At 51.4% G+C, this 120,448-nt stretch overlaps 3 protein-coding genes across 10 annotated transcripts; 2 read left to right on the top strand and 1 right to left on the bottom strand.

Annotated features, from left to right (window-relative positions):
- Positions 1-1,668: 1,668 nt before the first annotated feature.
- On the bottom strand, positions 1,669-55,747 carry COL5A3 (collagen type V alpha 3 chain). Of its 4 annotated transcripts, XM_064381892.1 has the most exons (67): positions 51,111-51,317; positions 47,077-47,235; positions 46,800-46,989; positions 46,563-46,719; positions 45,424-45,528; positions 44,946-45,098; positions 43,298-43,411; positions 43,055-43,201; positions 39,836-39,883; positions 39,723-39,764; positions 39,114-39,176; positions 38,421-38,495; positions 38,239-38,322; positions 38,010-38,066; positions 37,861-37,914; positions 37,496-37,549; positions 35,621-35,674; positions 35,488-35,541; positions 35,251-35,304; positions 34,897-34,941; positions 34,723-34,776; positions 33,406-33,450; positions 33,214-33,267; positions 32,491-32,535; positions 29,668-29,721; positions 29,521-29,565; positions 29,319-29,372; positions 27,329-27,373; positions 27,169-27,222; positions 26,930-27,037; positions 26,451-26,504; positions 22,876-22,929; positions 21,918-21,962; positions 21,468-21,521; positions 21,310-21,354; positions 20,438-20,491; positions 20,283-20,336; positions 19,806-19,859; positions 19,574-19,681; positions 19,334-19,423; positions 19,019-19,072; positions 17,771-17,878; positions 17,542-17,649; positions 17,406-17,459; positions 16,716-16,769; positions 15,302-15,409; positions 15,172-15,225; positions 14,921-14,974; positions 14,758-14,811; positions 14,571-14,624; positions 13,920-14,027; positions 12,105-12,158; positions 11,870-11,923; positions 11,518-11,571; positions 11,252-11,305; positions 10,956-11,063; positions 10,728-10,781; positions 10,134-10,187; positions 9,848-9,955; positions 9,502-9,555; positions 9,380-9,415; positions 8,564-8,617; positions 7,805-8,015; positions 7,593-7,705; positions 5,713-5,781; positions 2,750-2,989; positions 1,669-2,656 (listed from the first exon to the last, which is right to left on the bottom strand). In XM_064381892.1, the coding sequence occupies exons 1-67, from the start codon at positions 51,196-51,198 to the stop codon at positions 2,510-2,512; spliced, it is 5,241 nt and encodes a 1,746-aa protein (XP_064237962.1). In that variant the 5' UTR covers positions 51,199-51,317; the 3' UTR covers positions 1,669-2,509. The 4 variants fall into 4 exon arrangements, with proteins under 4 accessions (XP_064237962.1, XP_064237960.1, XP_064237959.1 ...); XM_064381890.1 differs by lacking the exons at positions 1,669-2,656; positions 2,750-2,989; positions 5,713-5,781; ... (1 more) ...; positions 7,805-8,015; positions 51,111-51,317 and adding exons at positions 51,556-51,632; positions 55,658-55,747 and having other exon boundaries at positions 8,430-8,617; positions 39,723-39,755; XM_064381889.1 differs by lacking the exons at positions 1,669-2,656; positions 2,750-2,989; positions 5,713-5,781; ... (1 more) ...; positions 7,805-8,015; positions 51,111-51,317 and adding exons at positions 51,556-51,632; positions 55,658-55,746 and having other exon boundaries at positions 8,430-8,617.
- RDH8 (retinol dehydrogenase 8) lies at positions 54,898-63,932 on the top strand. 2 transcript variants are annotated; one of them, XM_012436388.3, is made up of 6 exons: positions 54,898-55,005; positions 58,390-58,548; positions 60,049-60,228; positions 61,144-61,237; positions 61,679-61,862; positions 61,958-63,932. In XM_012436388.3, exons 1-6 carry the CDS (start codon positions 54,903-54,905, stop codon positions 62,171-62,173), a joined length of 936 nt encoding a protein of 311 aa, XP_012291811.2. In that variant the 5' UTR covers positions 54,898-54,902; the 3' UTR covers positions 62,174-63,932. The 2 variants fall into 2 exon arrangements, with proteins under 2 accessions (XP_012291811.2, XP_012291812.2); XM_012436389.2 differs by lacking the exon at positions 58,390-58,548.
- A 10,134-nt stretch (positions 63,933-74,066) lies between these two features.
- Positions 74,067-113,395, top strand: LOC105706210 (complement C3). 4 transcript variants are annotated; one of them, XM_064381887.1, is made up of 41 exons: positions 74,067-74,207; positions 74,342-74,549; positions 75,005-75,179; positions 75,388-75,458; positions 75,583-75,671; positions 75,759-75,841; positions 76,087-76,174; positions 77,419-77,521; positions 77,620-77,740; positions 77,984-78,099; positions 78,745-78,885; positions 78,972-79,181; positions 79,414-79,623; positions 79,912-80,073; positions 80,336-80,465; positions 81,637-81,714; positions 83,084-83,281; positions 83,458-83,569; positions 83,860-83,945; positions 84,055-84,194; positions 85,897-86,103; positions 88,545-88,596; positions 88,735-88,821; positions 88,987-89,190; positions 91,119-91,194; positions 91,469-91,637; positions 93,904-93,999; positions 94,153-94,306; positions 97,148-97,320; positions 97,505-97,663; positions 100,925-100,984; positions 104,030-104,120; positions 107,589-107,634; positions 108,877-108,964; positions 109,232-109,318; positions 109,657-109,762; positions 110,255-110,344; positions 111,857-111,943; positions 112,032-112,121; positions 112,241-112,376; positions 112,981-113,395. In XM_064381887.1, exons 1-41 carry the CDS (start codon positions 74,137-74,139, stop codon positions 113,111-113,113), a joined length of 4,983 nt encoding a protein of 1,660 aa, XP_064237957.1. In that variant the 5' UTR covers positions 74,067-74,136; the 3' UTR covers positions 113,114-113,395. The 4 variants fall into 4 exon arrangements, with proteins under 4 accessions (XP_064237957.1, XP_064237956.1, XP_064237958.1 ...); XM_064381886.1 differs by having other exon boundaries at positions 83,857-83,945; XM_064381888.1 differs by lacking the exons at positions 110,255-110,344; positions 112,032-112,121; positions 112,241-112,376; positions 112,981-113,395 and having other exon boundaries at positions 83,857-83,945.
- Positions 113,396-120,448: the final 7,053 nt, after the last annotated feature.

Here is a 120,448-nt window from a genome sequence, read left to right as displayed (position 1 = left end):
GAAAGCAGATTCATGGTTGCCTACAGCTGGGAGGTTGGAAAGAGATGAGGAGTGACCACTAATGGGTACAGGATTTCTTTTGGGGGTGATGAAAATTCTAAAATTGATTGTGGTGATGGTTACACAAGTCTGTGAATGTACTAAAAACCATTTAATTATACAGCTTAGATGGGTGAATTATACGGTATGTGAATTCTATCTCAATAAAAAATCAGTTAAAGAACACACCTCAAACCAACATCTAATTCCTAATTCAAATCATCCCAAACCAAACTCTCAATTTTTTTTTAGACAAAGTCTTGTTGTGGTGTTACCCAGGCTGGAGCACAGTGGTACAATCTCAGCTCACTGGAGCCTCTGCCTCCCAGGCTCAAGTGACCCTCCCACCTCAGCCTCCTGAGTAGCTGGGACCACAGGCATACTTCTCCATGCGCAGCTAATTAAAATCATATATATACATGCTGGGTGAGGTGGCTCACGCCTGTAATCCCAGCACTTTTGGAGGTTGGGCAGATTACAAGGTCCGGAGTTCGAGACCAGCCTGATCAACATGGTGAAACCCTGTCTCTACTAAAATACAAAAATTAGCCGGGCGTAGTGGCAGGCACCAGTAATCCCAGCTATTCAGGAGGCTGAGGCAGGAAACTTGCTTGAACCCGGGAGACAGAGGTTGCAGTGAGTTGAGATCACGCCAGTACACTCCAGCCTGGGGGACAGAGCTAGACTCCACCTCAAAAAAAAAAATCTTATAGAGGCCAAACTTCTGGTTTAAGCTGACTTGGGCCTCCCGGCTCAAGCTATTTTCAACTTTTTTTCTAGGAGCCTGGGTGAATAAATAGGCCTATAATCTCCAGTGAGTCTCATTACAATTGGATTTTCAAAAGACATACTTGATTAATACAGGTGGTAACAGGTATGTCAGACGAGACAAGAGCAAGGCCCCAAGAGAGATTCATCACACACCAGATGAAAGATCAGGAGCTGGGAGAGGTGGCTCATGCCTGTAATCTCAGCAGCCCAGGAGCCTGAGGCAGGGGGGATCGCTTGAGGCCAGGAGTTTGAGTCCAGCCTGGGCAACAAAGCAAGGCACTATCTCTACACACACACACACACACACACACACACACACACACACACACACACAAAATCCCAGCTCGGTGTGATGGTGCATGTCTGTGGTCCCAGGTACTCGGGAGGCTGAGGAAGGAGGATCACTTGAGTCCAAGAGTTGGAGGCTGCAGTGAGCCAGGATCATACCCTTGCACTCCAGCCTGGGCGACAAAATGAGATCCAGTCTCTAAAAACAAACAAACAAAGGCCAGGCACAGTGGCTCACGCCTGTAATCCCAGCACTTTGGGAGGCTGAGGCAGATGGATCACCTGAGGTCAAGGGTTCAAGACCAGCCAACAGGGTGAAACACTGTGTCTACTAAAAGTACAAAAAATTAGCTGGGCATGGTGGCAGACCCCAGTAATCCCAGCTTCTAGGGAGGCTGAGGCAGGATAATCGCTTGAACGCAGGAGGTGGAGGTTGCAATGAGCCAAGATCGTGCCACTGCACTCCAGCCTGTATGACAGAGCGAGACTCTGTCTCAAAAATAAATAAATACATAAATAAACAAAAATAAAAACAAAAAAATTTTAAAAAAAGAAACACAGAGACAGAAACACAGTTCTTCGGTTTATTCTCAGATTTGAGATGCAAATTATGCCCTATGGCCTGGGGCCGGGGGCCGGGCTTGGGCTGGAATCTCTCATCATATCCCAGCCTTCCCTAAGGAGGAAGCAGATGAAATCTACCACAGGTGGGTATTTTCCCTTTTAATACAGATCCAGGTATAAATAGGGCAGCACCATTAGGATCCTGATTCACTCCCCACCATCTTGGTCCCCAAACCACCTGGCACGGCAAGGTAAGCCTGGGGAGGTGGGGAGAACGGGGAGGGGATTTGCAGAGCTGGGCTGAGGCAGGAGAAGAAACAGCTCAGTCAAGGGAAGTCGCGCTTCCCTCTGTAGTCTGACTTCAGTCCTTTCACTGTGGAAGTAGAAAGGATCAAAGTGGGTGGGTGGGGGTCCCAGCCTGGGATCAGGAGACATCCAGTGCTTAACTCTGGGGAGGGGCAGCACCAAAAGGTGTGAAAGGCAGTGACGGAGGAGTGAGGAGGCAGGTGTTGGGGGGTGGGCCCCATTCGTTCATCAGCTCTGAGTTAGAAGCTCATTGCATGGGAGTTCAAGGGGTGGGGGTGGAGGCTTGGGTGGGAAGGGAGGGGAGAAAGAGCCAGACTGCAGTTTGCCACCTGAAATGGGGTGGGAGGAGGCTGGACCTTTGGGCCAGGGAAACCCAGCCACCAGTGCCCTGGAAAGAAGGAATGACTGACCGTGATGAGCGAAGTCGCATCCCATTGGCTCCAGAGTCACAGGTAACGATAAATAGAGTGGCTTCAAAGCCTCAGCACCAAATGCACCCCATTTTGGGGTTCCCTCATGGTCCCTCCCACCCCAAACACTCTCAACTGCTGAAGCAGACAGGGCCCAGTTCAAACCCAAACTTCTGGTTCGTCTGGCCAAAGTCAGTGGCCGCCACATCCCACAGGGGCAGAAATCCTGCTCGAGAAGAGCTGAATTCGAAAATGGTCTTTGTCTGTCCTTTCCGGAGCTGTCGACAGAGAAGACAGGGATGGCAAGTTATGGGGAGGGTGGCTGAGGTCTTGCCTCCCCTCTGCAGCTGGCCACTGCCCCACCCTCTTACCTGGCAGCCGTCCTGGAGGACGCTGACGGTGGCTGCTGTCGTCTGGTTGAAGGACAGCTCCTCTCCATTGGTGCCAAGGAAGCGGGCAGAGCGGCTGTGGTCACCTGTGGCTTGGTCCAGCCAGGCAGCCGCATTCTGGCAGGAGTAGGTGAAGCTCTGGCGAGCTGTGGCACTCAGCAGTTTCAGGAAGTTTAGCTGCACGACATTCACTGGTGACCCGTCGGCGTCCACGTAGGAGAACTGGTGGGAGGAGGTCAAGGCAGAGGGGGAAGGGGCTCCATGAGCCTCTATGCTTTCTGCAGAACCACACCCCCCAATCTCCACCCGCTGGCAGAGCAGCCACCCCTCCCATGTTGCCATCTCGGAGGAGGTCCCTCCAGCCTCCTGGAGATCCCTGGCAGAACTGCAGAAGTCACCCGAGCATCCACCCCATCCCCCTCTCCACCCAGGGGGTCTCCATGCTCACTCCACCTGACCTCCCAAATTTTGATTGCTTCATCCACCAATCCAGGATTTTTTTTTTTTTTTTTTTTTTTTTTGAGATGGAATCTTGCTCTGTCGCCCAGGCTGGAGTGCAGTGGCGCTATCTCGGCTTACTGCAACCTCCGCCTCCTGGGTTTAAGCAGTTCTCTGCCTCAGCCTCCTGAGTAGCTGGGACTACAGGCGCGCGCCACCATGCCCAGCTAACTTTTGTATTTTTAGTAGAGACAGGGTTTTATCATCTTGGCCAGGCTGGTCTTGAACTCCTGACCTTGTGATCTACCCGTCTCGGTCTCCCAAAGTCCTGGGATTACAGGTATGAGCCATTTCAGGGTTTTAACACACTCGTCCTCACCCAGAAGTCACAACTCTACCTTCACTCTTGTGAGCCGCTGGATCTACAGACCTCACTATCTCCTGAACACCCGATTTCTGCCCTGTCCAATATGGCAGCCACGTGTCTAATGACCATGTGGCTTTAGAGCCTTTGAAATGTGGCTGATTCGAAGGAGGGAATTTTTTTTAACTTTATTTAATTTTTTTCCTTTTTTTTTTTTTGGGTGGAGGTTGGGGTCTCGCTCTTTCACCCAGGGGTGAGTGCACTGGCACAATCCCAGCCCACTCCAGCCTCCATCTCCTAGCCTCAAGTTATCCTCCCATCTTGGCCTCCCAAGTAGCTGGGACTACAGGTGCACACCACCATGCCTGGCTGGCACTTTTTTTTTTTCTTTTTTTTTTCCACTCTGTTGACCAGGCTGAAGTGCACTGGTGCGATCTCAGCTCACTGTAACCTCTACCTCCCGAGTTCAAGCGATTCTCCTGCCTCAGCCTCCCGAGTAGCTGGGACTACAGGCATGCTCCACCACATCTGGCTAATTTTTATATTTTTAGTAGAGACAGGGTTTCACCATGTTGGCTGGGATGCTCTCGATTTCTTGACCTTGTGATCCACCCACCTCGGCCTCCCAAAGTGCTGTGATTACTGGCATGAGCCATCATGCCTGGCTGCCTGGCTGGGGCTTTTTTTTTTTTCAACTTCATTTAATTTTTTTACAAAAAAAATTCATAACTGATGACTGAGCGTCAACCCAGTTATCAGAAAGCTCATGCTTGGAACAACTTGAGTCTGAATCTACTTTTTGAACTGTTGTCAATGGTTTTATGAAATCTAAATATAGATCCAGTATTCCCAATAAAATTTAGCATTCAAATTGTGACGTAAAATCTGCATCAGATTTTGAAGAGCTAATATGAAAAAATACAAAATACCTTAATAATGCTTTTTGTTTGTTCGTTTTGAGGCAAAATCTTGCTCTGTTGCCCAGGCTGGAGTGCAGTGGCACGGTCTTGGCTCACTCCAACCTCCGCCTCCTTGGTTCAAGCAATTCTCCTGCCTCAACCTCCCGAGTAGCTGGAATTACAGGCATGTGCCACCATGCCCGGCTAATTTTTTGTATTTTTAGTAAAGACGGGTTTTTACCACGTTGGTCAGGCTGGTCTCAAACCCCTGCCCTCAGGTGATCCACCGGCCTCGGCCTCCCAAAGTGCTGGGATTACAGGCAGGAGCCACTGCGTCCAGCCATGTGGCTTTTTCTTCTTCAGATTCACCAGATCCTGTCTTGACTCTGAGCCTTTGCATATGCCATTCCCGCTCCCTGGAACACTTGTTCTTGTCCTTCCTAGCTTGCTAACACAACACCTTCTGTTTTTTTTGTTTGTTTTTGAGACAGAGTCTTGCTCTGTCACCCAGGCTGGAGTGCAGTGGCGTGATCTTGGCTCACTGCCACCTCCGCCTCCCCCATGTTCAAGCAATTCTCTGCCTCAGCCTCCTGAGCAGTTGGGATTATAGGCGCCTGCCACCACATCCAGCTTTTTTTTTTTTTTTTTTTTTTGAGACGGAGTTTCACTCTTGTGCCCAGGCTGGAGTGCAATGGAGCAATGTCAGCTCACCGCAACCTCCGCCTCCCGGATTCAAGCGATTCTCCTGCCTCAGCCTCCCAAGTAGCTAGGATTACAGGCATATGCCATCACGCCCAGCTAATTCTGTATTTTTAGTAGTAGAGACAGGTTTCTCCATATTGGTCAGGCTGGTCTTGAACTCCTGACCTTGTGATCCACCCGCCTTGGCCTCCTAAAGTGCTGGGATTACAGGTGTGAGCCACTGCACCCAGCCACACAATGCATTCTTTAGGCTTCAGACGAGCTGTGATCTCTACCAGGAAGCCTTCTGGTCTTTCCAGCACTGCCTCTGAACTTCCACCATGTCCTGTGCTTCCCTGTCCTGGCATCATCATTCTGTATGGCAATTGACTGCCTGTTACGCATCTGATGCTGCCGCCACCCACCTGCAGCCTGCAATCCCTAGGAAGGTAGAAGAGAGTCTATCCTGTTCATCTCACCTCTAAGAACCCATCCCTCAACCCCCCACCTGCTGGTTTCCATCCGTTTTCATGCCACCCCCACCTCGGCCTCTGGTGACTCACCTTCTTCCCTCGACGGAATGTGCTATACCAGCCTCCAGGCTTTTCCTTGGACCAGGAGGCCAATTTCACCTGGAGGAGAAAGGGGAGGGTCGCTGTAACAGATGCCCGTGGTGCCACCTAGATCCCATCTGCATTTACCTCCTCACACCAAAGGCTGCTGACTGTGACTATGTCAGAACGTTCTCTGGCTCCTGGGACAGATGGGCTCTGCCAGTGCACAGTCAGGGAAAGGGGGTTCATGCCCCTGAGGCAGCCCTCACCCAATGACTGATGAGAGTTGGTGGATGAATACCCCAGCCCCCTTGCCTCCGAGGGGGATAGCTCTCAGGTGCTCGTGCTAGACAGTGTCCCAGGGTTCCCCAGCGGGACTGAGCTCTGGGTCCCCAGATGGTACCACTGTATTTTATTAATTTAATTTATTTATTAATTTTTGAGACAGGGTCTCACTCTATCACTCAGGCTGAAATGCAGTGACATAATCTTAGCTCACTGCAGCTTCAAACTCCTGGGCTCAAGCAATCCTCCCACCGCAGCCTCCCGAGTAGCTGGAACTACAGACATGCACCATGCCCACTTTTTAATTTTTTTTTTATTTTTTGAGGGTCTTATTCTGTCACCCAGGCTGAGTGCAGTGGTGTGATCACTGGCTCACTGCAGCCTTGTCCTCCAAAGTTCAAGTCATCCTCTGACTTCAGCCTCGTAAGTAGTTGGGACAATAGGAATATGCCACCGTGCCCGGATTTTATTTTATTTTATTTTATTTTATTTTATTTTATTTTATTTTTTGAGATGGAGTTTCGCTCTTGTTACCCAGGCTGGAGTGCAATGGCGCGATCTCGGCTCACCGCAACCTCCGCCTCCTGGGTTCAGGCAATTCTCCTGCCTCAGCCTCCTGAGTAGCTGGGATTACAGGCACGTGCCACCATGCCCAGCTAATTTTTTGTATTTTTAGTAGAGACGGGGTTTCACCATGTTGACCGGGATGGTCTCGATCTCTTGACCTCGTGATCCACCCGCCTCGGCCTCCCAAAGTGCTGGGATTACAGGTGTGAGCCACCGCGCCCGGCCCTTTTTTTTTTTTTTTTTTAAAGAGCTGGGGTCTTTCTATGTCACCCAGGCTGGTCCTGAACTCCTGAGCTCAAGTGATCCTCCCACCTCAGCCTCCCAAAGTGCTGGGATTACATGTATGAACCACTGTGCCTGGCCCCAGCCTCTCCCTTTAGGCCAGTAGAAAGCAAGCAGGTGAATGAAGAGGAGGCCCTCAGATGTTAGCAATTGTTTAGGGATCAAGGCCTACGCTCCAGGCCCAGGAAGTGGGAAGTCCAAGGTTGTCTAAATTCCCCTCCACTGGGCATCTGAGCTCCCACTAAACCAGGGGAAGATAGACCAGTTAAAAATAACAACATGGGTCTGGGTGAGGTGGCTCAAACCTGTAATATCAGCACTTTGGGAGGCCGAAATGGGCGGATCACTTGAGGCCAGGAGTTTGAGACCAGTACGGCCATCATGGTGAAACCCCGTCTCTACTAAAAAATACAATACAAAAATGAACTGGGTGTGGTGGCAGGCGCCCGGCCAATTTTTTAATTTTTGTAGAAACGGGGTTTTGCCATGTTGCTCAGGCTGGTCTCGAACTCCTGACTCAAGCAATCCACCCGCCTCAGCCTCCCAAAATGCTGAGATTATAGGAACTGGCCTGATTTTTTTTCTTTTTGATCCTCTGCTGTAGTCATAGCTCTTGAGACAGGACTTGGTATACAGTAAGTGCTCAATAAATCTCAGTTGAAGGAAGGATACCATAGCAGACAAGGTTGGGGTGGGGGTGAGGAGAAGGGAACAGCCCTTCTTGGGGGAGGGGATGAGAGGTTTGGGAAACTCACGATCTCAAACTTCTTGTCGGGATAGAGGCAGGTCTCTCCTCCCGCCGTGAAGTTGCAAAAAACCCTGAACGAGTCCCGCGCGCAGCCCTGGTTGGGGTCAATCCAGTATTCCCCTGCCGCAGAGCCAGGCAGGGTGGGTGAGTCCGGGTGGACCCGACGGACCCCACCCCCGCCCCCCATCCCATCCCAGTGGCGCGGGAACCGGACCTCACCATCAGGCAGGTGCGGGTGGTTGCGGTGCAGCTCGTGGCACACGAGGCCCGGGCGCTCTGCAGTGCCGGGAGGACGCTGCAGCTGCTCCAGCTCCAAGCTCAGCGACGTGAGCGAGGCCAGCACCTCCTCCAGGCCGCCCTCCACGAACGGGAGCGGGACTGGGACCGAGCGCCGGCGCCGGCGCAGCCCATGCAGCTCGGCAGGGGGACCCTGGGCGTGGGGGATGGGGACCGAGGAGAAGAAGAGAGGGGAGATGGGGAGGGACAGACGGTAGAAGGAGAGACAGGCAGAGATGAAGAGGCAGGGAGACGCAAATGAGAAAGAGGAGGGAGAGAGATAAACAAGGGGCAGACAGAGAAAGGAGAGATAAGCGGACAGGGAGAGACACACAGGAAGAGACAGAAAACCGCAAGAAAAGCAGACACAGAGGGAGAGACGGCAGGAAAGAGAAGAGATGAAATAGGGGCGCAAGGGAGCCAGAGACAGGCAAAGGAGATGGACAGATGGGAAGGGAGAGATGGGGTCCGAGAGACAACACCCAGGTCAGAGCCCCCATGGGTGTCCCCTTAAACCCCCCTCCCAGCCCAGACCTTCCTTGCTGTTTTGCAGGGAACTGCCCTCTTCACCTACATCCCCTGAACACCAGTGTGTGCCTGGCCCAGTGCTGGGCACAGAAGGACCCTCTGGGGACACCCAGACATAGTCCTTGCTCTCCCCCCAGGCCTTGGCACCCAGCCCCCTCTCCCTGGGGAACTCACCGGGGGGCCTGGGGGGCCTGCAGGTCCGGCGTCTCCACGGGGGCCCATGGAACCCTGTAGGAGGAAGTCACTTGGAGGGCGAGCTCTGTCTGTGGAGACCCTTCCCACCAGCACACCAACACACACACACACACGCACACACACACACACACACACACAGAGCCTTGGGGAAAGGACATACAGTTTTCAGTACTATGAGACACAAATTTTCCTTCCTTCCTTCCTTCCTTCCCCTTCCCCTTCCCCTTCCCCTTCCCTTCCTTTCCCCTTCCTTCCTTCCTTCCTGGCTGGAGTGCAATGGCATGATCTTGGCTCACTGCAACCTCTGCCTCCCGGGTTCAAGTGATTCTCCTGCCTCAGCCTCCTGAGTAGCTGTAATTACAGGTGCCCACCAGGATGCCCAGCTAATTTTTATATTTTCAGTAGAGACAAGGTTTCACCATGTTGGCCAGGCTGGTCTCTAACTCCTGACCTCGTGATCAGCCCGCCTCAACCTCCCAAAGTGCTGGGATTACAGGCGTGAGCCACCGTGCCCAGCCACAGATTTTCATGTTTTAATATCTCTGAAATCAGCATCTGAAAAACTCTGGCAAGTCATTGTTTACTTGGTAGAACTGTTTTCTTTCCTAGCAGTTTATAAAATAATGGTACATCTTATAATCGATGAAATACAGCAGTAGGTGTTGAATAAATATTTGTCAAAGGCACGATGGCATGAATAAAGAAAGAAATGGAGGCAGAGCCGTGGAGGGTTCTCATGCAGTGGAGGGGATGGGAGCTGGGCTGCACAAGCTCAGGGAAGCAGGGTGTACTCACCGGAGACCCCTTTGAGCCTTTCTGTCCCAGAGGGCCCTGTGGGGCACAGACAGGGAAGGCTGAAGTCCTGGCCTGGTCCGCCATAGTGACCTCATCCCACAAAAGATTCCCTCCATACTCACCACCATGCCTGGGGGCCCGGGGTGGCCCAGAGAGCCGATGGGACCAGGGGGACCCTTGGGAAAGGACGTCAGGGTCAGTATTGGTGGGGTACACCCTATTGCCCTGACAGATCCCCCAGACAAGCCTTCGATCCCATCCAAGGAAGACCCAAACCCTAGGCGAGCCTCCAATTCCCCAACAGAGAGACCTCAAACCCCAGACCCAGCCTCCAACTTGCCAGGTCCCAGACACACCATTACTAATTCAGACCCGCGTTTCCCGGACCCCACACCCACCGTCTCCCGACACGTCCTCCACCCACCCCTCCTTCAAACATATTTCTCCCACTCAGGGCAGAACACTCACAGGGTCTCCCTTGGGGCCAGGAGGTCCCTGCACGCCTGGCAACCCCTGGTCTCCTTTCTCACCAGCTTCCCCCGAGGGGCCGATAAGACCAATCAATCCAATGTGGCCCTGGAGGACAAGAGGCACAGACAGGGGAGGACATGGGAGGATGCAGGAGATTTTTCTCCTAGAGCCTTAGGGTGATGAGTTTGGGAGCAGAGGATGCCCTAATCTCCCAGCCCCTGGCCAGGGAGGGAGGGAAAGAGGGGAGGAGATGGGGAGGAGAATAATGGAATGATATTCTTACCTTTTCCCCCTTGGGGCCAGCATCTCCCTTCAGCCCTGGGAGGCCAGAGGGCCCCTGGGAGGAGAGCAGTGGTCAGTGAGGGATTCTCAAATGTGAACACTCAAGGTCTGTGTGGGTGGCTGGGGGACCATCACATGGGAAATTATGCACACTTCAAATGGGAATGATCAGGGATGGAGTCAAAGCATGGTCAGCGTAGGCCAAGGTGGGATGATGAGAGCCAGTGAGGGGTTGATTGGAGGATGGACAATGTGAGTGGTCAGTGGGCAAGGTCCACATGGGTGATCAGTGTAGACCATCAAGGTGGAGGGTCGGCGTGCTCAGTGTAGACTATCAAGATGGAGGGTCAGAGCAGAGGGTTAGTAGAGATGGGCAGTGTAGACCATCAAGGTGGAGTGTTAGAGCAGAGGGTTATAGAGACCAGCAGTGTAGACCATCAGGGTGGAAGGTCAGAGCAGAAAGTTAGTAGACACAGACAGCATGGACATTCAGATGGTCAGTGAGGGCCAGCCTGCCCCAATGCTCACTAGGTGGTCACTGGGTGCCCAGATTGGTCCTCAGAGCCAGGACCTCAGGGATAAGCAAGTCTCTTACCAGGGGGCCAGGAGGGCCCATCCGTCCAGGGGATCCCAGGAGGCCTGGTTCACCCTGAGGATGAAACAGAACATGGGGTGGGCTGCACCCTGCCGGAACCCAGTGTGGACCCCCCCGCACCATGCACCAGGGGCAGGCTCTCCAGATGGTGATGGGATCGCAAGCTGGGAGTAGGCGGTGGGGACGGGCTGGACCCATCCTGTCCCACCTCTGCTCCACTCCACTCACCACAGGGCCAGGGATCCCTCGAAGACCTTCGGGCCCCACACGTCCAGGAGGCCCTCGAGCCCCCACTGGACCTGTCCTCCCTGGGGGCCCGTCAGGACCTGGCTCTCCCTGAAATGGACACAGGCAAGGGAGGGGACCAGAGTCAGAGGATTCCTGCCTCATGATCCACAGCCAAGAACCACCCAGGACCCAGAAGGAGTGGGTGCCTGGGGTGGTCACAGGTCCATCCTCACCTGGTGGCCCCACTATCGGCCTAGGATAGCACAGGGACCCTTCCCTTTTTCAGAGGGACTCACCTTGGCACCTTTCTCCCCTTCTCTGCCTTCTCGACCCATGCGGCCTGAAGGACCCTGGGAAGGGAAAGACAGTGAGAGGGGGTTAGGGGCTGACTGAGGGTCTGAGGGTGAGTGGGGGCTGTGGGTGTGTGGGGATCTGTAAGGTGAGTGGGGGCTGTGGGTGTGTGGGGGCTGGGGGTGAGTGGAGTCTGTGGGGTGAGTGGGGTCTGTAAGGTGAGTGGGGGCTGTGGATAAGTCAGGGATCCAGGAGGTGGGTCATCACTTACCCTCTTGCCAGGGGGCCCAGGGGCACCGGGTTCCCCAGAAGCTCCAGGCGGGCCCTGGAGGAGACAAGGGCACGAGCGGTGGTCTCAGCTAATGTTGTTTGAGCCTCACTGTTTTAGGATGCCTTGGACCAGAGGACAGCCTTCCCCAGGTATCACCCCAGCACCGGGCACTCCCACCTCCCACCTCTCCCTCAAGCTGTTCACATTCCTGGGGGTCCCCAGAGAGGTGAAGCAGGAGCATCTGCAGGGGCCTTGGGTACCCCGCTAGCCCACTCCCCTGCCCCCCAATTTACTCACTCATTAGCTCCCTAAACCCCCCTCCCAGCACCACACCCTCTGTTCCCTCACTCACCGGCCCCCCAACGTCACCAGGGTCTCCCTTCTCCCCTGGGGAACCGTCTATGCCCTGCATAGGGGGAAGACAGAGTTGGGTGGGGTGATGAGGGTACGTGAGAATTTGGGGTGGGGCTGGGAGGCAAACGAAGGTTATTGGTTCCACTGTCAGTGCCCCGGTCTGTGGGGGTGGGGAGATGGGGACACAATCAGGAAACATGCCAGGATTGGGGAGGGGAGGGGGTCACACTCACTGAAACTCCAGGGTCTCCTGGGGGCCCTAGATCTCCAGGGAGCCCTGTGGGGCCCTGGAACACAGAATGATTAATAATCACACCTCTGAATTGTTGAGCAATCATGCATTTATGAAACAGATCAACTGTATCCAGGAACAGTTTGCTTTCTGGGTACACATTCGTGAGCAAAACATAAAATCCCTGGCCTGGTAGAGCAAACATTCTCTCATTTCATGGGTGCAGGCTCTGAGCTAAGAATGCTGCATGCATGGTCTCACTGCAGCCTCCTCACAGCCTCCCAGCTCGGGACTCACAGAGAAAACTGGCCATTCACTTGTCCATCCATTCATTCATTCATTCATGCATCCATACACTCAGAGAAGGGACATTCCGAACGATGAGACTCAAGTGGAGGTCCCACCGATGTTAAAGCCCCTCCCTGACCTCCGCCCACCCCAAACCCTACTATGGTGGCAAAAGGGCCTCAACCTTCACCTCAACACCAAATCCCACATCCACTCCCAATGTGACCCATTCAACCTTCACCTTTACAACAGTGTTAGAATGATTCGCTGTGAAATCAACTTTCATGCCATACAATGATATATAACCACTGTACATATATGTTTCTTTGGTGTGTGTGTACTTTTTTTTAGTAGAGACAGGGTTTCACCATATTGGCCAGGCTGGTCTTGAACTCCTGACCTTGTGATCTGCCCGCCTCGGCCTCCGAAAGTGCTGGGATTACAGGTGTGAGCCATCATGTCCGGCCTTTCTGTTTCGTTCACACATTTATTCACTAATTCACTCATCCATTCACCCATCCATCCATCTATTCACTCATCTATTCAGTAATTTTGTTCACTTATACATCTATCCATTCATTCAGTCATCCATTCACTCATTCACTCACTCATTTGTCCATTTGGCTACTCATCTATTCACCCATCCATCCATCCATTCACTCATCTATTCATCCATCCATCCATCCATTCACTCATCTATTCACCCATCCATCCATCCATTCACTCATCTATTCACCCATCCATCCATCCATTCACTCATCTATTCACCCATCCATCCATCCATTCACTCATCTATTCATCCATCCATCCATCCATTCACTCATCTATTCACCCATCCATCCATCCATTCACTCATCTATTCACCCATCCATCCATCCATTCACTCATCTATTCACCCATCCATCCATCCATTCACTCATCTATTCATCCATTCATTCGCATTCATGCATCCATTAATTTACTTGTTCATTAATTGCCTCATTCATTCACTCATTTATTCATACGCATTTATTCATTCGCATATTCATCCATCCAATGATTTATTCACTTGTCCATTCATTAATTCACTCATTCATTCATTCATCCATTTATTTATCGAGACGGAGTCTCGCTCTGTTGCCCAGGCTGGAGTGCAGTGGCACAATCTCAGCTCACTGCAAACTCTGCCTCCCAAGTTCAAGCATTTCTCCTGCCTCAGCCTCTCGAGTAGCTGGGACTACAGGCACATGCCACCATGCCTGGATAATTTTTGTATCTCTTTTAGTTGAGACAGGGTTTTACCATATTGGCCAGGCTGGTCTCAAACTCCTGACCTTGTGATCCACCCGCCTTGGACTCCCAAAGTGCTGGGATTACAGGCGTGAGACACCGAGCCTGACCACTTGTTTATTCATCCATCCATCCACCCAGTTGTTCATTTATCCATGTTCTGGGGGTTGCTCATGAAATCAGTAAAAAGTTTGGGAGAGCTTCGAGCACACTCAAGTGCCCCCTCACATGTCTGCCTCCACTTCCCCCCAGGACTCACCATGTTCCCTTTGGCTCCGTCCTCTCCAGGGGGACCTTTCTTGCCTGGGGGTCCAGCAGCTCCAGACGGACCTGAGTCCCCCTTTTCACCAATGTCTCCTCTGGGCCCCTTGACAGAAACAGGTCAGAGGTCAGAGTGGCCTGGACTGTCCAGGGATCAAGGATTAGCATACTTGGATTCAGGCATCGGGGTGGTCTGGGACTTTTCTGGGGTCAAGGTTCAGAGTAGACTAGGCTGTCCAAGGATCAAAGGTCAGAAGGAGCTAGGACTTATGACAGTGAAAGGTCAGGATGGTATAGGTGCCAGCTGGTTATGTGCAAGGGTGGCCTAGCCCATGTGCTGCCCTTGAGTGAATTAGAAGAGGGGCCCCCTCTGGGCAACTCATCCTCAAGTCAGGACTCATGACTCAGATTTGAGCCCTCACCTATCCTCTGGGCCATGCAGTCTTGTGCAGTGTGCAACCTGCAGAACTGTACATAGAAGACCTGTCTGAGACCTTCCAGGTGTCCTTCTTCAAGGTAATCAGGGATGCCCACAGGACAGGGGTGAGTGGATGACCTTCGACTGCACAGAGGTCAAGGTGGCCCAAGATGCCCAGGGGTCAGGGGTTCCCTGAGATGAGTGCAGGGACCACATCACATAGTCACTCACCGGGATGCCCGGGGCTCCTGGAGGCCCTGGGTCTCCAGCCTCCCCTGGCTCACCCTGCAAGAGGCAAAGTGAGGATGGGGAGAGGTCCCATCCTAGCAGACACGGAGGGGCTCCCCAGAATGGCCCTGCCCCGTAGGACTGGATATGCTTCTTCCCCGCTGTGCAGTCCCTGCTTTCCCCCGCTCACCTTCTCACCCACGGCGCCTGGCTGACCAACTCCTCCAGGCAGCCCTGGAATGCCCTGGAGAGACAGCAAGGGGTAGGAGTGGGACTGTGGAATCCCAACATCCTCTTACTAGGAAATGGGTGTCCCCATCTCTGAGCCATCTTGGCTCCCCAAGAGTTCTCACCTCTGATCCACTGGGGCCTTGGGGACCCCGAGGACCTGGAGCTCCATGGGGACCCTGTGGAAGGGTCAGAATAGTATCCAGTGACCCCATGGCCCCCAAAAGGCCACAGTGACCACAGATACCACTCTCGATGCTGGTTACCCTTGAGGACCTTAAAATGACAACGTCCCTCAAATGAATCTAATGCCTCCCCCAACCCTTTAACGCCACCATCCTCCCCCTACCCCCAACCTTTCCCTGGGAGTGCATACCATGGACCCAACGTCTCCAACCTCCCCTTTCTCTCCAGGAGGGCCTGGCAGCCCCTGTGGAACAAAGAAGCAAGATTGGGGCACCAGGTAGGGAGACTCAGAGGTACCACCCCCAAACCCAGACACCTACCTGCAATCCAGGAGGGCCAATCACCCCCACAAAGCCTCTGACTCCATCATCTCCTTTCTGCCCAAAGAGGCCTGGGGGTCCGCGGCGCCCCTGAGCCCCGTCTGCTCCCTGGAAGAACACAGACAGGGTCGTATTCAGGATCTGGGTCAGGGATTAGTGTAGAGCGAGGCTCAAGGGTCAGGACTGAGATTAAGGGTCGGAGTCAGGGTTCGGCTTAAGTTTAGGGAGGGTCAGGGTTGAGTTTAGAGTTGGGGTCCAGGTAGGGCTTGGGAATGAAGTCAAGGGTTGAGTCAAGGTGTTAAACAGTGAGCTGGATGTGCAGCTGAGGTTCAGTTCACGGGCAGGGTTCAAACTGAGTTGAGATGGGATTTAGCGTTGGGTTTAAGGTTGGGGCCAGGGTCACATTCAAAGTGTGAGTTCAGGTCTGGGGTCAGCATTGGAAGCGTGGGTCAGAGTCGGGGTTAAAAATAGGGCTGTATGTTCCTATAGTATGGTAATAAACAGACAAAAAGGACAGGTCTGGGTCATGGCTTGTTTAAGAGATTTGTTTGGTTGGTTGTTTTTGCTTGTTTTGTTTTGTTTTAAGAAGTCTCCCTCTGTCATCCAGGCTGGAGTGCAGTGGCACAATCTTGGCTGACTGCAACCTCTGCCTCCCCGATTCAAGCAATTCTCCTGCTTCAGCTTCCCAAGTAGCTGGGATTACAAGCATGTGCCACCCATGCCTGGCTTTTTTTTTTTTTTTTTTTTTGAGATGGGTGGAGTGCAATGGTGCAATCTTGGCTCACTGCAATCTCTGCCTCCTGGATTCAAGCAATTCTCCTGTTACAGCCTCCCGAGTAGCTGGGATTACAGGCGCCTGCCACCAAGTCCAACTAATTTTTTTGTATTTTTAGTAGAGATGGGGTTTCACTATTTGGCCAGGCTGGTCTCGAACTCCTGACCTCAGGTGATCCACCCGCCTTGGCCTCCGAAAGTACTGGGATTACAGGCAGGAGCCACCACGCCTGGCCGAAGATAAGGTTTGAGTAGGACTGAGGTTAAGGTCGTGAGCAAAGTTGAGATGGGGCTAAAATGGGGTTCAGAGCTGGGTTTAGGTTGGAACTGAGTCCAATTGTAGGGTTGAATTCACATTGGGCATCAATATAGAGGGCAGATTAAGGTCGAGGATGAGGTTGAGACTGAATCAGACTCTGGGGGCGAGTTCACATTGGGTGTTGGCATTGAGAGGAAGACAGGGTTGGGTTGGGATTGAGTCAGATTCTGGGGTTGAGTTCACACTGGATGTCGGCACTGGGGGAGGACCAGGGTTGGGTTTGGGGTTGTGACTGAGTCGGTGTGTTTCCACTGTCATTTGCTCCCAGTATCCCTTCCCATCAAGGATCCAGAGAAGGACAATGAAGCTGCTAGCACTCACAGGGGGACCTGGGTGTCCTGCAGGACCCCGTATCCCTGCTGGTCCAGGTGGGCCCTGGGAGAACAGGAAACAGAATAAAAAACTCCCTCAGGTTTAAGATCAGAGAGGGCACTGGATATATCAATCACCACCTCCCTACCCACACCCCTTTATGCGAACAACTTCCCCTACCTGGCAGCAACAACTGTATCCCCCCAAATCCTGTCTTCTCAGCCACCAGCTAATGGGACCAGAGACAGACATCTGTCCTAAGCCCAGCCCTGGCCATCAGGACCTTTCCCCACAAGTTCTACCAAGACCAGGGGTGAAGCTGGCTCAGTGATGGGAGACACTGGAGCTGACGTTCTGGGGGAAGTTGGGAATCAGATGCCTCAGTGCCTGCCATGCGGAGTCACAGGCAGAGGGAAGGACGTGTCACTAAGAAGGGAGAAGGAGGTCACCCCCACCCCAGTGCCCTTCCAGTTCTTCGGCAGCCCCAGCTATCCTTATCCTGTCTACAGCTGGGTTCTGTGGCCCCATCGCTCCAGGCAGCTCAAGTACCTTCTGTTGCATGTAGGTGTCAAGATGGTGCCTGGGAAGGTGGAAAACTCCATGGCCTCTCCTACCCCATAGAGAATGATCTCTACATCCCTGGCCTCCTCTCTCTTCTGCTACCTGCCCCACCCCGCCTCACTGGGGATCTCCACTCACCGCATCTCCTTTATCGCCTTTGATCCCCTTGTGACCGGGGGCGCCCACGTCCCCCTGCAGAGGAAATGGGATGAAGGACCCAGCTTCCGTTCACCCCCATCCTCCCCTGGACCCTTCCTCTCTGCGAACCCCTCACCTTGTCCCCTTCCTCGCCAGAAGGCCCAGCAGCTCCAGGGGGTCCCAGAGGCCCTAGGGGCCCTGGGATCCCATCTTTGCCAGTGGGGCCAGGGGGGCCACGTTCTCCCTGTTGTGGGGAATGGAAAGGGGGATGTCAGGGCAGGAATGTCCTGCAGGAGCCCAGTCCTGGGATGTGGCAGGGCCAGACCCTGAGGGGGCCCCAGGAATGGGATGGGCAGGTCACTTACCGGGGACCCCTTCTCGCCTGCAGGCCCAACGGGGCCTTGGTTGCCACTTTGGCCAGGAAGTCCAATGCCTCCTGCTGGGCCCAGAGGACCCCGCTCACCGGGGGAGCCCTGAAAACAGAGGCGACAGGTCAAGAATAATACCAGTAGTAGCCCTCCTTTATGGAGGGTTTTTAAGCCACCAGGTGCTGAGTTCTGTGATTATCAGGATGGTATCTAACTTGTTCCCTTCCTGCAGAAGCCAGAGGTGCCTGTGAGCACGTGAGGGGCAGGGCACGTTCTTCTCCTGCTCAAGAACACTCCATGGCTCCCATCTCACTTAGAGCAAAAGCCAAAGTCCTCCTGGCAGCCTATACACACACACGCACACACACACACACACGCACACATATACATATATACACACATATATGTATTTATATACATATATACACACATATATGTATTTATATACATATATACACACATATATGTATTTATATACACATATACACACATATATGTATTTATATACATATATACACCCATATATGTATTTATATATACATATATGTATTTATATACATATATACACACATATATGTATTTATATACATATATACACATACATACATATGTAAATACGTATGTATTTGTGTGTATGTATATATGTATACATGTGTGTACGTATGTATTGGTAGAGACAGGGTCTGGCTATGTTATCCAGGCTGGTCTCAAACTCCTGGGCTCAAGCAATCCTCCAGCCTCAGCCTCCCAAAGCGCTGGGATTACAAGCACGGGCCACCACGCCTGGCCCAAGAAAAAGGGTTTTTATATGTTGCTGGCTAACACACAGGTAAGTATTTGTTGGATAAATCATCTCACTGAGGCTTGTGATCATACATGAGATGAGGCTTCTCATCATGGCTATTTTACGGACAAGGAAACTGAGGCTTGCCAAGGAATACAGCTGCCCAGCCAGTGAGCAACAGAACTGATCTGGGCTCACCACCCAGGTTCAAGAGATTCTCCTGCCTCAGCCTCCAGAGTAGCTGGGATTACAGGCATCCACCACTATGTCTGGCTAATTTTTGTATTTTGAGTAGAAACAGGTTTCCACCATGTTGGTCAGGCTGGTCTCGAACTCCTGACCTCAAGTCATCCACCCACCTCGGTCTCCATCATGGGTTTTATCATGACGACGTCAAGCTTCCAGGACCCCTTGAGTCCCCTCCACCCTGCCCCCTACCCAGCACATAGGGTTATACTTACATTGGCCCCGACGGGCCCTGGGCGTCCCTTGTCACCCTTCAAACCAGTAGGTCCCTGAAGGAGGAGATAATTCACAGTCAAGAGACTCCCAAGGGTGTCTCCAAGTCCCGTCTTCCTCTAGGGGGAGCTCACAGTCCCCACCCCTCTCCTGGGACTGGACACTGAGCTTTGGGGGGTCTGCGTTTCCCAGTTCCCGCCATCATCTTTCTTCTTTCATCATTTCCCCTACTCCAAATGCCATTCCCCCATCCCCCTGCAGCCCCCCATCCTTTCCTTCTCTAAGGGACATGCAAGAGGGTCTCCAAAGATACTCACCGGGTCCCCAGGGGCCCCCTTGGGGCCGGGAAAGCCCCTGGGTCCAGCTGGCCCTTCCTTCCCAAGGGGTCCTGGTGGTCCCAGTTCCCCCTGCAGAAGTGGAAAGGAGGGAAGTCAAGCTCCAGGGAGGGGCTGTCTCCTTCCAGTCTGTGAGTCAGGGCCCCTCCCCCACGAGCCTGATTCTGAGCCCTGGGTTGATCTTGGATGTTCAGTCAAGATCCGCAGTAGACAGTGTCTCACCTTGGCTCCCTCTCTGCCCTCCAGGCCAGGAAGACCTTGTTCACCAGGAGGTCCAGGGGGGCCCGGAGGCCCCCTTTCACCCAGAGGTCCCACTTCTCCTGTCTTTCCCTGGTGAGGAAGAAGGCTCCTCTTGAGTGGGGGTGGCCTGGGGGAGACGCTCAGGTGTCCAGCTTCCTTCTAAATAGCCCCCAACTGGTACAAAACAAGGGAAGCTTAAGGAGTCCACGCTGACCTGAGGGCCCACGACACCAGCTGGTCCAGGCGGGCCTGTCTGACCTTGGAAGCCCTAGAGAGAAAAATTAAATGGGGAGGAGGGGTGTTACATGGGGAAGGGATGGGGGAGGGGGAGACACGGAAGGCCCGATAGGATCAGGAATCTGGCCAGGCGCAGTGGCTCACGCCTGTAATCCCAGCACTTTGGGAAGTCGAGGTGGGTGGGGTCACTCGAAGCCAAGAGTTTGAGACCAGCCTGGCCAACGTGATGAAGCCCCGTCTCTACTAAAAATACAAAAAATAGCCAGGCATGGTGGCACACGCCTGTAGTCCCACTCGGGAGGCTGAGGCAGGAGAATTGCTTGAACCCCGGAGGCGAAGGTTGCGGTGAGCTGAGATCGCCCTACTGCACTCTACCCTGAGCGACAGAGCGAGACTCCATCCCATTAAAAAAAAAAAAAAAGGATCAGGTATCAAAGGTTGAGGGGTTACTCACCAATTCTCCTCTCTGTCCAGGGTGCCCTGGTCGTCCATCTTTACCTTGGTGACCCTGGGGGATGAGGCAGGAAAGAGTTGGGGCACAGATACAGGGCTTCCTCCCTTCCCACATCCTCCACCCACCCGACCCACAATGAGGGTGACGTCACTCACAGGGGGGCCCTTTGGCCCGGGGAATCCTGGAGGGCCTTGCAGACCAGGGAGGCCCTGAAATGGAACCAAAGTCATTATCTCATCCCTCCTGCCTGACTGCCCACTCCGAGCCTGACACAGCAACAGCAGGAGCCAGCACATACTGAGTGCTTACTGCATGCCAGGCACGAGGCAGCACATACTGAGTGCTTACTGCATGCCAGGCACGAGGCAGTACATACTGAGTGCTTACTGCATGCCAGGCACGAGGCAGCACATACTGAGTGCTTACTGCATGCCAGGCACGAGGCAGCACATACTGAGTGCTTACTGCATGTCAGGCACGAGGCAGCACATACTGAGTGCTTACTGCATGCCAGGCACGAGGCAGGGCATTCTCCACACAGCAAGTCATTTTATTCACTACTGCAGCCCTTTAGGATGGAGACTAAGGTTACTTCCATTTTACAGAGAAGAAAACTAAGGCACAGAGAGGTTAAGTGGCTTGCCCAATGTCACACAGTAGGTGAGTGGCAGAGCCAGGACTTGAACTCATGGCTCTCTGACTTCAGAGGCCGTGCTCCTTCTTTTTTCTTTTTTTAATGATGGAGTCTTGCTCTGTCACCCAAATTGGAATGCAGTGGTGTGATCACAGCTCACTGCAGCTTCCAACTCCTGGGCTCAAGTGATGCTCTCATCTCAGCCTGCAGAGTAGCTGGGACTACAGGCAGGCACCGCCACGCCCAATGAAGCTGTGGTCCTCCCACTGCATTACAACGTCTCTTCATCTCCTGGGCTTGTCCTCCACTCAGAATCTCTGTTTCTCTCTCTCTCTCTCTATCTTCACACACACACACACACACACACACATGCGCGCGCACACACACACTCACCTTTTCTCCAGGGATCCCAGGGGCCCCGTCCTGGCCCACATCGCCCTAGGACAGAGTGAATGAGACTCAGGCCCCAGAACAAACTCAACTGGGAAAAATCGGGAGGGACTAGCTGAGCCTGGGGCATGGGGGGCCTTGATCGCCCACCCATCCCATACCTTGGGGCCTGGTTGCCCTGTGGCACCTGGTTGTCCCCTCTCTCCACGGGAGCCCTGAGCAAAAAAAAAAAAAAAAAAAGGCAGAGATCAGATGTGAGGCGGTGGGGGAGCTTGGGAGATGGGGCCGAGTCTTCCAGGGCCCCTCCCCTTGTGACTCCCTCTCCCACCCCACCGGGTCATTGATATAACCCAAACCCTTTCCCTGCCCACTGATGATCCCTCCACCGCCTCTCCTCCCCAGCCCTGTCCCGAAGTCCCAGCAGGGTAGGGGCACTCTCTATTCTCTTACTAATGATCCCTCCACCACCTGTCCTCCCCAGCCCTGTCCCGGAAGTCCCAGCAGGGTAGGGGGCACTCTCTATTCTCTTACTGATGATCCCTCCACCGCCTCTCCTCCCCAGCCCTGTCCCGGAAGTCCCAGCAGGGTAGGGGCACTCTCTATTCTCTTACTGGTGGTCCCCGCTCTCCTTCCAGCCCTGGCTGTCCTGCCTTTCCCTGAAAATAAATTGTAAGAGAGAAAGCAGAAGAGAATTAGAGTGCAAAGGCATGACACAAACACAAAATGGCACCTAGTCACAGACCCAGAAAGGTGTCTGCACACATTTATTCACAAGCCTTTCGGGCATACACATACACACAAATACAACTTATACTCACAACCACGCAAAGATCACAGACACACAATTACAGCTATCCTTGCATCTACAGAGTCCAAATCTGCAAGCATGTTTGCCCACACAGACATATATTTATCACGGCTGTGCAGTATGCATACATGATTGTATGCAATCACGGCATGCATTTGGCAACCCACAGCCTGAAGATGAGACACAGAACTCATCATGCAATAGATCTTTTGCACACATGTATACCCACTGTAAACACATGCATGCCTGGATTGATCGGAGGACCTTGTCCTGGTAAGCACAGCAGCATACATACACTCATGTACATATATACAATGTTCATTAACACTGTTACAATACACACATAGCAACACAAATACAATACATGCCTGTATACACATCACTCAGTGTGCATAGAAGCACACACGTGTGTATACACATGTCCTTTCACACGTGTGTACAAGCTTCTTGCACACATTTATGCCCACCATCATGCCCTTGTTTGTCCAGGCACAGGCCTGCAGGCTGCAGTACTCAAACCCTGTCTGATCTATATTGAAAGACACACGAAACACACATACACGTACTTACAGTCATATTTACAGTAATACCATGTGTGATCACCTACATGTGTCACGCATTGTACATAATAGCATGCGTGCACACAAGTGCTTCCAGGCATAGACACAGACACCCAGGGTCCACCCATCATCAGGCACATCCACACATACTGTTCCCCTGGGACAAGTTCGCCCCTCTCCCTTACCCCAGTCATGACTCACCGACTTCCCTTTCTCTCCTATGGGTCCCAAGGGCCCGGGAAATCCAATGGATCCCTGAGTGGAGAGAATTAGAAAGAAGACATGAGGGTGAAGAGTGAGTGGTGCATGGAATTGACCCCTCATACCGTCTCTTGGGGCATTTCCAGGTCAGTGATTCCAGAAGCTTCCCTGGTCTAGCCCCAGCCTCCTCCAAGGCAGCCCTCTTCTGGCCTCTCCCTTCCTCTCCTCCCTTCTCATTTCACTCCAGCAAAACTGGCCTCCTCCATGTTCCTTGGGCACAGCAGTATGTTCCTGCCTCAGGGCCTTTGCACTGGCTGCTCTCTTTGCCTGAAATGCTCTTCTCCTAGGTCTCCACACAGTCAGCCACTCCTGACCATTTAGGTCTCATTCAGATGTCACCTCCTGAGAATGTCTTTCTTCCGCCATCCTGACTTTCACACATTGCCCGAGTCACCTTCTGTCTGTCACATTATGCTATTTTGTTTTCCCAAGAACTCTTGCATTGAAATGACTCTGATTCACTTACTTATTCAATGCCTGTTTTCCTTCACTGGGACATAGCTCACTGGTCTTACTCTCCACTGCCTGGCACACAGTGAGTGCTTTTTAATAGTTGTTAACTGACTCCAGTCCATGCTGGAGGAACCTTCCCTCCACTTGGGGGAAGACATCAGAGGCTCTGATATCCTCACACTCCTCACTGTGCAGACTGAGTTCAGATCAGAAAAGAGATTTGCCAAGTCACTCGGGTGTGGGTGGCATCCAGCCTCAAATTCCATTCCAGGCTCCCTCTACCCTCCCTTCCTATCTGGGGGCTCCATGGTCCCTATACTCATTTTTTTTTCCTTTTCTTTAGAGACAGAGTCTCACTTTGTCACCCAGGCTGGAATGCAGTGGTACAATCATAGCTGACTGCAGCTTCCACCTTCTTGGCTCAAGTGATCCTCCTACCTCAACCTCCTGAATAGCTGGGACTGCAGGTGCACGCCACCGTGCCCAGCTAATTTTTAAAATAATTTTTTAGTAGATACGGGGTCTCACTATGTTGCCCAGGCTGGTCTTGAACTCCTGGCCTCTAGTGATTCTCCCAATTCAGCCTCTGAAAGTACTGAGATTACAGGTGTGAGCCACCACACCTGGCCCCTACACTCTTCAAGGATCCTGCACACATGCACACAAGGACTTTCTAAAATCTTAGTCTATGCCAGGTACAGTGGCTTATTTTTGTAATCCCAGCACTTTGGGAGGCTGAAGTAGGAGAATCACTTGAAATTGGGAGTTTGAGACCAGTCTGGGCAACATAGCAAGACGCTGTCTCTGCAAAAAACTTAAAAAATCATTAGGCATGGTGGTGTGTGCCTGTGGTTCCCAGCTACTCAGGAGGCTGAGGCATGAGGACTCTTGAGTCCAAGAATTGGAGGCTGCAATGCGCTATGATTGTACTACTGCACTTGAGCCTGAATGACAGAGTAACACCCTGTCTGAAAGAAAAGAAAGAGAAAAAGAAAAGAGAGAGGGAGAGAGGGAGGGAGGGAGGGAAAGAAGGAAGGAAGGGCGGAAGGAAGGAAGGAAAAGTTATCTATTAAAACTAGGTTAAAAGATTTTTCCCAATCATTAAAAAGAAAAAAGAAAAAACTAGTTAAAGGGAAAGGATTCAATGTGAAGGGAAATCTCACACACACACACACACACACACATACACAGTGCCGTCAAATTCAATGTAGTTCCATAGAGCAAAAATATGGAACTCTGGGAGGATTCTGCACTAAAATATCTTCCCAAACGTTTTTTTTTTTTTTTTTTTTCAGATGGAGTCTCACTCTGTTGCCTAGGGTGGAGTAAGTAGCACGATCTCAGCTCACTATAACCTCCGATTCCTGTGTTCAAGCAATTCTCCTGCCACAGCCTCCGGGTAGCTGGGATTACAGGCGCCCTCCACGATGCCCAGCTAATTCTTATATTTTTAGTAGAGATGAGGTTCCGCCACGTTGGCTGCGGGGTGGTGAACTCCTGACCTCAGGCGATCCACCCGCTTCGGCCTCCCAAAGTGCTGAAATCCCAGGTGTGAACCACTGTGCCTGGCCCCAAAGTCTTTAGGTTCCTGCTCTACTCTGCAGAAACAGAACTCATCGGTGATATAATATGGGTATAGTTTAGGCAGAAAAATGAGCCTCATCAGTATTCTCACCCATCAAAACACTGGCAAACAAATGTTATGTTTTTATGTAAGTATGTTTCTGCATAAGTACATTTGACTACAAGTTATAATTAATTCAGGATATGTAAGATGTATATTTTATGATTCTATGATTCTCCCACTCAACTGACTGTTGATGAATGAAACTTAATCATGCCAAATAAAAGGATTCTACAGTTTTATAATCATTGTCATTGTCACCATTATCAACATTATCATAATCAAATTGATGAGGTGGAAATTACTGGGATGTTTCACAGCAGAGAAAACAGGCTCGAGAAACTTGCCCAATATCACGTAGCAGGTAAGAGGGTATTTGGGCCCAAGTCTGTCTGATGCCAAAGCTCACTTTTTTTTTTTTTTTTTAAATGAAGGGAGGCTCACTCCATTACCCAGGCTGGAGTGCAATGGTGCAATCTTGGCTCACTGCAACCTCTGCCTCCTGGGTTCAAGCAATTCCCTGGCTCAGCATCCAGAGTAGCTGGGATTACAGGCACCCGCCACCATGCCTGGCTAATTTTTGTATGTTTAGTAGAGACGGGGTTTCACAATCTTGGCTAGGCTGGTCTTGAATTCCTGACCTGTGATCCACCCTTCTCAGCCTCCCAAAGTGCTGGGAGCCACTGTGCCCAGCGCCAAAGCTCACTTTTTGAAAAATATTTTTGAGACAGAGTCACCCAGGCTGGGGTGCAGTGGCTCCATCATATCTCACTGCAGCCTCAATCTCCCTGGACTCAGGTGATCCTCACATCTCAGCCTTGCAAGTAGCTGGGTAACTGGGACCACATTTGGCTATTTTTTTTTTTTTTTTTTAGATGGAATCTCCCTTTATCACCAGGCTGGAGTGCAGTGGTGCAATCTTGGCTCACTGCAACCTTTGCCTCCTGGGCTCAAACAATTCTTCTGCCTTAGTCTCCCGGGTAGCTGGGATTACAAGTGCCTGTACCAAGCCTGGCTAATTTTTTTTTTGTATTTTTAGTAGAGATGGGGTTTTACCACATTGGCCAGGCTGGTCTCGAACTCCTGATCTCAAGTGATCCATCTGACTCTGCCTCCCACAGTGTTGGGATCACAGGCATGAGCCACCACTCCCAGACACATCTGGCTAATTTTTGTATGTTTTTGTAGGGACAATGTTTTGCCTTGTTGTCCAGTCTGGTCTTGAACTCCTGGGCTCAAGCAACCCTCCCACCTCAGCCTCTCAGGGCTCTGGGATTACAGGCATGAGCCACTATGCCTGGGCAAAGCCCACATTTTACATTCTTTCAATGACCCTTGGGGTGGGCAGCTCATCCCCCAAGACCACAGCCTGGGCCCCAAGATGTTAGTCTCTGAATCCTGCCCATCTCCAACTCTACTACCAACCCCAGCTTCCTACCTTAGATCCAGGACGTCCTGGATAACCTGGGAGGCCTGGCACCCCAAGCTTGCCCTGCAGAGAGATTATGGGACAAAGGTCAGAAATTGCAACCTGGAGGTCAGAGGCAGAAAGGTCAGGCTGGCTGGGGCACGGAGAGCGGGCTAATGGAATGGGAGTCAGGGAAACAAGGTTCAAGTCCTGGCTCCTGCCTGCTAGGGGCACATCCTTGGGCAGGCCATTCAGCCATTCCAAGCCTCAGTTTCCCTTGTCTGTAAAATGGCATGGAAATGCCTACTGCATGTGGTGGTTATGGAGATAAACACATAAGTTATGTGCAATAAATTGTTCTGTAATGCTGAGCTGAGGAATTAAGATGACAAGGTTGGTAGCAGCCTCCTGATGTCGGAGGTACAATAAAAGGGCAAGGGCAAAGGGCAGAGGGGAAAAGGCTGGGGACACCCTGACTGTGGGAGGCTGGAGGGTGGAGAGTCATTTACCTTCTCCCCAGCTGAGCCTGGGGGCCCCTCCTCACCAGCCAGCCCCTCCTGGCCCTTTGGCCCCTCGGGACCATCCTCTCCCTGGGGACCTGGGGCTCCAGGCTTCCCCTGGAAGAGAAAGGAGAATCTTTAATATTAATCTTTTGTCCTTCCTGCTCTGCCTAGCTCCAGGTCATCCCCTCGCTGTCTTCCCCCAGCCCCAGAGAACCACACCACCCCTCATCTGCAGCTGGTCTTACCCGATCACCTTTGAGCCCCACATCACCCTTGAAGCCCGGGAAGCCGTCCTCTCCCTGGTGGGAGAGACAGAGGCCAGCAGTGAGGGCCTCGGGGAAGGGACACAACCAGGACCCTATGACTGGGGGTCCTTCTCCCCTAATGAATTCCTTCTCTCCTCACCTTCTCGCCTTTCTCCCCCTGGAGGCCCCGGTTCCCTGAAGTACCCTGAAAAATAAAAAAGCTCTCAAGCCTCTGCCCTGTTTAAGAAGGACCCCAAACTCAGTCCCCTGCTCTAAAGCAGCCAGGACAGTCCCAAGAGGATGCTAGGCAGAAGCTGGGAGGGGCAGCTTCAGAAGAAATGATCTTTCCCCGGAGGCCCCTCCCTCCCCACTGGAGGACTCCCAAGGTCATCTGTGCGGGGGTGTGCGGGGAAGGCCAAATTTCCAAGTAAGTGATTCCGGTCTCCTGGAGACACTTTGTCCACAGTTCCTTCTGGCAGGAGAAGGAAGACGAACATTCCAGGCCCGGACCTCATTATACAGGCAAAGGAATGTTCCCCATCGTGCCGGCTACAAGGCGACTCTGTGCTTGGCTCAGTGCAAGTCTGGATGCTGCTCACACCCAGTTCTGAAAACTGCACTTGGCTACCATGTATCTGAGCTCAGCACCACAATGAAATGGCACTTGGATACAATATAGCCCATGGGGTTAGTCTCCAGTCACAGAGAAATTCACTGGATGGAAATGTAATTGAGTTTGGCTACAGCTGCTCTCTAGCTTTGGCTACAATGTAACCAAACTCAGCTACAACATGGGGGTCAATTAATGTAACTACAGGCTGGGCATGGTGGCTCATGCCTGTAATCCCAACTTTTTGGGAGGCAGAGGCAGGAGGATCGCTTGAGCCCAGGAGTTCCAGATCAGCCTGGGCAACATGGGAAAACTTCATCTCTACAAAAAGTACAAAAAAAAAAAAAAAAAAAAAAAAAAAGCTGGATATGGTGACATGCACCTGTAGTTCCAGCTACCTGGGAGGGTGAGGTGGGAGGACTGATTGAGGCTGGGACTCCAGGCTTCATGAGTAAACTGTGATGGTGGTACTGTATTCCAGCATGGACAACAGCCCTGTCTCAATCATCATCATCATCACCATCAAACGAAAAAACTGCTAAGCCTGATGGCACACGCCTATAGTCCTAGCTATTCAGGAGGCTAAAGTGAGGGGATTACTTGAGCCCAGGAGTTCAAGGCTGCAGTGAGCCAGTATTATGCCACTATACTCCAGCCTGGTCAACAGAGAAGACTAGGTCTCTATAAAATAAAACATTTTAAAAAATGGTTTTAAAAAATGTAACTATGCCTGGCTACAATGTAACTCTGAGGGTGATGCTTGCCAGACTCTGTGGACTGCTACAGTGTAGCCGATTCCTTGATTATAGGGTGACTAAGCTTGTCTAATGCACACATGTTCAGGTAAATTACATCTGTACTTGGCTACAATGTCACTGGATCCAGCTTCCATATGAACGTGAACTCTAATGCCCCTGTACCTCTATTTAGCCAGGGTGAAGCTCTTGGCGTAACTCAGCATTACTGTGCTTGTAGATTATATGGTTCTGAGCTTAGGTTAGAACACAATCCTCGGGCCAGGTGCAGTGGTTTACGCCTGCAATCCAGCACTTTGGGAGGCCGAGGCAGGCAGATCACCTGAGGTCAGGAGTTCAAGATCAACCTGGCCAACATGGTGAAACCCTTTCTCTATAAAAATACAAAAATTAGGCAGGCGTGCCGGCACATGCCTGTAGTCCCAGCTACTTGGGAGGCTGAGGCAAGAGAATTCCTTGAACCTGGGAGGAGGCAGAGGTTGCAGTGAGCCAAGATGTCTCCACTGTACTCCAGCCTGGCCACAAACTCTGTCTCAAAAAAAAAAAAAAAAAAAGAAAAAGAAAAAGAAATGTGTTCAGCCTCTAATGGGCTTAACTCTTCTCAACTACAAGGTGACAACCACGCTGTAAGGCTGTCCTTGGCTGTGCAGCGCCAAACCCCACTCCCGCTGCATCTGGCCTGTGTGATTCCCTTCTCCACACATCCAGAAGTTTCCAATGGAGCTGCATCCCTGAACCCAAAGCTGGTAAATCACTCTCACTTGCAAGCCCCCAATATCACCTACCTTCACTCCTCGAGGTCCAGGATAGCCCGGAGGGCCTGCCGACCCTGGTGGACCCTGGGAGGAAGATAAGGTCGGTGCCATTCTAGCCAATCCTTTCCACATTCTGAGAGCCCCCACTGCTCGCTCTCCTCTGTGGCCCCTGACTCCAGGCCCTGCCTCCTGACCCTCGTCCCCAATCCAGCCTAACCTCCTAGTCACTCACCTGGGCCCCTTTCTCTCCTGTGGGGCCCTCATGGCCTGGGTGACCCTGGGGAAGAAACATTCTAAGTTATCAGAGGCTAAAATTTGCCATTCCAATTCCCAAGCTTCCCGTTTCTCCTTCCTCCTTTTCCCAGCTCCTGGTTCTCACCGGAGGGCCATCAGCTCCTGGGAGGCCTGGAATTCCTGGGTTTCCAGGGGGACCCTGAAAGAAGATGAACAGCAGGGGAGAGACAGAGGTGCTCAGAGCCCTGGAGCACCACCAGGATCAGATCTACTCAGACATGCAGCCACCTCATGGTTAAGGAAGAAGCAAACCCCACTGGCCAGGACATCTCTCCCAGCTCTGCCCAAGCTTGCTGTGTAACCCCAGGCAAGCCCATTTTCCTCTCTGATCCTCAGAAATCCTTTGCCTCTGGGAGGCTTGCAAGGGGAACATAAAACCAGGACAAGATTGATGGCACAACAGGATGACTGTGTCAATAATATTTTTTTTTATGAGATGGAGTCTTACTCTGTCACCCAGGCTGGCATGTAGTGGCATGATCTCAGCTCACTGCAACCTCTTCCCAGGTTCAAGTGATCCTCTTGCCTCAGCCTCTCGAGTAGCTGGGACTACAGTGCCTGGCTAATTTTTGTAATTTTATTAGAGAAGGGGTTTTACCATGTTGGCCAGGCTGGTCTTGAACTACTGACCTCAAGTGATCCACCCACCTCAGCCTCCCAAAGTACTGGGATTACAGGCGTGAGCCACAGTGCCCAGCTTCAGTAATAATTTTTTTTTTTTTTTTTTTGAGACGGAGTTTTGCTTGTTATCCAGGCTGGAGTGCAATGGCGCGATCTCGGCTCACCGCAACCTCCGCCTCCTGGGTTCAGGCAATTCTCCTGCCTCAGCCTCCTGAGTAGCTGGGATTACAGGCGCGCGCCACCATGCCCAGCTAATTTTTTGTATTTTTAGTAGAGACGGGGTTTCGCCATGTTGACCAGGATGGTCTCGATCTCTTGACCTCGTGATCCACCCGCCTCAGCCTCCCAAAGTGCTGGGATTACAGGCTTGAGCCACCGTGCCCGGCCTTTCAGTAATAATTTAATTGTACATTTAAAAATAACTAAAAGAAGCCAGGCACAGTGGCTCACACCTGTAATCCCACCACTTTGGAAGGCCCAGGAGAGCAAATTACCTGAGGTCAGGAGTTTGAGACCAGCCTGGCTAACATGGTGAAACCCCTTCTCTAATAAAATTGCAAAAATCAGCTGGGAGTAATGGTGGGCACCTGTAATCCCAGCTATTGGGGAGGCTGAGGTAGGAAAATAATTTGAACTGGGAGGCAGCGGTTGCAGTAAACTGAGGTCACACCATTGCACTACAGCCTGGACAAGAGTGAAGCTTCATCTCAAAAAAACAAAACAAAAAACAAAAAACTAAACTAAACTAAACTAAACTAAACTAAACTAAAACTAAGAGTATTATTGGGCTGGGCGCGGTGGCTCACGCCTGTAATCCCAGCACTTTGGCAGGTGGAGGTGGGAGTATCATGAAGTCAGCAGTTTGAGACCAGCCTGACCAACATGGTGAAACCCCATCTCTACTAAAAATGCAAAAATTAGCCGGGCGTGGTGGCGAACACCTGTAATCCCAGCTACTCAGGAGGCCAAGGCAGGAGAATTGTTTGAACCTGGGAGGTGGAGATTGCAGTGAGCCAAGATCGCACCACTGCACTCCAGCCTGGGTGACAGAGTGAGACTTTGTCTCAAAAAAAAAAAAAAAAAAGACCAGACATGTTGGCTCATGCCTGTAATCCCAGCACTTCTGGAGGCCAGGTGGGTGGATCACCTGAGGTTGGGAGTTTGAGACCAGCCTAACCAACATGGAGAAACCCAGTCTCTACTAAAAATACAAAAAATTAGCCAGGTATGGTGGCAGGCACCTGAAATCCCAGCTACTCGGGAAGCTGAGGCCAGAGAATTGCTTGAACCCAGAAGGCAGAGGTTGTGGTGAGCTGAGATTGCACCATTGCACTCCAGCCTGGGTGACAAGAGCGAAACTCCGTCTCAAAACAACAACAAAAAAAGTATGATTGGACTGTTTGTAACACAAAGGATAAATACTCGAGGGGATGGTTACTCCATTCTCATTCTCCATGACATGATTATTATGCATTGCAGTCCTGCATCAAAACATCTCATGTACTCCATAAGTATATCCATATACCTACTATGTACCCACAAAAATAATAAAATTAAATTAAAACAATGCAAAAGACATATTGAAACAGAGGCTTCCCAACCACACCCCTTTCTTGAAAAATGCCAGCTGGGCATAATGGCTCTCGCCTGTAATTCCAGCACTTTGGGAGGCCAAGGCGGATGAGTTGCTTGAGCCCAGGAGTTCAAGAGCAGCCTGAGCGACATAGGGGGACCCCATCTCTACCAAAAAGAAAAAAAAGAAAACTTAGCCAGGCATTCCGGCATGCACCGGTAGTCCCAGCTACTCAGGTGGCTGAGGTGGGAGAATCACCTGAGCCCGGGGAAGTCAAGGCTGCAGTGAGGCACTATTGCAGCACTGCACGCCAGCCTGGGCGACATAGTGAGACCCTGCCCCCCACCCCACCACCAAAAATAAAAGATATGTGCAGAAAGAAGTCTGTCTGTCAGGAGAGGCGGAAGCAGATGTCCCAGGAAACAAAGATGAGACCACAGGGCCTGTGCATCTTGGTAATAGCTTCTGTAACAGGCTTCTGTGGGCTCTCTGTATCCTGACAGTATCCTTTATGTGAGCTAGCCTTGGTGGGTTTCTGTTTCTTGCAACCAATTCTTCCCCAACAAGGACACTTTGTAACTCTGGGCTGGCTTAGGGAATGTTGCAATTTATCACTATCCAGAGCTAACAGAGGAGCCCTGATGGGAAGATTTCCCTGGCAACAGAGTTGAAGGAGGACTTGAGGAGGTCATAGTAGGTGGAGCTGTCACTCACCTTCTCCCCAGGAGTGCCTATGAGTCCCTGGGGGCCAGGGATTCCCTGGGGACAGAAAAAGAAGATGAAGGAAGGCATAAGAAAGAAGGATTATAAATCATTCTATTATAAAGACATGCACATGTATGTTCATTGTGGCACTGTTTACGATAGCAAAGACCTGGAACCAACCCAAATGCCCATCAATGATAGATTAGACAAAGAAAATGTGGCATATACACCACGGAATACTATGCAGCCATAAAAAATGATGAGTTCATTTCCTTTGTAGGAACATGGATGAATCTGGAAACCATCATTCTCAGCAAACTGACACAAGAACAGAAAATCAAACACCACATGTTCTCACTCATAGATGGGTGTTGAACAATGAGAATACATGGGCACAGGGAGAGGAACATCACACACTGGGGTTTGTTGGGGAGTGGGGGGCTAGGGGAGGGACAGCAGGGGGTGGGGAGGTTGGGGAGAGATAACACTGGGAGAAATGCCTGATGTAGGTGATGGGGGGATGGAGACAGCAAACCACCTGGCATGTGTGCACCTGTGCAACAATCCTGGAAGATCTGCACATGTACCCCAGAACTTAAATACAATAATAAAAAAAAGAAGAAGAAGAAGAAAAGAAAGAAGTGATGAGTGCAGAGGTTGGGAAGCCTGGGCATGGTCTAAGGTCTTAACTGACCACTCCCATGCCCCATTATTGGGAAAGATAGTTCGAACCTGGGACCCGTGGTTTCCCTGTTGTCCTGGAGGGCCTGGTTCTCCTGGAGGACCCTGGGGAGAAAGTAGGGTTTCAGTGAAGCTGAGAGGGATCATGGTGTTGAGCATCAGTCATGGAAGGGAATAGGGATGTGGACAGTCAGGGGTCTGAGTGTCAGAAGGATCAGGGGTCAGAGGGCACAGGGCACGTACCACATTGCCTTTGGCACCAGGAGCACCGTCAATTCCAGTTACACCCTAGGAGAAAAAAGAATGTGAGACCAGGACAGAGCAATAAGCTAGGAGCCTGAGTCTGAGACACCGAGAGACACAGGTGGAAAGGTGAGTGGGACTGGGCGCAGTGGCTCATGCCTGTAATCCCAGCACTTTGGGAGGCTGAGGCAGGCAGATCACCTGAGGTTGCGAGTTCAAGACCAGCCTGGCCAACATGGTGAAACCCTGTCTCTGCTAAAAATACAAAAATTAGCTGGGTGTGGTGGAGCATGCCTGTAATCCCAGCTAATCGGGAGGCTGAGGCAGGAGAATAGCTTGAATTTTGGGAGGCAGAGGTTGCAGTGAGCAGAGACCACGCCATTGCACTCTAGCCTGGGCAACAAGGGCAAAACTCAAGAAAGAAGAGAAGAAAGAAAAAGAAAGAAAGAAAGAAAGAAAGGAAGGAAGGAAGGAGGGAGGGAAGAGAGAGAAAGAAAAGAAAGAGAAAGAGAGAGAGGGAAGGAGGGAGGGAGGGAGGGAGTGAGGAAGGAAGGAAGGAAGGAAGGAAGGAAGGAAGGAAGGAAAGAAGGAAGGAAGGAGAAGGAAGGAGGCCGGGCACTGTGGCTCACACCTGTAATCCCAGCACTTTGGGAGGCCGAGGTGGGTGGATCATGAGGTCAGGAGTTCAAGACCAGCCTGGCCAACATGATGAAACCCCGTGTCTAATAAAAATACAAAAAATTAGCCAGCGTGGTGGCACGTATCTGTAATCCCAGCTACTCAGGAGGCTGAGGCAGAATAGCTTGAACCTGGGAGGTGGAGGTTGCAGTGAGTGGAGATCACGCCACAGCACTCCAGCCTGGGTGACAGAGCAAGACTCCGTCTTGGAAACAAAAGAAAAGAAAAGGAAAGAAAGGTTAGCAGGCAGAGAAGCCAGCAACAGAAATGGACGTGCAGAGGGTAGAAAAGTGAGGGGAAAAAAAGATAGACAGGGGCCAGGAATGGTGGCTCAGGCCTGTAATCCCAGCACTTTGGGAGGATTGCTTGAGGCCAGGAGTTCGAGACCAGCCTGGACAACATGGTGAAACCTTGTCTCTACTAAAAATACAAAAATTAGCCAGGCATGGTGCCAGCACCTGTAGTCCCAGCTACTTGGGAGGCTGAGGCACGAGAATCGCTTGAACCTAGGAGGCGGAGGTTGCAGAGAGCCAAGATCTTGCCACTGCACTCCAGCCCGGGTGACAGAGCAAGAACCTGTCTCAAGAAAACAAACAAACAAAAAGATAGACAGGTATGCAGAGAGCCAATGACACTCACCGGGCGACCCACGACGCCAGGGGAGCCTCTGGGGCCAATCAGTCCTCGGGGACCCTGAAAAGAAGCAGACAAATTATCTATACATGGGCTTGTGAGTTCCAGGGGGCCTTTGAGTCCTGGGGCTGACTGCCTCCCCTGCACCAAGCAAGGGGTCCGGGGATCCCTGATACTCACCGGCTCCCCAGCCTGGCCAGTGGGCCCTGGAGGTCCCTCTGGTCCCTGTGGGAAAGCATCATTACTTGGGAACAGGAAGGTACAACCCTCAGAGAGCCACCTCCCTCATCTGGGCAGCCCCTTCCAGGAAGTCTCAGAGTTAGACCAAGATCCCTGGGAACCTGCAGACTAAGTGCATGGGATTCCATTCAGGCCCGACTCCAATCCTGGACCTGCAACTCTCACCTCCTAACCCCACAATTTGTCCCCAGCTCTCAAGCTGGCCACTGAGACCTCCAGATCTTCCTCTCTGATTCTCATTCAGGCTTCCAAACTTATCCTCCAAACCAGGCCCTAATTCTCTTCCAAACTTACCCTCTCACCATCCTCTCCTGGGGGACCAGGTTGTCCCAAATGGCCAAAGTCACCCTGAAGCGAGGAACAGAGAAGAGTTCAGAGTGCAAGGGTGTGGGTGGAGAGACCAGTCCCCCTGGGAAGGCAGATGGGGTGTGAGGAGTGAAGATGGGCCTCATGACTCTGATACTGAGGGAGGAGAAGGGGGCTTGAATATTGGGAGGTCTTGGACCTGGGGGAGGGACCTCACACACTCACCCTTTGGCCCTTCTCACCAGGCAGCCCTGGGAGGCCATCGAAACCACGATCACCCTGTCCAGAGACACCAGTGAGCCTTGAACCCATAAGCCTGACAGCCCCCACCGAGTCTTATCTCAGCCCCATCACCTACCTTAGGTCCAGTGTCCCCTGGGAGGCCCCGAGCCCCGTCTGCTCCAGGGCGGCCCTGTGGAGACAGTGAGCCCAGAAGTCAAAGATGAACCTCCCCTGTACCCCTCCCCCAAATTAGGAACCCAACTTCTTCATCATCAACATCATCAAGATTTTTTTTTTTTGAGATGGGGTCTCACTCTGTCACTCAGGTTGGAGTGCAGTGGCACGATCTCAGCTCACTGCAACCTCAGTCTTCTGAGTAGCTGGGACCACAGGAGCATGCCACCATGCCTGGCTAATTTTTTTTGTATTTTTGGTAGAGATGGTGGGGGTTTCACCCTGTTGCTTAGGCTGATCTCGAACTCCTGAGCTCAAGCGATCCACCACCTCAGCCTCCCAAACTGCTGGGATTATAGGCACGAGCCACCATGCCCAGGCTAAGATATTATTTTTAAAAATTTATTTATGTATTTTAGAGCTGAGGTCTTGTTCTCTTGCCCAGGCTGGAGTGTAGTGGCATGATCATGACTCAATGCATCTTTGAACTCCTTGCTCAAGCCTTCCTCCCACCTCATCCTGACAAGTAGCTGGGACTACAGGTGTGCACCACCATGCCTGGCTAATTTCTTATTTTTATTTTGTGTAGAGACCGGGTTTTGCCATGTTGCCCAGGCTGGTCTGAAACTCCTGGGCTCAAGCCATCCTTTCACCTCAGCCTCCCAAAGTGCTGGAATTACAGATATGAGCTGCTGTGCCATGGCTGATTTATTTATTTTTTTGAGATGCAGTCTCACTCTGTTGCCCAGGCTGGAAATAAATAAATAAATAAATATATATATATATAAAACCATGGTCACATGTCACTGAACAACAGGGATACGTTCTGGAAATGCATCAGTGGGCAATTTCGTCACTGTGTGAACGTCACAGAATGCACGTACACAGCCCTGGATGGTACTGCCTACCACACACCCAGGTTATGTGGTATAACCTATTGCCGCCGGGCTACAAATTTGGACAATGGGCGACTGTACTGAATACCACAGGCAATCATAACACTATAGTAAGTACTTGTATGTCTAAACATATCCAAACATAGAAATGGTACAGTAAAAATGCAGTATTATAATCTCATGGGACCATCACTTTATTTATTTATTTATTTATTTAATTTTTTTGAGACAGTCTCACTCTGTTGCCCAGCCTGGAGTGCAGTGGCTCGCTGCAACCTCCACCTCCCGGATTCAAGCCATTCTCCTGCCTCAGCCTCCTGAGTAGCTGGGGTTACAGGTGCAAGCTGCCATGCCTGGCTAATTTTTGTACTTTTAGTAGAGACAGGGTTTCCCCATATTGCCCAGGCTGATCTCAAACTCCTGACCTCAAGTGATCCACCTGCCTCGGCCTCCCAAAGTGCTGGGATTACAGGCGTGAGCCACTGCGCCCGGGCAATCATCTCACAAGCATCATTATATCATTATGTGGTGCATGACTCGATCTGGAATCGGCTTCCTCGCCATTTCCTTCAGTGTGGCGGGCCTCTTTTTTGCCATGCTGTTTCTTCCACTTCTCCACCTGTTCATCTGGTTATATTTCGGATCCCAGGGCAAGCGTCACTCCTGCGGCGAGTCCTTCCTTCCTGACTCCGCGGCGAGCCCTTCCTGACTCTGACTCCGCGGCGAGCCCTTCCTGACTCTGCGGCGGGCCCTTCCTGACTCCGCAGCGAGCCCTTCCTGACTCTGAAGCCTGCCACACACTCAGTGGAGCTGCCATTCCTTGCCTTCCACACTCTTATCCCACTAATGACACCAGCAGACCCCAAGGTCACAAAGCCAAGGCTCATGTTGGGTGTTGAGGGATGGATAAGGGGTGGTCTGGGAACCTGGCTGTCACTCACCATCTTGCCCACTCGGCCAGGGGGTCCATGAGGTCCCTGTAGGCCTCGGGGACCCTAGAAGAAAGAGAAAAGGAGGAAGGAAAGGAGAATAAGAAGGAAAAGGGACCTATTTTATTGGATTTAAAAAAAAATTAAAAATGGGGTCTTGCTATACTGCCCAGGCTGGATACCTGGGCTCAAGCGATACTCCGTCCTCAGCCTCCCAAAGTGCTAAGATTACAGGCATGAGCCACCATTCTCTAGGAAAGTCAGTAAACGGAGGGTATTCCCAGCCCCTCTGGCATTTTCCTCATCCAGCACTGTATCCTGTGGTCCTGGGGGAAGGCGCTTCCCATCCGACCCCACCCCATCTCCGCCAGGCTCACCTGTGGCCCTGCCACTCCCACCTCTCCTTTTAGACCTGGATGTCCGGGGAGACCCTTAAGGGAGGAGAGATGGAGGAGTGTGGTTTGAAGGAAATGATCCTTCTCCTCAGATGCATGCACCGCCTCCTCCATGCAGCCCCCTTACTCACCATGGGGCCTGGGCGCCCGGTGAGCCCCACTGGACCAGGGGGGCCTTTCATAGAAAGCTGGAAAGACAGAGGAGTCAGAGCCTGGGGTCTTCCACAAGACCCCCAATATTCCCCACAGAGGCATCTACAGGAGAAAAATATCCCCCTTCTCCTGCCCAGCCCCTCCTTACACCGGGGCTCTGTCACACTCTGGGGTTCCTCCCACTGTGTCCACGCCCCCCCCACTCACCTGAGTCTGCTGCAGAACTGCCTGAGCCTGGGCCTGCTGGAAGGAGACTGGGGGTCCTTTAAAGGAGCTGCCTGCAAACTGGAACTGGGGGGAATTTAGTGGTGAGGGGAGCCCCCAGGAGAGGCCCCCTCCTGGATCAGGACTCCACTCCCCAAGACTGGGCCACTCCATCTCCTTCTTACCGGCATCATGATCACTGTGCCCGGTGGGCCCCGGATCCCGTCAACGCCGGGGATTCCTGGGAGGCCAGCAGGGCCCTGAGAGAGGGAGGGGGGCAGAGAGATGGAGACAGGGAGAGAAGAGACAGACAGAGGGAGACAAAGAGAGAAAGTGAGGACAGGGAAGGCAGAGAAGGATGAGGCAGAAAGAGGGAGGGAGAGATGGAGAGAGACAGACAGAATCAAAGAGGGATCATGCAGCGGAGAAAGAGAAACAGAAGGGGAAAGGAAAAGACAGAGATGGAGACAGAGAGATGCAGAGAAGAGGTGGGAGAGATGGAGAAGGATGGAGGCAGAGGGATAGACATACAGAGAGAGAAACAAAGAAAAGGCAGGGAAAGAGACAGAGATGGAGAAACAGAGGGAAAGATAGAGAGATGGAGGGAGGGAGAGAGACAGAGTCACAACAGGAGAAAGACAGAGATGAAAGACACTCAGAAACAGAGGAGACAGAAGCAAAGCAGAGTAGGCCCCGGAGACACAAGGGGAGCCAGAGCAGTAGTTAACGGATGGGAGACAGAGAGCAGAAGACGTCAGTGCCAGCCCTGGGATGGTGCTCCTGAGTGCCACGCCCGCAGATCCGTGTTCAGACCCTCATGCGTCCAGCCCACAACGTCACTCCTCTAAGAAGGATACACCCCAGGGAGAGTCTCTTACCGGTAGACCAGGGTCCCCAGGGAATCCTGGGGGGCCGGGAGGGCCTGAGGGACCAACCACCCCCTGTTGGGGACAGAGAAACAGGAGTCACAGGAAGTGAAAGTTTGAGCCAGGCTGACTTTCAGCCTACCACTGACTCTGACCTCAGGCTGACTTACCTACCTAGTACAGACCCACTCCAGCTCCCCTCATGCAATGCTGACCCACACTCACCCCCAGCGCTACTCTCTCACCGCTACTCTTTTTTTAGAGACGGTCTCACCCTGTCGCCCAGGCTGGAGTGCAGCAGCACGATCACAGCTCACTGCAGCCTCCAGCTCCTGGGCTCAAGAAATCCTCCTGCCGCAGCCTCCTAAGTATCCGGGAGTATAGGTGAGTATCACTATTTTTTTTTTTAATAGGTGGCTATTTTTAAAGAGATGGGGTCTTGCTGTATTGCCCAGTCTCTATGTTGTTCATCCTCCCTATTTTGACTCATCCTTTAAGCCTCAAGTGTCCACTACCTTCCACTTGGCCAAGCAACATTATACCCCAACTCCTCACTCCAGGGGCTCAAACACCCCTTCGCTGAAAGGGAAAGACTGGAAGAAGGAAACAGCCATGACTTACTCGGGGTCCTGGGGCTCCTGGAGGTCCCTCAAACTGCTGCCCCTTAAGGGAGAAATGAGTGTGACCCCTGTCATCATGAACCCCTCAACCCCCTCGCAGTCCGGACCCCTCACCTGTTCAATCACTGCCGGCTCTCCTTTCGCTCCTTTCTGTCCAGCACCCTGGGGCGGGGTTGGGGGAGATGAGAGAAAAAGATGGGAACTTGGACATAAACCCCTCAGCTATCATCTGATCTCTCTCTCTCTCTCTCTCTCTCTCTCTCTCTCTCTGTCACACACACACACACACACACACACAGGGTCCACCCTCAGAGTCCCCTCTGCTCTCCTGTAACCAACATGCACTGAGAAGCTCAGCCCCCCGCATCCACCTGGCGACCCTGCGTCAAGGTGAGGAGCATGAACTCCAGGGCCTGCTGCCCAGCAGTGATCCTGCATCTGCCTCTTACTAACCGAGTGATGTTGGGAAACTTAGTCTACCCCTATGATCACTTACAGGTCATTGGTCCATTTGTAAAGCCAGTGGATGAATGATGACTGTGTAAATCGCATGCAAAGATGAATGAATTAAAACAATGCTTGGCACACAACAAGCGCTCCAGGTAACAAGGTAACAAGGGCAAGTCAGTTACAGCCATGTGCCTCCCCTGTGGAACACCAAGGCTCGCCCCTCCTTTCCTTCCTTCCTTCCTTCCTTCTTTCTCTTTCTCTCTTTCTTTCCGATGCAGTCTCGCTCTCTCCCCAGGCTGGAGTGCAATGGCGTAATCTTGGCTCACTGCAACCTCTGCCTCCTGGGTTCTAGCAATTCTCCTGCCTCAGCCTCTTGAGTAGCTGGGATTACAGGCGCCCACCACCATACCTGGCTAATATTTGTATTTTTAGTAGAGATGGGGTTTTGCCATATCGGCCAGGCTGGTCTCAAACTCCTGACCTCAGGTGATCCACCCACCTCAGCCTCCCAAAGTGCTGGGATCACAGGTGTGAGCCGCTGCGCCTTGCTCCTTCTTTCCTTCTTTTTGTTTTTAAGACAGGGTCACTGTATTGCTCAGACAGGATTTCCCTTTTTTTTTTCCCTCCCTCCCTTCCTTCCTTCTCTCTCTTTTTTTAAGACAGGGTCACTCTGTTTCCCAGGTTAGAGGGCAGGGATACAATCATGGCTCACTGTAGCCTCGATCTTGGCAGACTCAGGTGATCCTCCCTCACCAGCCTCCTGTCTCAGCTGGGACCACAGGTGCACGCACCACCATGCCCAGCTAATTTTTTTTTGTAGAGACAGGTCTTGCTATGTTGCCCGGGCTGAATTCAAACTTCTGGGCTCATGTGATCCTCCCACCTCAGCCTCCCAAAGTGTTGGAATTACAAGTGTGAGGCACTATGCCTGGCCTCTTTTCTTTCCTCTAGAGATAGGGTCTTACTCTGCCACTCAGCCTGGAGTACACAGCTCCCTGCAGCCTCCACCTCCCAGACTCAAGCAATCTTCCCACTTCAGCTGGGACCACTCTTGGGCTCAAGTGATCTTTCCACCTCAACCTACCAAATTGCTGAGATTATTGGTGTGCGTCATCACACCCGGCCTCAGTTACCTCTTGATTTCTACCCTTTTCTCTTCCTCCTGCCCTTAACATAAAAGAGCCTACTGGCCAAGCACAATGGCTCACACCTGTAATCCTAGCACTTTGGGAGGCTGAGGTGGGTGGATCACCTGAGGTCAGGAGTTTGAGAACAGCCTGACCAACATGGCAAAACCCTGTCTCTATTAAAAAATACAAAAATTAGCTGGGTGTGGTGACACCTGCCTGTAATCCCAGCTACTCAGGAAGCTGAGGCTGGACAATCACTTGAACCCAGGAGGTGGAGGTTGCAGTGAGCTAAGATCGCACCACTGCACTCCAGCTTGGGTGACAAAGCAAGACTCTGTCTCAAAAAAAAAAAAGTTTGTACTGACTTAAGGTGGTGCTTCAGAACAACAGCCCACGGTCTTCTTGGTTTGCTGTCTGTTGGAATAAACCTGCTTTTCCTCCCACCAATTCTCATCTCTCTTGTTTTCCTTTGAAACATCAAGCCACTGAGTTTGGGTTGTTACATCGAAAGTGCATCCACATTTCTCCACCTCCAGCAGCAAGACCAAGACAAGCATGTCCCAAATCGGTCCACTTCTCTCTCTCCCTCCCTCCCATCTTCCTCCAGGCAGGTCACATTCCGGACTGCGGACTGCGGGCTTCGGGCTTCCCTGCTGCCCCTCTGGCTCCCCCTACTGTCCCTGTGCCATTCAGCAGCTAGAGAGAGTTTTTTGTCAAGAGATGGGCGGCGGGGGGTGGGGGGGTGTCTCACTATGTTGCCCAGGCTGGCGTCGATCTCCTGGCCTCAAGCGATCCTCCCGTCTCAGCCTCTCAAACCACTGGGATTACAGGCGAGGGCCACTGCCCCTGGCCCAGAGGGAGCTTTTAAAGCTCCAATATCATATTCCTTCACAAGTCCTCTAGTGGCTTCTCCTGGCACTTGGACTAAAAGCCAAAACTCCAAAAAGCCAGAGTCAACTATCGGCACAGTGCCTGACATGAGCAGCTGCAGAAGTCAAAAGAGAGACTGAGGCCTTTCGCAGCTCCAGGTAGAAATCCCTTCTAAGCCCACAAGATGTGATAGAAGTAAATAAATAACACAGGAACAGAAAACCAAATACCACATGTTCTCACTTATAAGCAGGAGCTAAATGATGAAAACACATGGACACATAGAGGGAACAACAGACATGGGGGCCTGGTAGAGGGTGGAGCGTGGGAGGAGGGAGAGGATCAGTAAAAATAACTAAATGGGTAACAGGTTTAATACCTGAGTGATGAAATAACCTATACAACAAACCCCCATGACACAAGTTTACCTACGTAACAAGCCTGCACTTACACCCCTGAACTGAAAAGTTAAAAAATAAAAACATTTAAAAATTAAATTAAATTAAACATATATATTTTTTTCTGAGATGGAGTCTCACTCTTTTGCCCAGGCTGGAGTGCAGTGACACGATCTTGGCTCATTGCAGCCTCCACCTCCCAGATTCAAGAGATTCTCCTGCCTCAGCCTCCCGGGTAACTGGAATTACAGGCGGCTGCAATCATGCCCAGCAATTTTTTGTATTTTTAGTAGACATGGGTTTCACCATGTTGGTCAGGCTGGTCTCAATCTCCTGACCTCAACTGATCCACCCGCCTCGGCCTCCCAAAATGCTGGGATTACAGGCTGGAGCCACTACACCCCGCCTTAATAAATAAAATTTTTCAAAAATTTAAAAAAAGGAATTCCAGGTTTTAAAACCTAACCCCAGCCACCTAGACTCACAGCAAAGATCTGGAACTGAGTCTGAGATGGCTGTTCTGCTGCCCGGAAGTCAGGGCCCATGGTGGAATCACCTCCTTCTTCATCCTCCCTGGTTGCTTCGGTCTCTGGGGTCCCCAGCTCGGTTCCACTGTCAGGGTCCAAGCTCCCCTGAGAACATTAGGACAGACCAAAGTTTTCCCTAACCTCCTTATTGTCTGCCACCCCCCAACCCTTGGGGTCTCCCCACTTCCAGCCCCAACCAACCTCTAGGATGGTGGCATTGAGGCCAGTAGTCACAGTGGAGGTGATGACCAAAGGCATGGGGGTCGGAGGCAGGTTTGGAGCTGGAGTCTCTGTCTTGGGGATGTCAGTGGAGGTCTGGAACAGGGATGGAGGCAGCCTTGGGCCTGGAGTCAGGGCAATCAAGACATCATTCCCAGGAGCTCCCAGTCTGGGGACAGGGCCAGAGAAGGCTCCCCAAAGAGCACCAGCGGAGACAGAAGTGTGCTGGTTGGACTAGGGTTGCCAACAGAGGGAGCCATCGTGGATGGAGGAGGCGTTGAGACTGGTTGGCCCCAGAGCCCAGTGGTCAAGGTCAAGGTCCGACACTCAGGGCCAGGCTCCCGGAAGCCTGTCCCACATGTCCTCTCCCAAGGCAGAATTCAGCAGCCAGCCAGCCAGGCCACAGTCAGAGAGGGAGTGGTGACTCCTTCTGGCCTGGACAGCTGCAGAGGAACTGGGTCAAGGTGGGGGCAGGGGGGTGTGGGAAGAGGGTGGTAGGGTCCCAGGTGAGGGGACGAGGCTGAGGAAGGAGCTGAAGAAGGGCCCACTACTCCTGGTGTCTGTATTCTGGGCCAAGAAGATCTGGAACTGAGATGCAGTGCAACCAGTGACACCCCCGACCCCAGCCACAGACCCCAAGTAATGACCACCACCCAGGACCCCCCAACCCAGTGACCCATCAAGAATGACCTACATCAACAGAACCCAATGATTCTAGAACCAATGACCCATAAACAATCCCTCCCACTCCCATCAATGGCCTCAACCCATCACTCCTCCATTCAGTATTTTTTCCCAACCAGTGATCTCAACCAGTGACACTATCTTGACTATTAGCACTAACTAGTGACTCTCCAACTAATAACCCCCAACAGTGACCCCTAATCAATTGTTCCTCTAACCAGTGATGCTTCAGCAATGAACACCCATACATGAGCCCAACAAAAGCGTCCTAACCGATAACCCCCAAACAGTAATTCCACCTATCAATGACTTCCTAACTAATAATCCCTCAGGGACTCCCAAACTAATTACTCCATCCTCGACCCCCTGAAAATCACTCTTCCAACTTGTGGCCCCAATGAGAGACCCCACTATGACTTCCAGTCAGTGACCACCCACCAACAACCCCCCAGTCACTGATCCTAAACTAGGGACATCAGTAACACCAATAATGGTTTCTATCAACGACCTTCCACAGTGATCCCCAGCTAAGTGCACCCCAAACACTGACCTCAATTAATATCTCCCTAAATTATTCCCCCTTACCCAGCCATCGCTATCAGGGAAGCCAAATAGTGCCCCCAACTAATGACTCCCAATGAATAACCGTCCTCAGAGATGGGAGAGCTCATGAGATAGGACCCACCCCCAACCCCAACCTGTCATCAGTCACCCTGACAGTCATCAGTCAGCTGAGAGAAGTCAGAGCTCATGGATCACAGACCGAGAAAAAGATTATAGATTGAGGGACCAGAGATTAGCGGGGATCAGAGGCTAGAAGTCAAGCACCAAGACCGGAAGTCAGCCGGTCAAGACCAGAAGTCAGTCAGTCAAGGCCGGAAGTCAGGCAGTCAAGACCGGAAGTCAGGCGGCCATGACCAGAAGAGAGCGGTCTCGGGGCTCTTACCTGGTTCTCCAGGGAGTCAGGAGGTGGACTTGAGGTCAAAATTTCCTTGTTCTTCTTTTTCCTGCCCTTCCCCTTGCGGCCTCGCCCTTTCTTCCTCCCTTTTCCCTTCCCCTTCCGCCGAGGACGAGGGGTTTCTGGTTCACCCTGGGGAGCCTGGGAGGAGGGTCCCAGTCAGGTCTAGAGCATTCTGCCAGCAGAGACCCCATCATTCAGGTCACCTGGGGTGAGACTTGCTCATAGCCCATGGGTCCTCACTCAGCCCTGTGACCTGCAGTCAAGGTTATTCACGTAACTTGGGGTCAAGGGTGGCTCAGGAATATGACTTGAGGTCGAAGTCATTTGTGCCTGGGATCTGTTTGAGGTAATGGGCCACTTAGTGCCATGTCTGGGGGATGAGATTCACTCTTGCCAGGGATCTGGAGCCAGGGAGGACCCAGCCTGTGTCCTGAGGTTAGGAGTGATGCAGCCCCTCACTCACCTCTGTGGCTGCCAGCGCCAGGCTGTCACAGCCGGGGAGGTACCGCTCACAAGCCTGGAAGGCAGCCTGAGGATCTGGACTTATCAGCAGCTCCTGAATGTCTCCCTGGGGGTCGGGGATGTAGGAGTCAAGGAAGGCAGGCATAGGCTTACTCTGATCCCCAGCAGTCCTGCCCATCTCCTGGCACCAAGGTGTGATGCTCCCCCACACAGAGCATGCTAAGTATAAGGAGGAGGTGACCCCATCACAGCCCTAGTAATCCCTCCAGCCCCTGTAACTAAGAGAAGAAAAGATCCTATCGGGGGCACACTCGATCCCAACCACAAGCCACAGCACACACGTCTGTTCCACTGGAGGTACATTGGTTCCTTCACTATCAGGAACAACTTGAGCCAGGTGCCCTTCTATATACTGGGGATAAGGAGGAGCATGAGATAGATCAAGTCCCTGGCCTCCCAGAGGTGACACACATCACAGTCACACAGAGCTAACAACGGTCCCCACACCCAGAACACACATCACACAGCCACACGACACCACTGCTTACTGGCTCCCAAAGTCATAACTGCCCGCACACAATCACACACTATCACAGCAACCAGGACCATCTCAGGTCACAGACTCAGACACAGGACACCACCAGATCTTTCCACAAAAGCCAAGTAGGTGTCATCACGATTTATGGTCTTGGCCGGGCTCAGTGGCTCATGCCTGTAATCCCAGCACTTTGGGAGTTTGACACAGGTGGATCACCTGAGGTCAGGAGTTTGAGACCAGCCTGGCCAACATGGCAAAACCTCATCTCTACTAAAAATTCAAAAATTAGCCAGGCGTGGTGGCGCATGCCTGTAAACCCAGCTATTCGGGAGGCTGACAATCACTTGAACCTATAAGATGGAGGTTTCAGTGAGCTGAGATCAAGCCACTACACTCCAACCTGGGCGACAGAGTGAGACTCCATCTCAAAAAAACATATGTATACATATGTTTTATATAACATATATATAACAAGTGTGCACTCGATTCCCTCAGCTTCCTGGGGATAGAAGCTCGACACCTTCCTTCTCCAATATCCTCTCCAGGCTATAGGCAAAACATCCCACCCTCTGCCTCAGGTTTCCCCATCACTGAACTCCTACCTCAAAAGTCTTCTCCCCAAGGTCCTGGGTCCCCAGCATAGTGAGTCCGGCTATACTGATGAATCGGTGGCCATGGCCCAAGACAGGGGGCTGAGCTTCACAGTCAGCGACCAGGGTCACCATCCCACCATCTATGCTGACTGCCACACGGTGCCACCTGCAAGGGGATGGACTCAATGTGGGTCTCCTCTCCCCACCCCTTATTCACGGACCCCCGCCCACTCTCCCCATGCTCACCTGCCGTCTGTGAGGTTGACCTGCTGGGGGAGGGGGCGGAAGGGGCCACCTAGGAGATCCAGGGCTGGCCCCAGTGCCAGGCCCAACTGCCGAGCACCCGTTTCATCATAAACGGACAGCAGGACAGACTGATTGGCTGGCTGGCCCCGCAAGGTGATCAGCAGGGAGAAGTTCTCAGGAAAGTGGCCATCTGGGTGGGCAGAGGGAATGGGGCAGCTCAGATGGCTCAGCAGTGTCTCCCTCCAGGGTGACCCCCAGGCCCTCTACTCTGAATTACCTGGAAAGAGTTCCCACGTGGGGATGCCGAGTGTGCTGGCCTGGCCCACTCTGAATGCCCGGTCACCCTCTGGAGTCCTCTGAGGACAGAAGCCAGGCCCCTCAGGGACCCCGGCCTGGCCTCCCCGCACACCCATGGCCTTCAGCACATCCACAGGATCTGCAGCAGAGAGAAGGTGAGGGGGCAGAGGTGGGAAGCAGCTAGAACAAGCCCAGGACTCCAGGATAGAGGCTCAGCGGTTTTTGGGGGGGCTCAGACTCTCCCTCCCTTCCCCCACCGTGTGTTTGTGGCTCAGGAAGAAGGAGCAGGCCCGGGCCCTCAGCACCCCCCGCCTCCTCACCACCCCACAGATGTTCCGACCTCATCGGCCTGTTGACTCTGGGTTTTTTTTCCCCTCGGTTTTTGGTGAGAAAAAAAGTTGACCTAGTTCTGGGATGAATCAAAGCTTCCTGGCCTAAGCCCCAGAGTGGAACTGTCCCCCTCTCCCCACTCCCCCGCACAGGCTCCCTAGAGCCACATCCCAGGCCTGGAGCCCCCTTGCCAGGGGAAACCCGCATGGAGAGGAGGGGCTTCTAGTGTTTTCTTCCCCCACCTCCGCCCTCTCTCTAACCTCCTCCTTTGACCACCATCACCCACAACCTCTTCCTTTTGACTACGACCACTTTGGAGCTCTTTCCCCTGACCACTCTTCCTCTGACTGTGCCCACTAACTTCTCTTTCTGGTTACCCCCTCTGACCATCTGATCTTCTGCCTGACCCCAGCCTGTTCCCTCTGATCTCCTTTTTCTGCCTGACCCTAACCTCCTCCCTCTGACTTTCCCCTCTGATCTCCTCCCCTCTAATTTTTCCTTCTGACTTCCTCCCTCTGACATTCTCTTCCGACCTCCTCTCTCTGATTTTCCACTTTGACCTCCTCCCTCTGAGCCTCATCTCTGACCTCCTCCCTCTGACTTTCTCCTCCGACCTCCTCCCCTCTGATTTTCCCCTCTGACATCCTCTCTCTGACATTTGCTTCCAACCTCCTCACTCTTACGCTCCCCTCTGACCTCCTCCCTCTGACTACCCCCGACCTTCTCTTACTACCTATTCAGATCTCCTCCATCTGACCTGTAACCTCTGTATTTCATCTCTCTGACCTCCTTCTGACAAGTTGTCTCTGATAACCTTCAGGCCTCCCCTCTCTGACCCTCTCCCTCTTTCATCCCAGCTAATGAGAGGACCGGTCTGGTCCAACAGTTCCTAATCTAGGCCATGCTACCAGCCCCACCCCGGCAGGCAGCCCAGCCAGTGCTAAGTGGAACCACATGGCTGGGGCAGGGGCGGGTGGGGGCTTCCCCTGGGCCCCAAGCCCCTGCCTGACCCCCCTCCCCCCACCCTCAGCAAACTGTCCCACTGACCCCCTGCCCCAGCCTCTTGGCAGAAGCTGGATTCTGCCGAATCTGCCATGACCTCACTCCTGGGGGTGGCTCTGCTGATCTCACCACGGGGAGCTGGGGAGGGGGGGCAGTGGTACAAGACGTTGGGGAGGCAGGGGCTTGGATGAAGGACCCCATTCCCATTCTTCCTAGGTCAGAACCCTCATTTTCCAGACTCCTTGGAGGCCTGTTTCAGCCTCTGTTTTCTCTTGCCTCCAATCTCCTTCTCTCTCCATCCCTACCCACCCTCTCGCTGTCCCACTCTCTGTGCCTGTCTTTCCAGGCCTTTATGTGTGTCCAAGTCTGTCTTTCATTCTCTCTCTTTTCTGAGTCTCTCTCTCTCTCTCCACTTTCCTTCCCCAACCCATCACCCCAGCCCCCATCTCTAATTGCCTGTTTTGTGGCTGGGCTGTCATTAAGAGAAATCTGGGTTGGAGCCCCCTGGGGCTGAGATCTGGGCTCCCAGGCTCTGCTGACCACAAGAGTCACTCCCCCACGGAACAATCATCCCAGCTGCACCATCTCAGGCTGGGACCCAGGGGGAGGATTGAGATCAACGACCTCACCTAGCCTGGAGGCCCTCCCCTGACCCCAGACCCCAGCCCCTCTGCAGGGGAAAGAGGGTCTTCCCTCAACTACCATTCATTTACATTAAGAAAGTCCTTCCCGGCATCCAACTCAAAGATCTCCTGCTTGAAACTTGTGCCCCTTCTGGAATGACCTTTCAGAAACTGACTGCCCTTTCTTTTCATAGCTGGCTTCATGACAAAAAGGCACACAAGCAGCATTGAGTCCTGCCTACAGGGACAGGGTGTGGGGGGGGCGTCTGTCGGGGGCCCAGTCTGCCTCCTGCCACTCTCCCCTGTGCTGGTCAGGGCCCTTAGGGAGATGCTGGGTGGGGTCTGGGATGTGGAGGGACAGAGGCAGGGACTGGGTCAGGGCATGACTGGGAACCCCCCTCAGGTATGCAGGTGAGACAGCATTGGTGTATGTGCAAATATGAGCATGAGTGTGTGTGCAAATATGTGTATGTGCATGAGATTGTAACAGCGCGGGTGAGTCTGAATGGGCCAGGCAGAGAATGGCTGATCATGTCATTTCTCTAGGTGTCAGTAGTGTGTGCAAATGTTTGGCTTCTAATGGAGGGATTACGTGCAGTTGCTTGATGTGTGGCCATGCTATGCTTGCAGCGAGCCTGCAGGTGAGTCTGTAACACCTCGGACTGCTGATGAGGGAGTGCTGCTCTGTGAGAGTATGACCCAGTCGGCAAGTGGGTGATGGGTTGTGAATGCTGACCGTATTTGTTCGGATGCCAGGGGCAGCATGTGTGAGAATTTGAGCGCGTGGGAGGGTCATAAAAGCTGGGTCCATGTGGCGGGTGGCTGTAGGGGGTTGCCTGGACACGGTGTTTCACATTCCTAATGTCCCAGGGGACTTATATTCAGCGTGAGATTGCACGACCCTGTGGATGTGTGAGCATGGGAATGGGGCATAGGCCAGTCAGGAACTAACCACATGTACAGGCACCTCCCTAGACTCCAAAGTGAGAAGTGTGCTGTGGTGTGTGTGTGTGTGTGTGTGTGTGTGTGTGTGTGTTGGGAGACTGAGCTCACCTTAGAAAGGGATTTCCAGGAGGGCCTAGCCTGGGGTCTCTCAGATAAGGGAAGCCTCGTCTTCACCATTTGAGAAGTCACGCCATCCCCTGACTCTCGGAGGGCCCCCCACTCTGAATCCTGCGGGGCGGGACAGGGCGCCCAGCCAGATGCGAGCAGCTGGGCGTGCGTCAGCGCTGACTCACCCATCCGGCGGCCCCCGGGACCCCTGGGGGGCCCCTGAGAAACTCCTCGGGAAAAACACCCAAGGCTGCAGCAGCTGGGGTTGGGGGGGAGCAACTTCCACTCCCGCCCCGCCCTGAGCCCCGCCCCGCCCCGCCTCGCCCCTCATCGCCGCCCTCCCCACGGCCCTGTCCATGGTGCTGATAGCGGCTCTGGGGAACTCGGGGTGGGGGAGGGGGCAAGAGGGAGGGAGAAGATGGGCGCGCGCCAATTTGGGGCAGAGAAGGAAAAGGGAGAATGGGGTGAAGCCATTTAAAGAGACGCAAAGGAAACTGTGGATACTCGTCCCCACTCAACTTCACCCTCATGGACAATTATTTGCACCCCAAAATCACAACTACACCCCTCACAGGGGCACTCAGAGACACACAATCAGACCCACAACCACACACACGGTTACCCTCGAAAATCAGCACATAGACAAGCACACACGTGCATACTCACCTGTAGCAATACACGCACTTGGCACTGCCCTGCCACTCATAGTCACACTATCGTCATCAAGCCCCCATGCAAGCACACACTCCAAATGCACACACATGGCTACACACATGCACACACGCACGCACCTGCACAATGCATGCATTCCCACGCGCCCGCCCGAAAACGCAGTCACACATCCCCACCCCCACCCCCGAGCTGTCACACCCACTCAGGCGCCCACATCACACCGGGGCCGCACACAGCACGCACGCCCTCACCCTCTACGCCCCTCCGCCCCTCGCTCTTTTAGGGCCTCTCTGAGTGGTGCACCCTGGGTCCCATCTCTTTCCTCCCGGCTCACCAGCCTGCGTCCCGGGCAGAAGCTGCAGCGCGGCCAGGAGCAGGCAGAGACCGGCCCGCGGCTGGCCCAGGCCCCGGCGGTTCCCCATCCCGGCGGAGCCCACGGGCAAGGCCGGGGACCGGACGGGGCGGCAGCGAGGCGCGGCGACTCCTCGGGCTCGGTGCAGTCACTTGCGGCGGCCGCTCCTCTCGGGGTCCGCGGGAAACTGCTGCCCGAGACCCCGCCCCGGCCTCGCCCTGCGCTCCAGAGCCCGGCCAGGCGGGGCTCGTTGGAGGAGGGCCGCTGACAGCTGGACTGGGAAGTCGGGAAACGGTGCTGAGCGCTGATTGGCCGGCTGGGGTGGAGCCCAGCGCCAGGAGCTGGGTTGTTCCTGCCCCACCCCATAGAGGAGGAGAAGGGTCACTCCCACCCAGCCCTAGAGTTCGAGGGTTCCAGTCTTACTTACCTCAGACCTTTTCTGCCTAGGAAATCCCCTCAAAGCAGACCTTAGCCTCATTCAAACCTTCAGCCTCCATGCAGGCCCTAGAATTAGGGGGAGGCGCAGCTTTATACCAAATCTTTTAAATTTTATTTTTACATTTTATTTTGGAGGAAGAGTCTTGCTCTGTCACCCAGGCTGGAGTGCAGTGGTGCAATCATAGCTCACTGCAGCCTCCAACTCCTGGGTTCAAGCCATCCTCCTGCTTCAACCTCCTGAGAAGGGACCACAGGCACACACTACCACACCCAGCTAATTAAAAAATACATTTTTGCCGGGCGCAGTGGCTAACGCCTATAATCCTAACACTTTGGGAGGCCGAGGCGGGTGGATCACCTAAGGTCGGGCGTTCGAGACCAGCCTGACCAACAAGAAGAAACCCCTGTGTCTACTAAAAAGTACAAAACTAGCCAGGTGTGGCAGCACGTGCCTGTAATCCCAGCTACTCGGGAGGCTGAAGCAGGAGAATCACTTGAACCTGGGAGGTGAAGGTTGCAGTGAGCTGAGATCATGCCATTGCACTCCAGCCTGGGCAACAAGAGCGAAACTCCGTGTTCAGGAAAAAAAAAAAAAGCATTTTGTAGAGACTGGGGTCTTGCTATGCAGCCCTGGCCGGTCTTGAACTTCTGACCTTAAGCGATCCTCCAGCCTTGCCCTCCCAAAAGGCTGGAATTACATGTATGAACCACCCCACCTGGCCCCAAGTCCTCAGACCCCCAAGTGGGGTCCCACCCTCACCCCGAACTCTCACCTACCTGCTTTATCCTCAGTCCCTTAGCTGCAAAATAGGAGGTACCAGCCTCAGCCCCAAAGCCTTTCTTCAGGTCCCTAAGGGGTCCTCATCCCACCTCAAACCTCGTCCAGATCCCAAGTGGTGTCCCCAGACTTATCCCAAATTTTCATCTCTCCACTCAAATCCCCGAGTCATGTATCCTGGCCCCAAATTCTCACCACAGATCCCAGAACACAGTTTTCACTTTCCCCCAAATTCTTGATTTCTCAAATAAAGGATCTCATCTCCATCTATAACCCTCATCTCCCCTGACCCCGAGCCAGGCCTCCAAATGGATGCCTGGACCCCAATCCCAAATCCCCACCAAATAGGGGAGTCTGAGCTGGGCACAGTGGCTCATGCCTATAATCCCAGCACTTTGAGAGGTCAAAGCAGCCAGGTCACTTGAGTCCAGGCGTTAGAGACCAGTCTGGCCAACATGACAGAACTCCATCTCTACTAAAAATACAAAAATTAGCCAGGCGTGGTGGCTGGCGCCTGTGGTCCTAGCTACTTGGGAGGATGAAGCGGGAGGATCACTTGAACCCAGGAAGTGGAGGTTGCAGTGAGCTGAGATTTGCCACTGCACTCCAGCCTGGGCGACAGAGCAAGACTCTCTCTCAAAAAAAAAAAAAAAAAAAAAAAGGGCGTCGACGGGGGCTGGGGTGTGAGAATCTGGCCCTGTCGCAAAGCAGGGCACAGCTACCTGGAAGGAAGGGGTGAATTCTTGCCATTCTTGGGGTGAGGCAGAGGCCCCCCTTGCTGTGCTGGGACCCCCACCTGCAGCATAAAGAGGCCCCCAGGAGGTCAAATAGAGATTTTGTGCAACTGGACAAGCACAGACACGAAGGATGAGAGGGTGCTTCCCCTGGGAAGGGAGGAGCCCTGAACTGCTCCCGAACCCTGCTCCCCCCACCCCTGCCCCAGGGGAAGAGTGAGACGCAGGCAGAGCCTCCCTCTCAGCCTCTGACTCCCCAGACAAAGAGTCTCTGTGTCCCTGAAGAGGAGGAGGTGGGGCCCCATCAGGCCTGATGAGGAGTTGGGGGGCCCCCCCAGGGTGGGAGGAGGAGAGGGACTCTCTGTAAACTGCTCCTCCTCCTCCCTCTCCAGGGACATCCGAGGCTGAGACTTCTCCAACTAAAAGGCTCTCACAAAATTCCTGCCCTGCCCTGCCCTGCCTTGCTGGAAGTTCTTCCTGTAGTCTAACTGCTGCTTCTGACAGTTCTGCACCCCTTCCCTCCATGAAACCACACTTCTGGATCCACATTCTCTGTCACCTTCTCTCATTCTCTCTCTTCAATCAGAGATTCTTCGCCAAGAATACAGGCACTAATTCCCCCCAGCTTTCACAAAAACTCTCCCAGTACTAAATAATTTACACTCAGCTGGGCTCAGAGGCTCACCCCTGTAATCTCAGCACTTTGGGAGACTGAGGCGGCTGAACCAATTAAGGTCAGGAGTTCAAGACCAGCTTGTCCAACATGGTGAAACCTTATCTTTACTAAAAATACAGAAGTTAGCTGAGTGTGGTGGCAAGTCCCTGTAGTCCCAGCTACACGGGAGGCTGACAGGAGAATCCCTTGACCCCGGGAGGCAGAGGTTGCAGTGAGCCGAGATTGCACCACTGCACTCCAGCCTGGATGATAAGAGCAAGATTCTGTCTCAAATAAATAAATAAAATAATAATTTACACTCATAATAAAAATAAAAAGTAAGAAAACAGGCCGGGTGCAGTGGCTCACGCCTGTAATCCCAGCACTTTGGGAGGCCAAGGTGGGCAGATCATGAGGTCAGGAGTTCAAGACCAGCCTGACCAATATGGTGAAACCCTGTCTCTACTAAAAATACAAAAAATTAGCTGGGCATGATGGGGCACGCCTGTAGTCCCAGCTGCTCAGGAGGCTGAGGCAGGAGAATCACCTGAGCCCAGGAGGCAGAGATGGCAGTGAGTTGAGGTTGTGCCACTGCACTCCAGCCTGAGCAACAGAGTGAGACTCCGTCTCAAAAAATAAAATAAAATAAAAAAATAAGAAAACAGTTTACAAATGGCCAAGGCAAAGAGGATCGCTTGAGGCCAAGAATTCAAGTCCAGTCTTGGCAACTTAGCAAGATCCCATGTCTAAAACAAAATTAAAAAAAACTAGCTGGGCATGGCAGTGTGCACTGGTAGCCCCAGCTACTTTGGAGGCTGAGGTGGGAGGATTGCTTGAGGCTGCAGTGAGCTATAATGCTGCCACTGCAGCTTGAGTGACAGAGCAAGACCCTGTCTCTTAAAAACAAACAAACAAAAACCAGTGATGCGTATAAAAGGTGTGGAGAAGAAATTTTGGGCAGATGAAGAAAACGAGGTGCAGAGATTTGAGGTTCTCTCTAACTGCCTCTTCAGGGTCAGTCCAGAATCGATGGTCTCCAGGGGAGGGTGGGGGCTTCTCCCTGCAGGGGATCTGTGGGAGGGGGTTAGGAGGGAGCAGATGAGCCCGGGATGAATGGTGAGAGTCAGGTGCTGCCCGGCAGAGGTCACACGTCCAGGGAGGGGATCAACATGGCTGCTGCACCCCGGACCGTACTGATCTCCGGCTGCTCATCAGGAATTGGTCTGGAACTTGCAGTGCAGCTGGCCCATGACCCCAAGAAGCGCTACCAGGGTAAGAGGTGCAGGGTGGCACTAGGAGGCGGCAGGGTGCAGATGGCTTCCCCAGCACTGTCTCCCCTACCTATCCCTTCCAGCTGCGCTTGTGGGCTTGGGGAGGACCCAGCAGGCATGGGGTCTTCCTCTCCCTCCAGGAATCATCCCCTCATCCTACAAATATTTCTTGAGCACCTTCTGAGTGTTCTGAAGGCTGGCAACACAACTGGGGATGAAATAGATGAAAATCTCAGCCCTCAGGATGCATGTCATAGAGCGGGAGTACGAGAGGGAGGACGGGCAATAAACAGATGAAATTGTTGCTGTATCTGGTGGGAATACGTGCTAGGAAACAAAATAAAGCATGCCGAGAGTGGCGGGGTAGGTGGGTGGTATTTTTAGAAGGGTTTCACTAGGGCACTCTCTAGGTTGGAATAATTACTACCCTGATGCCCACTCCTCCACCTCTCCCCAGATTACTGCTTTTAATGAGATAAGCTTCTTAAGTGCTCCTGACCTTGGGGGTTGAAGGGATGGCCTTCTAGTTCTAGGCACTTGCCCCTCTGCGGCTCTGACAGAAATCCCTGGGACCTGCATCCTGACCAAGCAGGAGAACCCCTGACCCAGACGGAGCACACTGCAGTCAAAGTGGGCAAAGGGTTGTTACTTACAAGGAGGCGACTGGGGGTGAGGGCATTGCCCCAGTTGGCAGGGCCGCTTCTCCCAGCCCTCTGTCCTCTGTTTTAGAGACACTTGCAGCTTTGAGCGTGAGAGCCTGAATGCCAGTGTGCAGGAAAGAACGTGTGTCCCTGTGGGCAGGCAGATGGGTGTATGAACCTGCCGCAGGCTAATGCTGATTGAGCTTTTACAATGCACCAGGCTGCATTCTAAGTGCCCTGTATCCAGGAAGTCATTTAAGCCTCACATCACGCCTGTGAGGCAGGCACTATCAGCCACCCCAATTTATTATTATTTTGTTATTTATTTATTTGTTCGTTTGTTTTGAGTCAGAGTCTCATTCTGTTGCCCAGGCTGAGTGCAGTGGTGTGATCTCGGCTCACTGCACCCTCCACCGCCCAGGCTCAAGTGATTTTGATGCCTAAGCCTCCTGAGTATCTGGGACTACCGGCACAGGCCACCAAGCCCGGCTAATTTTTTGTATTTTTAGTAGATGGGATTTCACCATGTTGGCCAGACCAGTCTCGAACTCCTGGCTTCAGTTGATCTGCCCGCCTCAGCCTCCCGAAGTGCTGGGATTACAGGCATGAGCCACCGTGCCCACCTGCTCCATTTTAGAAGTGAGGAAACTGAGGCGCAGACTGTCAAAGATCTTAACTCAAGGTCTCTCAGCTGCAAAGTGGCAGAGCTGGGATTTGAACTCAGGATTTGAACCCACCCCTTGCATCCATGTTTGCCACTATATCGCATGTAGATGCAAGTGGCCTCATTCATGTGGCTGCTACCCACGAATCACACTGGCCCAAAGACAAGATGCAGATGCCCCCAGGAGTGTTCATGGGTGATTATGGGTGCACACGTGGGGGGATATCAGACATGTATGCTGGGGTAAGTGCAGAGTACATATTCTGAGGTCCCACTTAAGAGCATAAGCTTGAGACCAGGTGCAGTGGTTCACTCCTAAAATCCCAGCACTTTGGGAGGCTGAGGCAGATGGATCACCTGAGGTCAGGAGTTCAAGACCAGCCTGGCCAACATCGTGAAACCCCTTCTCTACTAAAAATACAAAAATTAGCCAGGCATAGTGGCACATGCCTGTAATCCCAGTTATTTGGGAGGGTAAGGCAGGAGAATGGCTTAAACCGGGAGGCAGAGGTTGCAGTGAGCTGAGATTGTGCCACTGCCCAGCCTGGGCAACAAGAGCTAGATTCTGTCTTAAAAAAAAAAAGAGAGAGAGCATAAGCTTAGCCAGGCACTGTGGTTCTCTGGCCCCTCATGCCTGCAATCCCAGCACTTGAGGAGAATGAGATGGGCAGATCATCTGAGGTTCAAGACCAGCCTGACCAATATGGTGAAACCCTCTCTCTATTAAAAATATGAAAAATTAGCTGGGTGTGGTGGGGGGGGGCCTGTAATCCCAGCTACTCAGGAGGGTGAGGCAGGGGAATCGCTTGAACCTGGGAGACGGAGGTTGCAGTGAGCCGAGATAGCACCATTGCACTCCAGCCTGGGAAACAAGAGTGAAAGAGTGAATCTCCTTTTAAAAAAACTGTGGCTATTCACTTGAGTGTTTATATATGTACATGTGTTGGCTATAGGTGTGTATGCATTTTTTTCGTGGCAATCTGTTTTATGTTTATATATTTTATTGTCTTACCTACTAGGCTATAAATTCCATGAAGGCAGACACTTTATTTATTGATTGATTTTTGAGACCGAGTCTCACTCTGTTGCCAGGCTGAAGTGCAGTGGCATGATCTTGGCTCACTACAACTGCCACCTCCAGCTTCAAGCAATTCTCCTGCCTCTGCCTCCTGAGTAGCTGGGATTACAGGCGCCTGCCACCATGCCCAGCTAATTTTTTTGTATTTTTAGTAGAGATAGAGTTTCACCATATTGGTCAGGCTGGTCTTGAACCTCAGATGATCTGCCTGCCTCATCCTCCCCCAGTGGTGGGTGGATGCCTGCCTCAGTCTCCCGAGTAGCTGGGATTACAGGCACATGCCACCACACCTAGCAAAGTTTTGTATTTTTAGTAGAGATGGAGTTTCACCATGTTGGTCAGGATGGTCTCAATTTCTTGACCTTGTGATCCACCTGCCCAGGCCTCCCAAAGAGCTGGGATTACAGGCGTGAGCCATCTTGCCTGGACTTATTCTTTCATTTTTTGAGTCAGGATCTCACTCTGTCACCCAGGCTGGAGTGCAGTGGCTCCATCTTGGCTCACTGCACCCTCAACCTCCTGGGCTCAAGCGATCCTTCCATTGCAGCCTCCCAAGTAGCCTGGACTACAGGTGGGGGCCACCCACCACACCTGGCTAATTTGTATATATATTTTTTGTAGAGATGGGATCTCGCTATACTTGCCCAGGCTGGTCTCGAACTCCTGGAGTTGAGCCACCCTCCCACCTTGCCCTCCCAAAGTTTTGGGATTCCAGGCGTGAGCCACCGTGCCCGGCTGACTTTAGCTTATTTCATGCCATAGCCTCAGCACCTAGAATAGGGCATAGTGTATAGTAGATGCTCAATAAATGTCTGTTGAACTCATGGTCGGCAGGATGGATGTAGGTATGTGGAGATGCGTGTACGTGAGTGTGCATTTGTTGGCTGAGTGATAAATGTAGGTGTGTAAACTGTGATTTCTCATGCAAGATCACAAATGCGCAAACCCTCGCCCAGGGGAGAGGAGCTCAGCGTCTGTCCCTGCTCTACTCTCTGCCCCCAGTGGTGGCCACCATGAGGGACCTGAGGAAGAAGGGGACACTGGAGGCTGCTGCTGGGGAGGCTCTGGGGCAGACCCTCACCGTGGCCCAGCTGGACGTGTGCAGCGATGAGTCGGTGGCCCAGTGTCTCAGCTGCATCCAGGGAGAAGTGGACGTGCTGGGTGAGAGTCACAGCCCCATCCTGGTCTGAGTATAGACCCTCAGTATGGCCAGGTCTGAGCACCAGCTCTCTGGCTTCCTCAGCAGTCTCTAAACCCGGACAGAAGGGGTAGACCAGGTGGTCCTAGCGATTGATTTATTAGGGGCTGGGTGCAGTGGCTCACACCTGTAACCCTAGCACTTTGGGAGACTAAGATAGGAGGATTGCTTGAGCCCAGGAGTTCAAGAACAGCCTGAGCGAAATAATGAGACTCTGACTCTACAAAAAAAAATTAAAACTTAGCCAGGCATAGTGGTGCCTGCCTAATCCCAGCTACTCGGGAGGCCGAGGTGGGAGGATCCCTTGAGCCCAGGGCTTTGAGGCTCCAGTGAGTTATGATAGAACCAGTCTGGGAGACAGAGCAAGACCTTGTCTCAAAAATCAAAATTTTTTTTTTGAGACGGAGTCTCGCTCTGCGTCCAGTGGCATGATCTTGGCTCACTGCAACTACCACCTCTCAGGTTCAAGCGATTCTCCTCCCTCACCTCCAGAGTAGCTGAGATTACAGACACCTGCCACCATGTCCAGCTAATTTTTGTATTTTTAGTAGAGACGAGGTTTCACTGTGTTGGCCAGGCTGGTCTCAAACGCCTGACCTCAAGTGATCTGCCCACCTTGGCCTCCCAGAGTGCTGGAATTACAGGCATGTACCACCACACCTGGCCAAAAATGAATTTTTTTAAAGAATAAAAATATTAGAGACACTAGTAACAAACAGAGGCCTGGGTGGGGCTGATTTTATGGAATAGAAATTCTCACATACGGAGAAAGTCATACGTGGTTGGGAAAATTACTTGGATGAGTCACTCGGGGAAGACGGTATGATGCAGAAATAAGTCATAAGGTCCCTAAACCTTCGCAGGAGGGTGGGTGTTGCTGTCTTGATGCAACTTGGGGTCGGAATTGAATTGTTCATGCATTAAGGGGGATGCTATTCCCAGCAGCCCTTCCTCCCACCCAGGGCTGAGGATCCCCTATGACAAATGCTAAACTGTGTTTAAAGATCATCAAAGTTTCAGCCGGGAGCGGCGGCTCATACCTGTAATCCCAACACTTTGGGAGGCTGAGGTGGGTGGATCACAAGGTCAGAAGTTTGAGACTGGCCTGGCCAACATGATGAAACCCTGTCTCTACTAAAAATACAAAAAAATTAGCCGAGCATGGTGGCGCATGCCTGTAACCCCAGCTACTTGGGAGGCTGAGGCAGGAGAATCGCTTGAACCCGTGAGGTGGAGTTTGCAGTGAGCCAAGATCATGCCATTGCATCTCACTCTGGGCAACAAAGCGAGACTCTGTCTCAATAAATAAATAAATAAAGATCACCGAGGTTTCCAAGGTTTCATATTTGTCCACGCAAGATACCGTGGACGTGGAGTACGGGATGGGGCGATTCAGGGAGTGTCTGGAAGTGATGCTGGAAGGATGAGGGATTTGAGGTAACCCTTGGTGCCTCTTCTCTTAGTGAATAATGCCGGAATGGGCCTGGTGGGGCCTCTGGAGGGGCTCAGCCTCGATGCCATGCAGAATGTCTTTGACACCAACTTTTTCGGATCTGTCCGTCTGGTCAAAGCTGTGCTTCCAGGCATGAAGAGGAGGCGGCAGGGCCACATCGTGGTCATCAGCAGCGTCATGGGGCTGCAGGGTGAGCTGTGGGGACCCGCCCCTGGAAATCCCACCAGTGTCTGACCCTCTCCAGACTGGGAGGATGGCAAGTGGGTTTTAGATCATATTCTAAATTAGCCTGGAGCCCGGGTGTGGTGGTTCACGCCTATAATCCCAGCATTTTTGGAGGCTGAGACGGGCGGATTGCCTGAGCTCAGGAGTTTGAGACCAGCCTGGGCAACATGGTGAAAGCCTGTTTCTACTAAAATACAAAAAAATCAGCCAAATGTGGTGGGCACGTGCCTGTAATCCCAGCTACTCAGGAGGCTGAGGCAGGAGAATCGCTTGATCTCGGGAGGCGGAAGCTGCACTCCAGCCTGGACAACAGAGCGAGACTCCGTCTCCAAAAAGAAAAAAAAAACTGAAAAATCAGCCGAGCATGGTTGTGTGTGCCTGTAGTCCAGCTACTCAGGAGGCTGAAGTGGGAGGGTCACTTAAGCCCAGGAGTTCAAGGCTGCAGTGAGCCGTGATTGTGAGCCCAGCCTGCAGGACAGAGCAACACCAAACAAGGAAGGAAGGAAAAGAAAGAGAGAGAAAGAAAGAAAGAACAAAAGACAGAAAGAGAGAGAGAGAGAAAAAGACAAGGATCCCATTGAAGAGAAAATGGAGGGGATTCCATGCCCATGTGGCCCAAAGGTTTAGAGAATGGAGGGAAATAGGGGAGTTTCCTGGGACCAGGTGGAGCTGGAAGGAGGGGGCACCCGAGAACAACCTTGTCCTGACCCCGTATGACCCCATCACACAATGCCATACAGCCATCATCCTGGCACCAGATATCTGCTCTGCCTGGTCCCCACATCCTCGTTGCTCTGTCTCCCAAAGACCCCATCACACTTGAACCCACAAAGCCCATCTCCCAGACCCCCAAAGAGGTTTCCTCCTCTGACCCTCACAGGTGTCGTCTTCAATGATGTCTATGCCGCCTCCAAGTTCGCCCTGGAGGGATTCTTTGAAAGCTTGGCGATCCAGCTGCTGGAGTTCAACATCTTGTGAGGCGGGCACGTGGGCAGGCGGGGGTTGGAGGCAGTGCTGGGGAGTTGGAATCGAAACGGGGAGAAGGCAATGAAGCTGGGTGCAGTGGCTCACACCTGTAATCCCAGCACTTTGAGAGGCTGAAATGGGAGGATTGCTTGAAGCCAGGAGTTTGAGACCAGCCTGGGCAACATAGCGAGACCCCATCTCAACAAAAAACTTAAAAATTATCCAAGGGTGGTGGTGTGTGTACCTGCAGTCCCAGCTACTTGGGAGGCTGAGGGAGGAGGATCACTTGAGCCCAGGAGCTGGAGGCTGCAGTGAGCTATGATCATTCCACTGCACTCCGGCCTGGGCAACAGAGTAAGACTTGTCAATTTAAAAAAAAAAAAAATTGGCCAAAATAGGGCAGGGAGTGGTTGAGCCATCAGACTCACACTACCCCTGCCCGGTCACAGCATCTCCCTGGTGGAGCCAGGCCCCGTGGTCACCGAGTTTGAGGGGAAGCTTCTGGCACAGGTTACTACAGCTGAGTTCCCAGGCGCTGACGCTGACACCCTGCACTACTTCCGGGACATCTACCTCCCAGCCTCCAGGGAGCTGTTTCGCTCCGTGGGACAGAGCCCACAGGACGTGGTTCGGGTGAGTGAGGGGCCCAGAGCCCCAACATGTGGCTCAGATATGTGTCGGGGAGAGGCCCTCGCTGGGTCCCAGCACTCAGGGGCTCCACCCTGCAGGCCATTGTCAAGGTCATCAGCTCGACTCGACCACCCCTGCGCCAACAGACCAACGTCCGCTACTCGCCGCTGACCATGCTCAAAACCGTGGACTCCTCCGGCAGCCTGTACGTGCGAACCACCCACTGCCTCCTCTTCCGCTGTCCGCGCCTCCTCAGCCTCGGCCTCCGATGTCTGTCCTGCGGCTGCCTCCCAGCCCAGGTGCGGCCAAGATGAGCCGAACAGAGCCCCACGATCCCCACCCCTAAACAACCAGATCTCTTCATTCCACGTCTAATTCAGAGGCTGGGCAGACTCTTCATGCGTTCATTCACTCTGCAAACTCCTCCTCTCCTGCTCAGTGCCTGGATGTGGCTAGAACCCCAGAAAGGCCTCAATTTTCATGCATAGACACCTCTGTGGTCACAGTTGGAATAGAGAGAGGGACCCTGGGAACTTGGGCTGGGGAGCCCAGAGCAGGAAGCCACAGCTGTCTCTGAGAAAGCAAGGGTGAGGCCGGGCGCGGTGGCCCACGCCTGTAATCCCAGCACTTTGGGAGGCCGAGGTGGGTGGATCACGAGGTCAAGAGATCGAGACCATCCTGGTCAACATGGCAAAACCCCGTCTCTACTAAAAATACAAAAAATTAGCCAGGCATGTCAGCAGGCACCTCTAATCCCAGCTACTCAGGAGGCTGAGGCAGGAGAATCACTTGAACCTGGAAAGCGGAGGTTGCAGTGAGCCGAGACTGCACCACTGCACTCCAGCCTGGGCAACGAGTGAAACTCCGTCTCAAAAAAGAAAAGCACAAAAACAAAAAAACCCTACCTAGGGCCGGGCGCGGTGGCTCACTCCTGTAATCCCAGCACTTTGGGAGGCCGAGGCGGGTGGATCACGAGGTCAAGAGATCGAGACCATCCTGGTCAACATGGTGAAACCCCGTCTCTACTAAAAATACAAAAAATTAGCTGGGCATGGTGGCGCGTGCCTGTAATCCCAGCTACTCAGGAGGCTGAGGCAGGAGAATTGCCTGAACCTAGGAGGCGGAGGTTGCGGTGAGCCGAGATCGCGCCATTGCACTCCAGCCTGGGTAACAAGAGTGAAACTCTGTCTCAAAAAAAAAAAAGAAAGCAAGGGTGGCTTCCTGGAGGAAGAGGCATTGTTATGACCCTTGAAGGATGAGACATACCGTGTCTCATTCAACCTCATGACTTCATGATCCTGGGCCTGAGAATACAGGAATGATTCATAACTCCCATGCCCCACCCCCGTGCATACACCAGAGCTCTGTGGACCAAGGGGACACTCCTGGTTACACACGCCATCCGCAAAATGTATTTGAGCACACACCAGCAATGTATGTATATTTTTTCCATTAAATATATATTTATAATCACAAGTCATAGTTACATTTACTATTTAATGAAGCACAATTTCTTAAAATTAAATAAAAAATTAAAAAGCCAGTTGAACTACTGGCTCCAAAGAGAGAGAGAGAAAGAAAGACAGAGAAAGCAAGCCGGCAAGCAAGCCGGGCTCGGTGGCTCACGCCTGTAATCCCAGCACTTTGGGAGGCTGAGGCAGGCAGATCACTTGAGGCCAGGAGTTCGAGATCAGCCTGGCCAACATAGCGAAACTCTCTCTCTACTAAAAACACAAAAATCAGCTGGGCGTGGTGGCAGGCGCCTGTAATCCCAGCTACTAGGGAGGCTGAGGCATGAGAATCACTTGAACCCAGGAGGCAGAGGTTGCAGTGAGGCCAAGATCACACCACTGCACTCCAGCTGGGGCGGCAGAGCAAGACTCTGTCTGAAAAAAATAAAACAGAAACTCATGAAAGGATAAACAGACTTTTGTATATCCTTAAAAAGGAAGGAAATTCTGACACATGGGTGAGTACTGAGAACACCATGCTGAGTGAAATAAACCAGATAGAAAATTCCACTTATCTGAGAGGCCTAAAGTAGTCAAATCCATAGAGCTGGAAAGTCACACAGTGGGCGCCCGGGGCGGAGGGAGGACGGAACGGGGAATCTGTGTTTCAAGGGGACAGAGTTTCGGTCTGGGAAGCGGATGAAGTTCTGGGGATGGACAGCGGTGAGGGTTGCACCCCAATGTGAATGTACCTAAGGCCGCTGATCTGTACACTTATAAATGGTTAAAATGGTAGTTACTTTTTTTTTTTTTTTTTGAGACAGTCTCGTGCTGTCACCCAGGCTAGAGTGCAGTGGCACAATCTCAGCTCACTGCAACCTCTGCCTCCCGGGTTCAGGTGATTCTCCGGCCTCAGCCTCCTGAGTGGCTGGGGAATACAGGCATGTGCCACCACGCCCAGCTGATTTTTGTATTTTTAGTAGAGATGGGGTTTTTCCATGTTGGTCAGGCTGGTCTCAAACTCCTAACCTCGGGTGATCTGCCCGCCTTGGTCTCCCAAAGTGCTGGGGTCACAGGCGTAAGCCACCGAGCCCGGCCAAAAATGGCAAATTTTGTAGTGCACGTATTTTACACTTTTAAAACAGACATAGAGAGTTTTAGTTTAAACAAACAGAATATAGGCCAGGCACGGTGACTCAGGCCTATAATCCCAGCACTTTGGGAGGCCGAGGCTGGTGCATCAACTGAGGTCAGGAGTTCGAGACCAGCCTGGCCAACATGACTAAACCCCATCTCTACTAAAAATACAAAAATTAGCTGGGCATGGTGGTAGGTGCCTGTAATTCCAGCTACTCAGGAGGCTGAGGCAGGAGAATTGCTTGAACCCAGAAGGCGAAGGTTGCAGTGAGCCGAGATTGCCCCACTGCACTCCAGCCTGGGTAACAGAGTGAGACTCTGTCTCAAAACAAAAAACACACAAACAAAAAAACTGAATATATACTTTTAAAAAAACTTTTTCACTGAAAGCATCATACTATATAAATCAATGTGAACTTCACTTGTTACCTTGCATCGTGTATACCTTGGAGGATTTTTTTTTTTCTTTTTTGAGACAGGGTCTCGCTCTGTCCCCCAGGCTGGAGTGCAGTGGCGTGATCTCAGCTCACTGCAACCTCCGCCTTCCCGGGTTCAAGCGATTCTCCTACTTCAGCCTCCTGAGTAACTAGGACTACAGGCACCTGCCATGACGCCTGGCTGATATTTGTATTTTTAGTAGAGATGGGGTTGCACCATGTTGGCCAGACTGGTCTCAAGTTCCTAACTGATTCGCCCTCCTCGGTCTCCCAAAGTGCTGGGATCACAGGCGTGAGCCACTGTGCCCGGCCAGAGGACTTCCCGTATCAGCCCAAGCAGACATCCTCACTCTTTTTAGATCTGCAGTATACTCCACTGTGTAGATGAACATAATTCATGCAGCCCTTCCCCTACTGATAGATCTCTGGGTCTCTGCAAATGTTTGCTATTACACAGACGACTGCAGTGACAGGCCTTGTATCCTCTCACACGTGCGCAAGAGTTTCCGTTATGACATCATTTGGCCAAAGAATCTATGCATTTATGATTTTCCTGAACATTATCAAACTCGCGTCCTTCCCGGAGGACCAATGTCCATATGTCAGCCTCCCTGCGTGGCGGCAGCTTTGGCTCACGGCGCATCATCTGTCTTCTGAGTCCATGCAAATCTAATAGATAAAAATTGGTATCTCGGTGTGGTTGTAAATTGCATTTCTCTTGTGAGAGAAGCTGAATATCTTTTCAAATGTTAAAGAACCTTTTGTATTTATTTTCTTTTTCTTTTTTTTTTTGAGACAGAGTCTCTCACCGTTGCCTGGGCTGGAGTGCAATGGTGTGATCTTGGCTCACTGCAGCCTCCACCTCCCAGGTTCACACGATTCTCCTGTCTCAGCCTCCTGAGTAGCTGGGATTACAGGCACACACCACTACATCCAGCTGATTTTTTGTACTTTTAGTAGAGACGGGGTTTCACTATGTTGGCCAGACTGGTCTCGAACTCCTGACCTCATGATCCACCCATCTCGGCCTTCCAGAGTGCTGGGATTACAGGCGTGACCCACCGTGCCTGGCTTGTGTTACATTTTTGGTGAACATTCTGATCACACCTTTGCCCAATTTATTTTCCATTGGATTGTTGATGCTTTTATTATTAATTTCTAGAAACTTTATATATTGAGGAAATTAAGGAATCTGTGATATGAAGTGCAGATCTTTCATTCCCAGTTTGCTATTTTTTTTTTAACTTATCTGTTATGTTTGGCCTGGCTGGGCCCACTGGCTCACTCCTGTAATACCAGCACTTTGGGAGGCTGAGGCGGGTGAATCACTAGGTCAGGAGTTCAAGACCAGCCTGACCAACATGGTGAAACTCCATCTCTACTAAAATACAAAAATTAGCCAAGCGTGGTGGTGCATGCCTATAATCCCAGCTACGCAGGAGGCTGAGGCAGGAGAATTGCTTGGGGAGGCGGAGGTTGCAGTGAGCCGAGATCACACCAGTGCACTCCAGCCTGGGCAACAAAGCGAAACTCCATCTCAAAAAAAAAAAAATGTTTGGACTTATTCTATTTATTTATTTAATTTGGAAAATTTTCCTAGCCAGAGTCTTGTTCTGTCACCCAGGCTGGAGTGCAATGGCGCAATCTCAGCTCACTGCAACCTCTGCCTCCCAGGTTTAAACGATTCTCCTGCCTCAGCCTCCCAGCCTTACTCTTATGTTGTGGAATTACTATTATTATTATTATACTTTTAAATTTCAAGACCCAGTAACAAAGGACATACTGATAGCACAGTGGTTCACACACGTAATCCCAACACTGACGCCAGGATTTTGAGACCAGCCTGGGCAGCATAGCAAAACCCCTTCTCTACAAATCATTTCAAAAGTAGCCCGGTGTGGTCGCACACCCCTGCAGTCTCAGCTACTCAGGAGGTTGAGGTGGGAGGATCCCTTGCATCCAGGAGTTGGAGGCTGCAGTGAACTATGACCGCACCACTGCACTTCAGCCTGCTGAGAGGGACAGACCCTGTCTCAAATAAATAAATAAATAAATAAAGGACATACCCAGACTGATTCTGTTAAAACACAAAGATGGCCGGGCACAGTGGCTCACGCCTATAATCCCAGCACTTTGGGAGGCCGAGGCGGGCAGAACATGAGGTCAAGAGATCAAGACCATCCTGGCCAACATGATGAAACTCGTCTCTACTAAAAATACAAAAATTAGCTGGGTGTGGTGGCACGCACTTGTAGTCCCAGCTACTTGAGAGGCTGAGGCGGGAGAATCCCTTGAATCCAGGAGGCAGAGGTTATAGTGAGCCTAGATAGCACCACTGCACTCCGGCCTGGAGGCAGAGCGAGGGTCCTTCTCAAAAAAACAAAAACAAACACACACACACACAAAAAATCAAAACCAAAAAGTACAAAGATAATGTCAATCCTCTTTTCAAAACTCCCCAGTGGCTTCTCCCCTTATTTAGACTTTTTTTTTTTTTTTGAAACAGGGTCTTGCTCTGTCATCAGATTGGAGTGTAGTGGTGCAGCCTAGGCTCAGAAGACCTTCCCACCTCAGCCTCCTGAGTAGCTGGAACCACAGGTGCATGCCACCACGCCTAGCTAACTTTTAAAAAACTTTTTGTAGAGAGGGGGATCTCACTATGTTGCCCAGGCTGGTATTGAACTCTTGGTCTCAAGCAATCCTTCCGCCTTGGTCTCCCGAAGTGCTGGGATTTCAAGTGTGAGCCGCCATGCCTGGCATGCTTCCCTTCTTATTTAGACTCAGATCAAAACTACATCATCTGACCACTGAATATTTGTCTCAAATGATCTCCTACTTTTTCCCCATCCCCCACTCATTCCAGCAACACTGACCTCTTTGCTGTGCCATTTCGTCTGTCTGTCTTTCCCTCTTTTTTAGAGACAGGGTCTCTCTCTGTCACCCAGGCTGGTGTGCAGTGGCACAATCATAGTTCACTGCAACCTCAAACTCCTGGACTCGAGTGATCCTCCAGCCTCGGCCTCCTAAAGCGCTTGTATTACAGGCGTGAGCCGCCATGCCTGGCCTCCTTGCTGTTTCTTAAACACTCCAACCTCAAGGCCTTTGCCCTTGCTGTTTCCTCTGCATAGAATGTTTTCCCCAAATATCCACAAGGCTCCCTCCTTCACTTCCTTCATTTGCTCAGATATCACCTCCTCCATGAAGCCCTCCAGGATCACCGTAAGATAGCACGCTGTCCCTTTATTCTCTTATCTGTTTTATTTCCCATCATCTGACATGGTTCGCTCTCTTTTCTTTCCTTCCCCCCTTCCTTCCTTCCTTCCCTTCTTTTTCTTTTCTTTTTCCTTCCTTCTCTTTCTTATACATATATATATATAAACAAGGGCCTTGCTTTATTGAGCAGGCTGCTCTTGAACTCCTGGGTTCAAGCGACCCTCCCACCTCGGCCTCCCAAAGTGCTGGGATTACAGACATGAGCCACCACGCCTGGCAAGCATATACTACTATGCTATGCTTGTTTCTTACCGGCGCCACCCACTAGAATGTCAGCTCCACGGGCAGGGGACTGTTTGTTGTCTCTTTGCTCTACCCACATTATCAGCACTGTGGGAGTGAAAAAATGACTCAAGGAGCCTGGGCTGGGGACTGGAAGTGACCAAGCTGGCACATCCTGGCAGTAGAGTCCACACTGAGAAGCTCCTGACACCTCCTACTGGACAAGACAGGGTACTTCTCTGACCCTCAGTTTCTTCATCTGTGAAATGGAGCTTGCCAGGGACAAAGTCCTACTAAGTGCTGGGAACGTAGTCGGTGTCTAATAAATTAGAGCCCTTAATAGTTAAGTTGATGGTAGCCTTATTCCTTGGTCTCCTGGGTCCTGCCCGGCCTTTCCAGGGAAGTTCTGAGCTCAAAGCCCTGGAGGAGGGAGTAAAACCAGAGGCTGCATCTCTGCAAGGACACATCCCTGCAAGGCCGCCCCTCCCGCCCGCGCCTCCTCCGTGCAAACTCCGGGTCCCAGGGAGGGGAAGGCGGACGGAATCTGAGCGGCAGGCGCAGCTGCTCCGGGCGGGCGGCCAAGGTCCCCTCCCTCCAGCACCGGCATTCCTGCGGGAGGGGCCGGGAGCAGCTGTCCGCCTGGCCGGAGGCTCGCTGGCGCCCTCTGGTGTCCAAGTGCGAGAGGCCACGTGGACTTGAGCAGGAGCCGCCGGTCTGTCCCAGGCCACTGTCTGCAGCTCGGGAGGAGCTGGGTGGAGCTAGGTCCACCCCCTACATTTCTGGGGTTCCTTTACCATCCGGGTTCACGAACTCAGCTTCCATCACTAAACTTGCTGTGTGACTCTGGGCAAGACACTCAACCTCCCTGTGCCACGCTTCTCAGCTGTGCAATTTGGGACAGGATTCTTCACCTTTATAGTGCCGCTGTTTTTCTTTTTCTTTCTTTTTTCTTCTTTCTTTCTCCTCTTTCTTCTCTTTCTTTCTCTTTCTCTATCTATTTATTATAGAGATGGGGCCTTGCTGTGTTGCCCAGGCTGGTCTCAAACCCCTGAGCTCAAGCAATCCTCCCACTGTGGCCTCCCCAAATGCTGGGATTACAAGAGTGAGCCACCACCCCCGGTTGCCTCCGTGTTTTTTTTTCTTTTTCTGTCTTTTTCTTTATTTTTTTTTTAACGTTGGGGACAGGGTCTCACTCTGTCACCCAAGCCAGACTGCAGTGGCCGGATTACTGTTCACGGCAGCCTTGACTCCTGTGCTCAAGCGATCCTCCCACCTCAGCCTCCTAAGTAGTTGGGATTACAGGCAAACACCATTATACCCAGCTAATTAAAAAAAAAAAATGTAGAGTAGGGTCGGCTATTTTGCCCAGGCTGGTCTTGAACTCCTGGTCTCAAGCAATCCTCCCGGCTCTGCCTCCCAAAGCACTGGAATTCCAGGTGTCAACCACTAAGCCTGAAGAGTTTTTTCATCTGTAAAACAGGCCAATGGTGATCCTTAATTCATTAGATTGCTGAGAGGATTGAAAGCGACAGTCCATATAAATGTGGCTACAGTGAAAATACACGCTCTAGGCCGAGCATGGTGGCTTACGCCTGTCATCCAGGGCTTTGGGAGGCCAAGGCTGGAGGATGACTTGAGCTCAGGAGTTTAAGACCAGACTAGGCAACATAGAGAGACCCTGTCTCTATAAAAAATACAAAAAAATTAGCTGGGCATGGTGGTGCCCGCCTGTAGTCCAAGCAACTTAGGAGGCTGAGGTGGGAGGATGACTCGAGCCCAGGAAGTCCAGACTGCAGTGAGCTATGACTGCGCTACTGCACTCCAGCCTGGGAGACAGAGGGAGACTCTGTCTCTAAAAACAAAAACTAAAAAAAATTGTTTTAATGGCTCAGATTGTTCTACCTGGAAATTCTCATGGTGTAGATAGAGACACTGGTACTGGGAGACAGGGCCCAGACTGGAGGAAAAGAAAGGGCCTGTGGAGAGAGCCAGCTGACGCCCCTTGCCTTTGGACAATTGCCTGTCCCAGACACCTGCAATCCCTGCCCCCAACAGAGGGGGAATGTGAACACCTGCTGAAGGGGAACTCTTAGCCCAGGCAGAGCTTAAACAGAACCACTGAAGGCCCGGCGCGGTGGCTCACGCCTGTAATCCAGGTACTTTGGGAGGCCGAGCTGGGCGGATTACCTGAGGTCAGGAGTTTGAGAGCACCCTGGCCAATATGGTGAAACCCCATCTCTACTAAAAATACAAAAATTAGCCGGGTGTGGTGGTGGGCATCTTTAATCTCAGCTACTCATGAGGCTGAGGCAGGAGAATCGCTTGAACCTGGGAGGCAGAGATTGCAGAGAGCCAAGATTGTGCTACTGCACTCCAGCCTGGGTGACAGAGCGAGACTCCATTTTAAAAAACAAAAACAAGACCAGACACAGTGGCTCACGCCTGTAATTCCAGCACTTTGGGAGGCCGAGGCGGGCAGATCACGAGGTCAAGAGATTGAGAACGTCCTGGCCAACACGGTGAAACCCCGTCTCTACTAAAAGTACAAAAATTAGGTGAGTGTGGTGGCAGGCGCCTGTAATCCCAGCTACTGGGGAGGCTGAGGCAGGAGAATCACTTGAACCCGGGAGGTGGAGGTTGCAGGGAGCCGAGATCACGCCATTGTACTCCAGCCTGGCGACAGAATGAGACCCCGTCAAAAAAAAAAAAAAAAAGAACAGAACCAATGGAGATTCCCTGAAACCCTGGGACAGTAAATAGACACTAATGTTCTAGAACCTTCCAAATTAAGTGTCACCTGCTTATCTGAGCCAGACTTAAATTTGATTCTATTCAGTCTTTGCTCCCTAAAACATCAACTTAAGAGCATTAGCTGAAGCCTCACTGCTCCCCAGCTGCCTGACATGGGACAAATTGCTTAGCCTCCTGGGGCCTCAGTCTCCTTATCTGTAAAATGTGTGCTAATTACTTCAGCATGGCTGGAAGGCAGCTCCTCCTCCCCCTTCTTCCCCTTCTTCGCCTCCTCCCCCTCCTCCCCCTCCTCCCCTCCTCCCCCTCCCCTCCTCCCCCTCCTCCCCCTCCTCTCCCTAGTCCCCTCCTCCCCCTCCTCCCCCTCCCCTCCTCCTCCCCTTCCCTTCCCCCCTCCTCCCCTCCCCTCCTCCCCCTCCCCCCTCCTTCTCCTCCTCCTCTTTCCCCCCTCCCCCTCCTCCTCCTTCTTTTGAGGTAGTGTTGCCCAGGCTGGAGTGCAGAGTTGCAATCACTGCTCACTGCATCCTCAGCCTCCTGGGTTCAAGCAATCCTCCCACCTCAGCGTCCTGAGTAGCTGGGACTACAGGTGTACACTACCACACCTGGCTTTTTTTTTTTTTTTTTTTTTTTTGTAGGGACAGAGTCTCACTATGTTGCCCAGGCTGGTCTCAAACTCCTGGCCTCAAGCAGTCCTTCTACCTCAGCTTCCTGAAGTGCTGGGATTACAGGCATGAGCCGCCACTCCTGGCCCAGCTGCAAACCTTCTATGAGGGGACAAAGAGCACATTGAACAGTGTCTGGAAACAAATGCCCAGGGAATAAATGACTAGATCCCACTCCTCTCTTTGCTTCTGACACCCTTGGTTTCAGCTCTCTACAAAGGCAGGATCTAGAAAATGGGCACACATTAAGGCCCAATTAATGCGAGACTCTGAGATTTCAGGAGAAAATGCACCTCAGGCCCTTGGTAAGTAAGTGTGCAGTAAATGTCCACTCCACACAGGCAGGGATTTTGTCTGTCATGCTCACTGCTGTGTCCCCAGCATGCTAAGCAGGGGCCAGGCTCATAGTAAACGCTTAATGAATCTTTGCTGGATAAATGTATATTATCTGCTGGACACAGTGGCTCACGCCTGTAATCCCAGCACTTTGGCAGGCTGAAGTGGGTGGATCACTTGAGGTCTGGAGTTCAAGACCAGCCTGGCCAACATGGCGAAATCCCGCCTCTACTAAAAATTCAAAAATTAGCTGGGTGTGGATGATGCACACCTGTAATCCTAATTACTCAGGAGGCTGAGGCGGGAGAATGGCTTGAACCTGAGGGGCGAATGTTGCAGTGAACCGAGAGTGCACCCCTGCACTCCAACCTGGGCAACAGAGTGAGATGTCTCAAAAAAAAAAAAGGTGGCTGGGCACAGTGGCTCACACCCGTAATCCCAGCACTTTGGGAAGCCAAGGTGGGTGGATCATGAGGTCAGGAATTTGAGACCAGCCTGACCAACATGGTGAAATCCTGTCTCTACTAAAAATACAAAAATTAGCTGGGCGTGGTGGCGCATACCTGTAATCCCAGCTACTCAGCAGGCTGAGGCAGGAGAATTGCTTGAACCTGGGAGGTGGAGAGTGCAGTGAGCCAAGATTGCACCACTGCACTCCAGCCTGGGCAACAGAGCGAGACTCTATCTAAAAAAAAAAAAAAAAAAAGTATATTATCATTTAGTAGGGGGATCAGGAATCCTTCAATAGGCAAAATTTCCCAAGCTGCTGAATTGACATCACTATAGGGGGTAGAGTCAAACAGACTCGTCATCAAGCCCAGCTGCCTCTTAGAGGCAGACACCACGAAGCCGTCTCAACATTGTATTTAATAAGCCCACTAAACAGTGAGAATTATTCGAGGACAGAGAAAGCCTTTTTCCAGGAATGCTTCAAGCATGATGTGTTTTCTTCCCTGGTTTAATATGTATAATTTGCCTTCTGGAAAAGGAACCCAGAGACTCTGGCATGACTTAGGAAACAACAGACAATGGTCACAATTCACGAAGCAGAACTGCCTCCTGCAAGGATGGAGAAATCCATGTGGTGCAAGGGCTTGAACCCCGGGAAGAGGACTTTGACCTGCGGATTTCTCAGGAGGTTCCGTTATGGTGTGTCCTGAGGCCAGATGGTCAAATGCCACATGGCTGCTCACACCTGGAATTGGGAAATAGGGAAAAAATGCCAGCAGTGCCCCAATTTGGGCAGCTGTCCTGTTTTGCCAATTTCACAAGGGCAAAGGTAGGGAAAATCCATCCAGGCTAGGGTAGAAAGATGTTTGCCCCTCCTCCTGTCAGCCAATCGCAACCAAACCCTGCGTTGTGTCCTGGGCGTGCAAAGTTCCTTGCTGGGTGAGGGGAGGGCTTTAGGATAAGACCTTCATGGCCAGGCATGGTGGCTCACGCCTGTAATCCCAGAATTTTAGGAGGCCGAGGCGGGCGGATCACTTGAGGTCAGGAGTTCAAGACCAGCCCGGCCAACATGGTGAAAGCCCGTCTCTATTAAAAATACAAAAATTAGTCAGGTGTGCTGTCATACGCATGTAATCTCAGCTACTTGAGAGGCTGAGGCATGAGACTCACTTGAACCCAGGAGACAGAGGTTGCAGTGAGCTGAGATTGCGCCATTGCATTCCAGCCTGGATGACAGAGCCAGACTCCATCTCAAAAAAAAAAAAAAAAAAAGGATTAGACCCTCATGGTTCATGGGGCAGGCAAGTCTCCTGCCACTCTGGCCCCTGAGGAACGGACTGGGGTACTTCTCAATGATTCTGACCCAAGCCTCTTTTGGAGGCTTGGCTGGGAAGTGACGAGCACCCACGACTCCACCTCACTGGATTTACAGGAATTCTCGCCCCATACTTGTTTAGATATTAACTCAGCCACGACAAGCCAAGGCAAACAGGCCAGGGCCGGGGCAGACGAGAGGACAGACATCTGCAGCCTGTAGCCACCCATCACCCTGCCAGCTACCATGGACGTGCCCTGGCCCCTGGGGTGGATTCTGCTTCTCTTGGGAAGCCCCCTTACCCAAGCTGAGCCTCTGTGAGTCTGGGGAATGGAGGGGGCTCAGCCGGCTTCCTGCACATCCGATGTCTGTGATTCCAGCTTGTAACTCCTGTTCCGTGTCACTTTCCCTACTCAAGTCCCTTACTGCCACTGTGTTTATCTACCGGCAGGTACATCCTGGTGACCCCCCGAGTCCTGAGGGTCGGCAGCCCGGAGAACATCCACATTCAGGCCCATTCGGACTCCAGGCAGCCCCTCACAGGGACCCTCGATGTGAACCTCACAGTGTGGGACTTCCCCAGGAAGAAGACGGTGTTGGCAAGGAGCCAGCTCATTCTCTCGCCAGGAAACAACTTTATGGGCCAGGCACCTGTGACGGTATGTGACAGGCTGGGATGGGTGACCACAAAGGGAGGCTCTGGGTCAGCAATAAAGGCAGAAAGGGGCAGGCTCTGGGTCTGGAGAGTAGACGCAGGCCCCACAGTACTTACCGCTCCTCTCACACCCTGTCCGTTTAGAAGTCGAATGTCCTTAAGCCTGGGCTCTGAGAACCCTCCATTAGTCCGTTCGATGCCTCTGCATGAATTATAAAAGGGGCTTTCTGTCGGTAGCTTGGGAAGCTGAGCATGGGCTGGATTCCATACTTCCCTTGGCTGGGTGCTCTTGTATAGTGAGCGACCTGCACAACTGCACGTGGCGACACAGCTCCCAAAGACAGAGCCAGAAGACCTTCGGTCAATTGCTCCTTCCAGGATCTGTCCCAGGGCTTTACCGCCAGCCAGGGAGACCCCAGCAGAGCCTGAGGAGTATGGGTATCTCTCTCTCTCTCTCAGGTTCCTGAGAGCCTGGTATACCCCCCACAACCGGGGCAGCAATATGTCATCATCCGGACAACTTGGGCACCCACTTCAGTCTCCTCATTCATGGAGAAGGTGGTGCTGGTGGCTCCTCATGCTGGCTACATCTTCATCCAGACGGACAGGACCATCTACACCCCTGAGCACTTGGGTACAGCCCTGAGGCCCTTGGCCTGGGGCAGTCACTGGCTCTCATCCCTAGTCTCTCCCAATGTCTGAGATACTCCCGTCCCCTAAAACCTTCTCCACCTCCCAAGATTTCTCTCTGCATAAATGGTCCCCCCACAGCCCAAGATCCAAACTCTCTCTCTCCCTCTCCCTTCCCCTACCCAATACCCAGAGTCCTCCTTCTCCCCCAGTTCAGTACCGAGTGTTCACTGTGAACCACAAGATGGACCCCGTGACCAGGATATTCACTCTGGACATCAAGGTGGCCCTTCCCGATGGGGGGTGAATCCGGGACGTGGGTTACACGGTGTGCTGAAGTCCTGGGGGCATGAGCCCCCAGGGTCGTCCCAGAGGGCAGTCACCAGCGCCAGCCCCTGTCTCCACAGAACCCGAATGGAATCACTGTGACTAGCCAGAGTGTGTTGGCCAAGGACAGCTTCTTTTCCAGCTCCTTTCACCTCCCAGAGCTTGTCAGGTGCCCTTGTCAGGTCTGGGAGCCCGAGGGGTGTCAAGGGAAGCTATCATTCTCTGTCTCCATCTCTCTTAATTTTCTGTGCCTCAGTTTGGGGACCTGGACCATGGAAGCCCACTACCAATGTGCACCCAAGCAGAGGTTCAAGGCTGCCTTTGATGTGAAGGAATATGGTGAGAAGGGTGTGGGTGGTGTGGGCAAGATGAACACGCCAGGGACGGGACTGGGAATGGAAGGGAGGTTTCGGGGGAGCCTCTGCTGTGAACCAGGGCCTGAGCTGGGTGCTGAGCACTGGGTGCTGGTGTTCCAGACCTTGGGGGTTGGCAGAGCCACCGAGGAAGGAGCAGGACTGGGAGGGGATGAGGGAGCGGGTGCAATACTGCGGGTGCCCATTTTTTTTTTTTTTTTTTCCACCTAGTCCTCCCGTCTTTTGAGGTCCAGCTGATCCCAAACAGGACTTTCTTCTACCTCAACGATGAGGCTCTAGGCATTGATATCCAGGCTCGGTGAGCCCCCTTCCTCCCAGCCCTGCCAGAGGACCAGGGATGCAAAAATCGAGTATACAGAAACAAGTGCCAGGTGTGGTAGCTCATACCTGTAACCCAAGAGCTTTGGGGGATCTAGGCAGGAGGATCACTTGAGGCCAGGAGTTCAAGACCAGCCCGGACAACATGGTAAAATTTATTCTCTACAAAAAAAATACAAAAATCAGCAGCCGGGCACGGTGGCTCATGCCTGTAATCTCAGCACTTTGGGAGGCCGAGGTGGGTGGATCACGAGGTCAAGAGATCGAGACCATCCTGGTTAACATGGTGAAACCCCGTCTCTACTAAAAATACAAAAAATTAGCTGGGCACGGTGGCGCGTGCCTGTAATCCCAGCTACTCAGGAGACTGAGACAGGAGAATTGCCTGAACCCAGGAGGCGGAGGTTGAGGTGAGCTGAGATCGCGCCATTGCACTCCAGCCTGGGTAACAAGAGCGAAACTCTGTCTCAAAAAAAAAAAAAAAAAGAAAGAAAAAGAAAAAGAAAAGAGAGAGAGAAGCAGCAACACGTACTCTTCCCCCACCCATGAGATATTCTGGGCCACCTATGTCGTCCTGTCTGCCACCTGTGAGGTCGTATTTCTTCAAGTCTTCTTGCCTACCCGATGGAGTTATACTGAGTCTCATCTCACCTGCCACTTCACAGTTTAGACCACCTCTGAAAGTCCACGAGGTGGTACAGGCTACCTTTGCCATCGTGAGATTGTCCAGACCGTCTCTGCAGCTCTACGAGATGGCAAAGGACACAATTGCTACCTTGTGTTTTGCAGACCATCTGCGTCGCTCTGTGAGGTTGTTCAGGCAATGCTGTCCACCAGAGGTTGTACAGGCTATGTCTGCCATTTCTGGACATTACATATAACGTCCACAAATCATTCCTGCAGCTCTGACATGCCACGTAGGCCACCTGGTTTCCCTGGTGAGGCTGCACGGGCCACTTCATAGGTTGCCCAGACTTCTTGTGGCTTTATATAGTCTTAAGTCCACCTCTACCATCTTGGGAGATTGCACAGACCACATCTGCAACCCATCAAGGCATTATGGGATATGTTTTTCAGCTCCTAGAGTTGTGTGTGTCATCAGTGAAACCATCTAGGTTTCCAGGGGCCACCTCTGCCCCTCCCAATTGTGCACAGCCATCTCCGAAGCAACATGAGGTGTGTGGGTGCTTCAGAGACAGTGGAATGATCCTTCATCCCCTCCAGGTATATATTTAACAAGCCGGTGGATGGACATGCTCTGGTCATCTTCGGGGTGAAGTTGGATTCCCGCCGGATCCTTATCCAAAGCTCCCTGCAGAGGGTGGAGGTGACTGAATCCCGGCCCCTCCCCGACCTCCAGTCCACTCCACCCTCTATCACTCCCCAAGGAACCATATCTCTTCCTCTCTCTTATCCTACAAACAGATCTCTGAAGGCCTGGGCCACATCTCTCTCCAGAAGGACATGCTGATGGCCACATTCCAAGGCCCAGAAAAGGACTTCATTGGAGGCTCAATCTTTGTCAATGTCACCGTGTTCTCCTCAGGTGCCACCCTCGCCTAGGCCCCTGACTGAGGACAGGACATGTGTTCTTGCCCAAGGCAGACACTCAACCCACGTGGCCTTGGGCCATTAGAGAAATGGGAAAACACCAGAAGGGGTGGAAGGAGCTGAAATGGCATTATTGTCTTTCTCTGCCTTCACCAAGTTGGGGCTCCCATACTAATCCTGCCACTCACTCAGGAAATTGAACCCCCTCACGAACTCTACGGTCCCCTTGTCTCTACAGGGGGTGAGATGGTGCAAGCTGAGACCTCAGGGGTGAAGATCGTCCAGAGCCCATACAACATCAAGTTCACCAGGACACCCCAGTATTTCAAGCCAGGAATGCCCTTCCACTTTCGGGTCAGAGTCTGGACTCACTACAACCAGGGACTCAGGGCTCCCTCCCCAAAACAGACCTCCCACAAGGAGACAAAAACCCACGCTGGACTCACCTGCATCCAACTCATCCGAAAGTTGAATTCATCACATTCCCCAGACTAATCCCAGAGCCCCCCCGAGCCTTAACCCAGGTACCCCCAAAGCACAGTGATGGCTCCAGAATTTCTCTATGGAGAAATTACCTCCATCACCTCTATTAGAGGCCGCGATCAGGCTGGAAGGTGGTGTTTGAGGGTTTATTTAGAGGCTGCATTTGCACAGTAAAGCATGTTCTCTTCACATATGTTAATTTGAATGGGCATTAGGAAAGCCAGGAACATCCTTCGGCATCAGTCCTATTCCACGTTTCCTGCAGGCTCTCCGCGTGCCCTCCTTCCCTCTCCACTCTGTCTTTCCACTCACCATCGGCTCCCAAACACCCAGGGTACCCACGTGGTTGTACACCGCAAAGCTCTAGGGGGCGCCATTCATAAAAACTCGAATATGAATGGTGCTCCTGGTGTCGTAGTTGTACAAAGCGATCCTACTCAGATCACATTCCAGTCTCACCTCTCACACCAGGCCACCCCAGGCTTTTTCTTCACCTCACCCCAGATTCCACCCCAGGTCTCCGTCTCAAATCCTGATGGATCCCCGGCTTCCAGAGTCCTCGTCCACTCCCAAAACCAGAAAGTGTACACCTCGACTGAGGGTTTGGCCACTCTGACCATCAACACAGGTGTGAATCTGGACAAGCTCCCCGTCCAGGTACCAGCTTGACAAGGCAAGGAGGGTGGGGTTGCAGCTGTGTGAGTCGGAAGGGTTGGGGTTTACTCGCACATCACCTTCCCCAGGTGAAAACTGAAGAATCTCTTCGGCCAGAAGAGCAGGCTTCAGCCAGGATGACAGCTTGGCCTTACTTGACTCAGGATTCGTCAGGGAACTTCCTACACATCGAAGTCAAGACACTGGACACAGAGGTTGGCGGCAGCATCCAGCTGAGTCTCAACACAAGGCATCAGAACCCTGAAACCAAGAACAGGATTACTCACTTCACCATCCTGGTGAGGGACTAGGGCCAGGATCTGAGTCAAGGAATTCTTTCCTTGGAGAAACCTTGACTTGCTGGGTTGGAGAAACTATGAAAAAACATGTAAAGATGGGAAAATCTTGAGTGGGCTCAGATCAAGAGGCTGAAGCAAAGAGACTGTGGCCTCCACTGTGGGCTGGGACAGCTTCAGGGAGAGACTGAAGCTGCCTGACCCTTCTCATCCTTGGTCTAACCTTGTCTCCAAGGTCCTGAGTAAGGGCCAGATCGTAAGTGCTAAACATCAGCTAAAAGCCCAGGGGAGTGTCTACACGTCAGCCATTATTGATGTGACTTCAGAGATGCTGCCCTCCTTCCGCATTCTGGCCTTTTATTTACTTCCCAGAGGAGTAAGCCAGAACCCTGAGCTGGTGGCTGATTCCATATGGATCGATGTGAATGACAGATGCATGGGGACGGTAAGACAAAGTCCTTATAGTTTGTGCATCAGCATCATAAAGCCCCAGAAAGGGTCTGTACGAGTTTAGGCGTTCCCAAACTGGAAGCCAGGGGAGAGAGGGAGAATATCTGGCCTTAAGAGCTCAACACGAACTATGGCGATGATGCTGGTAAGTAAATATAGATTTGGGATTAGCCTAGTGGCGTTCCCAGACGCTCCATCAGAGCAGCAGGGGACATAAACTGGAAAGTGGACTTGTATGGTCTATGATTACCTTTTCCTGACATCTCTCTTTTTCTTGGTTCAGCTGAAAGTTGGCTTGAAGAATGATGGATTATTCCAGCCTTTGGAGCCCAACAGCCTAGTGGAACTGAAGGTGACAGGTGATGCAGAAGCCACAGTGGGGCTGGTGGCTGTGGACAAGGCTGTCTATGCCTTGAACAGCAAACACAAGCTCACTCAGAAGAAGGTAAGAGCATGTGGTCTTTGGGCCAAGATATTGCCAGGATATTCTAGCTGCAGCCTCAGCTTCTTCAGCCATAAAGAGGACAGCGTCAATGTAAGGATTCAAGGAGATGGTGCAAAGTCTAATGACCGAAAGGTGATAAGAGCTCAAAAAATGGGAGATGGTATGAGAATTATTATTTAAGCCCGCAATTCCAGTACACCACTGCTCCTTTCATGGCGGAGTCATAGACACCTCACATCCAGGTTCCTCTCTTGTTCTCTAGGTCTGGGACGTGGTGGAAGAACATGACATTGGCTGCACAGCAGGAAGTGGGAAAGACAGATTTGCTGTGTTCAAGGATGCTGGACTGGACCTGAAAATCAGCACAGGAATGGATAGCCTGGCAAGCTCAGGTACAGGCTTGGAGGGGTGGACAGGAGGAGGGCAGGAATGGGGGTACTGCTGCCTAGTGGCGTTTAGTGTCAAACAGATATGGGCTGTAATCCAGATCCTGTCACTTACCATGGGCCAGTCACATTTCTCTCCGAGTCTTGATTTCTTTGTCCATAAAATAGAGATAATAATAGAATTAACTCACAGTGTGTTGGTTAAGACAGGGTTAGCCATGTGTATCAAAGATACAAACTAACAGTAGGTTAAACAGGTAGTTTATTTCTCATTCAGTAACACTAGAGAGGTCATCCTGGGACTTGGATGCCTTTTTTTTTTTTTTTTTTTTTTTTGAGACGGAGTTTCACTCTTGTTACCCAGGCTGGAGTGCAATGGTGCAATCTCGGCTCACCACAACCTCTGCCTCCTGGGTTCAGGCAATTCTCCTGCCTCAGCCTCCAGAGTAGCTGGGATTACAGGCACGCACCACCATGCCCAACTAATTTTTTGTATTTTTAGTAGAGATGGGGTTTCACCATGTTGACCAGGATGGTCTCGATCTCTTGACCTCGTGATCCACCCACCTCGGCCTCCCAAAGTGCTGGGATTACAGGCGTGAGCCACCGCGCCCGGCCCCTCGGACTCCTTATAGGAGTCCACCCATGCCAAGCAGCAGGGTGAAGGGAAGTGGGAAGGGGAGGACACTTACCACATCTCACTGGACAGAATTCAGTCACGTGGCCCCACCTAAGTGCAAGAGAGGCTGGGAAATGTAGTCTTTTTCTGAGTGATCTATACAAGATGGAGGCTTAGTTGACACAGATGAGGGATGGTAATGGATTTGGAGACAACTAAGAGTATCTTCTCTCAGCTATAAATAGTAATATTAATAACAGTTCTTATTCATTACATGCCAGACTCAGTGCTAAGTACTTGTATATGCATGATCTCATTGATAGAACTATGATTATGCCCATTTTATGTCACTGGGGAAATTAGCACCCAGAGAGGTTAAGTGACTTGCTGAAAATCTCCCAGCTTTTAAGCGACAAGTCTTGAATATAGGAGGCTATCAGATGAAATTAAGTGATATATATAAAGCACTGGACATACGTCAAACACCCAATAAACATAATCAAGAACGTTGATAATGATCTTGGCAATTGTTCTATCATCATTCCCTCTGATCCCCAGACTGGCCCTGCCCCCAGGACCTTCCTCCCAGCCGCCATCACCGCTCCCTGAAGAGGCTGGAGACAAAGAGGAATGCAGGTCAGTGTCAAAGCTGCATGTCTCCCTCCATCTCCCCAACCTACTGTATCCATCAGGGCTTAGAACAGGACACCCAAACCACTCTAGGTATTTCTAGCAGAGAGGGATCTAATAGGGGGAGTTTGGTGCTTACAAAATCATTAGATGGGCTATTGGGGTGGACGCTGGAAGGCTGCTTGCTGGGACTCAAGATAACCCCACTTCAGTCTTGCAATCCATGAAATACCAAGAAACTGCTACCAATATGTCTCATAAGGCTGGTAGGTTGATAATGAAACATGGAATCATACCCATTACAAAAATACACACAGACTGGAGCCCACCCATCAGCTACCACTGCTGCAGGAAAAAATGGTTTCTGCTTCTCTTCTATCTCCCAGATCTCTCTTGAGAGCATCTCAGTGACTGCATCTAATCCCATTCAGAACCCCAGCAGCAAGGGAGTATGGGGAATGTAGTTTTCAGATGTCTAGCCTCTGTGGTACAGGAAGGAATGTAGACAAAAGGAGAAAGAGGTCTTGAGTGTCATTGGACAATATCTAAACTGCCATCCTGAAGACTAGAGTGTGGACCAGAAGAAGGGGCTTTGAGCCTGGAGTCAGGGGAAGATGGGAGGCAGCACTGGGTGGTGTTAGAGGCATGGAATCTGAGGCTGGCATGGTGGCTCACTCCTGTAAACCCAGCACTTTGGGAGGCCAAGGTAGGTGGATCACTTGAGGTCAGGAGTTCGAGACCAGCCTGGCCAACATGGTGAAATGCTGTCTCTATTAAAAATACAAAAATGAGCAGGGTGTGGTGGTGGGCACCTGTAATCCCAGCTACATGGGAAGCTTAGGCATGAGAATCGCTTGAACCTGAGAGGCAGAGGTTGTAGTGATCCGAGATTGCACCACTGCACTCCAGCCTGGGTGACAGAGCAAGACTTCATCTCTCTCTCTCTCTTTTTTTTTTTTAAATGGGGTTTCACCATGATCGCCAGGCTGGTTTTGAACTTCTGACCTCAGGTGATCCACCCACCTCGGTCTCCCAAAGTGCTAGGATTACAGGTGTGAGCCACCATGCCTGGCCGCAAGAATTCATCTCAAAAAAAAAAAAAAAATGGGCAGTATGGATTCTGGTCCCAGCTCAGCCACTTGGAAGGCTTGACTTTAGGCAAATGGACTCACCTCTCTGTGGCTCAGCTTCCTTGTCAGAAGCTCACCATGTGAGTTCAATATGAGGCTTCAGAAAGAACACAGGTAAGGCACTAGACATAGCATCTGCCAGAGAGTTATCGCTAAATAGCGGCAAGGCATGCATAGCATCAAGGTGACTGGGTCCCAGCTTCTTAGATCCTGCCCAACCCCTCCTCTTTCCCTCTAACCCGCAGTGAACAAGTTTAACACAGAGCTGGAGCAGAAGTGCTGTAAGGCTGGGCTCCGGGAGAGCCCGGTGGGGCTGTCCTGTGAGGAGAGAACCTGGCATGTCCGCCACGGTCCAGCCTGTGTGGCTGCTTTCCTGGACTGCTGCCATCTGTCTGAGACCCTGACTCGGGAGGCTCGAGAGGATCAGCTGCTTCTGGGGACAAGTGAGGGGGCCGTGGCAGGAGATGCAGGGTGGGAGTTTCGTGGAGGGATATAGAGTGACACAGGACAGGCTAAGGGGTGATATGGGCCGTGGGGGATTGGAGAAGAGGACCCCACCAGGATTCTGGTGGAACACGGAAGAAACATGCAGACTCCGCTTCACACCTGCTCCCTGCAGCGGATGAAGAGGAGGACTTGGATGATCTCTTTGAGGATGACATGCCTGTACGGACCCTGTTCCCCGAGAGTTGGCTCTGGAGGAAGTTTACTCTGCCGAAGAGTGACTCGGGGTAGGACATCAGCCCCCATGCCAGAATCTGGTCCCAGGTCCTTGCAATCATCAGTGGATGCTGGTCAGGGACAGTGACCCCAGCAGTGACGTTGAGCCTCAGGACAGTCCCACGATGGGGAAAATATCTTAACAGGTTCCCTAAAAAGATGATGACCCTCTAGTGATGCTGTCACTAATGAGATGACTTGATGATTCTCAATAGTGACCATAACCCCTGCATGGTGACCCCCGACCCAGAGACTCTGTCCATGCAGCACAAACCCAGTGACGTCCCCTCACTCCCAGCAGCATCTCCCACTACCCCATCTCCGTGAACATGCCGGATTCCATCACCACGTGGCAGTTTGTGGCAGTCAGCCTCAAGGCTGGTCAAGGTGATCCCCAGCAAGCCCAGTGCTAAGGGAATGTGGGTATGGAGACCCTACCCAGCCCCTCTCCCCAACCCAGCCTCTGCTTAAACCCAGTGTGCTCTCCTGGCTGTAGGTCTCTGTGTCTCAGACCCCTTTGAGCTGACAGTTATGAAATCCTTCTTTGTGGACCTTAAGTTGCCCCACTCCGTGATCAGGAATGAGCAGGTGCAGATCCAAGCCGTGTTGCACAATTTCAGGAATCGTCAGGCCAAGGTGAAGCCCCTGAGCCCTCAACTTCCTGCCAAAATCTCTGCTAGTGTGTATTTTATTTTATGCTTAAATTATTTTTGTTTGTTTATTGAGATGGAGCCTTGCTCTGTTGCCCAGGCTGGAATGTAGTGGTGTGATCTCAGCTCACTGCAACCTCCACCTCCAGGGTTCAAGTGATTCTCCTACCTCAGCTTTCCAAGTAGCTGGAACTACAGGCATGCACCACCATGCCTGGTTAATTTTTGTATTTTTAGTAGAGACAGGGTTTCACCATGTCGACCAGGCTAGTCTCGAACCCCTGACCTCAAGTGATCTGCCCGCCTCAGCCTCCCAAAGTGCTGGGGTTACAGGGTGAGCCACTGTGCCCAGCCTATTTTATTTATTTATTTTTTGAGATGGAGTTTTCTGTTACCCAGGCTGGAGTGCAGTGGTGTGATCTCAGTTCACTGCAACCTCCGTCTCCCGGGTTCAAGCAATTCCCCTACCTCAACCTCTGAGTAGCTGGGACTACAGGCGCCCGCCACCACACCTGGCTAATTTTTGTATTTTTAGTAGAGACAGGGTTTTGCCATGTTGGCCAGGCTGATCTCAAACTCCTGACCTCAAGTGATCCACCCGCCTCAGCCTCCCAAAGTGCAGAGATTACAGGTGTGAACCACTGCACCCAGCCCATTTTATTTTATTTTTGGAAGCAGAGTCTCACTCTGTCGCCCAGGCTAGAGTGCAGTGGCACAATCTTGGCTCACTGCAACCTCCACCTCACAGGTTCAAGTGATTCTCGTGCCTCAGCCTCCCCAGTAGCTGGGGTCACAGATGTGTGCCACCATGCCTGGCTAATTTTTAGTATTTTGAGCAGAGACAGAATTTTGCTGGTTTCCCAGGGTGGTCTCAAACTCCTGAGCTCAGGCAATCCACCCTCCTTGGCCTCCCAAAGTGTTAGGATTACAGGCGGGAGCCACCATGCCCGGCCTGTTAGTGTGTTTTAGAAAAGGAAATTGGGTGTATTTATTATTCCCATGGGTCAGTGAAGTGGAGGCTGTTTTGGAAAATCTAAGGTATTCTCTTATTTAGCCAGGCATATTGGCACACACCTGTATTTCAGGTACTTGAGAGGCTGAGGTAGGAGACTGGCTTGAGCCCAGGAGGTTAAGGTTGCAGTGAGCTGTGATTGCGCCACTGCACTCCAGCCTGGGTGACAGAATGAGACCTTGTCTCTACAAAAAGTAATTTTAAGAAGGTTAGTTAGCCAGGCTTGATGGCATGCACCTGTGGTCCCAGCTACTCAGGAAGCTAAAGCAGGAGGATCGCTTGAGCCCAGGTGTTCCAGGCTGCACTGAGTCATATTCGTGCCACTCCACCTCAATCCGGGTGACACAGCAAGACAAAGAGAGAGAAAGAGGAAGGAAGGAAGGGAGGGAGGGAGGGATTAATTTAAACCTCACAACAACCCCATCAGATGGGTACTGTTATTGTTCTTGGTTTAGAGATAAGGAAATTGAAGCACAGAGAGGTTAAAGGGCTTGCCTGGAGTCACACAGCACATAAATGGCAGATAGGGCTCTGACTCAGGCTGGGTCTGTGGTCTCCATCACTAGGCTTCACTGTCACCTACGCGGGCATCTCAGGGCAGGGAGGGGACTGTGACACTAGGATCCTAGACCACGCCATGCATCAATACCCCCTCCCTTTGCCCATCCTGCCCTAGGTCCGAGTGGAGTTTCCCCACAAGGAGCCGCTGTGCAGTGCGTCAAAGCCAGGAGCGCCGTCCCGCCAGGTGGTGGTCATGCCGCCCACCTCCTCCAAGATGGTACCCTTTGTGCTTCTCCCTCTGGAGATAGGCAAAGTGGACGTGGAGGTCAAGGCTGTGGGCTACGGGATCCAGGACCACGTGAAGAAGACACTCTTGGTCCGGGTAATGGTCACCCTCAGCTCCCTAGCTGCTGGTGCAGACAGAGGCGCTTCCACCAGGTCTAGGCTGTGTGATCGTGGATGGGGCAGGTGGGCCCAGGATCGATAAACAGGGCTCCTAGATGGGAGTGAGGTGAGAGAGAACGGATCTGAAAGTTCAGTCGGTCGGCCAAGCACGGTCGTTTACACCAGTAATCTCGGTAGTTTGGAGACCGAGGCGGGTGGATCATCTGAGGTCAGGAGTTTGAGACCAGCCTGGCCAACATGGTGAAACCCCATCTCTACTAAAAATACAAAATTAACTGGGCGTGGTGGTGCACACCTGTAGTCCCAGCTACTCGGGAGGCTGAGGCAGGAGAATCACTTGAACCTGGGAAGTGGAGGATGCAGTGAGCCAAGATCGCACCACTGCACTCCAGCCTGGGTGACAGAGTGAGGCTCCATCTTAAAAAAAAAAAAAAAAAAAAAAGAAAGAGAAAAAAGTTTAGTCCGTGGACAGACGTGAGGGACTCATAAGACTGCACTTCAAAGGAGTCAGGCCTGGGATCAAATCTTGTCTCTGCTTTGTGAACTTGGGCAACTTACTTAACTTCTCTGTTCTGAGCCTCCATTTCTTTGTTTGCAGGATGAGGGTTATTATCATACCCACGAATAATCAGAGAGTTGCGAAAATGACCAATAACCAGTGTATGGCCCATCAGAAATACTTTATTAGGCTGGGTGTGGTGGCTCATGCCTGTAATCCCAGCACTTTGAGGGGCCAAGGCAGTGAATCATGAGGTCAGGAGTTCAAGACTAGCCTGGCCAACATACTGAAACCCCATCTCTACTAAAAATACAAAAAATTAGCTGGGTATGGTGGTGGGTGCCCGTAATCTCAGATACTTGGGAGGCTGAGGCAGGAGAATCTCACTTGAACCCGGGAGGTGGAGGTTGCAGTGAGCCAAGATCGCACCACTGCACTCCAGCCTGGGCGACAGTGCAGGACTCTGTCTAATTAAAAAAAAAAAATTAGTCTGGTGTGGTGGTGTGCACCTGTAGTCCCAGTTACTCAAAAAGCCGAGAGGGGATTGCTTGAGCCCATGAAATTGAGCCTGAAGCTGAGAGCATGCCACTGCACTCCAGCCTGGGTGACAGAGCAAGACTCTCTCTCCAAAAAACAAACGAACGAACAAAAAACTTTATTTACTTTACAAACCCATGTTTAACGCTTAAGACATAGGTACTTAAGGATATTCACTCAGTCAGGCTGGGCGCGGTGGCTCACGCCTGTAATCCCAGCACTTTGGGAGGCCGAGGCGGGTGGATCACGAGGTCGAGAGATCGAGACCATCCTGGTCAACATGGTGAAACCCTGTCTCTACTAAAAATATAACTTCCCTGAAAAATCTAAGTGTTTCATAAATTTGAGAGTCTGTGACCCACTTACCTTGCATCTCACAAGTAGACAGTATATAGTTAATAACCAAAGACCACATATTTTCACTCACACACACATTGTAATCATTTATTATACATATACACACACATACACTCTCAAAGCAAATAATTTTTAAGTTCAAAACAGTATTGACTTGTATATATAAAAAAAAAAAATTAGCTGGGCATAGTGGTGCGTGCCTGTAATCCCAGCTACTCAGGAGGCTGAGGCAGGAGAATTGCCTGAACCCCGGAGGCGGAGGTTGCGGTGAGCCGAGATCGCACCATTGCACTCCAGCCTGGGTAACAAGAGCAAAACTCCGTCTCAAAAAAAAAAAAAAAGAATATTCACTCAGTCAGCTGTAGTGGCACCCTCCTGTATTCCCAACTATTTGGGAGGCTGAAGTGGGAGGATCATTTGAGCATAGAAATTTGAGTCTAGCCTGGGCAACCTAGAGAGAATCCTTCTCTGAAAACAACAAAACAAACAAACAAAAAACCATTAACTGGGCCAGCCATGGTGGTTCATGCCTGTAGTCCCAGAACTTTGGGAGGCCGAAGTAGGTGAATCACTTCAGGTCAAGAGTTCAAGATCAGCCTGGCCAACATAGCTTAACCCCATCTCTACTAAAAATACAAAAATTAGCCTGGTGTGGTGGTATGCACCTGTAATCCCAGCTACTCGGGAGGCTGAGGCACAAGAATCACTTGAACACGGGATTTTTTGAGAACCTGTCTCAAAAAAAAAAATTAACTAATTCAGTCTTCCAAACAATCCTATGAGGTAGGGACAATTATTATCCCCCTTTTACAGATGAGAAAACTGAGGCAGAGAGAGGGTAAGTAATTTTCCCAAGGACACACAGCTAGGAAGCAGAAGAGCTGGGATTTGAACCCAGGTATTTGGGCTCCAGAGTCTGTGCTTATCGTAGCCCAGCAATGCCTCCTCTCACCATCACTGCGATTGTCATCATTACTGTGGCTGCTGTTTTTGCTTTTGACTTATATCCTCCTCTCGTTCCTCAGGCAGGGGGTCAGATTCAGCAAATGTCCCGTAGCATCCTCCTGAACCCCCAAGGTTTGTGAGCTCTGCAGGGCACATGTGAGATCCTGGGGCCATGCTGGGAAGGAGGAGGGAGTGGGCATGAGGGGGTGTGCCCAGGTGGGAATCCCCAGCCCCAGACCCTACTTGTCACAGAAGGTTATGCTTCTTCAGGTCGGACCCAGACAGAACTGGTACCAAGACAGGAGTTCTTGAACATGGTACCCGACACGCAGGCAGAAGTGTTTATCAGCGTTCAAGGTGCTGGGGGACACAGGGATGTGGGGAGGGCTGGCGCTGGGTCCTCTAAGGTCCACAAGGCATCAGGGCCCGAGGAACTGGGGGTGGCCATGTGGGGTGATCAGTGGACTATGGTGGTGTAGGCAGAGGCCATTCCCAGGGTCACCCAACTCACCCACCTGACAGGTGACATCCTTGGTGAGACGATTGTGGGCAGCCTGACACCCAAAGAGATGCAGCGGCTGCTGCGGGTCCCCACGGGCTGCCCCGAGCAGACGCTGAGCTCCCTGATGCCTGTCGTCATCCTGACCCGCTATTTGGATGCCACCGGCCAGTGGGGCAAGGTCGGGGTGGAGCACAGGGACCAGGTGATGAAGAATATTGTCAGCGGTGAGAGCGGGAACCCTGCCGGGGCCTCCATGGGGGTGACTGGGGCTCTCCCAAGACTGGGGAAATCTTCGTGGAACGACCCCCGGCCTCAGGCACTAACACCCAAACTGACTCCTCCTCCAGACTACAACTTGATACTAAATTCCCCAAGGTCATCCCGTGCCTGTGACACACCTGTGGGACTTCTTCACCCTGACCCCTTCCCCAGGCTTCAGTTTTTTGTTTTTGTTTTTGTTTTTTGGCAGTGGAGTCTCACTCTGTCACCCAGGCTGGGGTGCAGTGGCGTGATCTCAGCTCCCTGCAACCTCCACCTCCCGGGTTCAAGCCATTCTCCTGCCTCAGCCTCCTGAGTAGCTGGGATTACAGATGCCTGCCACCATGCCCATTAATTTTTGCATTTTAATTAATTAAAATATTTATTTTGAGATACAGTCTCACTCTGTCACCCAGACTGGAGTGCAGTGGTGCGATTTTGGCTCACTTAAACCTCTGCCTCCTGAGTTCGATTGATTCTCCTGCCTTGGCCCCCTGCAGAGCTGGAATTACAGGTGCCAGTCATCACAGCCGGCTCGTTTTTGGATTTTTTGTAGAGATGGGGTTTTGCCATGTTGGTCAGGCTGCTCTTGAACTCCTGACCTCAGGTGATCCACCTGCCTTGGCTTCCCAAAGTGCTAGAATTACAGATGTGAGCCACTGCACACAGCCTCCAGGCTTCAATCTTATGACAGACACCCTGATTTCTCCTAAAAAGCCATCCTGCCAGAGGATGTTAAACTCGGACCCTGCTCCAGGTCACAATCCCTCAGTGCCACTCCCAGGGAATCCCAGGGGACACCCAGGCAGCAAACCCCAGAATAACCCCAGGGAGCAACCAGAGAGGAGCACCCCTGGTAACACCCACAGACCTCTGAGCTAATTGGTCCCAGGTTGCCCTCAGACTCCAGCTTTTCCTCCAGATCTTCTCAAGCAGTAACCCCTCAGGTAACATCCAGATACTGTCACCCCAATGCTCCAAACAAACACTAAACTGCTGAGCGCGGTGGCTCACGCCTGTAATCCCAGCACTTTGGGAGGCCGAGGTGGGCAGATCACGAGGTCAGGAGATCGAGACCATCCTGGCCAACACGGTGAAACCCTGTCTCTACTAAAAATACAAAAAAAAATTTAGCTGAGCGTAGTGGCAGGTGCCTGTAATCCCAGCTACTTGGGAGGCTGAGGCAGGAGAATTGCTTGAACCTGGGAGCTGGAGGTTTCAGGGAGCCAAGATCACACCACTGCACTCCAGCCTGGGCAACAGAGCAAAACTCTGTCTCAAAAAAAAAAAAAAAAAAAAAAAAAATCTGCTTCCCAAGCTGTATACAAGGTGGGCAAAAATTTTAAAAATTAAAAAAATTAAAAATAAAGAAAAGGGCCGGGCATGGTGGCTCACGCCTGTAATCCAAGCACTTTGAAGGCCAAGGCGGGCAGGGCAGATCACCTGAGGTAGGGAGTTCAAGACCAGCCTGACCAACATGGTGAAACTCTGTCTTTTTTTTAAAAAAAAATAATAATAATAAAGAAAAGGAAAGAAAAGAAAAAGGAAAACTCCCAGGTAGTGCCCCCCCCAGGTTGCATGGGGACAACACCTTCTATGATTTCTTCCAGCAGCAACTCCAAGGCTGGCATGCCCTGCCCCAGAGTCCTCAAGGTGAAAGTCACCTGGGTTATACCCAGAGACAACTGCCTCCTGCATCCCTCAAAGTCATTCCTGAGCCCTGCCCTTCACCTATGTCCGGGCCCTAAACCCCCCTCCAGAGTACGCCTGGACAGTAGGTTGCCCCTTCTAGATGACCTCCAGGTGTGACACCCCCATGTCACCTCCAGTCCCTGCCCACCAGGTTCTACCTGTAACACTGATTGTCCCTCCAAGCCCTGCTCTGTTTCCCCAGGGTACACCCAGATGCTGACCCACCGGAGTTCAGACGGCACCTACCACACCTCCAAGGGGAACCCAGGAAGCACCTGGTGAGGATGACTGTGTCTCTCCTGCCACTGCCACCCTCAAAGCCCAAGGGGCCAGCCTGGGGCCTGATGTCCCAAGAGCATCCACGCTGCAGAGTCTTGGGGTCTTGGGGTGTCCAGTGCATGGGCCTGGGGCATTCTGCACTGGCAGACCTGGGCAGCGGGGAATGGCAGGGGTCCACCTGGGAGGGGATGTATGGCCCATGGTGCAGACTCCCCTGTCCCAGAGTCCCCTTAGCTGCCGTTCACAGGTGTCACCCTCGCTCTCTCCCGACAGGCTTACCAACTATGTGTTCCGCGTCTTTGCCCTGGCCTACCCTACGATGACGACCAGCGTGCTTGACCTGCCCTCTCTCTGTGCCATGGCCAACTGGATCATCAACGACAGGCAGGCGGAGGACGGGCACTTCCTGGAGAAGGGCCCTGTGGTCATGACGTCCATGCAGGTGGCCACAGCCCTCCCTGCCCCGGCCATTCAAACCCATCCGCAGGGCTCTGTGCACTAAGAGGGGGATTTCAGGCTCCCAATCTATTCTTGGGCAGATGAGAACAGGAAAGAGCTGACGCTCAGCGCCAAGGATCACACCCGCCCTGGTCTGAACCACCTCGTGCTCTGTTAGAATGTGGGTGAGGCTGGGTACATCTGGGAACCCGTCTCTTCCTCATCCCCACATCAAGCAGTGGCCTGCCCTGGCCCTCCTCCCTTGGAGACTGTGTCCTCCCCAGCTTGCACACCCATCTCCACCAAGAGTCCCTTTACACCAGCATCCAGAGAAGCCTTTCAAACGCAGTCTGGCAGGTCTCTCCCCTGCTCAAACACCTGCTGTGGCTCACAGCTACCTTTATCTGTATCTCCTCCTAGGCCTCACCTCAGCACTCCCTGCTCACTATGCACACTTAACCATTCATGGGCTCTTCCAACTCCCCCAAAAAGGGCTTTTGCTGTCCTCTCTGCATGCAGCAGGCCAAATTATTATTATTATTAATTATTTTGAGAAAGAGTTCCACTCTGTCACCCAGACTGCAATGCAGTGGCATGATCTCAACTCACTGCAACCTCCACCTCCCAGGTTCAAGTGATTCTTATGCCTTGGCCACCCGAATAGCTGAGATTACAGGCATGTGCCACTGCGCCCAGCTAATTTTTACATTTTTGTTTTAGTAGACATGGGTTTTCGTCTTGTTGTCCAGGCTGGTCTCAAACTCCTGGCCACAAGTGATCTGCCTGCCTCGGCCTCCCAAAGTTCTGGCATTACAGACATGAGCCACAGTGTCCAGCCTATTATTATAATTTTTAGAGACAGGATCTTGTTCTGTCACCCAGGCTGGAATGCAGTGGTACAATCATAGCTCACTACAGCCTCAAACTTCTGAGCTCAAGAGATCCTCCTGCCTCAGCCCCCTCAGCGGTTGGGAATACAGGTGTACACCACCATTCCTGGCTAATTTTTTTTTTTTTTTTTGAGATGGAGTCTCGATCTTTTGCCCAGGCTGGAGTGGTGGGATCTCAGCTCACTGCAGCTTCTGCCTCCCAGGTTCAAGCGATTTTCCTGCCTCAGCCTCCTGAGTAGCTGGGACTACAGGGGCCCACCACCACACCTGCTAATTTTTGTAGTTTTAGTAGAGACAGGGTTTCATCATGTTGGCCAGGCTGGTCTCAAACTCCTGACCTCAGGTGATCCACACGCCTCAGCCTCCCAAAGTGCTGTGATTACAGGCGTGAGCCATCACCCCCGGCCCTGACATGACCTTCTTATAAGGACACTCATCATTAGACAGGGTCTACTCTAATCCAGTATGACCTCTTCTTAATTTTAATCACATCCTCAAAGACCTGATTTCCAAATAAGATCACATCTTGAGGTCCTGCGTGAACATGAATTTTGGGGGACACTATTCAAGTCCAGACAGGAGGTGAGGGTGGAAGCTGGGCTACGAAGGAGATGTGTGAACCCTGAGTTGGCCATTTCCTAGAAATGGGAAGTCTTTGCCACTCTGACCCTGTTTTCTCATCAGGAAAATGGGACTGCTGCCAGAATGCTCTGAGATGGTTTACGGAGCTCAGCCTCTCGAGTTGATAGCTTTTTGTTTGTTTCTTTGTTTTGTTTTGTTTTTAGAGATGGGGTTTTACCATGTTGGTCGGGCTGGTCTCAAACTCCCGACTTCAGGTGATCCGCCCGTCTCGGCCTCCCAAACTGCTGGGATTACAAGCATGAGCCACCACGCCCGGCCTTGTTTTGTTTTTGAGACAGAGTTTCTCTCTGTCATCCAGCCTAGAGTGCAATGGCACGATCTCGGCTCACTGCAACTTCCACCTCCCAGGTTCAAGCAATTCTCTTGCCTCAGCCTCCCCAGCAACTGGGCTTACAGGCACCCACCATCATGACCAGCTTATTTTTATATTTTTGTAGGGACAGGGTTTCACCATGTTGTTCAGGCTGGTCTCAAACTCCTGACCTCAGGTGATCCTACTGCTGCGGCCTCCCAAATGCTGGGATTGCAGATGTGAGCCACCACGCCCAGCTGATGGCTTTTGTTAGTAGGGCAGACCCCAGGGAGGGAAACCCCTCCTCTCTGTCTTCATCCCACCTCCACCATTATCCAGCCCAGAGCTGGGTACCTGGAAGCTTCTCAGGGTCAGACAGGAGAGGCTGAGGAAGGCATCTCCAAGATGCTGAGGGGATCACATGGGGGACTCTGCATCATCCACAGGGTGGCTACCAAGGCTCCGAGGCGAACATATCCCTCACAGCTCTTGTCATGATAGCCCTGGATGAGGGAAAGGAGTTGTGCAGCCAGGAGATACCGGTATGATCCCGGAGAGGAGGGCAGGATCTGTGGGGTCCACCAGTCCCAGCACCTGTAAAGCTCTTCCACTGTCACCTCCCTCTGGGTCCCTCTAACTCCCAGACTTCTTTCCTCTGATGATCTCCCTCTGGCCTCCTCCCTCTGACCCTCTAGAATTTGATGACCAGCATCGAGCGAGCCCGTGGCTTCCTGGAGAGAAAACTCCCCAACATTCAGACAACATTTGCCATAGCCACAGTATCCTACGCACTGGCCCTCGCCAACAGCCCCCGGGCCAACGACCGCCTGGACAGCTTTGCCAGCCATGGTGAGTGTGGGCACTTCTTAGTCAACTTCAGTCATGGGGTAGGGAGAGGGTGATCTCAAACCCAGCAAGGTGTCACTCGTCACTTAGTGTTTCCTGAGCATCCACTGTGTGTCAACTCTTGAGCTCAGACCCTGTGAGACCAAGGTAAGCAACACTGATACAGTCCCTGCCCTCAACGGTCCTACAGTCCTTGGAAGAGACAATCAGAAGACAGACAGGTCACTATATAATTCCAAACTGAATCTAGGAGCAGTGGCTAATGCTTGTAATACCAGAACTTTGGGAGGACGAGGCAGTAGGATCACCTGAGGTCAGGACTTCGAGACCAGCCTAGTCAACATGGTGAAACCCCGTCTCTACTAAAAATATAAAAATTAGCCAGGCGTGGTGGCAGTTGCCTGTAATCCCAGCTATTCAGGAGGCTGAGGCAGGAGAATCACTTCAACCTAAGAGGCAGAGGTTGCAGTGAGCTGAGATTGCACCACTGCACTCCAGCCTGGATGACAGAAGGAGATTCTGTCTCAAAATAATGATGACAAGGCCAGGCGTGGTGGCTCATGCCTGTAATCCCAGCACTTTGGGAGGCCGAGGCGGGTGGATCATGAGGTCAAGAGATCAAGACCATCCTGGTCAACATGGTGAAACCCCGTCTCTACTGAAAATACAAAAATTAGCTGGGCATGGTGGCGCGTGCCTGTAATCCCAGCTACTCAGGAGGCTGAGGCAGGAGAATTGCCTGAACCCAGGAGGCGGAGGTTGCGGTGAGCTGAGATCGCACCATTGCACTCCAGCCTGGGTAACAAGAGCGAAACTCCGTCTCAAAAAAATAATAATAAAATAAAATAATAATAATAATGACAATAATAATAATTCCAAACTGAGACAAGCACTGAGATAATAACACACAAGGCGGGTAGGAGAGATAGCAACGGGAGGGGAGTACAGACTGGGGGGCCGAGATGAAAGACGGAAAGACATACCTGCTAGGTGTGGTGGCTCATGTCTGTAATCCCAGCCACTTGGGAGGCTGAGACAGGAGGATTGCTTGAGGCCAGGAGTTTGTGACCAAACTGGGCAACATAGTGAGACCCCATCTCTAAAAAAAAAATGTTTGTGATTAGCTGGCTGTGGTGGCATGCACCTGTAGTCCCAGCTACTAGGGAGGCTGAGGCAGGAGGATCACTTGAATCCAGAAGGTCAAGGCTGCGGTGAGCTGTGATCACCCCACTGCACTCAAGCCTGGGCAACAGAGCAAGACTCTGTCTCTATATAAAAATAAAAAAGGCTGGGCATGGTGGCTCATGCCTGTAATCCCTGCACTTTGGGAGGTCGAGGCGGGCGGCTCACAAGGTCAGGAGTTCGAGACCAACATGGTGAAACCCCATCTCTACTAAAAGTATAAAAATTAGCCAGGCATAGTGGTGCGTGCCTGTAATCCCAGCTACTCAGGAGGCTGAGGCAGGAGAATCACTTGAACTTGGGAGGTAGAGGTTGCAACGAGCTGAGATCTCGCCACTCTACTCCAGCCTCAGTGACAGAGTGAGACTGTCTCAAAAAAACCTTTTTTTTAAGGTACACCTTCATGAAAGACCATGGACATTCCAAGCAAAGGGAACAGCACAAGCAAACACCCTGAGGTGGAAAGAGTGCTTGGTGTTGTCAAGGATGGAGAGGGTTTTCTTTGTTTTGTTTTGTTTTTGAATTTGGTTTTTTTGAGACAGTGTCTCTCGCTCTGTCACCCAGGCTAGAGTGCAATGGCATGATCTCGGTTCACTGCAACCTCCACCTCCGGAGTTCAAGCAATTCTCCTGCCTCAGCCTCCCGAGTAACTGGGACTACAGGCACCCACCACCACACCCAGCTAACTTCTGTATTTTTAGCAGAGATGGGGTTTCACCATATTGGCCAGGATGGTCTCAAACTCCTGACTCTATGATCTGCCTGCCTCAGCCTCCCAAAGTGCTGAGATTACAGGTCTGAGCCACCGAGCCCAGCAGGATGGAGAGGTCATAAAACCTTCCCCTGGTTGATTCTACCTCATCCCCAAGGGTCCATATCCCATCTGCTACATTCCACAAGTCAAGGAAAGTGGAGCTAGGTAAATTTGCTTGCAGTGGGACTGGAGGGACCTAAAGGAACTTTTACTTTTCTTTTTTTTGTATGTGTGTGACAGAGTCTCACTCTTGTCACCCAGGCTGGAGTGCAATGGCATGATCTTGGCTCACTGCAACCTCCACCTCCCGGGTTCAAGCGATTCTCCTGCCTCAACCTCCTGAGTAGCTGGGATTATAGGTGCTCACCACCACGCCCAACTAATTTTTTTGTATTTTTAGTAGAGACTGGGTTTCACCATGTTGGCCAGGCTGGTCTGGAACTCCTGACCTCAGGTGATCTGCCTGCCTCGACCTCCCAGAGTTCTGGGATTATAAGCATGAGTCACCACGCCCAGCTAGGAACTTTTTTTTTTTTTTAAACTCAATTTCCGCATTGGTAAATAGAGTCCCATCTCCCAGGGTCGTTCTGAAAATTGAATGTCCACATTTCATCAGCAAAGAGCTTCACATAAAGTAGGTGATCAGGGCTGGGCACGGTGGCTCATGCCTGTAATCCCAACACTTTGAGAGGTCAAAGTGAGAGAATGGCTTGAGGCCAGGAGTTCGAAACCAGCCTGGACAACATAATGAGAACCACCCCCACCCCCCACCCCCTACAAAAATAAAAATAAAGTAGGTGATCAATAAGATGACAGAAGAGAAAACTGGGCCAGATGGCACAAGAAGAGAGCGGGTTAAGGTGGGCAGGCCCAGCTCTGGGTGACAAGCCGGGTGTCCCTATTTCTAGACAAAACCCACTGGCCAGTAGATGAGCAGAAGCTGGGCCCCCTGTACACGGTTGAGGCCACGGCCTATGCGCTCATGCAGAAGCTAGAGCTTGGCCGGCGCAATGAGACACACGCCATCGCCAAGTGGCTACTAGAGAAGCGGGAGCTTGGAGGAGGCTTCGGGTCCACCCAGGTGATGGGGACCCCCGGGAGATGAGGGCCGGGGTCGCTAGCCAAGGTGCTGACGCGCCCAGCCCAAGGGGGCAGTTGGGGGGGCTGTCCTTGGTCCTGACGCGCCGCCCAATGGCTTCTCGGGTGCTGTCTGTGGTGCTGATCCACGTACCCTCCCCGCCCCCCCACCCCATTCCAACACCCAGACCACGGTGGTGGCCCTTGAAGCTCTGACCCGCTTCCGCGAAGATGTTCCCTTCGAGGGCGTCCAGGATCTCCATGTCCAGATCAGTGCCCCCAAGAGAGCTTTGAATGTGAATTGGCAGATTGATGACAACAATGCCTATCAGCAGCGGTCCGCAAAGGTATGGCACTGAGGGGCAGGCCAGAGTCCACGCAGAGGTGGCATTGGAGATGAGGCCAAACATCATGTCCCTGCCGATCTCCCTCCTCAAGATGATATCATAAGCGTTGGAAATGTGGCTATACTGTCAATGTATTGATTCATTTATTCCACCAACATTTCCTGAGCATCTACTATGTACCAATGAATCTCCTAGGCATTGGGGTTATGTTATGAAAGATCCGTGGTCCATGCTCTTATGGAATGTACGATCTAGAAGGAAATGGGCCTGGTGCGGTGGCTTATGTCTGATACCAGTACTTTCAGAGGCCGAGGTGGGTGGATCACCTGAGGTCAGAAGTTCGAGACCACTCTGGTCAACATAGTGAAACTCCGTGTCTACTAAAAATACAAAAATTAACCGGACATGGGCATGCCTGCAATTCCAGCTACTTGGGAGGCTGAGGCAGGAGAATCGCTTGAACCCAGGAGGCGGAGGTTGCAGTGACCTGAAGTCACCTGCGAGTGAGACTTCATCTCAAAATAAAAATAAATAAATAAAAAGAAATGACACCTTGGGCAACATAGCGAGACCCCATCTCTACGAAAAAAGAAGAGAAGTAAAACAACCAGTCTGAGGTCATGCATTGTGTAGTGGATGTCCTGGACAAATAGTTGTCAAGATGGAGAAAGCAGAGGGAAAGGAAGACTGCTCCTCCTCCTCCTCCCCCTCCTCCATCTCCCCTCCTCCTCCTCCTTCTCCTCCTCCTTCTTCTTGAGACAGAGTCTCACTCACCCACCCAGGCTGGAGTGCAGTGGCACAATCTTGGCTCACCGCAGCCTCCACCCTCCTGGGTTCAAGCAGTTCTCCTGTGTCAACCTCCCCAGTAGCTGGGATTACAGGCATGTACCACCATGCCTGGCTATGTTTTGTATTTTTAGTAGAGATGGGGTTTCACCATGGTGGCCAAGCTGGTCTTGAACTCCTGGCCTCATGTGATCCACCTGCCTTGGCTTCCCAAAGTTCTGGGATTACAGGCATGAACCACTGTTCCCGGCCGAGGAAAAGTGTTTCTGACATAGGGAACAGCATAGAGTGGAGACCCAGAGCCAGTCAGGCACAGGAGTGGTCAGAAGGGAGAACAGCAGATAAAGCAGGCTGTCAGGAGGCTTTCAGGCTAGCATGGCTCAGCAGTGAGAGCTGCGCGGCCATGGGAAGAATTAGGACTTTATCCTATAGGCAGTGAGATTTGAGTGACTGGCTGTGATTTTTTTTTTAATTTCTTTCTTTCTTTCTTTCTTTCTTTTTTTTTTTTGTTGTTGTTTTTGTTTTTTAGAGACAGGGTCCCACTCTGTTGCCCAGGCTAGAGTACAGTGGCACAAACATAGCTCATAGCAGCCTCAAATTCCTGGGCTCAAGCAATCCTCCTGCCTTAGCCTCCTGAGTAGCTGGGACTACAGACATGCACCACCTTGCCCGACTCAATTTTTAGTGGTTTTTTTTTTTTTTTTTTTTTTTTTTTGTAGCGAAGTCTAGCTAAATTGCCCAGGCATATTTTGAACTCCTGGGCTCAAGCAATCCTCCCCACTTGGCCTCCTGCATTGCTGGGATTACAGACGTGAGCCACTACGTTTGGCTTGGCTGTGAATTTTTAAAATTTTATTCTGGCTGATGTAAGAAGGATGCAGTGAGGAAAACAAGAGTGGCTGCAGATGAAGATAGAGATTAGATTGGTGGTTGCCAGAGGATAGGAAGTGTAGGCAGAAAGGGAGGGAGGAAAAGAAGTTGATTAATGGATGCAAACATATGGTTAGATAGAAGAAATAAGACCGAGCATTTGAAAGATTAGTAGGGTGACTGTAGTTTACAATAATCTACTGCGTATTTCAAAATAGCTGGAAGAAAAGAATTAGAATGATTTTAGCATAAAGACAAGACAAATATTTAAGGTGATGGATATCTGAGGTACACTGATCTGATCTTTACACATTATATGAATGAGTTTCATTATCACACGTGCCTTGAAACTATGTACATCCATTATGCATCAATTTTTTTTTTTTTGAGATGGAGTTTCACTCTGTTGCCCAGGCTGGAGTGCAATGGCACAGGCTCAGCTCACTGCAGCCTCCACCTTCTGGGGTCAAGTGATTCTCCTGCCTCAGCCTCCTAAGTAGCTAGGATTTACAGGCACCTGCCACCACACCCAGCTAATATTTGTATATTTTAGTAGAGACAGGGTTTCATCATTTTGGCCAGGCTGCTTGAACTCCTGACCTCAAGTGATCCACCCACCTCGGCCTCCCAAAGTGCTGGGATTATAGGCATGAGCCACTGCACCTGGCCCATTATGCATCAATTTGAAAAGGCAAAGAAAAATAGAGAGGTGCAGAGATGTCAGTGAGAAGGGGCTCATGGGAGCTCCATGCACAGGGAACCTTGGAAATGCTACAAAGAGAACAGATTCCAGGGATGCACATTAGGACACAGCCTGAGCTGAGGTGGCTGGATCACCTGAGGTTGGGAGTTCGAGACCAGGCTGGCCAACATGGTAAAATGCTGGCTCTACTAAAAATACCAAAATTAGCTGGGCGTGGTGGCACATGCCTGTAATCCCAACTACTCAGGAGGCTGAGGCAGGAGAATTGCTTAAACCTGGGAGGCAGAGGCTGCAGTGAGCTGGGATTGCGCCACTGCGCTCCAGCCTGGATGACAAGGCGAGAGTCTTGTCTCAAAAAAAAAAAAGGCTGGGCGCAGTGACTCACACCTGTAATCCCAACACTTTTGGAAGTCCGAGGTGGGTGGATCACTTGAGGCCAGGAGTTCAAGACCAGTCTGGGCAACATAGTTAGATCCTGTCTCTACAGAAAAATACAAAAAAAAATTAGCCAGATGTGGTGGCATACGCCTGTAGTCCCAGCTACTTGGGAGGCCAAGACAGGAGGATTGCTTGAGCTCAGAAGGCAGAGGCTGCAGTGAGCTGAGATCGCACCACTGCACTCCAGCCTAGGCTACAGACTGAGACCCAGTGTCAAAAAGAAAAAAAAAATAGGCTAAATGAGCAGTTCCAGTCGATCTATGAGAGTGTAGACACCACAAATGCTTTCTGAAGAGGGAAAAGAAAAACCATCTGCATGTAGAGAGATGGAAAATGAATCACCAGGCCCCAGGTTAGGGAATAACCGAGGTCCCTGGTGCCTGTTCAGGCTCCACATCCCCCTGCACTTGACCCTCACTTTGCTGCCTCCTCCGGCCTTAAATCTTCCTCTTTGCTCTTTTCAGTTCCTTGCCCAGGACGATCTAGAGATCAAAGCCAGTGGCAGTGGGAGAGGCACCATCTCGGTAGGTCTTGTATTCTACCATGTCGGTTTGTTCCGGCTGCTACAACGAAATAGACTGGGTGGTTTATAAACAATAGAAATTGACCCAGCATGTGGCTCATGCCTGCAATTCCAGCATTTTGGGAGGCCCAGGTGGGAGAATCGCTTGAGCCCAGGAGTTCAAGACCCACTGGGGCAACAGAGTGAGACTCTGTCTCTACAGTAAGTGGAAAAATTAGCTGGGCTTGGTGGCACGTGTCTATAGTCACAGCTACTCAAGAGGCTGAGGTGGGAGGGACGCTTGAGCCCAGGAGGTGGTAGCTGCAGTGAGTCGTGATTAAGACCTTGCATTTTACCCTGGATAACAGAGTGAAACTCTATAAGGAAGGAAGGAAGGAAGAAAGAAAGGGAGGGAGGGAAGAAAGAAAGATATGAAAGAAGGAAGGAAAAAAGAAAGAAAAGGAAAAAGAGAGAAAGGAAAGAAAAGAAAAAAAGAAAAAAGAAGAGGCCGAGTGCAGTGGCTCAAGCCTGTAACCCAGCACTTTGGGAGGCCAAGGTGGGCAGATCACCTGAGGTCAGGAGTTCAAGACCAGCCTGACCAACATGGAGAAACCCCGTCTCTAGTAAAAAATACAAAATTAGCTGGGCGTAGTAGTGGATTGTAATTCCAGCTACTCAGGAGGCTGAGACAGGAGAATCGCTTGAACCCAAGAGACAGAGGTTGCAGTGAACTGAGATTGTGACATTGCACTCCAGTCTGGGCAACAAGAGTGAAACTCAGTCAAAGAAAGAAAGAGAGAAAAGAAAAAAATAAAAATAAAAACAAAGAAAAAAGTTTAAAAGAGAGAGGGAGGGAGGGAGGGAGGAAGGAAGGAAGGAAGGAAGGAAGGAGGGAAGGAAGGAAGGAAGGAAAAAAAAAGAAATATTTATTGCTCACAGTTCTCAAGGCAAGGAAGTTCAAGATCAAGACACGGTACACTCTCTGTTTCATAGATGGTGACTTCTTGCTATGTCCTCACATGATAGAAGGGGCCAGGAAGGCCAGGCAAGGTGGCTCGTGTCTATAACCCTAGCAGTTTGTGAGACCCAGACGGGAGGATCATTTAAGGCCAGGAGTGCAAGACCAGCCTGGGCAACATAGTGAGTCCTTGTCTCTACAAAAATAAAAATTAAAAATTAGCCAGGTGTGTTGGCATGTGCTTGTAATCCCAGCTACTCAGGAGGCTGAGGTGGGAGGATTGGTTGACCCCAGGAGATCGAGGCTACAGTGAGCTGTAATTGTACCACTGCACTCCAGCCTGGGCAACACAGCAAGACCCTGGAAGCTTTTTGGGGTTGCTTTTACAAGAGCCCTAATCCCATGCAGGAGAACATCACCCTTGTGATGTAATCACTCCCCAAAGACCCTATTTCCAAATACCATCACATTGGTGATTAGGTTTCAGCATGTGAACCTGAGGAGACACAAACATTCAGCTCATAGCCCCCTATCTTGAGATTTTTTTTTTTTTTTTTTTTTAAGACGGAGTCTCACTCTGTCCCCTAGGCTGGAGTGCAGTGGCACGATCTCGGCTCACTGCAGCCTCCATCTCCCAGATTCAAGGTACTCTCCTGCCTCAGCCTCCTGAGTAGCTGGGACTACAGTGTGTCATCATGCCCAGCTTTTTGTATTTTTATTGGAGACGGGGTTTCACCGTGTTAGCCAGGATGGTCTCGGTCTCCTGACCTCATGATCCGCCCACCTCGGCCTCCCAAAGTGCTGGGATTACAGGTGTGAGCCACAGCACCCGGCCCCATCTTGAGATTCTTAGCTGGAGCCCAGGGCTTCCCTAATTGATGGGGCTTACAGGCAAGCCCTAGATTCCACAACAAGATCAAAATCATCAATAATTTTAGCTATCATTTAGGGCACTGCTATTTGCTAGGTATCAAGCTACGGACACCTCAAAGCTACCTAGGAAGTTGGTAAGTTCATTCTACAGCTGGAGAGACAGAATCAGAATGGCCTTCATTTGTTCTAAATCAAGAGCCAGGACAGGTAGAGGACCAGCTGTCCTGGGACCCCTCTGCCCCTCCCACCATGCTGAGTCCCTCAGCAGACGTCCCCTTGCTTGTCTCTCCCAAGGGAAGATTTTCCCTCCAGCATGCCTCCCAAGGCCCAGAAGATAACTCCACCCTTCCTCCAAAATCTCAGCCAGTGATTGGGACCCAGGGAGGTCTAATTCTTCTTTATTGTTTTATTTTGACTATCATTCGTTAAGCACATTTATTGCTGGATAGAGTCATTTAACAATTTTTTTTTTTCTTGAGACCGAGTCTTGTTCTGTTGCCCAGGCTGAAGTGCAGTGGCATGATCGCAGCTCACTGCAACCTCTGCTTCCCGGGTTCAAGTGATTCTCCTGCTTCAGCCCCCCAAGTAGCTGGGACTACAGGCACATGCCACCATGCCCAGCTAATTTTTGTATTCTTAGTAGAGATGAGGTTTTACCATGTTGTCCAGGCTGGTCTTGAACTCTTCACCTCAAGTGATCCGCCCACTTCAGCCTCCCAAAGTGCTGGGATTTACAGGCATGAGCCACTGTGCCTGGCCCATTCAACAAATATTTAGTGAGCATTTACTGTGTGCTGGGTCATTTATCAGTCCCAGGAGGATAGACACGAACAACAACAAAAAATCCTGGCTGGGCATAGTGATTTACTCCTGTAATCCCAGCACTTTGGGAGGCTGAGGCAGGTGGATCACTTGAGATCAGGAGTTCGAGACCAGCCTGGCCAACATGGTGAAACCCCGTCTCTACTGAAAATGCCAAAAAAATTAGCCAGGCACGGTGGCAGGCACCTGTAATCCCAGCTACTTGGCAGGCTGAGGCAGGAGAACTGCTTGAACCCAGGAGATGGAGAGCTAGACTCCAGACAGTGCTGTGGCCACTGCACCTAGGAATTGACAGGGGATATTCTTGCAGTAAATTCCCCACATGGCCAGAGACCTGGGAAGTCAAAGATTGGAGTGCGGGGCAAAGGCAGTGGGTGGGGAAGGGCTCTGACAGCCCCCTTTCCGGTCCGGCAGATCCTGACCACGTACCACAAGTCCCCAGTGTCCTGGGAAGACAACTGCAACCTGTACCAACTGAATGCGACTCTCCGCAGTGTTCCAGAAGGTGAGCTTGGACCCAGGAATGACTAATCCTTGTCCTTCGTTATTTTTTTTTTTTGGTCTTTGGGGTTTTTTTTGAGATGGAGTCTTGCTCTGTCGCCCGGGCTGGAGTGCAGCGGTATGATCTTAGCTCACTGCAACCTCTGCCTCCTGAGTTCAAGAGATTCCTGTGCCTCAGCCTCACGAGTAGCTGGGACTACAGGTGCTGCCAGCATGCCCGGTTAATTTTTATATTTTTAGTAGAGATGGGGTTTCACCATGTTGGCCAGGCTGGTCTCAAACTCCTGACCTCAAGTGATCCACCTGCCTCAGCCTCCCAAAGTGCTGGGATTACAGGTGTGAGCCACTGCACCCAGCCTATTATTTTATTTGACTATCATTCATTAAGCACATTTATCATGTAATGCAGTCATTCAACAAATATTTAGTGAGGACGGGCACGGTGGCTCATGCCTGTAATCCCAGCACTTTGGGAAGCTAAGGCAGGATGATCACTTGAGCACAGGAGTTCCAGACCAGCCTGGGGAACACAGCAAGACCCAACCTCTAAAAAAAAATAATTAGCCAGATGTGGTAGTGCACCCCTGTAGTCCCAACACTTTGGGAGGCCAAGGCAGGGGTGTCACTTGAGGACAGGAGTCTGAGACCAGCCTGGGCAACCTAGCAAGACCCCATCTCTGCAAAAAAAATTAAGTTAGCTGGGTGTGGTGGTGTGCACCTGTAGTCCCAGCTGCGGAGGGGTGAGGCAGGAGGATTGCATGAGCCCAGGAGTTAGAGGCTGCAGTGAGCTATGATCACCACACTGCACTCCAGCTCAGGTGATAGAGTAATACCCTGTCTCTAATCGATTTTGAATAGAAACAACACTTCAGTGAGCACTCACTGTGTTTTGGGTCATTTATGAGCCCCGGCAACACAGGCATGAACAGGAAAAATATTCCTTTTTTTCCAAGAAGCCATATTCTAGTGGGGAGAGACAAACAACAGATAAATTGTAACATATTATACTCACACTATTATTTATTTATGACCCAAATAAATAAATCTAGGCTGGGCACCATGGCTCACACCTGTAATCCCAGCACTTTTCGAGGGCAGGGCAGGAGGGTCACTTAAGGCCAAGAGTTCAAAACCAGCCTGGGCAACACAGCAAGATCCCATCTCTATAAAAAAAATTGTTACCCATGCATGGTGGTGGGGACCTGTAGTCTTATCTACTCAGAAGGCTGAGGCAGGAGGACTGCAGGCCAGAAGGTTGAGGCTGCAGTGAGCTATGATTGCACCACTGCACTTCAGTCTGAACCACAGAGTGAGACCGTGTCTGTAAGAAATACGAATAAATACATGTATATTAAAAACAATCAGGCCGGGCACAGTGGCTCACGCCTGTCATCCCAGCACTTTGGGAGGCCAAGGCAGGCGGATCATGAGGTCAGGAGATTGAGACCATCCTGGCTAACATGGTGAAACCCTGTCTCTACTAAAAATACGAAATATTAGTTGGGCATGGTGGCGCGTGCCTCTAATCCCAGCTACTCAAGAGGCTGAGGCAGGAGAATTGCCTGAACCCAGGAGGCGGAGGCTGCGGTGAGCCGAGATTGAGCCATTGCACTCCAGCCTGGGTAACAAGAGTGAAACTCCATCTCAAAAAAAAAAAAATTAGGCAGGTATGGTGTGCGCCTGTAGTCCCAGCTACTCAGAAAGCTCAGGCAGGAGGAACGCTTGAACCCAGGAAGCAGAGGTTGCAGTGAGCCAGTTACGCCACTGCACTCCAGCCTGGGTGTCGGAGTAAGACCCCATCTCAAAAAAAAAAAAAAAAAAAAATCAGTATATAGCATAATAGCAGGTGATAACAAGTGCGTAAAAAATAAAGTAGAAAGGCCAGGCACAGTGGCTCACAGCTGTAATCCCAGCACTTTGAGAGGCTGAAGCAGGTAGATCACCTGAGGTCAGGAGTTCAAGATCAGCCTGATCAACATAGTGAAATGCCATCTCTATTAAAGATACATAAATTAGCTGGGCATAGTGCCTGGATCCTGTAATCCCAGCTACTCGGGAGGCTGAGGCAGGGGAATCACTTGAACCCGGGAGTTGGAGGTTGCAGTGATCTGAGATGGTGCCATTTCACTCCAGCCTTGGCAACAGAGCAGGACTCCATCATAAATAAATAAATAAAGTAGTTGCTTATAGTTTTTACTGGAGACAGTGAAAAGAAAGAGAATAAATAAAGTAGGAAAAGGTGATGCAGGCTTTGGGATGATCCGGGAAAAGCCCTCTGAGGATATGGCATATGAGCTAAGAAAGAAGGGACAGAGTCAGCCATGAAGGATCTGAGGGAAGAGCATTCCAGGCAGACAGAACAGCAGGTGCAAAGGCCCCGGGGCAGAAATGAGCTCATCATGTTTGAGAAATAATGAGGAGGACTGTGTAGCTACAGGAGGAGCAAGGGTAGAGTTTTAGAAGAAGAAGTTGGAAAGCTGACCGGGGAAGATGGTGTAGGGACTTGTTAGCCACAGCGAGGACTTTGGCTTTTGTTCTGAGTAAGGTGGGAGCCATAGAAGGTTCCGAACAGAGAAGGAACGTGACCTACCACAGGTTTGCACAGGCTTCCTCTGATCTGACCACTCTGGGGGAAATAGACTGTAGAGGGTGAGAGTGGGAGCCAGATGACCAGGAAGGAGGTGATTGCACTGGTCCTGCGGGACATGGTGGAGGCCGGGCCAGATTAGGGGCTCTGGAGATTATCAGAAACAGTGGGCTGGGAAGTGGCTCATGCCTGTTATTCCAATACTTTAGGAGATGGAGGCAGGAGTATCGCTTGAGCTTAGGAGTTCAAAACCAGCCTGGGTAACATAGGGAGACCCCATCTCTACAAAAAAATTAGCTGGACCTGGTGGTACGTGCCTGTGGTCCCAGCTACTCAAGAAGTGAGGTGGGAGGATCGCTTGAGCCCAGGAGGTTGAGGCTGCAGTGAGTCATGACTGCACCATTGCACTCTAGCCTGGGCAACAGAGTGAGACCCTCTCTTAAAGGAAAAAACAAAAAGAAAACAAAAAACAGAAATAGTTGGATTCCCCAGTTCCCAGTCTGGGGCACCAGCAAGGAGAGGGGACTATTGGGAGCTCACTGTGCAAGTAAGGAGAACAAGCCTCACCAGTCCCATGTTTAGGGACTAAACATGACCCAGGCTGCGGTTTTTGCCAGATTTCTTAATAATAATAGTTACAAAGCACTGATAGGCACCATGCAGGGGGCTTTACTTATATTAACTCATTTAATCCTCATAACAACCCTGTTGGGTTGGGAATGTTATGATCCCCCCTTACAGATGAGTAAACTGAAGCACAGAGAAGTTCAGCAACTTGCTTAAGTCACACAGCAGAGTCAGGATTTGAACCCAAGAAGCTGGCTCCAGAGACTGCACTTGATCACTGTGCTCCCCAGCCTCTAAAATGCTGCCTTCTCTCTGCAGAAAATAAAAAGGGACAGGAGACTTTTCGGCTCCGGATGGAAACAAGGTCAGGGCACGAGGATCTTGGACTGGGCGGGAGGAGGGTCTCACTTTCTGCTACCCAGATTCCTTATCGGCCCTCCCTGTGTGCTGAGTGGATGGTGGAAACCAGCCAAGCTTGCTTCTCCGTGCCTGTTCCCCATTGTGTCCCTGCCTCCTGCCATGTTTGCATGTCCTCAGATGACATGCTCTGTGACTCAGATGCCCGGAGCTGGTTCCAAGCCCTGAAGCTCTCCCCTGTGGTTCTCATCTTTTTCAGGCACCCCAGCCCCTACCCTAGTCCTGCCCTGTCCCATACCTCCCTTGCCCAGGTCTGCTTCAAATACAAATATTATTGGGCACCTACTGTGTGCCAGGCCCTGTTCTTGGAGCTAGGGACCCAGCTATGAGCAAGGCAGCCTCTCCTTGCCCTGGCGAAGCCCACAGTCTATCAAGAGAGACAGACAATCATCAAATAATCACACAGAACCAGTATGAAATGGCAACTATGATTTTCATGTGGCAAAGGAGAGGTTTACAGAGTCATGGGAAGCAAATCAGAGAATGATCTGGGCCCGGCACGGTGGCTCATGCTGTAATCCCAGCACTTTGGGAAGCCGAGAGGATCACTTGAGCCCAGGAGTTTGAGGCCCGCCTGGGCAACATAGCAAGACCCCACCTCTAAAAAAGAAAAAGTTCAAAAATTAGCTAGGCATGGTGGTGCATGCCTATAGTCCCAGAGACTCACAAGGCTGAGACAGGAGGATCGCTTGAGCCCAGGAAGCTGAGGCTGCAGTGAGCCATGATTGAGCCACTGCACTCCAGCCTGGGTGACCCTGTCTCAAAAAGAAGAACGAATGATCTGGTGTGCTTGGGGTGTAGGTTGGGGAAGGCTTCCCAGAGGGGGTGATGCATCAGCTAAGATGGAAAACATGAGGGGTGTTTCAGGATGAAAAGGCGGAAGTGAGGTTTCCAGGTCGGGTGAACAGCATGTGCAAAGGTCTGGTGGCAGGAGAGGGAACAAGGCTAACAGTGATCAAACGAAGGCTGAGGTGGGAGGAGGTGACGTGAAAGGGTGTCAGGACTGAGGGAAGGCCTTCGGTCATTGAAGCAAGGCGGCGACATAGTCAGATCTCTGCTTGCTAGAGCTCTGTTGTGCGTGGCAAAGGGGACATGGGGAGACCTGAGAGGAGGCTACTGCACTAGACCGAGCAAGGGATGGTAGCAGTGGGGAGGACAGTGGAGAGAGATTGGGGCTGTGAACTCCCAGGTTCCAGGATGATCGAGAGGCCACGATGACCATCATGGAGGTCTCCCTGCTCACCGGCTTCTACCCCAACCAGGATGATCTCAAACAGGTAATGCAGACCCCACCTGCCTGCTTCCTGAGTAACATTCCCATACTTCCCACGTGGGTGCGGGGCAGTGTTTACTGAAGGCAGGACTCCGGGGTCATAATGCCCCAGTGTCACTTCTGGTTCACTCCCTGCGTGGCCTCAACCAAATCTTTTTCCTGCTGGGGCCTCAGTTTCCCCAAGAGTGGGGTTGATTGGACAAAGGTGGAGCTCCAGGGCTGGGGGCCTTGGAGGCTGTCAGCACCCTCCAGTGTCTGCCCTCTGCCCCAGCTCACGAGTGATGTGGAGAGGTACGCCTTTCAGTATGAAACCAAGACAAGTACCAGCGACAGCACCGTTGTCCTCTACCTGGAGAAGGTGAGGAAGGCCGGGTGTCCTCCACCAGAGGCGTGTGGGCACCCCGGGGGCTGGAGAACCCAAGGTCAGACCCCTGGGAGGGTTTTGCAGGGAGCCAGATGCGAGACTCCATCTCAAAAAAAATAAAACTAAAATGACCAGGCCAGGTGCAGTGGCTCACACCTGTAATCCCAGCATTCTGGAATTCTGAGGTTAGCTCCTCTGGTTGCAATTCCTAGGATTAAGGCCACAAGGTCATGGCCAATGCCAACAGCCAAGGCCTCGTGGTCAGTGCCACAAGGTCAGTGCCCCACGGTCAGTGGCCCTGGTCGGCTCAGACAAGACTCTGCTCTCTCCAGCTCTCCCATGAGAAAAACACAGTGCTGGGCTTTCGGGTTCACAGGATGCTGCAGGCGGAGTTCCTGCAGGCCGCCCTGATCACCATCTACGACTACTACGAGCCTTGTAAGGAGGGGCCCCGCGCAGGGGGAGGAGGCCTGCAAACGACAGGGCCAGAAGCCAGGGGATGAGAGACTGGGCTTGCCAAAAGGGGCGGGGCCTGGGTGGGCATAAAGGGCGTGGCCTTCTGGGATTGACGCGGGTGGGCGGGGCCAGGAAGGAGATGGGGCAAAGTTGAAGGGGGACTGGGCATGGCCTGCAGGGAATGGGTGGGGAAGGGGCAGGCTCTTTTGAGTGGGCGTGGCCTGTTGATGGAGGTGGCTGGTCACGGCCCTTCAAAGTGAGGTTTGCAGCAGGCAGGGCCAGGAAGAGGGGAAGGTCCGGGAGGACCTGGAGGGCACAGCTCAGGGACAAAGAGGGGCAGGAGGGAGCCTGGACCCGGCCCTTTGGAGGATGGGGAGGGCAAGGCCAGGGCCCTGAGGGGAGAGGTGGACACTGAACCCCCAGGAACTCTGGCCCAACGACCCCTCCCCCAACCCCTGCACCCTCCACCCACAGCCCGGAGGTGCAGCACTTTCTACAACCTGCCCACAGAGCAGTCTTCCCTGCAAAAGATCTGCCACAAAGACGTCTGCAGATGTGCAGAGGGTGAGATGTACCGAGAGTGAGCTTCATGCCACCAGGCTGGGGCTGTCAGGTTGTGGGGGGAGGGTAGATCCAGGACCCCTTCAAGCCTCCTCCTGGCTGTAGTCTGCTCTGAATTTAGACAGAAAGAGACAAAGCCAAAGAGAGACAGAAACAAGGCACAGAGAGACAAAGATTGTCACACACACGCGTGCACTGCCAAAGATCAAATGACAGGGAGACAGAAAGACACAAAGAGACGAAGAAGGGAGAAATAGACAAGAAAGTGACCAAAGGCTGGGCGCGGTGGCTCACGCCTGTAATCCCAGCACTCTGGGAGCCCAAGCCAGGGGGATCACGAGGTTAAGAGATCGAGACCATCCTGGCCAACATAGTGAAACCCCGTCTCTACTAAAAATATAAAAATTAGCTGGGTGTGGTAGTGAGCACCTGTACTTTCAGCTACTCCAGAGGCTGAGGCAGGAGAATCGCTTGAACCTGGGAGGCAGAGGTTGCAGTGAGCCGAGATCACACCATCGCACTCCAGCCTGGCAACAGAGCGAGACTCCATCTCAAAAAAAATAAAACTAAAATGACCAGGCCAGGTGCAGTGGCTCACACCTGTAATCCCAGCATTCTGGAAGGCTGAGGCGGGCAAATCATGAGGCTGATAGATCAAGACCATCCTGGCCAACATGGTGAAACCCTGTCTTTACTAACAATACAAAAATGAGCTGAGCGTGGTGGCACACACCTGTAGTCCCAGCTACTCAGGAGACTGAGGAACAAGAATCGCTTGAATCTGGGAAGTGGAGATTGCAGTGAACTCAGATCACACCACTGCACTCAAGCCTAGGTGACAGAGTGAGACTCTGTCTAGAAAAATAAATAAATTGGCAAGTATGATGGCTCACATACCTGTCATCCCAACACCTTGGGAGGCCGAGATGAGAGGATTGCTTCAGCTCAAGAGTTTAAGACCAACCTGGCTAACATAGAGAGACTCTTTTTTTTTTTTTTTTTTTTGAGACTGAGTCTCGCTCTGTCACCAGGCTGGAGTGCAGTGAGATGATCTTGGCTCACTGCAACCTCTGCCTCCCTGGTTGAAGTGATTCCCTACCTCAGTCTGCCAAGTAGCTGGAACTACAGGCACATGCCACCATGCCCAGCTAATTTTTGTATTTTTAGTAGAGACGGGGTTTCACCATGTTGGCCAGGATGGTTTCAATCTCTTGACCTTGTGATCTGCCTGCCTCAGCCTCCCAAAGTGCTGGGATTACAGGTGTGAGCCACCCCACCCGGCCCCCATCTCTTTAAAAATAATAATAAAAAGAAAGAAAAAGAAAAAAAAAGAAGGAACAAAGGAAGGAAGGAAAAAGCAAATAGAGAGAGAGAGCCCCACAGACTAGAAAGGCCAGATCCAGAGACCCAAGTGTCCCGGGCCTGGGGGCTGAAAGGAGGGAGAGCGAGGGGGGCGAATAGGAGGAAGTCCCCTGTCCCAGTGCAGCCAGAGCAGCCGCCCGCCTGACCCTGCAGGACAGTGCCCATCCCTGCGGAAGCCCAGTGTCCAACTGAGGCAGGAGGAGCTCCAGATAGCAGCATGTGAGACAGGCGTGGATTTTGGTGAGTGTGGGGAGCGGCAGGGGACAGGCAGAGCCCACCTGCAGGCCAGACACCAACATGACACCCTCCTGCCCTCCCCTTTCCGCAGTATACAAGGCAAAGCTGGAATCTGTGGAGGTCTCTGCCTCCAACCCTTATGTCTATTACAACATGCAGCTTGAAGACATCATTAAGAGTGGTATGTCCCGGGTAACAAAGGAGTAATCCAGGGTGGAGTCATGCTGGAGGTCCGCCCTGGGGGTCCCAGTGTGTGGGAGGGTCCAACCTCTGCATGCACACACACTGGGTTTTCTCCAGGCACGGACCCTGCCACACCTCTCAGCATGAAGAAATTTGTCTCCCACACCACCTGCCATGACTCCCTGGGGTTGCAAGAACAGGAATCGTACCTCATCATGGGCCAGACATCAGACCTGTGGAGAATCAAATCTGGGTATGTGAGGGGCTCCACCTGTCCTGCGGACTCAGGACTGATCTCTCTTCCCTACCCTCAACCCAGCTTTCAGTTCCACAATTTTTGCTGGACCTACCACAAGAGATCTCAGATTTCAGGGTGGCCCTGAATGGAGGTACAAGTTGTGCACTGCACAACTCCAGGAAGTACCATTCATACAGTGCAACCTCCATCTCACTGCAACCTCCATCTCTGGGTTCAAGTGGTTCTCCTGCCTCAGTCTCCCAAGTAACTGGGATTACAGGCGTATGCCATCACTCCTGGCTAATTTTTGTACTTTTAGTAGAGATAGGTTTTCATCATGTTGTCCAGGCTGGTCTCAAACTCCTGGCCTCAAGTGATCTGCCCATCTCAGCCTCCCAAAATGCTGGGGTTACAGTCATGAGCCACCACACTCAGCCAGGGAAGCATTTTCTAATTCCCAGTGATTTAGGCTAAGAGGCTGGAAGACCAGAGAGGGCCCTAGGGTGTGGACCCTGCAGGCTAAGGCTCTGGGAGGCTGTTAGACAGCGCAGGGCAGGGAGGTCCCCGTGTCTCCAGGGCACCAGGCTCTCCTCAGCTGTTTGCTGTCTCTGGCCCACAGTTACAGCTACGTCCTGGGAAGGGAGACGTTCCTCATGCTTTGGCCAGCAGACAGAGATGCCAGCAAGGAAGAATGGCGGGGCCAACTGGAGGAATTTTCAGAATATATGCGCACCCACGGCTGTGAGTCCTGAGCCTCTTCTGCTCTCAGGAAAGTGTCACCAGGTAGCTCTGGGCCACTGGGTTTAACCGCAAATAAAGAGCACAGGATGTCACACACAAACCCTGGACACTTGTCGCTGTTTCAGCTTTCACCAGGGGACCTGAACAGCATGCCCCAGCATGGCGGGGACCCGTCTCCTGTCTCCTCCCTTTCTTGCTCTATTCTAATCACACTGGCCTCCCTTGCATCCTTCCAACACCCACCTCAGCAGGGAGATGATTCCCAGTGCTGGGCTTCTGCACCCACTATTCCTCACCCAGGCGCACCCCTCCCCCAAAGTCGGCTTGGCTTGAACCGTTCCTTTGTGTGGGTTCTGTTTAAATGTCACCTCTGGCCGGGCATGGTGGCACACGCCTGTAATCCCAGCACTTTGGGAGCCTGAGGTGGGTGGATCACTTGAAGTCAGGAGTTCAAGACCACCTTGGCCAACATGGTGAAACACCGTCTCTACTAAAAATACAAACATTAGCTGGGCATGGTGGCACACGCTGTAATCTTAGCTACTCAGGAGGCTGAGGAAAGAGAATCACTTGAATCTGGGAGGTGGTGGTTCCAGTGAGCCAAGATCGTCCCACTGTACTCCAGCCTGGGCGACAGAGCAAGACTAAGTCTTAAATAAATAAATAGGTAAATAAATAAATGTATGTCACCTCTTCAAAGACACCTTCTCGGGCAGAGTGCGGTGGCTCACACCTGAAATCCCAGCTCTTTGGGAGGCTGAGGCAGGAGGATCATTTGAGGACAGGAGTTCAAGACCAGCCTGGGCAACAAAGCAAGACCCCCATGTCTACTAAAAATAAAAATAAATTAGCCAGGCCTGGTGGTGCACGCCTGTAGTCCTAGCTACTTGGGAGGCTGAGGCAGGAAGATCACTTGAGCCCAAGAGTTTGAGACCAGCCTGGGCAACATAGTGACACCCCAATCTTTACTATATATATATATATATATATATTTTTTTTTTTTTTTTAACCAGTCATGTTGGCATAAGCCTGTAGTCCCAGCTACTTGGGAGGCTGAGGCTGGAGGATTGTTTGAGTCCTGGAGTTCAAGGCTGCAGTGAGTTACTATCATGCCACTGCACTCTAGCCTGGGTGACAGAGCAAGATCCTGTCTCTAGGAAAAAAAAAAAGGTAACTTCTTTCATAACACACCTAAAATAGACTCCTTCCTGTCACTCTCCCTCTCCCCACCCTGCTTTTTTTTTTTTTTTTCAGGCAGAGTCTTGTTCTGTCACCCAGGCTGAAGTGAGGCTGTAGTGAGGTGGTGCGATCTTGGCTCACTGCAACCTCCGCCTCCCCGGTTCAAGTGATTCTCCTGCCTCAGCCTCTCAAGTAGCTGGGACTACAGGGGTACACCACCATGCCCAGCTAATTTTTTTCTGTTGTTTTTTTGAGATGGAGTCTCACTCTGTCACCCAGGCTGGAGTGCAGTGATGTGATCTCGGCTCACTGCAACCTCCGCCTCCTGGGTTTAAGTGACTCCTCACTCAGCCGCCTGAGTAGCTTGGATTACAGGCACCCACCACCATGCCCAGCTACTTTTTGTGTATTTTTAGTAGAGATGGGGTTTTACCATGTTGGCCAGGCTGGTCTCGAACTCCTGACCTCAGGTGATCCGCCCGCCTCGGCCTCCCAAAGTGCTGGGATTACAGGCGTGAGCCACTGCACCGAGACTAGATCCTTGATCTATGTTTTTGCTGTCTGTTTCCCCTCCTAGGCTGGGAGCCCCAGGAGAGCAGGGAGGCTGCCTGTCTCAGCCACAGTTATAATCACAGACACTCAGGGCCTGGCACATAATAGCTGCTCATTTTGCTCAATGAATGATTGAAGAAGTAAAAGAGAGAGTGAGAAAGAAGAAAGGGAAGGAAGGAAAGAAAGATAAAAGGATGGAGGGAGAGAGAGATGGGAAGAGGGAAGGAGGAAGGAAGGGAAGGAAAAAGGGAAGGAGGGAGAGAGAGAGAGAAAAAGAGAGAGAAGGATACAGGAAGGGAGGGGAGGGGAGAGAATAAAGGAAGGAAGGAGAGAGGGCAGGCAAACTGGCTTATGGCCTGTTTCTGTACAGCCCTCAGCTAAGGGCTTTTTTTTTTTAACTTTTATTTTTATTTATTTATTTGAGACAGTCTCACTCTCGTCCCCCAGGCTGGAAAGCTGGAGTGCAATGGGTGATCTCAGTTATCTACAACCTCTGCCTCCTGAGTTCAAGTGATTTTCCTGCCTCAGCCTCTCCGGTAGCTGGGATTACAGGCACCCGCCACCACACCTGGCTAATTTTTCTATTTTTGGTAAAGACAAGCTTTTGCCATGCTGGCCAGGCTGGTCTCAAACTCCTGACCTCAGGTGATCCACCTGCCTTGGCCTCCCAAAGTGCTGGGATTACAGGTGTGAGCCACCACGTCCAGCCTTTTTAAAAAATGTATTTTTAAAGGATTGATCAACAACAGGCTGGGCACGGTGGCTCCTGCCTGTAAGCCCAGCACTTTGGGAGGATGAGGTAGGAGGATCACTTGAGGCCAGGAGTCCATGATTCACCTAGACAAGAGCCAGGCATGGCGGTGGTGTGCGCCTGTAGTCCCAACTACTTGAGAGGCTGAGGAGGGAGGATCACTTGAGTAGCTTTAGGCTGCAGTGAGCTATGATCACGCCACTGCACTCCAGTCCGGGCAACAGAGTGAGACCTGTCTCTAAAAAATAAATATAAACAAACAACAAAGAAGAATGTGCAACAGAGAACCTATGTGGCCTGAAAACCTAAAATACTTATTATTCTGTCCTTTACAGAAAAAAAAAAATGCCTACTTCTGTGTTAGGGCATTTGTTATCTATCAAATCACCTCAAAACATAGAGGCTTTTTTTTTCTTTTGTATCCAGCAAAAAACATAGAGCCTTAAAACAATAAATATTTATTATTATTATCATTTCACTTCTGTGAGGAATTCACAGAGAGTGGTTTAATTGGAGAGTTTGGCTCAGAGTCTCTCCTGAGGTTACAGTCAAGATATCAGTGGGGGGCGGCTGTCATCTGAAGGCTTGACTGGGGCTGGAGGACCCACCTCCAAGGTAGTTCGCTCACATGACTGGCAAGTTGGTGGCGGTTGGTGGTGAGAGGCCTCAGGTCCATGCCGTGTAGATTTCTCCACAGAGCCCTATGGAGAGGCTATGGAGAGGAAGCTGCTTGAGCTTCCTCACAATATGGGAGCTGGCTTTCCGAAAGCCAATATTCCAAGAGAAAGAGCAGAGGAAGGTACGGTGCCTTTTATGACCTAGCCTTGGGAGTCACACACCATCATTTCTGCAACATCCTATTGGTTACATAAGCCAGTATTGTTCAGCATGGGTGGAGACTACACAAGGCACGACTACTGGGAGGCAGGGTTCACTAGGGGAATACATTTTAGTTGACTGTGGTATCTAGTCCATTTAATGTGCTGCAGGATTTGGTTTGTTAACATTTTGTTGAGGATTTTTGCATCTATATTCATAAGGGATGTGGGTCTGTAGTTTTCTCTTCTTGTGGTATCATTGTCTGGAATGCTGGCCCCATAAGATGTGTTTAGAAATATTAAGAGAATTCTTAATATTTAAGAAAATATTAAGAAATATTCTCGGCTGGGTGCGGTGGCTCAAGCCTGTAATCCCAGCACTTTGGGAGGCCGAGGCAGGTGGATCACGAGGTCAAGAGATCGAGACCATCCTGGTCAACATGGTGAAACCCCATCTCTACTAATACAAAAAAAAAAAAAAATTAGCTGGGCATGGTGGCACGTGCCTGTAATCCTAGCTACTCAGGAGGCTGAGGCAGGAGAATTGCCTGAACCCAGGAGGCGGAGGTTGCGGTGAGCCAAGATTGCACCATTGCACTCCAGCCTGGGTAACAAGAGCGAAACTCCATCTCAAAAAAAAAAAAAAGAAATATTCTCTCCTCCTCCTGGGCATGATGGCCCACATGTGTAGTCACAGCACTTTGGGAGGCTGAGTCAGGCAGATCACTTGAATCCAAGAGTTCCAAACCAGCCTGGGCAACATGGAAAAACCCTGTCTGTACCAAAAAAATATAACAATTAGCCAGGCTTGGTGGTGTGTGCCTATAGTCCCAGCTACTTTGGAGGCTGAGGTGGCAGGATGGCTTGAACCTGGAAGGTTGAGGCTGCAGTGAGCTGTGATCACACAACTGCACTCCAGCTTGAGCGACAGTGTATCCAAGAAAAAGAGTGGGGTGGGGAGAGAGACAGAGAGGGAGAGAGAGACCAGGTGTGATGGCTCACTCCTGTAATTCCGACAATTTGGGAGGCTGAGGCAGGAGGACAACTTGAGCCCAGGAATTTGAGACTAGCCTGGGCAACAAAGTGAGACCCTGTCTCTACAAAAAATTAAGAAATTAGCCAGATGTGGTGGCATATGCCTGTAGTCCCAGCTACATGGGAGGCAGGAGGATTGCTTGAGCCCAGAAGGTCAAGGCTGCAGTGAATCTTTCACACCACTGCACTCCAGCCTGGGCAGCAGAGTAAGACCCTGTCTCAAAAAAAAAAAAAAAAAAAAAAAAAAGAAGGAAAGAGAAGGAAGGAAAAAAGGAAGAAAAGAAGGAAGGAAGGAAGGTTGGTTCCTTTATCTTCTATTTGTTGGAAGCATTTGAAAATAATGTGTACTTAAATTATTGGTAGACTTCATCACTTAAACCATTCGGTCATGACCTTTTCTTGTTTGGAGGTTTTTGGTTACTAATTCTACCTCTTATTACAGGTCTGTTGAGATTTTCTATTTCTTCTTAAGTCAGTTTTATGTGTTTCTAGAAATTTGTTCATCTAGATAGATTATCTGATTTCTCAGTGAACAATTGTTCATAGCATTCTCTTATAATCCTTTAAATTTCTGTAAGGTCAGTAGTAATGTCTCTATTTTCATTTACAATTTTAGTTATTTGCACCCTTTTTTCCTTTGTCAGTATTGCTAAAGGTTTGTCAATTTTCTTTATCTTTTTAAAAAACCAACTTTTGGTTTCATTGAGTCTTTAAATCTCTCCACTATTTTTCTCTTTTCTTTCTTCCTTTTTTTTTTTTTAGATGGGTTCTTGCTATGTTGCCAAAGCTGGTCTCGAATTCCTGGAATCAAGTGATTCCCTGTTCCTCAGCCTCCCAAAGTGCGGAGATTACAGGCATTAGCCACTACACCTAGCTAATGTGTTTACTTTTTACATTTTAGCTCTTATTCATTTTTATGGACAGGTTTCCACGCTGTCACCTAGGCTGGAGTGCAGTGGCATGATCACGGCTCGCTGCAGCCTTGAACTCCTGGGCTCAAGTGATCCCCCTGCCTCAGGCCCCTGAGGAGCTGGGACTATAGGCAGCAGCTGCTGAGCCTGGCCTATACTTACTATCTTTTTAGGATACATGAAGACAAGAAGATTCTCCCAAAGGCAGACATATAGAAAAGAAAACTGGGGCCAGCCATAGTGGCCTAAAATGGTGGCTTATGCCTATAATCCCAGCACTTTGGGAGGCAAAGGCAGGCAGGTCACCTGAGGTCAGGAGTTCAAGACCAGCCTGGCTAACATGGTGAAACCCTGTCTCTACTAAAAATACAAAAAAATTAGTCAGGCGTGGTGGCAGGTGCCTGTAATCCCAGTTACTCGGGAGGCTGAGGCAGAAGAATCCCTTGAACCTGGGAGGCGGAGGTTGCAGTGAGCTGAGACTGCGCCACTACACTCCAGCCTGGGCAATAAAGTGAGACTCTGTCTCAAAAAAAGGAAGGAAGGAAGGAAAGAAGGAAGAGAAAGAAAGAGAGAGAGAAAGAGAGAGAAAAAGAAGAAAGAAAGAGAAAGAAAGAAAGAAGAAATAGAAAGAAAGGAAAGAAAGAAAAGAGAGAAAGGAAAGAAAGAAAGAAAGAAAGGCCCCAGAACCAGAATGTGCACATCCTCCATCTCCTGTTCTTCAACATGGAAAACACTTCAGTGGCCACGGACAGAAGTATGCAGCGTTTTTTACCGTGCGTGCGTACACAGGGACTTCCTCCTCCTAAATCAAACACTTCTTAATGTTTAACTTGTTTGGAGGAGGGGTTCAACATGCTTTGCTTTTGCAATCAGAAAAGGAAAAAAGGGCAGAGGGTCGTGCTTAGAGGGGAAGGAATGCTAGCCACAAATTTAAAATTTCAAAATGTAAAGTAGAAAGACGTGACGCTGTCTGGGCATCCTATATCCCAGAGTTACAGGCCTGGTGTCTGCACCAACTGCCTTTTCTTCTGGCCTTGGTTTTCTTCCAGAATGTAGGATCAATGATTAACAATGGATGTTTCTGCGGTCAGGAGCTGAGATGTGGCAGCAAGTTGGAGTGAAGGACTGTTTCCCACAGGCCACGCCTTAGGAAACACAAGATAAACCAAGGTGGTGGGCGTGGTGACTCACACCTGTAGTCCCAGCACTTTGGGAGGCTGAGGTGGGAGGATCACTTGATCCAGAAGGTAAAGGCCGTGGTGAGCTATGATCGTGCCACTGCACTCCAGCCTGGTGACGCAGCAAGTTCTCATCCCCCCAAAAAGGAAGAAAGTGGCCAGATGGGGTGGCTCACGCCTATAATCCCAGCACTTTGGGAGCCTGAGTCAGATGTATCTCTTGAGGCCAGGAGTTCGAGGCCAGCCTGGCCAACATGGCAAAACCCTGTCTTTACTAAAGATACAAAATTAGCCAGGCATGGTGGTGCACGCCTGTAATCCCAGCTACTACTTGGGAGGTTGAGGCACAAGAATCCCTTGAACCTAGGAGGCAGAGATAGCAGTGATGTAAGATCGTGCCACTGTACTACAGCCTGGGTGACAGAGCAAGACTGTTTCTTTCTTTTTTTTTACAGTCCAGAGGTCTTTTATTTTTTTTTTAGCACCTATTATGCCATGAATTCATAGGGAATAGGTTCCGGCAGCTCAGGCTCTTTCCCATTGGTTCTCACAAAGTGTGCTGCTCTGGGTGGAGCAGGCTGGCGCTTCAGTTGGACCCAGGTACCTTTCTCTTTGGCTTCTTTCTTTTTCTGATCATTTTCCTTCACACATTTTAGGAAGCTATCTCGGCTCTTAGAGTGCTTGATGTGCTCAATACGCACATTAATTCTCTGGGCAAGAATCTTGCCCTTAACTTGTTTGTTTACAACAATGCCAACAGCATGCTGGGTAACATTGTAGACTCTTCCAGTTTTGCCATGATAACATTTGTGGGGCATTCCTTTTTGAACAGTACCCATTCCCTTGATGTCTACAATATCACCTTTCTTATAGATTCGCATATACGTGGCCATAGGAACAACTCCATGTTTTCTAAAAGGCC

The sequence above is a fragment of the Aotus nancymaae genome, unplaced genomic scaffold (assembly GCF_030222135.1).
Source record: "Aotus nancymaae isolate 86718 unplaced genomic scaffold, 86718_ANA_hifiasm-v0.15.2.pri h1tg000028l, whole genome shotgun sequence".
Classification (NCBI taxonomy): Eukaryota; Metazoa; Chordata; class Mammalia; order Primates; family Aotidae; genus Aotus; species Aotus nancymaae.
Note: the sequence above shows the minus strand (reverse complement) of the source record. Positions and strands in the feature narration are given on the sequence as shown.

Bases quoted from the DNA above. Each gene is read 5' to 3' on its own strand.
- COL5A3 (XM_064381892.1), bottom strand. From the start codon at position 51,198: ATGGGGAACCGCCGGGGCCTGGGCCAGCCGCGGGCCGGTCTCTGCCTG. The intron at 15,410-16,715 runs GTGAGTGCTAGC...GTGTTCTTCCAG, and splicing joins CAGGACACCCAGGTCCCCCT to GGAGCAGACGGGGCTCAGGG. The intron at 14,975-15,171 runs GTATGCACTCCC...ACCCTTCCACAG, and splicing joins TTGGAGACGTTGGGTCCATG to GGTCCCCATGGAGCTCCAGG.
- RDH8 (XM_012436388.3), top strand. From the start codon at position 54,903: ATGGCTGCTGCACCCCGGACCGTACTGATCTCCGGCTGCTCATCAGGA. The intron at 60,229-61,143 runs GTGAGCTGTGGG...TGACCCTCACAG, and splicing joins CAGCGTCATGGGGCTGCAGG to GTGTCGTCTTCAATGATGTC. The intron at 61,863-61,957 runs GTGAGTGAGGGG...TCCACCCTGCAG, and splicing joins GCCCACAGGACGTGGTTCGG to GCCATTGTCAAGGTCATCAG.
- LOC105706210 (XM_064381886.1), top strand. From the start codon at position 74,137: ATGGACGTGCCCTGGCCCCTGGGGTGGATTCTGCTTCTCTTGGGAAGC. The intron at 75,842-76,086 runs GTGAGAAGGGTG...TTTTCCACCTAG, and splicing joins CTTTGATGTGAAGGAATATG to TCCTCCCGTCTTTTGAGGTC. The intron at 97,321-97,504 runs GTGATGGGGACC...TCCAACACCCAG, and splicing joins GAGGCTTCGGGTCCACCCAG to ACCACGGTGGTGGCCCTTGA.